This window comes from Schistocerca serialis, chromosome 3 (genome assembly GCF_023864345.2).
Source record: "Schistocerca serialis cubense isolate TAMUIC-IGC-003099 chromosome 3, iqSchSeri2.2, whole genome shotgun sequence".
Lineage (NCBI taxonomy): Eukaryota > Metazoa > Arthropoda > Insecta > Orthoptera > Acrididae > Schistocerca > Schistocerca serialis.
In genome coordinates this window covers 791,493,257-791,637,435 of record NC_064640.1, presented here as the reverse complement: position 1 = coordinate 791,637,435, position 144,179 = coordinate 791,493,257, and the positions used below count along the sequence as shown (strand labels likewise).

The 144,179-nt window shown below is 43.6% G+C and overlaps 1 non-coding gene across 1 annotated transcript; it reads left to right on the top strand.

The window, feature by feature from the left end:
• Positions 1 to 95,825: 95,825 nt before the first annotated feature.
• Positions 95,826 to 95,899, top strand: Trnap-cgg (transfer RNA proline (anticodon CGG)). Its single transcript has one exon. It is a non-coding gene; the product is annotated as a tRNA-Pro (tRNA).
• The last annotated feature ends 48,280 nt before the right edge of the window (positions 95,900 to 144,179 follow it).

The following is a 144,179-nucleotide window of genomic DNA, read 5'->3' as shown; positions in this document are numbered from 1 at the left end:
TTTTCCACTGTACTGAAATATGCCTTGTACAGATCAGGATGTTGGAGTATCATCCGGCACAATATGAGAATTTTGCTATATTTTGTATCATAGTTATTTTGTATCATACTTCTTTGTATTACTTGAATAAATTTCGTTCATTTTATGTGCATGGTGTACAAAATATATTTCAAACATTTCCTTAGGGTTTGTTATTATTGTAATAATTCTATTGTAATAATGAGTTACTTACTGTTTTCAGTTAATAAAGTACCCTTGAGAAGATGTAAACTGAAAGGCAGAAAAACGTTAATGTAAAACCTACAATGAGAAATTAAAACATAAAACTAAAATATGTGACATAAATAATTAGAGTAACAGTGAACATTTCGATATTTTAGCTGGGTATGTTGGGAATGGCCCAACACAAGACTGTGTAAAGCTTTTTTTTCCAAAAATAAGATTTCACAAATCAGCTTCATTACACATTGATGTATGTGACCAGAAAGTTTCTTTAATCTATGTTGCAACATAAGTATCCATTTTTCAAAAATTATTTTAAATGTTTTGCAAAACTTCAAATTATTACAGAAGCTGAATATTCAGTTTCCAAGAACGTTATTTACTTTTTAAGTTTTATATGAAACATATTTTATATATCATGATTTCGAAGGTATCCCCTCTAAACTATAATAAATATTCCAAATTACGTTTAAGGGTATGTTTTACCCCTTGAAAGAAAAATTGGGCAAAAACAAAGATTTATTTATTACATTAATTTAAACCCTCTAACTACCCACTAATTTTCGTCAAGATCACTCTTTTACAGTTGGAAATGTTCCCTTGCGAGTATCTGCTTACTTGTATTCCGGAAAAATGGCCCAGTATGACAGTGTTGGTAAATATTCTGAACCAATCTGCAATCGACACGATCCGCAATAACGCTCCATTATCCCCCCAATGTACAAAATGGACTTTTCCTCAACACCATTACTAACTTCTTTCTGAATGCGCGTGAGGTTACAGCCTAGAAATGCACTGCACTTAACGGCTGGATGCTTTGGTTCGTTGGCGATTCTGGGAACCTCACTTTCCAACACAGGAAGGTATGTGTTAAGGAAAATATTAGGGTTCCGGTAGCCTGGATTAGAATTTTCTATCCGAGCATGCAATATACATTCCCCAGAAGTGCCAGAAATCACAGCATAGTCCAATGTGGACATATGAATCACCCGGTGATCATTTACAGGGCAGGCTTTTGTTGTTTTACTGGCATTGTCGGTAGTGGCAGTGGTGGAGACGTTTTAGGGCACAGTGAATACATCGTAAATGGGACCTCTCACACTACTGCAGTGATGCTGATACAATCCCTCCTTCAGAAACTTCCATCGCCTTTACAAAGGAAGAGGTGATATCGATAAGTATCATGTAAGAGACATATGCATATGTCAGTAATAATTTCCAGTACATTTAGGCGATGGTGTAGCCATATAGGTATTTCAGCCCATCATCATACTCAGCAGTGATCATATAATTGACTTTTAATATTGCAGCCTGGTTGGTATCAATATCCATCTTATTGTGAGTGGGTGTGGTACCATTCTTCGTAATGCCTTCCAGTACTGCATCCAGTTCATGATCAATATGGATTTCTTTGGGACAGGATGAGGTATAATTCCGCTTCATGGCTTACAGCATTGCATCCAGCTCGGTGTTAATATCAACCTCATTGTGAGCAAGTGGAACATCATTTGGACTAATGGATTCTAATATTCCATCCAGCTTGGCATAAATGTCGATCTCATTGTGAGCTGGTGTGTCATGCACCCACTCTGGAGGTGAAGTTATGCGTACATCCTCCAGCCCCATGGCGGCGATCTCACTGAAGAACTTCCCAAGAAACAAAAGCATTACAGTGGGTAACAACCATATTATTACTATATTTCTTGTTATTATAAACACAGGTAATAGGGGGGAGAGAGAGAGAGAGAGAGAGATCGATCGATCGATCGATCGATCGATCGATCGAAAGACAGATGTTCACAAAATTCGCCTGTTAATGTTTCTGGAGAGGTGCCAAGTAGACGTAGTAGCTCTTCTTATTCAGTTTAGGTTAATGAGTATAACGGCACATCCTGACAATGGGAAAGCTTGTCTGGCACATCACAGTCCTTTACGGCACTACGTTTCGTCTTTTAAGATGTTACCTTGGTGTGGACTGTGACCAAGTAATATGTCCTGACAAAAACGTTGGTTATGTATGGACCACATTACAAGGTGTCAAACTTGGGACTTGAAGTGACAGGTAATGATGCTGCCATCTTATCACTCCTTCCACAGTGCCACATAGGTTGTGACGGCACTGATGAAAGAATACAATCATCTTATTTTTTCTCTTCCACATATGGGACCTCAATTCTAAGTCACCATCTGATGACGAAGGGTTTTGGCAGGTGACTGATGAATCGATACTGCTATCTTGTAAGTGTCCCCAAGATTCGAAGGACCATTATATCTAATCCATGCCTCACGATTGCAAGAGACTGTACCGCGTGTGGGAGGTAGAAGGACGGCTTCACCTCCAGGCATATCTGTGCCGCAAAGCAGTAGGACATAGGGACCTACGAAGCAGCAGGTCTGTCACGTCTCCAGCCACCCTTGTGCTGTACTCAGGCCACAGAGGTCTGCTGCCAGCACAGGCTGACCTCGCAACAGAGGGCGCGCCTCTATCATTACGCAAACAAGCGCCACAGATATGCCTGGAGGTGAGGCCGTCCTGCTACCTCCCACACGCGGTACTGTCTCTTGCTATAGTGAGGATGCTGTGCACACTAATGGTGATGACAGCAGTGTATGTTGTATGGCTGGATTAGATATAATGGTCCTTCGAATCGAAGGGGCACTTATAAGATAGCAGTATCGGTCGTGAAGATGGTACACTTCCCATGTTGAGGTACGTACCTCAGTTTGTATATTAATTCATTGGGACGTTGCCACATACAGGCCATCTCAGGTAGGTCCATGGCAACAGGCCCCTACGGAAAGGTGACGTTCCGGAAACGCATTGGAAATGTACCAAAATTATAACTCCAGTCCTCAGCATACGCAGATTACAATGTATGCTTGCTTTAGCCCTGCTAGAGGTATAAGTGGATGATGTGAATAAATAAAAAACGCTTTTTTTTAGAAAAAAGGCAATAACAATAATTATTGATAATCCTAATTCGAAGTATTTGCAAGTTGTTTGAAGCACATGTATAATCACTTGGCCACTATACTTTTTCCTCAGTCTTTGAACGTCTGGACAGTTATAGTCTTCAGATTTCCTTATTGACGCACTATTGAAAACGTCATGAAGCCGTGACGCTTTTCCACAGATTCTGACGCAAGCAGAGCTCTCTCTGTATGATCAACGTTACAGTGCGATGTTGCCATATTTTCGTATGCCATTCCAACATCGTCCCACGATTTTTCATGATGAAAACACGTTAACCAGCAGCTGTCCGTCGAGTCCTGCCATTACATACTGTTCTAAATGGTCTGGACGAAGTGACGAGAGCTGAAAAAATTTTCAATACTGCCTGTATTATTTGATGATTCATATTCAATATGAATATCCCCAGCGCCTAATTTAATACTCTCGTTTTCATATGGGTATAGGTAGTGTCAGTGTCGTCGTAACTGCCGTCTGCTTCACGTCTGCTGTGCAGCGAGCTACGTTATTTTAAGTATTAACTGTATTTTTCTTACTGGTCACTTCTTCTTCCGTGTGTTTTTGCTTTTAGGAAGCTTTAATTGTCGAGTGCTAGCAATAGTGTTCCATAGATTTCGTGTTTGTTTTGAATACAGTCAGAGAGAGTCCCTTTAGTCAGCCATAGTGCCAGTAGTGCTTGTGTTTGTTTTGAATACAGTCCAGAGACAGGTAGTGCTATTTTCATTGTTTTCTACAAGAAGTGTCTAGTAACCACAGTTCAGTCAACTGTCAGCCGCCTTTAGCGAATTAGCAGTCTAGTTAAAAGTTGATTAACTCTTTACAGTAAATTGATTTCTTAGGATGGATAGGATGTGTGACTGCTGTGTACGGACGCAGGACGAGCTGGCCACTGTTCGCGAACAGCTGAACGTGTTGATGGCCGCGGTCAGCCGTCTTCAGGCTGCTGCCTCGGAGTGTAGCGGCAGTGGGGAGTCTGGTGCATCGCATGGTACACCCCAGGTGTTACATGCTTCACCCACTGTCCCTGCTGTCGAGACATCTTAGGGGGTACTGGGCACGGTTGGGCGACCCTCTCCCCAAGGGGAGTGGCGGCTTCAGCGGCGTTCGCGGCGCACGAGGCGGAGGGTCAATGTGCAGGCTGGCCGTGTGGCATCGCCCGCTCTGCTTGTGAGTGGACTTGTGGCCGCTCCTTCAGCAAGGTCCGAGCAGACACACGGGGGAGGGGTTTGTTAGTGATTGGGAGCTCCAACGTTAGGCGGGTGATGGAGCGCCTTAGGGAAATAGCGGAAAGGTCGGGGAAGAAGGCCAGTGTTCACTCTGTCTGTTTGCCGGGGGTCTCCTGCAAATAGTTGCTCATGTCGGCACCAATGACTCCTGCCGTCTGGTTTCAGAGGTCATCCTCAGTTCATACAGGCGGTTGGCGGAGTTGGTGAAGGCGGAAAGCCTCGCTCGCGGGGTGGAATCTGAGCTAACTATTTGTAGTATCGTTCCCAGAACCTATCGCGGTGCTCTGGTTTGGAACCGAGTGGAAGGCTTAAACTAGAGGCCCAGACGATTCTGCGGAGACCTGGGGTGCAAATTTCTCGACTTCCGCTATCGGGTGGAGAAATGTAGGGTCCCCCTGAATAGGTCAGGCGTGCACTACACGCCGGAAGCGGCTACAAGGGTAGCGGAGTACGTGTGGAGTGCACATCTGGGGTTTTTTAGGTTAGAGAAATCCCTCCCTGGGCCCGACAAGACGCCTCTTGAGACGCGGCAAGGTAGGAGTAGGCAAAATGCAATAGGGAATAACAATATTAATGTGTTAATACTAAACTGCAGGGGCGTCTATGGAAAGGTCCCAGAACTGCTCTCATTAATAAACGGTCACAATGCCCACATAGTACTAGGGACGGAAAGTTGGCTGAAACCAGATGTAAACAGTAATGAAATTCTAAACTCAGATTGGAATGTATACCGCAGAGACAGGCTGGACAGTGAAGGGGGATGCGTGTTTAGAGCGATAAGAAGTGCAATAGCATCGAAGGAAATTGATGGAAATCCGAAATGTGAAATGATTTGGGTGAAAGTCACGGTTAAAGCAGGCTCAGACATGGTAACTGGATGTCTCTATAGGCCCCGTGGCTCAGCAGCTGTTGTTGCTGAGCACCTGAAGGAAAATTTGGAAAATATTTCGAGTAGATTTCCCCACTATGTTATAGTTCTGGGTGGGGATTTTAACTTGCCGGATATAGACTGGGAGACTCAAACGTTCATAAAGGGTGGCAGGGACAAAGAATCCAGTGAAATTTTTTTAAGTGCTTTATCTGAAAACTACATTGATCAGTTAAACAGAGAACCGACTCGTGGCGATAACATATTAGACCTTCTGGTGACAAACAGACCCGAACTATTTAAAACAATTAATGCTGAACAGGGAATCAGCGATCATAAAGCGGTTACTGCATCGAGGATTTCAGCCGTAAATAGAAATATTAAAAAAGGTAGGAAGAAAATGGCTCTGAGCACTATGGGACTTAACATCTGTGGTCATCAGTGCCCTAGAACTTAGAACTACTTAAACGTAACTAACCTAAGGACACCACACACATCCATGCCCGAGGCAGGATTCGAACCTGCGACCGTAGCGGTCGCGCGGTTCCGGACTGAAGCGCCTAGAACCGTTTGGCCACAACGGCCGGCTAAGGTAGGAAGATTTTTCTGTTTAGCAAAAGTGACAAAAAGCAGATTTCAGAGTACCTGACGGCTCAACACAAAAGTTTTGTCTCAAGTACAGACAGTGTTGAGGATCAGTGGTCAAAGTTCAAAACCATCGTACAATATGCGTTGGATGAGAATGTGCCAAGCAAGATCGTAAGAGATGGAAAAGAGCCACCGTGGTAATATAACCGAGTTAGAAAACTGCTGCGGAAGCGAAGGGAGATTCACAGCAAACATAAACATAACCAAAGCCTTGCAGACAAACAAAAATTACGCGAAGCGAAATGTAGTGTGAGGAGGGCTATGCGAGAGGCGTTCAATGAATTCGAAATTAACGTTCTATCTACTGACTTGGCAGAAAATCCTAAGAAATTTTGGTCATATGTCAAAGTGGTAGGGGGATCAAAACAAAATGTCCAGACACTCTGTGACCAAAATGGTACTGAATCAGAGGATGACAGACTAGAGGCCGAAATACTAAATGTCTTTTTCCAAAGCTGTTTCACAGAGGAAGACAGCACTGTAGTTCCTTCTCTAGATTGTCGCACAGATGACAAATTGGTAGATATCGAAATAGAAGACAGAGGGATAGAGAAGCAATTAAAATCGCTTAAAAGAGGAAAGGCCGCTGGACCTGATGGGATACCAGTTCGATTTTACACAGAGAACGCGAAGGAACTTGCCCCCCTTCTTGCAGCGGTGTACCGTAGGTCTCTAGAAGAGCGTAGCGTTCCAAAGGATTGGAAAAAGGCACAGGTCATACCCATTTTCAAGAAGGGACGTCGAACAGATGTGCAGAACTATATACCTATATCTCTAACATCGATCGGTTGCAGAATTTTGGAACACGTATTATGTTCGAGTATAATGACTTTTATGGAGACTAGAAATCTACTCTGTAAGAATCAGCATGGGTTTCGGAAAAGACGATCGTGTGAAACCCAGCTCGCGCTAATCGTACACGAGACTCAGAGGGCCATAGACACAGGTTCCCAGGTAGATGTCGTGTTTCTTGACTTCCGCAAGGCGTTCGATACAGTTCCCCACAGTCGTTAATGAACAAAGTGAGAGCACATGGACTATCAGACCAATTGTCTGATTGGATTGAAGAGTTCCTAGATAACAGAACGCAGCATGTCATTCTCAATGGAGAGAAGTCTTCCGAAGTAAGAGTGATTTCAGTTGTGCCGCAGGGGTGTGTCGTAGGACCGTTGCTAGTCACAATATACACAAATGACCTTGTGGATGACATCGGAAGTTCACTGAGGCTATTTGCGGATGATACTGTGGTATATAGAGAGGTTGTAACAGAGGACAATTGTACTGAAATGCAGGAGTATCTGCAGCGAATTGACGCATGGTGCAGGGAATGGCAATTGAATCTCAATGTAGACAAGTGTAATGTGTTGCGAATACATAGAAAGAAAGATCCCTTATCATTTAGCTACAGTATAGCAGGCCAGCAACTGGAAGCAGTTAATTCCATAAATTATCTGGGGGTACGCATTAGGAGTGATTTAAAATGGAATAATCATATAAAGTTGATCGTCGGTAAAGCAGATGCCAGACTGAGATTCATTGGAAGAATCCTAAGGAAATGCAATCCGAAAACAAAGGAAGTAGGTTACAGTACGCTTGTTCGCCCACTGCTTGAGTACTGCTCAGCAGTGAGGGATCCGTACCAGATAGGGTTGATAGAAGAGATAGAGAAGATCTAACGGGGAGCAGCACGCTTCGTTACAGGATCATTTAGTAATCGCGAAAGCGCTACGGAGATGATAGATAAACTCCAGTGGAAGACTTTGCAGGAGAGACGCTCAGTAGCTCGGTACGGGCTCTTGTTGAAGTTTCGATAAAATACCTTCACCGAAGAGTCAAGCAGCATATTTCTCCCTCCTACGTATATCTCGCGAAGAGACCATGAGGATAAAATCAGAGAGATTAGAGCTCACACAGCGGCATACCGACAATCCTTCTCTCCACGAACAGTACGAGACTGGAATAGAAGGGAGAACCGATAGAGGTACTCAAGGTACCCTCCGCCACACACCGTCATGTGGCTTGCGGAGTATGGTTGTAGATGTAGATGTAGATCACAACAAGAGGCACTAAATGTTTAAACTGCTTTTGGTTGAACATGAATCCAAAAAAATGATTCAGATGTCTCTGAGCACTGTGGGACTTAACTTCTGAGGTCATCAGTCCCTATAACTTAGAACTACATAAACCTAACTAACCTAAGGACATCACACACATCCATGCCCGAGGCAGGTTTCGTACCTGCGACCGTAGCGGTAGCGCGGTTCCAGACTGTAGCGCCTAGAACCGCAAGGCCACCCCGGCCGGCCATGAATCCAAATTGATCATCATTATATTGTGAAGAGTGGTACCTAGCATACGTATCATACAGTAAACTGATAATGGCTGTTGTCCCAATCAAGTTGTAGATCATCACATGGCTAGCACACAGAATTCAAGAACGCTTTTGCATTGGAAAGTTTACAGTTGTTGACTACACTGGAATACATCTACATCCACACAGATACTCCGCAAGCTATTGTACGGTGGGTGGCGGAGGCTACCATGTGCCACTGCTAGTCATTCCCTCCCCTGTTCCACTCGCAAATAGAGAGAGGAAAAAAAATCTATATGCCTCCGTATGAGCTCTAATTTCTCGTACGTTATCTTCGCGGTTCTTAAGCGCAACTTACATCGGTGACAGTAGAATCGTTCGGTAGTCAGCTTCAAATGCCGGTTCTCAAAAAGAACGTCGCCTTTTCTCCAAAGATTGCGATTTGAGTTCCTGAAGCATCTCCGTAACGCATAAAGTTTTGTTCGAAACTACCGGTATCATATCTAGCAGCCCGCCTCTGAATTGCTTCGATGTCTTCCTTCGATCCGGGCTGGTACGGATCCCAAACACTCGAACAGTGCTCAAGAATATGTCACACCAGCGTCTTATAAGCCGTCTCCTTTACATGTGAACAAAACATTCCTAAAATTGTCCCAATACACCGAAGTCGACCATTCCCCTTCCGTACCTCAATTCTCACATGCTCGTTACGCCCAGATACTTAAACGACTTCACTGTGTCAAGTAGGAAACTACTGACACTGTATCTGAGCGTTACAGCTTTGTTCTTCCTACCAAACTGCATTAATTTACATTATTGCACATTTAGAGCTAGCTGCCATTCATCACACCAACTAGATGTTTTGTCTAAGTCGTCTTGTATCTTTCTACGTCACTCAAATTCGACACCTTACCGTATGCCACAGCGTCATCAGCCAACATCCTCTGATTGCTGCCCAACCCTTCCACCGAATCATCTATGTACATAGAGAACAACAGCGGTTCTATCACACTTCCCTGGGACACTCCTGACGATAACCTTGTCTCTAATGAACACTCGCCGTCGAGGGCAACATACTTGGTTCTATTACGTAAGAAGTCTTTGAACCACTCACATATCTGTGAACTTATTCAATACACTCATATCTCCGTTAATAGCCTGCAGTGGGGGATCGTGTCAAATGCTATGCGGAAATATAGAAGATATGGAATCAGTCTGCTGCCCTCCATCCGTAGAAACAGTATATCGTGTGAGATTTTCGCATGAGCGATGTTTTGTAAAACCGTGCTTCTTAGTGGATGTAAGCTTCTCAGACTCAAGAAAGTTCTATATATTCGAAGTGAGAATATGTTAAAGTATTGTGCAACAAACCGAATTTACGGTTATTGGTTTGTAATTTTGTGGGTCCGTTCTGTTACCCTTCTCACATGCAGGAGTGACCTGCGTTATTTTTCCAGTCGCCAGGAACTTTGTGTTGGATGTGAGACTCATGATAAACGCAAGTTAGGTAAGAGGCCAATGCCTTAGAATACGTTTTCGAAAACGGAATAGGGATTCCATCCGGAACTGGTGATTTATTTGGTTCCAAATATCTCAGTTGTTTCTCTACAGCCGGTGTGCTTATTACCATGTTGTACATATGGGAATCCGTCCGATGGTCAAATGACTGTATGTTTGTACGATTCTCCTCCGTGAGAGATTTCTGGAATGCGAAATTTAAAACTTCCTCTTTCGTTTTGCTATCTTTAGCTGCCACACCAGACTGGTCAACAAGGGACTGAATGGAAGCCTTAGACACGCTTAGCGATTTTACATACGACCAGAATTTCCTCGGGTTCTCTGCCAGGTTTTATGCTAAGGCATGGCGGTGGTAATTGTTGCATGCTTCACTGACAGATCTTTTCACAGATGCACGGAGCTCAACTAACCTTTGCTTGTTCTTATTTGTGCGTTCTCTTTTGAAGCGTGAGTTCAACAGCTTCTTCTCCGTCAGCATCTTAAGAAATTTCTTTTTTAAACCATGGCGGGTCTTTTTCATCCCTCATCCACTTACCGGGCACGTAACTCTCTCTAGAATTATATTGAAATTGACGCGGCGTGAAAACCAAGAAGATTTAATTCGCATAATTCTCCAGACCACGATTTAGAATCTGCTTAAACTTTGCCCATAATTCCCCGCGTCCATCTTACTGGAACTAAGTGATGTGAGTTTACTGTGTAAGGGAAATGCTAACAACTGCTTATCTGCTCTATCTAGCACAAACACTCACTTAGCCATCTCGACTGATTTATTAACTTTCGTAATCATAGTTCCTGTAATGACATCATCATCGCTAATCCCAATTTCTGTACTGATACTGGCCTATTAGTAGCCACAAGGTCTAAGATACTTCCACTACGTGTGGGCTACCGTGCTAGCTGCTCAAGACAGTTCTCAAACAACGTGTTCAGAAGTACTTCGCACGACTGCCTGTCTGTACCCCCCCGCAATGAATTCATAGGCATCCCAGCCTGCGCTCGTTTGGTAAAGTCGCCTCCATCTTGTACTGCATAATCTGGGTATTTGCGTGCTACTGACCGTAGAGTATCTTGGAATGACTTTAGAACTGTCACGGTGGAATCGGGTTGCCGGTAAAAGAATTAAACAATTAACTTCTTTTCACCTACACTTCATATACGCGACCAGATAATTTCACTGTCACACTCAACTCTAGCCTCAACAGAGACAATATTTTTGTCAACTGTATTGAAGACTCCTCCTCCTGCGGCGTCCGCTGTGTCTTTCGATATACATTCCATGGCGCACTAAATATCTCACAGATTTCCACTTCGGGTTTCAGCCAGCTCTCGTTCCCAAGAATGATTTAAGCGCGAAATCTTTCCTGGAAGGTAGTATATTCGGGAACTTTATTACGAATACTTCGACTGTTTACTGATTAAATTTTGACAGTTGAAGTGTCTTTACCCATAACGCAGTCTGACTTCCCTTGCTGCATATCGACTGGCTAGTATTCATCAGAGAGCCTCAAACTACCGTCTAGCCTAAGAAACACTCATGTGCACGCCACAAGTACTCTGCTACCTGAGTAGCTGCTTCCTTTGCGTAGTGCACCCATGACTTATCTAGGGGAATTCCACACGATAACGCAAGTCTAGAAATTTGCAGGCAAGACCGTCACAGAGGTGACAAAGCCTTTGGCTGAAACCCTCCACTCGGCTTCAAACAAAAAGACCCTGATCAACAGTGGGTGCAATACTGCAAACTGCGAGCTCCGCTTGCACCCCACGTTTGAGGCCAGCAGCCCTCACTACCTCTGCCAGCCACCAGTATGAACTGAGGACGACCAAAAAACCCATGTGACAGGCGTCGTCGATGCGACGTGAGCCACAACTTGCAGACGACTGCACCCAGTACCCTCGATAGCCACAGGCAAGGCTGTCTTCACATTTCGAATGAGGCCCCTCGGCAGTCATACAGAGTGCGTATTGACTTTCTTTCCAGTCATGAACGCTATCTGCCTGAGGGGCTCCATAACGCACCTAACATTAGAGCTCCTGATAACTAGTACACCCCTATCCCCGTATGCCTGCTCGGACCCAGCTGAAGGAGCGGCCACTTACTCGTTCACAGGGTTTATGCGAGAGGCCAGGCTGCCAGTCTCCACACTGGCCCTCCGCCTCGAGTAACGCGGACGCGTTACCACCCGCCACTCACACTGCTGTAAGGGCAGGTCCACAACGTCGGGTACACTAGAAGGTAACTCGGAAGCAGAGCCTGTGGGAAACACAAACAACACCTGAGGTGTCCCAAGCGACGCGCCAGATTCTCCGCCACCACCACACCCCGAGGCAGCAGCCCCAAGGTGATTGACCATAGCCAAAAGCGCATTCAACTGTTCGCGAATTGTGGCCAGCTCCTCCTGCGTCCGCACTTAGTATGCACACATTCAAAAATGACTAACTGAAGAGGTAAACTATAAAAGCAGACAGAATCCTAGATATGCAGCTTGCTACCCTCCTGATGTGTCACCGATGGACGCAGTTGCGTTAATCAGCTATGTAGCTAGCTGTTCAGTGAGAAAGTATTGCTCTACAGACTGAGTGAATTTACATTTACAAGAACGTGAGATTAAACCCCATAAACAGAAAAACTCGCACAAAAATTAAAAAAAAATACTTCTTCAGATTCACTCCCCTGTCTGTTTGCAGCTCCAGAATAATGAATCAAGGCGCATATCGTTGAAATGAGGTCTTAATCGCTTAACTCAGTGTTGATGCCTTCAGTAGAATTGGATGCTCATAAATTCATAATAAATGGATACTGAATGTCCATTGAACACCTGTATTCATTACACACAACATATTCACATGCTCCTCATTTGACACACATCAATGGGACACTTTCCACACCAATGTATCCAACACAATTTTATTCTTGTCTTCCACCTCCTGAATGTAAACTTTATTAGCAATAATACTTTGAATAAGAATTAGTTCGTGCTTAACGTTCATAATGACACCTGTATTATCCTCAAAGGACTCATAAACATTTTGAGTGGGATACACATGCTGAAGTGAAAATGGAAGCCACTCCCAACCCCACCCCTGCCAATGAAGTAGTTGCTCATAGGACCATAATTACTGGAATTAGCAACAGTATTATTCCACAAGTTGTCTCAGGCAGTGAATAGGACCCTACGCATTATAACGCATCTTCTTCTTCTTCTTCCTGCTTTCTCCTTCAAGGCACTTTTCGCCGCTGCCACCGCTGAGTGGTTGTAATATTTTAAACATTCTACAGATTTATCGTCTGTGTTTATGCCTAGACGGGTCAACGACATGTCGGAATTTTATCTCTGTAGCCAATTTAAGTATAGGGTGCATCACTTTCTCACCTGCGAATGCCACAGTATGTTGTCCCACGTATATATCACTTCTTCAATGTATTTTCTTGGCCGTCTCTGTTAAAATTCGATGAGAGACAAGACGATTTGCCATCCATTTTAGTTAAGACTTGTTCTCACGACACCTCTGATGGAAAGCTCCCTGCAGTTTCTTCACAGACACTGTCCTTTAAGATGTAACTTCTCGGGATTGTCCTCTGTGTTTTGGAAACTGTAAACATCTCTATCTACCAGTTACGAAGGTAAGACTTCTCAAAAGCAGCTTCCTGTTTTGAAATGTGGACCACATCACCTACATTAAACTTCTGCTTGCGTTGATCCACCGTTTTCATGAAATATTATGCTCTATTTAGAAGTCCATTAGAATGTTCATCAACAGATTGCGTCTTAACGATGCTCAACTCGATTAAATTCCCCAATAATTTGTTGGAGAATGCCTAGCCATGTGCACGAAGCATGGAGATTGAACTGCTTCCACACAGTGGTTTTAAAGGTTCCATTCAGATCCTCCACAATCCTCACTTTCGGGTGGGAGGATGTTGAGTGCTGGGTTATTCTGTACCACTCCATCACTAACTTGAAGAACTTACTGTAAAATTCACCCACATGATCGATATGCTGGTTGTCAGGGCACTGATTCATCTCCGAGCCCAGAAGTTGCTCAAACACCTGTGCAAGATCCCTCCCAGTCATTACCTTCAGAGGATGGCTGCAAATGGCTCTAAGCACAATGGCTCTAAGCACAATCTGAGGTCATCAGTCCCCTAGAACTTAGAACTACTTAAACCTAACTAACCTAAGGACATCACACACATCGATGCCCGAGGCAGGATGAGAACCTGCGACCGTAGCAGCAGCGCGGTTCCGGACTGAAGCGCCTAGAACCGCTCGGCCACAGCGGCCGGCTCAGAGCATGGCACAGGCGAATTTGGCATATGTATCTATGATCATTAAAATACACACTGATCAAAAAAACTCTCAACACCAATAAATAATAAATGGAGAGTAATGAAATTTCGGGAATACGTTTGTCTAGATAGCGTATTTAAGTGATTAACAATGCAAGAGCACAGGTTAATGTATGTGCGACATAAGCCATTGCAAAAGTGAAATTCTGGTACATTAATAACCAGTGTAATGGCTAGATTGGTGCATGTAAGCATGCAGATATGCATGTATCTTGTTGTAAGGGTGATGGATGTCAGTTTGAGGGATGGAGTTCCATGCCTGTAGCACTTGTGTCGGTCAATGCAGGGACGGTTAATGCTGTATGGAAATGATGCTAGAGTTGTTGCCTGATGATCTCCCATATGTGCTGGATTGCAGATAGAGCTGCCCAAGGCAACATGTCGACACCCAGTAGAGCATGTTGGGTTACAGGTGGAATGTGGGCGAGCGTTAACCTGTTGGAAAATACATCCTGGCATGCTCGTCATGAATGGCAGTACAACAGGTGGAATAACCAGATGTGCGTACAGATTTACGGCCAGGGTGCATGGGATAACCATGAGAGTGCTCCTGTTATACAAAATCGGACCTAAGATCATAACTCTAGGTGCAGATCCAATGTGTCTGCACACAGACAGATTGGCTGCAGGCCCTTAACTGGCCTCCTCCTAACCAATACCTGCCCATCACAGACACTGAGGCAGAACCAGCCTTACATAGGGGAATACAAGAAACCTCTATCCTGCCCTCTAATGTTTCTCACTCAACACCACTGAAGTCACAAACGGTGATGGTTTGCAGTCAGTGGAAAGCATGCTGCAGGGTATATGGCTCGGAGCTGTCCTTGAAGTAACCGATTTGTAACAGTTCGACGTGTCACTGTGCTAACTGCTGCTCAAATTGCTGCTGCAGATGCAGTATGATGTGCCAGAGCCATACGCCAAAAACGACGGTCTTTCTTCTCAGTAGTACCATGTGGCCGTCAAATGTGCAGTCTTCTTTCGACTATGTATTCTTATGAGCACTGCTGCCAGCAGTCACGTAGTATCTACATTCCTATCAAGTATTTCTGCAGTGTCGCAGAAGGAATATCCAGCTTCTATTAGCCCTGTTGCACGACCTCGTCGACACTCTGTGCGGTGTCGATAATGGCGTCTTTGTCGCCTTGAAGGCATTCTTAACTAACGTCAACTCACCACTTCAAATCTCAAAGGTAACTGACGTTCACGACCGTCAAAGAATGTAATTATATCAAGCCTGATTTGCATCCCCATAGTTATGCTACTAACGCAACTCTCATGCGAATGGCTCGAAATTTGAACATACATCTTTCACATCTAGAACAACACATATCTAGTTTCGTATATGTCGCACAACTCCTTCTCGGTGTTCCGATTTTTTTTCCGTCAGAAATTTGAACCCTTTATTCGAGCATGAATAATCTCACGTGTCCACGAGATCAGCCTGCCATAAATCACCCAAATCATGAAATATGGCACATCTGAAGGCAAATATTGTGTAAGCTGGTATATGTAACTCCCTGACCACTGTCTCCATAATTATTATTTAGTAAAATATCGTTCTGTGGGCTCAAGATTGTTGATATTATTTCATTCGTGTGAGATGTATTCCATGTGGTAGTTCATGCTGTCAGCATGCATTCTCGGTCTTTGATTTCGTTGGGGGTCATCATATTAAATGTACTTCAGAGGTAGATTATTTAGTCTTTAATGCTAAATGTCAGTGCGTTGCCCTCCACTATGTTCATCAATTAATGCAGGTCTAATTAAATTACTTCGTTTATTACTGTTTGAGCGTTTCGTACATTCATTTGTAGTGTTGTTTCGCCTGTATACATTAGTAATACACAGTATTTGGGCATATGCTTATATCTCTTAGGGGAAGTATATGCCAGTGCTGGATGTTTTTATGAATATTAGTTCCACTAAACCAGATATTCGTACAAATTCCCTATCCGTAACATGTATTATGTGTTTGGATAATCATATAGGATGCTGTCCAAGCTGGTCCTATCTCACCTCGTATGTCACATCTCATTTGCTAGTACTATGATGGTTAATGTAATTGGTAACAGTACATCTTCCTCTTCTTTTCCTGCCGCACGGAGTGGCCGCGTGGTTAGAGGCGTCATGTCACTAATTGCGTGGCCCCTCCCGCCGGAGGTTCGAGTCCGCCCTCGGATATGGGTGTGTGTGTTGTTCTTAGCATAATTTAGATTAAGTTAGTTTAAGTAGTGTGTAAGTCTAGGGACCGATGACCTGAGCAGTTTTGTCCCTTAGGAATTCATACACATTTGAACATCTGCTTTTCCTCTTCCACCTCCATCAATTATGTGTGAGAGCTCTTTAGTACTTACGTTATTGGTTTAAACGTTTCAGAGGGAGAATGATCACGCTCCAACTATCCCAATTTTAGCAGTTGTAATTTCTGGCAAATAACCTTCGACCCCTTGATGTTTTTGAATTTTGTCGATATACTGCGGCATACAAAACAGATTCTGAGATGATATACAATTTACATACTGTGACACTAGCTATGGTGCTGGGTTCTTCTCCTCTTTGTCTCTTCTATCTCAGATTCATGTCGATGGACTTGTTCCCTTATAAACCACATCATGAATTCGTACAACTCGACTTTCATTGATATACTATTGAACCAGTCCTGTTGCATTAATCGTGAATTGAGATTTCAGTTGACTGCTTCAGTTTTTCCCTCGATATATAGCTCATGTCGCTGGATTCTGTCATTCAGCTGTTTCATCTTGGATTCATACAGCTCGCCTTTTGTATCTGCTGCCTTGGTAATGGTGTTCAGTTCCATTAAGCTTGTGCTGACTGCTTCAGTACTTCTATCAACATAAAGAAGTAGTTTTTGACTATGTAGTATCCCCTTGGAATTAGTGCATTGCACCAATCTTAATTTAGCCAGCACACGGAGACTGTTACACGGTAGTACACAGCCTTTCAAGCAGAATCTCCTCGAAATTCCGTCTATATCGGCCGCCATTCAATTTTCTGATTTTGTTAATGACCTGAAATCCATACTGAGTGTGATTCTAGGTTCGCATTATCCCTCACCTATTGCCTCAGAGTACTGGGATATATGTGGCTCATGTAGAACATATGGACTTTCATATGGCATCCGAATCAAAAATACTTCCGTGTCTGATCGTGTTTTTCCACTGCAATATCGTCAAGTGTGAAAACACTGCTGAGCTTTACTTCCTCAGGAGATGGAACGTTGTCACTTTCATTGAAAGTCTAGTATGTTACTCCGTCAGTGCCGTGCAAAGTAACAGCCAGTATTCGGGCTGAAATAATGGTTTTGACTATACATAAACATGCTCGAAGTGGATCGCCTCAGGATGTGTTAACAGTGAAAGGTCGATATTGTTCTCTCCCCAGTTCAATGAACCAATAATTATAGCACTACATTATTGAGAAGTAGACACCCATTCTTCTTCTTTTCAGATTCATTGCAAGACCAGTCACTTATTATGGGGCTCTTGAGTCGAGGGTGTTTTGTCCACTTCGCCATGGGGATGGCTATGTGGTTACTTTAGCATACAGAGGATCTTACAGTTTTTCTTTATTTATGAGCACTTAAAATACAGCAGGGTATTTGAACATACTTAAACATTAGCGTAGTTCTGTGCCTAGTCTGGCATGGTTGCTTTGCACGTATTAATCTGTGTTGACACACAATATGAATATGAAGCGATGGTTTCTTCTGATAGATGAGGAGTTTTGTGTGCTGACTCCAACAGATCGCTCCATATTCTCACGTAAAATCGATGTTCGTATAGCTGCCAGCTTATTTGACGGTCTGCCGGCCGCGGTGGTCGTGCGGTTCTAGGCGCTCCAGTCCGGAGCCGCGCTGCTGCTACGGTCGCAGGTTCGAATCCTGCCTCGGGTATGGGTGTGTGTGATGTCCTTAGGTTAGTTAGGTTTAGGTAGTTCTAAGTTCTAGGGGACTGATGACCTCAGATGTTAAGTCCCATAGTGCTCAGAGCCATTTGAACCATTTTTTATTTGACGGTCTAGAGCATGCTGAATTGTGCAACTGGTGTACAATATAATTTTAAAAGTATCCTCTTACAGATGGATGCACTGTCTTGTTATACCGTTTAACTGTTTGTGTAAAGTCCCCTGCAGATATTGTAGGTCATCCAGTCAGTAGGGGAGAGTAAGCATTTACCTGGAAGAAGGTGGCAATTTGCATTGATGTCTTGGAAGATGCATACACTCATCTGCAGAGAACGTGACTTTAGGTTCACTATATCGGGGATTTTCAAAAACCACCACTGGATAGAACTCATCAATCTACACCATTCCCACAATGATGTGTTTGCTAGTGCTACTATTAAGCCTGTAAGTCATCTTAAATAATCGGACATCGTGCCCTCACATGAAGGCTGTCCTGCTGTAGGTTTCCACATCCTTACCCTTCAAGAGTTCTCACATGTGGATAAGTGAATGGTCGACTACTGTATATTAACAATTTATTTTTCTTTCGTGCAATAGTTACAGCTTAGGATCCTATTTATGAATTAAGCACCTTATCCAAACAGTTACAGTGACTATGTATTCTATCTTACTTCACGTTCGAATACTGACTGCTAATGTAGGGTGGACCAAGGAGGTTGTGAAGGACAGCCTTATAACAAAACGGTAAGCTGACGATATTCTACGCCAGGCTCTGTTGCTCTTCATTGCAGACCATCCAGGGCTTACATTTCAGCAAGTTAATACCCGTCCACACACGGCGAGAGTTTCATGCGCTTTTCTTCGTGCTTGACAAACCCTACATTGACTAAAAAGTTCGTCAGATCTCTCGCCAGTTGACAAAGTTTAGAGCATAATGCGCATGGCCCTCCAACCAGCTTGGGAGTTTGACGATGTAATGCGTCAGTTGGACAATATTTGGCACCCAAGGTAGAAAACCTTTTGAAAAAATTAATTAGGTCAGTAGTGACAAGTAGCAGCATTGATGTCAACAAATTTGCGTTACATCGCACTATGGTAACAGAGGTGGCTAAGTGATGAGTAACGAGAATGTACTGCATGGCGTTAAGTGCAAATAATTTCTGCCGGCAAAGTATTGTATGGGGAAGCTGATGGCGTGAATCCAGCAGCACATTAACCCGGAAGACGAATTTTACAACGTGCCGCACCCAGGAGGTGCTGGCCTCGCCAGGGTGGCCTCCAGGGGCAGGGCTTTGATGCGGCCCGACGAGAAAGCGGCATTTCCGGAAGCACACAGCGAGGGAAGCAGAATTTCCCTCAAAGTGAATAACGCAGGGACACGCTGTTTCACCCTCGGCCATATCGACCTGGGCTCACAAAAGCGTCACTAACGACATTACCAGCAAGGAATGTGCCTCCGCGAATCCCACAGTCCATATTTTTCGAGCGTGGAAGAGAGGAGTGGAATGTGTCCATTTAGACGCTGGCGCCAAGGAAGCGTCTTGAAAGTTTTTCGGACGAGCAGCGACATGCACAGGCAACCGCGATTGGCTAATAGGTGTGTTTTCCGCGCACTCACAGTCGAGAGGGAGTAGCGCACATTGGTGAAAAATTTGTTAAAATGTTGTGATTGGACAACCGCATCAATGGAGCGACCGGCCGCACTAGATTTTCGTATCAATGAGACACTTTCATTTCAGCGTCCGTCCGATAAGAAAATGGTTCAAATGGCTCTGAGCACTGTGCGACTTAACTTCTGAGGTCATCAGTCGCCTAGAACTTAGAACTAAGTAAACCTAACTAACCTAAGGACATCACACACATCCATGCCCGAGGCAGGATTCGAACCTGCGACCGTAGCGGTCGCTCGGTTCCAGACTGTAGCGCCTGGAACCGCACGGCCACTCCGGCCGGACGTCCGATAAGAGCGCAGTCCTCTGGGCCGGGCGATATCGAGTAATTTCGCGGAATTTTGTCATGTATACGAGCCGCTGTGGTCGCAGCGACATCACTCCTGATCGGCATAACAGAACGACGAGTACAGCCATCTTGGGACCTTGTCGTAGAGGAGAAGAGCAGAATAGGTAATATACGCACCTCCGGGTGTAGCACGATCAGCCTTGCAGTTTGTATAAGTTAAACGGGTGGCCATTGACCCATTGAGCACAACAGAACATTCTCCCAATACATCAGTGATTAGATAGTGATGGTAGGTATAGTCGTGGACAAAACAAATCGAGACCCCTCGCCTTTTCGTTATGCTGATCCGCACAACTTTAAAGTATGCTACACAGCATAACAGGAAGGGCGACGAAGTCCTACCAACATACTATGCACAGGCGTGAAACTGACAAACTACCCGAACTTCGTCAGACTGTTTTCCATCATGTGTAGGACTATATTCATGCTGATTAGTGTGTTAAACACAACACGTAAATACAAAATCTAAATGAAAGAAGAAATCCTAATTAGTATGAACTGTACTAATAAAAATGAATTTCCGCTTATCGAGATAACATAACTGTTTTGGTAAGACAAAGTACCCCAGATCGTTACGAATTAGCAAAATATTATGCGCATTCGGCCGCGAAACGGTCTGTGTCAACTTTCAGACCAGTCATCCTGTATTACCGTTGCTGACCTACCAGGAATGTGTGCAAATTTAACAATGCGTGCAGATTCATAACGAAATTCAGTTAAAAAATCATTCAGTGCCACACGTAAGTCAATTCAGCTACTGACACAAGCGGAAAAAGAAGGCAGTAACAAGTAAGAAATTCTACACGATTTTCATATTTACATCCACAGGGCGCCAGTGCAGAATAAAGGTAGCAATAAATCGTATGGGGGGCCTGAGAATTTCTTAAAGTTTCTTTATTGATAGTATATCTGCCCCCATCGAGATTAGAACCGAAAACAGACAAGACCTCCCTTGCAGTAGCAAACACCTTTCACTACGCTAGCAGACAACCCAGGCAAACAGCCCTCTATTATCACCCCGAACATAATAAGCCGGCAATTTCGCAATCAAAATGGCAAAATGATCTTCAGTTTCTGTTGCAAAGAGCTTTATGGACACAAAAAAGAATTTTCTACCTTCATGTCACCGCTTATGTGACAATCATTCGGGATGTTTATCGAAATATCAAAATACTGTTATTTTTGTGTGTGTGAAATCTTATAGGACTTAACTGCTTAGGTCATCAGTCCCTAAGCTTACACACTATTTAACCTAAAAAACACACACACCCATGCCCGAGGGAGGACTCGAACCTCCGACGGGACGAGCCGCACAGTCCATGACTGCAGCGCCTAAGACCGCTCGGCTTATCCCGCGCGGCAAAATACTGTTATTATTAGCAAATAAATTTAGTAGGATAATTCTACACCGCCCAGGAAATAAACGGCTACATAGCTGCTAAACGTATTCTACAATGTTTCGAATTCTCCATTAGACTCGCCACAGCCAGAAAACGTTCATTAGCCGAAGTGTTTCTTAAGCTAGTTAGCAATGGGAATGTTCGCACTTCTAAAACGCGGTGGCATTAATACTGTGATCTGAATTACCACGTGTATAGGCAAATCGATTTTATTTGCATTTCTGTAAACGTGATTTGAATCGAAAGCGTAGCTACGAGTGATATGCTAATGTATCGACTGCAACTAGAACATTTCGAATAAAGAGTAGAGGGGATTATTTATGCGGCCCTCATCTTCAGTAACTGTCGTAGCTATTTTCGTAGTTGGGATTTCGTCACCTAAATCTGTAAAAATGGAACCCTACTAGTCTCACTTTCTTGACCATCTATATGCCTATCCAACACTTAAAACCCGAGTACGGGTAGACATAGTAAACGGAAATGTATCGCACTTCCTGTGGTATAAGGTCCCTTGGTGGTGTAAAAAAGTGAGCTTCTATGTCAACGCAATCTAAAGATCCGGCAGTTTATGTAAAGAAAATTTACGTAGAAGGTCAAAAAATGGCTCTAAGAAATATGCGACCAAACTGCTTAGGTCATCAGTCCCCCAGACCTAAAACAACTTAGATCCACCTAACCAAAGAACATCACACACATCCATGCCCGAGGTAGAATTACAACCTTGCGACTGAATCAGCCGCGCGGTTCGTGACTGAAGCGTGTAGAACTACTCGGCCACTTCACCCGGCGAAACCCTTCACCTCATGTATAATTATAATATATACTGTCTAGTGAGGATAAACGGTATTCGCCAGCAACTCAGATCGTTTTATCACGGAACTTTAACGAAGCTACAATCAAACTTTGCTCGATGTCGTCTGCGGTATCCACTTGTAAACCCCCTGGGAACGCCCTATGCGATATCCACTTCTGAAGACGCTGGCAGATACTGCAGTATCATAACAAGGAGTTAAGAATTTATTGTTATTGGTCCATGCATGACACTTTATTTCAGTATCAGTTTGACGCACCTAAGTGTTTGTCTATGGCTAACAATAAGGAACAAAAAATAAATAAACAGCGCACAACTTCGATGTTCAAATCAAGTGTTACTCACATGTCGCAAATAGACCTTAAGTTCTTATTACAGCTACATGACTACATATACAGGATTTCTTTGCAAACGACACTTACGTGCCTGGCAGAGGGTTCATCAAACCACCTTCGGACTATTTCTCTACCGTCCCACTCTTTAACAACCTGCGGGAAAAAGGACCACTTAAATCTTTTCTTACGAGCCCTGAATGGCATTATTACTATTATCATTTCTTCCTGTGTAAGTTCCCGAGGAAATAATGTTTTGGCATTCACAACAGATGTTTGTCATTGAAATTTCGTGAAAAGATCTCGTGGCAACGAAAAACGCTTTTGTTTTCATGAATGTCACCCCAACTCGCTTATCAAATGTGGGACTCTCTCTCCCCTACTTCGTGACATTACAAATGGTGCTACCGTTCCTTGGACGTTTTTGGCGTGCACCGTCAATCACGTCAGTCACGAATTTCATGCTGCACAGGAATACTATAGCAGTGGACGGATAAACGTAATGTAAGCAGTGTTTTCAGTAGACCTGTTGCGTATTCTTAGTGTGCGGCCAATAAAACGCAGTCTTTCGTTTGCCTTCCCCACAAGAATACGTTTGTGATCGTTCCAGTTTAAGTTTTACTGGGTACTGAGATGAAGTGACAGTATTTAGACTTGTGTTTTGTCATGTAACCGAAAGTTAATTATTGTTACTCGACGCAGCTTTCGTGTTTAATGCATTCCTCGTTCAACAGAGTACACTACTCGTACAACACACGTAACTGTTTCAAAGTATTTAAGTGATACTGATGTTACCAAGTTGCGATGGTCATCTAAACTTGCCGGTTTGAAACAAAGGAAAATATTATAGTTAAATATGGCAACTAAGAAGCGGACTATCCAAATAAACAAACATTTCCGGTTCAAGTTCTTGTAGTAGGTCTACTATACAGTAACGTAAATTAGAAGCAAAGTCCATTAGTACGTCGTTATCAGGAAAACCAGCACTCATAATGCAAACTGCCATTACAAGAACCAAAGTTTCCATACTTGTCATTGAGTAGTCGAGAAAAGTGGACGCATTCTATCTACTGATTCGCAACACCCGCCACTTACGAGGGGACCCGCCTAGTGTCATACCCAGATCCCTGCTGAAACTTCGCTCAGTGAAAGAGGGGACAAAATAAGCGAACACATGTCTCGGATTATCTGCATGCACTCGACCGCTTCTGAGAAAACAACGGTCAAAGTTTTCAATGCGCTGTTGATATAGTGTAGATACCTTTCACCGTGTAAGGATTCAATCGAAGCGGTGCCTCAGCGGCTACCGTCGCGACTTCAGAACTTTGCGCTGCGAGTTCGAAACCCAGTTGTTCCTTTTTTTTCCCCCTCACTCTCTGAATTATCTACGACTGTTTATTCCCATTTATGTTGAAACAATGTTGTCGTTATTCGTCAATTAATTTACTGTGTAATGAAATAAGTTAAAAAAATGAACGAATGAGAAAATGGTGCGAAATATTTATGAATGTCCTTGCAACCTTACAGGTTGTAAGAAGGTTGAAAAATATTTCACATTATTTTCTCATTAGTTTATTTTTTTAATACATTAACTAAACAGAAAGTTAATTGACGAATAACGACAACATTATTTCAAAATAAACTGGTAAAAACATTCGTAGATAATTCTGATAGGGAGGAAAAAATAATAATAAAAAGAATAATATGGTCTCGAGCTTGGGAATCAAAGTTAAGAAGAAACGACGGTAGCCACTGAGCCACCGCCTCAGTTGCATTCTCGGGCGCAAAATGTATCTATACTATAGCAACAGCGCGTTGATAACTTTGACAGTCGTTTTCAAGGAAACGGTCGAGTGTCTCCAGATAAGCCGAAACACATGTTCTCGTGCCGCGCAGGATTAGCCGAGCGGTCTGAGGCGCTGCAATCGTGGACTGTGCGGCTGGTCCCGGCGGAGGTTCGAGTCCTCCCTCGGGCATGGGTGTGTGTGTTTGTCCTTAGGATAATTTAGGTTAAGTAGTGTGTAAGCTTGGGGACTGATGACCTGTGCTAAGAAATGCAACGGTCATTAACATATTAAAAAAATAGGGCTGTGGTATTTTCTACCACAATAGTAGTTCATAGTGTTCAAATGTGAGTGAATTTCTAAGGGACCAAACTACTGAGGTCATCGGTCCCTAGACTTACACACTACTTAAACTAACTGAAATTAACTTATGATAAGAACAATACACACATCTATGTCCGAGAGAGGACTCGAACCTCCGGCGGGAAGGGTTGCGCAATGCGGCATATGGCGCTTCAAACCCTGCAGCCACTCCGCGTGGCAATAATAGTTCAGTATAAGACCAGTTCAGTAGTGTAACTTTCCTTTTTTGTTGCTGTGAGACTAAAACACGAGGTAAGGAAATATTGAATACGAATATATTTGTGGGATTTGTGGTCGCATGGAAATATCGCCTCCCAGGAGACATCACGAATCGCTTGCCTCGACGACTCTAATTTACAGTTAGATATTTACAGTGTAATTACTAATGTATTTGGTGGAATGTTGTCTTCTTCTTCTTATCCTTCTGGTTCCTATCCGTTACGGAAGTTGGCAACCATCTTGTCAGTGCTTTTCCTGTCACTTTCAGCTCTAAATAGCTTTGTACATGTTTAAGAGGCCCACGTTCTGATGTTATTAAGCCAGGATATTCTTCTCCGGCCAACGCTTCTCTACCCTGGTATTTTTCCTTGCAGGATGGTCTGGAGGAGATGGTCTCTGTTGTTCCGCATGATGTGTCCCACGTACTGGGTCTTTCTTGCTTTCACAGTGGCCAGTATTTCTTTCTCTTTCTTCAATCTTCGTATAACCACGACATTTGTGACATGCGCTGTCTACGGTATTCTTAACATTCTCCTGTACAGCCACATCTGAAACTCCTTCAGCCGCTTACCCAACGATTCTGTCAGATTCTATGTTTCAACACCATAGAAAATACCTAGCAGCGTAGAAGTCCTATCTTCGTCGTCATGTTGTACTTGCCGGCCGGAGTGGCCGAGCGGTTCTAGGCGCTACAGTCTGGAGCCGCGCGACCGCTACGGTCGCAGGTTCGAATCCTGCCTCAGTCGTGGATGTGCGTGATGTCCTTAGATTAGTTACGTTTAAGTAGTGCTCCGCGCCATTTGAACCATTTTTTTTTGTTGTACTTGTGCTAAATACATACACAGCAGGTGGCTCTATGGCAAAAGGAGGGAATGTCGATAAAGAGAGACAGCATCTACATCTACATCCATACTCCGCAAGCCACCTGACGGTGTGTGGCGGAGGGTACCTTGAGTAACTCAATCGGTTCTCCCTTCTATTCCAGTCTCGTATTGCTCGTGGGAAGACGCGTACTGTAACCTACTTCCTTTGTTTTAGGATTGCATTTCCTTAGGATTCTTCCAATGAATCTCAGTCTGGCATCTGCTTTACCGACGATCAACTTTATATGATCATTCCATTTTAAATCGCTCCTAATGGGTACTCCCAGATAATTTATGGAATTAACTGCTTCCAGTTGCTGACCTGCTATATTGTAGCTAAATGATAAGGGAACTATCTTTCTATGTATTCGCAGCACATTACACTTGTCTACATTGAGATTCAATTGCCATTCCCTGCACCATGCGTCAATTCGCTGCGGATCCTCCTGCATTTCAGTATAATTTTCCATTGTTACAACCTCTCGATACATTACAGCATCATCTGCAAAAAGCCTCAGTGAACTTCCGATTTCATCCACAAGGTTATTTATGTATATTGTGAATAGCAACGGTCCTATGACACTCCCCTGCGGCACACCTGAAATCACTCTTACTTTGGAAGACTTCTCCCCATTGAGAATGACATGCAGCGTTCTGTTACCTAGGAACTCTTCAATCCAAGCAGTCAGAACGGGGGTGCGAGGACCACGAAAGTGAAAACGTGCAGTGTCTTAGATGGGACTTTGGTATTCGGAAATGAAAAATTGAGTCGGAGAGTGCAGGTGGCTATAACTACGAGGAAGTGCGGCGCGGCGCTCGTTACCAGGGAATCGATTGGCTGAGGGGCAGCCACGTTGGAAGCGACGTGCGACCTGCGCTCGCCGGCCCGTTAAACGTCAATATCGCCTCTCACGCTGCACACCAATATCAATTGCCCCAACCATAATACTTCATTAATCGACTTTCGACACCTCTGCAGGAGACGCTGCATCGAGCTGTGACATTTCGCGGTCTACGCCCTATACTGCAAGGTACATTGTTCTCAAACTTAAATCTGTCCATATTACAGAGCAGTTAATTCGGGTCTCCTATGGTCTCGTAAGATTTGTCGAGTTTCTGCTTGAGTCGCTTCTGTTATCAAAAACAGTTTGACACGACGCATTTAGGCAGGATTCTACCATCTTAACTTTTTATTAATACAGCGTATATCATTATTCGTTTTACAGGCTTCTAAGGCCTGCAGAGAAGATTTTGTAGACAAAATATTGATAAGTAACCCTTGTTCGTAAATATATTGTTTGGACATAAAATATGTTTAAAGATGGAATCACTTTCACTAATGTCATTGGCTCCTGCATATCGCACTGTCTTCACTGTGCGCGTACGGTGAAACGGGAATTTTGAAAGTGATTGGATCTTCTAACTTATTACGGTACATTTTCGGACATGAGTTCATTGAAACATTTTTCCCCAAGGTAGTGTTATAGGCCCTTTGCTGTTCCTTATCTATACAGTGTGTTACAAAAAGGTACGGCCAAACTTTCAGGAAACATTCCTCACACACAAAGAAAGAAAATATGTTATGTGGACATGTGTCCGGAAACGCATACTTTCCATTTTAGATCTCATTTTATTACTTCTCTTCAAATCACATTAATCATGGAATGGAAACACACAGCAAGAGAACGTACCAGCGTGACTTCAAACACTTTGTTACAGGAAATGTTCAAAATGTCCTCCGTTAGCGAGGATACATGCATCCACCCTCCGTCGCATGGAATCCCTGATGCGCTCATGCAGCCCTGGAGAATGGCGTATTGTATCACAGCCGTCCACAATACGAGCACAAAGAGTCTCTACATTTGGTACCGGGGTTGCGTAGACAAGAGCTTTTAAATGCCCTCATAAGTGAAAGTCAAGAGGGTTGAGGCCAGGAGAGCGTGGAGGCCATGGAATTGGTCGGCCTCTACCAATCCATCGGTCACCGAATCTGTTGTTGAGAAGCGTACGAACACTTCGACTGAAATGTGCAGGAGCTCCATCGTGCATGAACCACATGTTGTGTCGTACTTGTAAAGGCACATGTTCTAGCAGCACAGGTAGAGTATCCCGTGTGAAATCATGAAAACGTGCTCCATTGAGCGTAGGTGGAACGAAACTAAAATGAGCTCTAACATGGAAAGTAAGCGTTTCCGGACACATGTCCACATAACATCTTTTCTTTTTTTGTGTGTGAGGAATGTTTCCTGAAAGTTTGGCCGTACCTTTTTGTAACACCCTGTATAAACGATTTGGGAGACAATCTGAGTAGTGCTCTTAGGTTGTTTGCAGATGACGCTAACGTGTATCGACTAATAAAGTCATTGGAAGATCAAAACAAATTGCAAAAAGGTTTAAAAAAGATATGTGTATGGTGCGAAGATTGGCAGTTGACCCCAAATAGCGAAAAATGTGAGGTCATCCACATGAACGCTAAAAGGAAACTCCGGTTACATGGTAAATCAGTCAAATCTAAAGATTGTAAATTCAACTAAATACCTAGGAATTACAAAGGTGAACAACTTAAATTGGAAGGAACACACAAAGAATGTTGTGGGGAAGGTTAACCAAAGACTGCGTTTTATTGGCAGGACACTTAGAAAATGTAACAGATCTACTAACGAGACTGCTTAGACTACGCTTGTCCGTCCTCTTTTAGAATACCGCTGCGTGGTGTGGGATCCTTACCAGATAAGATTGATGGAGTACATCGAAGAAGTTCAAAGAAGAGCAGCACGTTTTGTATTATTGCGAAATAGTGGAGAGGGTATCACTGAAGTGATATAGCATTTGGGGTGGACATCATTAAAACAAAGGCGTTTTTCGTTGTAACGGAATCTTCTGACAAGACTCCAGTTACCAACGCTCTCCTCCGAATCCGAAAATATTTTGTTGACACCGATCTACATAGGGAGAAACGATCACCATGATAAAATAAGGGAAATCGGAGCTTGTACGGAAAGATATAGGTGTTCGTTCTTTCCTTGCGCTACACGAGATTGTAACAATAGAGAATTGTGAAGGCCGGCCGAAGTGGCCGTGTGGTTCTAGGCGCTGCAGTCTGGAACCGCGAGACCACTACGGCCGCAGGTTCGGATCCTGCCTCGGGCATGGATGTGTGTGATGTCCTTAGGTTAGTTAGGTTTAACTAGTTCTGTGTTTTAGGGGACTAATGACCTCAGAAGTTGAGTCCCATAGTGCTCAGGGCCATTTGAACCATTTAGAATTGTGAAGGTGGTTCGATGAACCCTCTACCAGGCACTTAAATGTGATTTGCGGAGTATCCATGTGGATGTAGATGTAGCTGTACAGAATGTTCCGTCTATGCAACAAACTGAAGGCTGTTTGTTTATTGCCATAAGTGTTTCGCTTCTTTTATTTGGAAACCATCTTCTGTGGCGATTTCCAGCGCTTTAACTCATGTGTGTGGTCCTGAAGATGTATTCGTTAGTTTCCATTCTCCAGCTGGTCGATTCCTAGCGTTTTTACCACTCACATTTGTCACATCGCATATATCACTTGCACGTCCCATTTTGTGGCTTTTTCTACTGGATCAGAGACTCAGGGTATTGACGCCAGAGCGTTGCACAGTGCAGAATGTAGAATGTGGCTTCGCTATCTTGACGACTGTGCAAGCCCCACACCACATCGTGGTGCATTAGCATTCTCTCTGTTTCTTTTCGCCGACCTCGCTCACTCCGCCTTCTCGACTTTCCACAAAATTTTCACTCTGTTTTCTTCCTCTTTTCCAAATGTTCGTATGCAGTGGGCGAGGAGCTTAAGTTGGTGGGCCAAGAATACCGGTGCAATAGAGATTTATGTAATGATAACAATAATTTAAATTTTTTTTCCAACAGAAAATTCTCTCTTCCATTGTCTCCTTTTTACTTTTAATTATGCTACTAAGACGTGAAACAAGGGATCGACTGTCAGAAACTCTTAGGGCATCTATTAAATTACAGTCAGAAATACTTGCACGATATGTAGTTTCCCTGCAAGACAAACGGAAGGAAACTTTTCACTCACACAGAAATAATCTACGCTACCTCTCTCTGCAGTTTAGGAAATTCATCCTTCGACAAATAATTGTAGAAATCGAGCAAACCTTCTGTGATCATCGGTTTGCAAATCAAAATGGTTCAAATGGCTCCGAGCACTATGGGACTTAACATCTGAGGTCATCAGTCCCCTAGAACTTAGAACTACTTAAACCTAACTAACTTAAGGACATCACACACATCCATGCCCGAGGCAGGATTCGAACCTGCGACGTAACGGTCGCACGGTTCCAGACTGAATCGCCTAGAACCGCTCGGCCACACCGACCGGCGGTTTGCAAATCGATTAGTTTGAAATGTGAAAAGGAAGGTGCGTTTTCAGTTGCTGTCGAAACCCTGTAACAAAAACAAAACCAAATGTTAATAAATGAAAGTTGTGTACAAAGTTTCCCTGAAGCACTAAAGAAGATATGTTTTAAGTAACAAATATTGTGGAGTGCCGTTTTTAAGATAATGTTAGATTTGTGCATTGAACCAAATCGACATTATTTTGCTGTTAGTGATATACTGTCACATTAATCGGAATCGCTTGCTAAACTTATTGTAGCACCTCGATATATTTTTGAAAGCGCACTCATTCTCGCAAAGATGCTGTGATACAAAATCGTAGTACTGTTTTGAAAAAGTACTTTTAAAAATCAAGATAACGTATCGAAAGTGAAATTTGTATATCGCTTATATACCACAGAAAAGTGTTGCATACTTTACTCTAAAAGTTTGTTTTTCGGGATCTGAGATTTAGGCTGGAGAGCTTTCATTATTCCCACCGTATCGTTGATTTGATTATTTTATTTTTGGAGTTTCAGATATAAATCGCTTATGACAGCCATAATGGCTGCTAAAATCCTGAATCAGCTGTCCTTGCAGTGTCATGCGAAAGTGGCTTCAGACGTCGTTTGTCCTCCAAAAACTGAGCCACGGCGTGACGTTGTCGAATAAGTCGGGAAATCACTTTTTATTTTCTGAACCAGCGGACATCAATATTGTAGTGGATGTCTGGATACTCCTCTTAAAATGTCAGTAGTGTCATACTGGAAAATGATATTCTGCTGTTTTCTGGAGCTAATGTGGGATTCATTGTCTCTACTACGTACAACAAAATATTCTTTACTGGTGGCCCTTCCATAAACGGATTCTCAGCTCTTGACAAAAGTAGAGCAACTTTATAACTAGCTCTAGCGATCCTTTCGTAGCACCATTCATCTTCTTCGCCCTAAGTTAGAGAAAGAAAGATTGTGTTAGGAATAATACAAGCGAAAATCGAAACGAATACATATTTGAGAGGAACTAAAACTGAATTCAATTCATTTCACAGGACCTTAACCAAAATAATCATACTAAAGCACTGATACAAATTTCAACTGTCCATACAGAATTGTCTTCTGGAAGACTTTGGAGCTTCTTTAATTCTTCCTCTCTGGAGTCCCCGGTGCATTCAGTACATCCTTCTGATTGCCATTTGTTGTAGCGTCTTTCAACAGATGATTTTGTTAAACACATAATTACTGCACCGCAGATCACACATTTGGCTTTATCGTCAGAACTAACAAAAAAATTAAAAAATAAGAAAGTTTCCACTCTAGTTTCAATGGGCATTCGGAAATATTTCCTTTTATCGGAGCAGGTAGTTCCATTATTCTAGTAACTGTCTTTCGCTTATCTATTTCAGTGCTGAATAATCCATCTGTCAATGCACTCGCAGCACACCACGACGGCTTCACCATGCAAGCTGAGTTGAAGCGAATTAAGCCGAGTTGGACCACTTCACCGTGCAAACACTTTCCGCACCTCGCTTTGCACACGAGCGATTTTCCGTGTGTGAGTGACTCTGTACTAAATCTTCTCTACAAACCCTAGAAGCCTGTTATGGGAATTGTGGAACACCGTATATACTATTCTGTGCGCGAAATACTTATGTAAGGTGGGAGGAGGGGACTGGAGCGAGATGGCCAGTTATGTAATTATTTTTACGTCTGAATAAAAGAAATAATGTAAATTAGTCAGTATGCTTATGCTCTGAATGTTAATACCATTCTTTGTGATACGAAAAAAATAAGTTCAAACATGAACTTCGCTTCTACTTAAGTTCAGACTGTTTTGTGATACGCCTGCAGGGTGTAGACGATGTATGCTCTCACGCTTTACTGTTGTTCTGGTAGAGAATAACCTTGTAAATGAGATACAATGGGAAATTTTAGTCCCAGCATAGCAGGCACGTCCTAAATTAACTGCTTCACTACATAATTTCACGCGTATATAATTTGTTCCCCTGGTGTACAAAAAATTACTGTCCTTGTTCTAGGTAAAGCAATTAAAAGTCCCATTTCGTATGATGTTAAATACCGTAAAATAAATTATTTACTACAGTAAAACTGAATGCACAAAACAAGCTTTTATTATGCCATACAAGAAACCGCTTTTCCCACGAACGTGAACTTATTACCAAACTGTAGATGAGTATCACATGTCGCCTAGATTATCATCACACAGTCGTCAATATGTCGGCTGGTGGAAAGCAAATCGTACTGAATGAAACCGGTTTCTGTGTTCTTTGCAATTCTTGATATGTTTCTAATCCATTCGACCGATATAAATCTCATCTGGTACATATATTAATTATTGTTGGGAAAGCCTAATTGTGGAGTGACAACCACGCACCTATCTACTGGATGGGGAAGAAAAAGCAGTATAGCCCATGCCGCAAAAATACACAGATTTTATTCATCCTGTGTTTGAGAATGGAAGCTCTTAGTGATTTACAAAAAACTTTACAAACAACTTAAAAACTTTGCGAAACGGTTTTTCGTTCACAAGCCCCAGAAAATGATGAGTAGAGAAAAGTTTCTCGTTTACTATATTTTCGCTTTTTATGCAGCAACGCCCCGCATCAGGCATGAAGTTTTAATTTGTTCCTTCTTTACTACCAATTGTATTCATGACACACTTTGCAGAGAGTATTCACATGCACCACTGCGTGTATCTGAAAAATTATATCATTGTATGACACATACTTCAGGAGGTATGACGTCATCAACACTGAGACGCGTGAAAAACAACGGCGTCATATATGGCGTTTAAGTTTCTTACTTATTCGCTACTAAGTCCATTCGCAATACATTTCCCAGACAGTATTGACATATGCCGCTGAATGTACCTCCACAACTTTGTCGTTGTACTACACGTATTTTGGGAGATAGGACGTCATAAACATTGAACTGCATGAAAAAGATACTGTAGGTTGAAATCCGCTAGCGGTATCGGTAAAATGTGTGTATAAATATGTGCGAAATATGTTAAACATACGTAAAATATATGTGACATGCGCGTATAAGAGCAAAGCCAAGGATAAAGAAGTTATAAACACCACGATCGATTTCAACCAAACTTGGTACACGTATTACATGCTGAAAAGTAATGCTTCCAAACATTTTCATGAAAACTCTTAACACTTTTGAAACATTATTAACATTCTACATCTGTATTCTTCATTTCTGCATATTTATTTCTGAACATAGTCACCATGACAACGAACACATTTCTCCCAACTAGAGACCAATTTGTTGATACCGTCACTGCAGAAAGTTGGGTTTTGCTGAGCGGAGCCGCACCTCACCTCTGCCTGCAGCGTCTCAACGCTATCCAAGTGAACCCCTCGAAATTGTTCTTTAAGTTTTGTCAGTAGATTAAAATCGAATTCGGATTCCTCTTGCGGAAGAGGACTACTAATATGTAGTCATGAATAGTAAAAATATATAATGTTAACAACGTTTCTTTAATATAGAAAGCTTCAAGATTTTTCATTGAAACATTCGGAAGCATTGCTTTTCAGCACGCCCTGATTCTTACTGCTTGGAAAGAAATGCTGTGGCGGGGAGAGCCAGCAACCTCATTTGGGACGATAACACGGACAGAGAAAGGGGAAAGGAGGAAGAGATGGACGGACAGAGATGGGGAAGAAGGAGATGGGCATAGATATGGGGAAGGAGGCGATGGACAGACAGAGGAGGAGGGGGAAATGGACAGAGGAAGCGAAGAGGGGGAGATGAAGAGAGAGAGTGATGGAGGAGGCGGATATGGACAGAGGAAGGAAAGATGGGACAGAGAGGAAGAGAGGAGAGGAGATGATGGACTGAGGGAGGTGGCAGGAAGCAGTGGACAGAGATGGGAGAAGGAAATGGGCATCAAAAGGGACATAGAGAGAGGGGAGCAGGAGATAGATTGAGAGAGGGGAGGAAGAGGGGATGGACAGAAATGTGGTGGGGGAATGGACAGATAATGGATCAGAGAGAGTGAGGGGAGGAGGTGATGGACTGAGAGAGAGCGTGGAGGAGATGGACAGAGAGAGAGGAGGAGGAGATAGAGGGGGTGAGGAGGAGAAGTACAGAGGGGAAAGGAACAGATGGACTGAGGGATCGGTTGTCCAGTGATCAAGAGTACTTCAGCGTATTTCTCGTTCCCTGTTAATAAGATTATTGCTTCTCAATTCTGACAACCATTTGCTTTGTTATTCTTTTACATATTAATTTTTGCATTCCTGTACGATTTTGTAGAGTTAACGTTAAAGAGCCACAACACCATGAGCACTTGTGTGACAACTAGTTAGTGAGGATTTTGAACTGAATAAGGAAATGGTTCTGACATGGATTCGATAAATCTTTGATAGGTTACCGGTGGTAAGTGGCACCAGATTTCATCTCGTATGCCACGCAGTTCGTGTAAGCTATGGACCGATTGTTTGTGGCCGCGAAGCAACCACCCAATACCGTCTCAGATGTGAGGAGGAGGTGGTGGAGGAGGAGGTTAGTGTTTAACGTATAGTTGACAACGATGTCATTAGAGATGGAGCACGAGCTCGGATTAGGGAAGGGTGGAGAAGCAAATTTGCTGTGCCCCTTCAAAGAAAGCATCCGGGAATTTGCCTTAAGTGATTTAGGGAAATCACAGGAAAACTGAATCAGAATGGACGGACGCAGGTTTGAACCGTCGTCCTTCCGAAAGAGAGTTCAGTGCGCTAACCACTGTGCTACCTCGCTCGTAGTCTCAGATGTGTTTCATCGGGTTCATATAAGGTCAATTTGGTGATCATCAAGACTTGAATATCATACTCCTCAAAGAATCGTAGCGAATTCTGGCCTTGTGAGATGAACAGTTATCGTGTTGGAAGAAGCCATCGATGTCGAGGAAGAAGGAATGAAGTTGCTCCGTATTGTCTCACGTTGTCCATCAGCTATCATGGTGTCTTTTATAACTGCCACACGTTCCATGAAAGCCCAGGTGAATATTCCGCTAACGACCATCGACCTGGTGTAACCAGGAATGTGATTCGCCAAACCAGGCGACACGTTTCGATTGATCTGTAGTGCACTTGGATCGTCTCATGACTCCTGTAATCATAACTTAAAAAGACGTCGGGGGAACATGGGAACACGGAGAATTCTGCTGCTAACACGCAAGCACGACAATGTTCGCTAAACAGAGGAATCCGAAACACTTTTGCCTCCGTCAGCACTGAATTCTGCGGTCACAGATTGCCGTCTGTCCTCCTTTATAAAGCAGGCAGTCCTACGGTCTCCCCGTTATGTGATGGAGCGTGGACGTCCAATATGTTGTCATCCATTCATGGTTTCACCGACCGTCAATCACTTTCCATAGATGCTCATGACAGCAGCACGCGATCCGTCGATCATCATCAGCGTTTCCGAGATGCTTGTTCCTAGACGGCAGGCCATAATTATTCACCCCCAAAGTCGCTTATGTCTGTGGGTTTCCCCACTGGCGGCTCGTTTCGTCGCTGCAAACATTTCCCACTCGACTCTGTTCCGCATATATACGTTCCTAAACGTTTCGCGTGACCGCAGTGCCACCAGGCTTCATTCCGTTTCGCGGTAGGCTGTGTTCGTCATGTTTTGGCTTGTCATTGTATGTTAATTAATTTTGTAAGTAGCCGGCCGAAGTGGCCGTGCGGTTAAAGGCGCTGCAGTCTGGAACCGCAAGACCGCTACGGTCGCAGGTTCGAATCCTGCCTCGGGCATGGATGTTTGTGATGTCCTTAGGTTAGTTAGGTTTAACTAGTTCTAAGTTCTAGGGGACTAATGACCTCAGCAGATGGGTCCCATAGTGCTCAGAGCCAATTCTGTAAGTCATGATTTTGTAGTACACGGGTGCCAGAACTATTAACAGATGAGCTAGATAAAAAATAGATGTAGAGAATATTTCTTATGAAACAAATTAGTACATAAAAACTTTTTTGGATTATTATTTAACATTTTATGCATAATCTATATTTTACAGTCCCGTTATTTCAGAACCATAACTCTATCACTGAATAATGAACTCGAGAGGATATTAAATAAACTGCATGTACAAATATACTCGGCAAGCCACCTTACGGCGTGTACCGGAGGATTTCTTAATATATCCGGATCATTAGAGAGAAAGGATACAGACACGCGAGAGCACCGGTGTTTGTCTGTGCATGTGTGTGTGGGGGGGGGGGGAGGGGGGAGGGAGGTGGCGTTCATTTATTTTATTAGCTTAGTTAAGCTTCGACGAGGGATCTGACATAGCCTTGGTTCATCGTATACTGGCATAATTTTGAATTTGAACATGTGTCGAATTTTTGTTAATGAAACCAGCAGTCCGAAATTTACTTGAATCGAGTAACGGGAGGAAGATACACCGGGATCGATGAAAAGGTGAAGAACGGAGTGAAAAACCATTTTGAATCTAAAGCTGAGATACTTACTTGTTTGATACATGGGAAGCCACGTGTTTATTACTCTATAAATGAAAGTATAGTCACCACCTCAGCGAGAATGAGCTTGTGACAGGACACAGCTACATGCCTCTTCTAGGTAGATGCACAGTGCTACCTAGCAGCGTAGGCGACAAAAGTACCGCTGGTGAATCTTCGGGGACAGCCGAGACAGTTAACGATGGTGTGAAAGTTACGGAACACCATGATGTGTTAGATATGGAAAAATAAGAATGCTCTTACAATAATTATTCCAAAACGTTTTGGGAAGGTGAGTATCAACAAGTCAAGTAATGCATGTTGGACCATCAGCTGCTTTTATTTCAAACCCAAATATCAACCGCTTTCAGTCATGGACCACTTCACGAATGAGGGCTAATATGGTTTAAGCCACAACATTGTATTTGTCATTACTTAAATAATGTGTGGAACCTGACATGAATATCAATACACGACACAGGACTTTTAGTCTGTTTGCTTCTAAAAGTCCTGTGTCATATACTGATACTTATGACATGCTCTACACATTATTTAAGTAATGACAAATGTAATGTGGAGGCTTAAATCATTTTAACCCTCATCAGTGAAGATGGTCCATGACTGAAACGGGTTGATATTTGGGTTTAAAATACACTACTGACCATTAAAATTGCTACACCACGAAGATGACGTGCTACAGACGCGAAATTTAACCGACAGAAAGAAGATGCTGTGATATGCGAATGATTAGCTTTGCAGAGCATTCACACAAGGTTGGCGCTGGTGGCGACACCTACAACGTGCTGACATGCATACACAAATAGCAGTTGACCGGCCTTGCCTGGTGAAACGTTGTTGTGATGCCTCGTGTAAGGAGGAGAAATGCGTACCATCACGTTTCCGAATTTGATAAAGGTCGGATTGTAGCCTATCGCATTGCGGTTTATCGTATCGCGACGTTGCTGCTCGCGTTGGTCGAGATCCAATGACTGTTAGCAGACTATGGAATCGGTGGGTTCAGGAGTGTAATACGGAACGCCGTGCTGGATCCCAACGGCCTCGTATCACTAGCAGTCGAGATGACAGGCATCTTATCCGCATGGCTGTAACGGATCGTGCAGCCACGTCTCAATCCCTGAGTCAACAGATGGGGACGTTTGCAAGACGACAACCATCTGCACGAACAGTTCGACGACGTTTGCAGCAGCATGGACTGTCAGCTCGGAGACCACGGCTGCGGTTACCCGTGACGCTGCATCACAGACAGGATCGCCTGCGATGGTGTACTCAACGACGAACCTGGGTGCACGAATGGCAAAACGTCATTTTTTCGAATGAATCCAGGTTCTGTTTACAGCATCATGATGGTCGCATCCGTGTTTTGCGACATGGCAGTGAACGCACATTGGAAGCGTGTATTCGTCATCGCCATATTCGCGTATCACCCGGCGTGATGGTATGGGGTGCCATTGGTTACACGTCTCAATCACCTCTTGTTGGCACTGACGGCACTTTGAACAGTGAACGTTACATTTCAGATATGTTACGACCCGTGGCTCTACCCTTCATTCGATCCCTGCGAAACCCTACATTTCAGCAGTATAATGCACGACCGCATGTAGCAGGTCCTGTACGGACCTTTCTGGATACAGAAAATGTTCGACTGCTGTCGTGGCCAGTACATTCTCCAGATCTCTCACCAATTGAAAACGTCTGGTCAATGGTGGCCGAGCAGCGGGCTCATCACAATACGCCAGTCACTATTCTCGTGTTGAAGCTGCATGGGCATCTGCACCTGTACACGCCATTCAAGCTCTGTTTGAAGGGGCACGGCCAATTTGCTTCTCCACCCTTCCCTAATCCGAGCTTGTGCTCCGTCTCTAATGACCTCGTAGTCAACGATACATTAAACACTAACCTCCTCATCCTCCTACACCTCCTTCTCATATCTGAGACGTTATTGCGTGGTTGCTTCGCGCCCACAAACCATCGGCCTGTAGCTTATACGAATTGCGTGGCATAAGCGATGAAATCTGGCGCCACTTACCACCGGTAACCTATCAAAGACTTATCGAATCCATGTCAGAATCGCTTCTTTATTCAGTTCAAAATCTGCACTAACAATGCGTATCAAGGCCGTTATTACGGTCAGAGGTGGATGTTCTGGGTACTGATTTCTCAGGATCTATGCACCCAAATTGTGTGAAAATGCAATCACATGTCAGTTCTAGTATAATATATTTGTCCAATGAATACCCGTTTATCACCTGCATTTTTTCTTGGTGTAGCAATTTTAATGGCCAGCAGTGTAAAAGCAGCTGATGGTAAAACATGCATTTTATACAATAATTATTCCGTTGACAATGTACATAAACGAACGAAACAGCAGTTTCTACAATACTAGGAAGAATATAAGTTCTGGCACACAGAGATGGATATTAAAGTTAGCAGATAAACACACAGAAAATTTATTGTATGTAAGGGATTCGGCTTTATAATGTGCCCGAATAAATTAATCATCACGCGTCAACTACAAATTATAATCCTACACATTTAAGGAAAAGAAACTGTCGTATATGAGACGGCAAGTGGATTATTTCGAGGAATGGGTATACAGCGCGGATAAATCTTAGCAATATGATTTTGTGCTAGACTTACAGTCGAAAAAGTACCAATCAATATTTTGTCGTTGCCAGACGTTTATCTCACAGCGGCTCTCCACTTCTAAGAACAGCGCAGCATACCATAATAATTGCACCGACTCTTTTTTTCTGGGAGTGTACTGCAACTGTGACCACCACGCCAATTGGCTTTGTAAAGAAATAACTCGTGTGCAGGGCGAAAAGGACAGAGTGAGATCACGATTATAGTCTCAGATAGAACAATAGGCCCCAGAACTGGGTAGCATTAGACTCGAAAATGAAAGGAGTTGGGCGTTAAATGTCCCGTATTGCCAAGTACGTGCTGAATGATCGGCAGTGAAAGCGTCTGAGGCACTCACGAGCAGTTTTGAGGTGCACACCCCCTGCTACCTGCTGTATCAGAGGAGCGCCTTGAACACAAAGACAGTGCCTGAGGTGGGGAATGACGCGGCTAAATCATCCGCGCCAAGCGGCAGGCGGCAATATGCTGTCGCGAGATTTAGTGTGCGGCCCGTCACCGCGGCAAACAGTGAGTTACGGCCGCGGTCGCAATGAAGAGGAACGCGCGCCGCCACAGATCCTACAGGTGGCCTCGCCCTTCGCGACTTCACTGTTACGTAATGGACTAGCGCTCACACTGCTTGTGTCCTAGGTGCCCCGTTTGAGCAGTAAAAGTATACTTTAAGCAGGAACTTTCTTATTGGTGGAAGAGTTCGTAGCTTATTCTGGCGGTGCAACCTTCTATTTTTGCTGTTACTTTTACTTTCGGGAGGGACAGAGAGAGAGAGAGAGAGAGAGGGAGTGGACAAACTACAGGGTCGGTTTCCTGAATGGAATCGAGAAAAAGGTCCTATGAACCTGTATGGGAACGCATAGTTGCCACGGTAGATGCTGCTGACGAATGGTGGTTCCTCTGACCAGGCACCGTCAGTTCCTTGTGAGCTGCATCTACATCTACATCTACATCCATACTCCGCAAGCCACCTGACGGTGTGTGGCGGAGGGTACCGTGAGTACCTCTATCTGTACTCCCTTTTATTCCAGTCTCGTATTGTTCGTGGAAAGAAGGATTGTCGGTATGCCTCTGTTTGGGCTCTAATCTCACTGATTTTATCCTCATGGTCTCTTCGCGAGATATACATAGGAGGGAGCAATATACTGCTTGACTCCTCGGTGAAGTATGTTCTCGAAACTTCAACAAAAGTCCGTACCGTGCTACTGAGCGTCTCTCCCGCAGAGTCTTCCACTGGAGTTTATCTATCATCTCCGTAACGCTTTCGCGATTACTAAATGATCCTGTAACGAAGCGCGCTGCTCTCCGTTGGATCTTTTCTAACTCTTCTATCAACCCTATCTGGTACGGATCCCACGCTGCTGAGCAGTATTCAAGCAGTGGGCGAACAAGCGTACTGTAACCTACTTCCTTTGTTTTCGGATTGCATTTCCTTAGGATTCTTCCAATGAATCTGTCTGGCATCTGCTTTACCGACGATGAACTTTATATTATCATTCCATTTTAAATCACTGCTAATGCGTTCTCCCAGATAATTTAGGGAATTAACTGCTTCCAGTTGCTGACCTGCTATTTTGTAGCTAAATGATAAGGGAACTATCTTTTTATGTATTCGCAGCACATTACACTTGTCTACTTTGAGATTCAATTGCCATTCACTGCACCATGCGTCAATTCACTGCAGATCCTCCTGCATTTCAGTACAATTTTCCATTGTTACAACCTCTCGATATACCACAGCATCATCCGCAAAAAGCCTCAGTGAACTTCCGATGTCATCCACAAGGTCATTTATGTATATTGTGAATAGCAGCGGTCCTACGACACACCCCTGCGGCACAACTGAAATCACTCTTACTTCGGAAGACTTCTCTCCATTGAGAATGACATGCTGTGTTCTGTTATCTAGGAACTCTTCACTCCAATCACGCAATTGGTCTGATAGTCCATATGCCCTTACTTTGTTAATTAATCGACGGTGGGGGACTCTATCGAACGCCTTGCGTTAGTCAAGAAGCGCGCCATCTACCTGGGAACCCGTGTCTATGGCCCTCTGAGTCTCGTAGACGACGCAATGTACTGTAAGCAGCATAATGGTCCGGTGTTCATGTCGGGAACAAGCCGAGGTGGTGTTTGCGTACGGCTATTCAAAAGATCGAGAGGTAGCCCGGCTATACGAAGCCACGCACCCTCACTGATACCAAGCACATGACACAACATTTAAAGCCATTTATAGGCGTCTGTGTGATCGTGGGTCCTTTCAGACACACGGACGTTCGGGGAGACGACGAACTGCGCGTAAACCAGATATGGAAGACCGGGCTCTACAGGATATTGAGTCGAGCCCCGGTACAAGCTCCAGGCAAGTGGCTCGTCAACGTGGGTTCTTGAATATAAGTCGGTATTGAGGCAATTTTGAAGTTAGAATTACGAATACTGTTATTTGGTTTTTCGGTAATAAATAAAGAAATATGTGTTTCAAAATTTTTGGAAATCCCCCCATTACGGGCGTGTAATGTTATTTTGAAAATAAGTCAATATTAAAGTAGGCCTACTCCTAATGCATTTTTAAAATTATATCTATGAAAGTAGATATTTCACTTGTTAGCTATAAATAAAAATGTATACTTCAGTGTTTTTGGAAATTCTACCCATGAGGGGGTTAAAGAGGAAATGAAATTTTACATATAAATAGTCCATTGTGAAAGCATTTTTAAAGCTAAATCAAAGAAAATTGGTACTTGACTTGTCGGTTACAAATGAAAAATACGTGTTTCACTGTTTTTGAAAATTGAGCCCCTAAGGGAGTGAAATAGGACCTGACTGATTCACTGGATCATTACCCCCAGTCAAAACTGATAGTACTAGAAATATGACATTTGATGAGAATGTTGCTCTTATGCTGTAGGCATCGTTTAAGAACTGATTCTTTGAAATTACAATTCTAAGGGCTGAAATACTGGATGAAAGGCTCTTCGAAAATGTGTCGCAATTAAAGCAATTTTGAAACTGGAATAACAAAATTGGAATTTGGCTTCTCAGTCAGGCGTTTTTAAAAACTCAACCACTAAGAGCATAAAATAGTGGGTGTAAGTTTTATTGAAAATAAATCGTTACTAAAGAACTACTAAAGCATTTTTAAAGCTACATTAATAAAAACTGGTATTTGATCTCTTCGTTGGAATTTAACAGTATGCGTTTCAGAGTTTTTGGAAATTCAACTCCAAAGGGGATGAAATAGTGGACGAAAACAAAATCCTAGGCTTCAAACTACCGGAATCGCTTCTGGTCATAAGTTCATTCGGAAAAGGCTAAGATTCTATGGCCTTAATTAGAGTGAGAAATTTTAAAGGTGTTGCGGTTTGTGAACAAGATAAAAATTCATTAAAGAAAACAAACTTAAAAAAATCTGTGTAGATCATACAGCGTACACGAGCGAAGCAGTGGGCACAAAGTTAGTCGTTTATATATTCTGAAATATGTGTACAGACTTCATATCAAGTGAAGTAACAAATGGCAAAATATTTTACGTACAAACCACTTATTAATGGGTTACTAGCCCCTTTACCTTACAGTAGAGAATCTTACAAAATGTTCAAAATGGCTTCCAACCTATTCTACCGACCACTGGATATTTAAGACTACGAATCATTGCACCTTTTGTAAAACACCGTTGGTTAAAAAGCATTTCGTAGATATCTACAACACATTTCTGAAAGATACCCCCATTGTACTGCAGTAAGGAGCAATTTAATTTTCAAGTCAGGAAACGAAACGCATCTGGATAACTATTCAAATGCGACGGAACACATATTTCAAAAGTTGGTTCTGGAGTGATTCGGACCTCTCTCGTAACTGAACAACGCGATAACTCATACGTTTTGAGGTACCTCGTCCAGAAGAGCTGGAAGATTGTGTACCTGTAAATATTAGTTCCAGGACGACGTGGTGAAATATATGACTCTTCACAAATGTCACCTTCAATACCAGGATACAGATAAACCCTCAACTGTTAGGCTGTACGACTTGAATTCTCTTTTCCTGACTATTGTGGTTGTGGTTGTTTGTTGTACTATCTTTCCAGACCTTTGCTTCATCTGTAAACTGCACGACGGAGACGAACAATGAGAGAACAATAGTAGAGGTGAACGTGTTGCAGGTAATCATTAGGTAAGAGACAATGTACTTAATATGCATATTCAGGCATTACATTTCCTAACTCTACATTCTTTGGCAGATATCTTTCATTGCTACACAGATCATGCACGGTACAGTCTTCCACCTCTAGTGTACGGACGAAATGGTTCATATGGCTCTGAGCACTATGGGACTTAACATCTGAGGTCATCAGTCCCCTAGAACTTAGAACTACTTAAACCTAACTAACCTAAGCACATCACACACATCCATGCCCGAGGCAGGATTCGAACCGGCGACCGTAGCGGTCACGCGGTTCCAGACTGAAGTGCCTAGAACCGCACGGCCACACCGGTCGGCTGTACGGACGAGTTTTCATCTTTCTCTCTCCACGGTTCACGGTGTTGGCTACTTTTCTTCGTAGACCACATGAGAACAATAAACAGAATTTGGTAATTAGTATGTCTGTAATTTGAGAAGGCTCTTCTACAAATGTAAGATGCCTTCAGCCCGGTTCCAGCAGCACGACCATTCACGTAAATGATGAGTTCCTGCTCGCATAAACTGTAACTCATCGTTAATTCAACAATCATGTGTATTTGCACTGCAGCATTACTAAAGTATAGTGCACACAGTTACTTGATTTGTGTCATCCATCGGGTGAAATGTTTTTGACAGATAGGATTGTCACAAAGAGGTTAAATACCATGTTTTCCTTGGTGAACACATCATTCGATACGAGCAACAGAGAACTCGTTTTCCCCAGTAATATAGCTAATATACTCGAGTGTACACCGATTAGTACAATTTCTTAGGTAAAAGTTTTGCATGCAACCTGTAAACCAGACAATAATAGACATAAGATTATGTAACAATTCTTACGTGTATTAATACGTACAACGCGTCCTGAGAGATTAGACGTGCATCTCAGTGCCACCATGTAGATACTCATTTCTCAAGACCCTCAAATATACTGTAACGTGCAGAGAGTGAAATCAGCAAGACCCGCATTTAATCCGCGTGCTGCTCAAGAGTCGTTGGTCGTGTACACCGGTTGGTTAGTTGGTTTGTGGGATTGAAGGGACCAGACTACTAGGGCCATCGGTCCCTTTTTCCATGAACTTGAAACACCCACAAAGAACAAAAACAAACAAAGGGATGACAAAAGACGACACAGGACAAGAAAGACACAGAAACCAGACAAAAGGAATTAAAATCACACAGAGTGTGACAATTGTTGGCCGACCAGGTGGTTCCCGCAACAATGTGGAGATATATCGGATTGGTTTCCATTCCTCGCTTCACATACGCACTAAACGAACAGCGAAAGGAAATGATCACATGGCATTATTGACTGGCAGACCCTGTCTGGAGTTGTTTGGCCACCTAGTGCAAGTCGTCTTATTTGGAGCCACTTTGGCGATTCGCGTATCGACGAAAATGAGATGAAATGATTAGGACAACACGCACAGTTATCGAACGAAGAAAATTTCCGACTCGGTCGGTAATGGAGCCTAGGACTCCGCGATCTAGAGGCAGCGACGTTAATCACGTATCCGTTTGTTTTATTTTAATTTTACTCCGTAACAGGTATCTACCCGAACGAAGAAAATTTCCGACTCGGTCGGTAATGGAGCCTAGGACTCCGCGATCTAGAGGCAGCGACGTTAATCACGTATCCGTTTGTTTTATTTCAATTTTACTCCGTAACAGATATCTACCTTGAATTTTTGGGATCCGAAGATCGACGTCTTGTCGATTTTTGTCTTTTCTTTCTACCCATTTAATTATCCTTTTTCTTTTGCACTTCCGTGGCGATGATCGACATATCCCAGACGTGTTCGATGAGCGACATATAAGGCTAACGTGCTGGCCAGGGAAGCAGTGGTACCCGTCGTTCTCCGGAGAAGGGTTCCACATCCCTCGTCATATGCGGCCGGTCTTTGTCCTGTTGAAACATAGCATATGGAACCCCCTGCACGAGGGGCAGTGCCTCGGGCGGTAAAACCCCCTAATGTAACGGTAACTGTTCAGATTGCCCTCAAAACATACGAGAAGAGACCGCGTATTGGCAATGGCGCCCCAGAACATCACACTTTGTGATTCTCCACTATGCCGCTCAACAATACTATCTGCCCGGCTGCGTTCACCACAGCGGCGTTGAACACGTATACGTCCAACACTGTAGGGCTAGTTGAAGTGTGACTCGTCCTAAAACACTACAGTTTGCACGCCATTCTCGACGTTTACGAGACCATATGCAATCTGCGTCGCTGGTGGCTTCTGGAAGCCGACGAAATGGTATGCTTGCCACTAGTGTAGCCTGCAGAGGACGGCGTCGAACCGTCGACGTACGCGTTTCCAGACCCGCTGCAGTGCTCCAATGTCGCGGCAACATTGTGGACGAAGTTGGTCTGTCCGTTACGGCCAAGTGGACAAGATGGCAGTAATCTCTCGCTATGGTCATACTGTGTCGTCCAGTAGCCTGTCGGCGCTGTGTGCGGCCCTCTTTTCTATACTGGTTACACAAAGGGCTCACTGTTGAAGCAGCGTGCCCTGTATCAGCCACAGTGTCACAGAACGACATAACCGCCTCCCGAAGACTAACCATTCCCCCCCTTCCGAACGCACTCACTTGCTGACATTCCACCCTGTGATATGGGCGAGGCATAATGGCAGCTGGCTGCATGTCTCCACGTAGTACGACGGCCCCGCACCGACTGAGCTTTTCGTAATATTGCTCTTTCCAGTCACACATAAGAGGGCGCTGTTTGGTATATCGCCACCTTTCTACCATTTAAGTCACTTATTATTGTTCCGCTGTTCTACACGTCACCTTATCGTGACGTGTTTACAGATCATTGCTGTGTTTCAGTTTTTGCAAACGGTAGTATAACCTTCATCACGTCCTATGGACTTACGCCAGCGTTGTGTAAAAGCAGGTATTTCCTGTTGGTAAAAAACCTTGTCCTATGGTCAAAGCCATGATTCCGGTGCATGAATTGCGCCATCATAATCTTCAAAATGTGTTGCAACTAGAGAATCATTAAGTGCCCCCATCGTGCACATTTTGTGAATGACCTCCTTCAGGATAACGACACCGCTCAACTAGAGTGGCCCGCATGTTCTCCAGACATAAACCCTATCGAACATGCCTGGAAAAGATTGAAACGGGCTGTTCATGGACGACGTGGTCCACCAACCACTCTGACGAATCTACGCCGAATCGCCGTTGAGGGGTGGGACAATCTAGACCAACAATGGCTTGATGAACTTGTGGATAGAATGCCAGGACGAATACACGTACGCATCAATGCAAGAGGACGTGCTACTGGGTATTAGAGGTACCGGTGTGTACAGAAATCTGGACCACCATCTCTGAAGGTGTCGCTGTATGGTGGTACAAAATGCAATGTGTGATTTTCATGAGCAATAAAAAGGGCGGAAATGTTTATGTTGATCTCTATTCCAATTTTCTGTACGGGTTCATGAACTCTCAGAACCGAGGTGATGCAAAACTGTTCTCGATGTGTGTAAATGTTCTATACAGTTTCTTTTTCGGCACCCAAGAATTCAAATGCATCAGGTTGCTCGTAACGAGAGTGTTGCGGAGGACGACATTTCGATTGTTCATTATGGCTATGCCATCTGTCGGAATTGTTTGAAACTATACGCACATCTAGGAGAAAGATCAGATTTCAAAATCCTAAAAAGAGGTTTTACTATGTGTAGTAACGTCTGTAAAAAAATTTTCAGTCATTGTTTACAAGAATGTACAGATACAAAGGTAGTCACGACGTTCCAGGTATCACCTTGAAAAAATATCAGCTGCGACCATGAAAACTGATGATGGTGTCTGACGTTCTCTGCATATTCGTACTTCAATGCAACAAATTTTTTCCAGTGATGAGTGACGTGATGGAAACCATCTTTTATAAGTCTGCTGTCATCTCGACATCATGCTGGAAATCTCTGCCACGCACTGGGTGTCATGGCAGGAGAACACGGCGGTGAGGTAATATTTGTTGGTACAAAATTTCAATACGTGTGACTGTGTCTTGTGTTTAAAGAGCTGGGACGTTGTCGTGCGGTAAAAATACCTCATAGGTCAACTTCCCCTGGCTATTTGTCTTGACAGCCTCTCGTAATCTCAACAAGAGATTACGGTTATATGTTACTGTTACGGATTTTCACCAAACAGTCGTGATTTTTGAGTGCCACACCATGACAGTCCCAAATAGCAACCAATATCACCTTGTAGAATGATGATAAGGTCTTCGTCTATTTCGGTGGTGGTGAACCCACATGTTTAAATGGGTTGCTTTGATTCTATATCTCTGGGTCATAGTGATACTGTCAGCACTTGTCTATTGGTGAGTTGGCGACTTAGCCGGCCGCAGTGGCCGAGCGGTTCTAGGCGCTTCAGTCCGTAACCGCGCTGCTGCTACGGTTGCAGGTTCAAATCCTGCCTTGGGCATGGATGTATGTGATGTCCTTAGTTTAGTTAGGTTTAAGTAGTTCTAAGTCTAGGGGACTGATGACCTCAGATGTTAAGTCCCATAGTGCTTAGAGCCATTTGTACTAATAGACGACTTAAGAGTAATGTAGGTTGGCTTTACAGACCTGCAACATTTCCGACGCTGTCTTGCTTCAGTGGCAACTTTCGCAGTTCTCAAAATGATGCTGATAATTGGTTTTAAGTTTTCTCAATATCACTTCACTTGTGATACGTCGATCTTCCATCATCACAGCCTCCACATCGCTTGCAATTCCCGTTCGTCACAGAGAGATGGTCTGTCACTTCGTTCTTCATGCTACAGACTGACTTCACCACACTGGATGCGCCTGCGCCACCATATAACGGCGCCGAACGCTTCCACCACTTCAACATGGAATTTCGCAGTGTTATTATCCTGCAAATTCAATAAACGAATTACCGCAGGTTTGTCCACTTTATAAATGAGCTGCGCCGTCTACCTTTGGCTCCTCTAGCGGCGTGTTACGGTACCGTGGTGTGGGCATGTCAACATGTACCAGAACTACAGATATGTGACAGCAAACCAACAATAAATTTAGAACGCATCTGTGGCAGACGTTCCGAGAGCGATATCAAGTAACCGGCATTATGTGCACGGTCCACTCTCATTAATGTGACCACTGCCTATGTTCGAATTCAGTGTGCGATAACCACTCCCAAAAGCGAGCGGCAGCACCACCAGTGGCGGGTGTATAAAGTGTGTAGGCGGAAACGCAGCGATTTATCTGAAGTCCAAAATGGCTAAGTCTGTAAACTGTTCTCGTGCGAGCCGGCCGAGGTGGCCGAGCGGTTCTAGGCGCTACAGTCTGGAACCGCGCGACCGCTACGGTCGCAGGTTCCAATCCTGCCTCGGGCATGGATGTGTGTGATGTCCTTAGGTTGGTTAGGTTTAAGTAGTTCTAAGTTCTAGGGGACTGATAACCTCAGAAGTTAAGTCCCATAGTGCTCAGAGCCATATGAACCATATGTTCTCGTGACGTTTAAGTACACGGCGCTTGGAAAAATGGCGCTATCGAAAACGGGCACCGAGGCAACTGAGGTGCTCCACGGGCCATTAATGACGTGGGTAAACGACGGCGGCGCAGGTGTGTACTGGCGAACAGACGTGCACCTCTTGATCAACTGACCACCCAAATGAACCAACGGGTTACCAACAGTGTCCCCTCAACAAGCCTTCAGTGAACGTTAAAGCGTGTGGAACTCTGCAACAGGCGCCTGGTTCACGCTCCCATACTGGTTACTGGCTGGAATTTGCACAACAGTACACAAGTGGATGTCCATTGAGTGGCGACAGGTGGCTTTTAAGGATTAATCATTTTTTACTTTCCATCTGATAGATGACAGTTGGTGTGTGCGTCGTGAAACGTCTGAAAGCAAAGGGGTCCATGTCAGAGAAGTGAGTATGGTCTGGGGAATGTTTTACTGCAATTCCCTGGATTATCTCGTCATTTTGCAAGGCAAAATGAATAAACCCAGGTATTCATCTATGCTTCGGGACCACGCCCACCCCTAAAAGTAGTTTGTTTTTCCTCGGCGCGATACCATGTAACAGCCGGGACCTTGCAACGTTCCACAGCTTGCTGTGTACGTGCATGGACCGACAAGCTCGAGGAAGAGTTAACCGTACTCGCTTGGCCAGCGAACTTCCCAGATTTAAACTGAATCAAGAATTTATGGGACCACTTCGAGAGGGCTGCTCGCGTCACGGATCGTCAACCGAGAAACCTAGCGCAACTGACAACGACGCTGAAGTCGGAATGACTCAACATCCCTGTCAGTACCTTTCTAAACCTCAATGACTCTCTTTCTGCGCGTGTCGCAGCGGCCCGCGTCGCAAAAGATGGTTACACATAGTTCTTATTGACAAATTCAGCGTGTGCGGGTGGCATATTGGCATCGCATTTCCAACAACAACTTACAGCTAATGCGAACACCCGTTTGTTAGCATTATACGGACAGAGGCATGTTAGATGTGAAATGCAATGCTTCTGATGATTTCATGCACAGGAAGTTTATTTAATACTTCATAGCGGCCTAGGTGAGGTGAACATGTCTGCATTATTACGGTGGTTGAAGTAGAAAGCTGAGGCACTGCCAACTATGTGAAAGAGTAGGAAATTCACGAGAAACGGAAAGAAAAAGAGAAATTGTTGTGTCTTAGTTTTATGTAACTGGTATTTTATTTTCCAATAAGAAGTATGCCGTTATATGTTAAGCTGTAGCAAAGAATGTAAGAGTCATAATAACGCTAATAATACACTGTTACTTAGGTACTTCACAGAGTAAGTTACACATGCCTTCCCAAAATAAGCGCAATGCGCAACAAGAGTAGCGCATTCTCAGAACAGAACACATCTTTCAAGTTTCTTGCACATACAGTTTAGCTCCGGTGTGGATAAAAGGTGTACACAGTGTGCAAGTCAAATGGCGCAGCAACTGCACAAGTATTCCAAAGTGATGAAACGATTCTTGTGGGCAGTACATCTAAATTGCACGTAGATTCACAGTGAAATGCTGCTGGTATTCGTATATGGAATGTCGGATCCAACCGTAACTAAATAGTGTTAACTATTTGACCAAGGCCACACAAACGCTTGTGATGCAGGCCGGGAAGGGAGGCCTTCGACGTCGACCACAAACGACAATGTGAAAGCAGTCGAGGAAGTATTTCGCAGCAATCTCAGATTTTCCGACTATTAGGACGTCCTCGAATGGCTCCATCACCAAGGTGCAGATTTCTATCGAGCAACTGAACAGTAGATAGACGATCACACCGTAGTTTACAGAGACTTGCTAACTTTGTCGAATTATAGTGTCATGTATCTGTATGACGTTTGAAGTGTAGTGCACCATTCAATGAAAGTCACTTCTCCTGCCGTAATAATATGTAACTTACTTTTTGAACTCCCGTCGTACATGTGTTTTGTTATACGTCCACTTCGTGTGTGGACTATTTTCGATATTACAGCTTTAAAGAAAAGGTATTTTTGTGTACGCGTACATCAAATAAAGGAACTAAAAACATTCTATCAGAAGAGGCTATGCTTTTTGCATTTTGAGGGTTCCGTTGTTGTGAGATGAAATAGGTTAATAATTTTTATAAAAGCTACGTATCACTATCTGGATAACGTATTTTTAGACATTTTGCAGTTTTAGTTTGTTGGCAACTGAAACATATCGAAATCTAATCAATGTTTCTAAGGAGCCTGTTCCTTCCTCTGAAGCTATAGAGAAAATGGTGGCTAAATTTCTGGTGCCGCATGCCGCGGAATTTGGATCGCCGCCAGAGGTCATGGGACGTAGATGACCCCTAGAGGTCTCTGCACCATCGCGCCGTAAGCTGTGGTGGCGCGCCCCCCCTGGCCTGCATTAGTGTGAGGGCGCCACAGTGGAACACGTGGTTCCAGCGACCAATAGCGGCGCCCCCGATAGAGTATTTAAGCGCCTGTCTCTCGCTTAGCCTTGACCGTTTCAGAAGGTCGTCGCCTCTGTCCTGATCCTCGCATCGACCCTCCCCTGAAATGAGTCCATGATTATTCCCGTGTCGACTGGAATGCCTACCGGGATACCCTCTCTACCCACGTCGATAGCCATCCCCTCACCTACCACCACCCTGATGATGTTACCCATGCCGCCTCCTTTCTCCAGCAGAACTTGTCTGAGGCTGTGGAGGCCCACGTCCCTACCGTCGTCATCCACCAGCACCATCCCACTTTACCCCCACAGGCTGTCCTCCTCCTCTGTGAATCCCACTGTCTCTACCATGCCTTCCTTCACACTCATGACCCAGACACACTACGATGCCACCGGCATCAACCCTCCCCTGAAATGAGTCCATGATTATTCCCGTGTCGACTGGAATGCCTACCGGGATACCCTCTCTACCCACGTCGATAACCATCCCCTCACCTACCACCACCCTGATGATGTTACCCATGCCGCCTCCTTTCTTCAGCAGAACTTGTCTGAGGCTGTGGAGGCCCATGTCCCTACCGTCGTCATCCACCAGCACCATCCCACTTTACCCCCACAGGCTGTCTTCCTCCTCTGTGAATCCCACTGTCTCTACCATGCCTTCCTTCACACTCATGACCCAGACACACTACGACGCCACCGGCAACTACAACGACATGTCAGAAACTTGCTCGCAGCTAAGAAACGCCGGGACTGGCGACAGACATGCACCCGTCTTAATGCTACACTTTCTATCAACTCGTCAAGTACTGGTCTGCATTCCGCCGCCTTACCAGATCTAGCCCCCCCTTCCTACAATCCTCTCCTTTATGATGACCAACCCTTCCCTGACAACCTTAGTAAGGCCAATCACTTTGCCTCCTACCTTTCCAATACCTTTACCCTCCCTAACGATCCCCAGTTCGATTACTCCCTCTTCCTGGATGCACACAATCGTACTGACACCTCTGTCCCTCCACTCGCTCCTGGCTTCCAGTACTTGGACAACATCACACACAATGAACTCAATGCCCCCATCATCACTCTGGATATCATCCTTACACTCCACACGAAACGCAACACCGCTCCTGGTCATGATCGTATTACCTATCGCCACCTCCGTGAAGCTCCCGCCTCCTTCTTTTCCACCCTGGCCAGGTTATATAATGTTGTCTTGGCCACTGGCTACTACCCCGACCTGTGGAAAACCTCCCGTGTCCTGATGATACTAAAAACCGACAAACTGCCGTCTGCTGTCTCCTCCTACCGTCCCATCAGCCTTACCTCCGTCTTCAGCAAGGTCCTGGAATCCCTCCTTACCTGACGCATCCACCAGCATCGCTGCCAGCATCGCCTCCTTCCCGCTGCTCAGTGTGGCTTCCGACCGTCCTTGTCTGCTTCTCTTTCACCTCACTCATCTGCTCTCCTAACAGCTCAACTCCTGTCGGTCCGCCATCTTCCTCTCCCTCGACCGTGAGCGTGCTTACGACCGCTTATGGTTCCTCAAATGGATACGGATCCTCTACACCTCCAGTAAACTTCATTCCCCTCACCCGCTTGTCTTTCGCATCCTCTCCCACCCCCGTTTGCTGCCGTGCCTGTATTCCCACGTCCCACCTGCTCTCCATCTCTCCATACCCTTACACGAGGTGGCTTCCACCAACTCCCCCTCCCTGATGATGCCCTCATCCCCTCCATCTACCCCTCCTGCCAACTTTGATCCTCCCCTTCCACACCCTGTGTTTTTTTCTTAGGGCACCCTCCCTCCCCTCTATCCCTCCACCCTTCCTCCCCCTCCTCCCAGGCTTCCCCTCTCCCCTGTACCTTCTTTTCTCCCCCTCCCATCTCCTCTTCCACTGGCATCTAAACCCTCCTCTCTCCCTCCTCCAACACCTTTTCCCATTTTGGCAGGTCCCCACACTCGTACACGTCGAGTGAACATTCGCGCGGCAGAGATCATCGCCATCGGTTCTTTGTGTGTGCCGTCGTGTTTCCACCGCCCATGCTCCATCGTTCACGTGTGACATTTCAGTCATCAGTTTTCGTGTACAAGTGCTGAACGGTTTTTATTTTACTACACCTGTGAACGGCTCCGTGTTTTTTACTCATGTGTCTAATGTTTTTTTGTCCACCATTATGTTTTGTTTTTCTGTCTTCCTTGTTTCTGTTTGTACTATCTGTGGCCGAAGAGCGGCGAAATATTGCCGCTGCCGGGGCACCTTTTGTATAAGGTGTTGAAATAACGATAAATAAAAAAAAACACTCAGCCAGCTAGTCTAACTTTGCGTACTTCTCTGGATACATCGCCTAGCCTTAGACAGCTTATTTACTTTCTTGTTATGTGTACGAGTGGACGTGGTTGTTAGGTTTTCTTGTGACTCCGTTGTTTCGATCTTGTTGTTGTTCGTTCTGTCCTTCATTGGTCGTGTCAGTCCTCTCCCGTTGTGTTGTTGTTCGCGGGTCCCGCCGCGCTTTCCGTCACTTCAACCCCACGGTTACAACAAAATTCTTTCGGACGACCCGTATGAACGGTATCCTAAAACTGAGAAATAGAGCCATTGGCCATTAAAGCAGTATGAAGTAATGAATAGATACATTTTAGGCGAAGAAATAACCATGCGTGTACTTGTGTTAGATGGGAGCCATATTTGTCTAATGCTCAGAAATGTACAGAAGTAATTTCACAGCTAAGACTGAAATGTCTTAGGAGCTATTCTACTCGTTTTTCCAACTATCTTACTCCGAATGAGACGTGAGTCGACCACTTGTCGTCAGAAGCGAGAAATCAGTCAAAGCAGTAGCATGAACTCGGAAACGGCTGGTCCCGGCGGAGGTTCGAGTCCTCCCTCGGGCATGGATGTGTGTGTTTGTCCTTAGGATAATTTCGGTTAAGTAGTGTGTAAACTTAGGGACTGATTACCTTATCAGTTAAGTACCATAAGATTTCACACACGTTTTTTTGAACCCGGAAACTCTGGGCCAAAAACGGCGACTTTGATTCATTCTGCAGGAAAAATTATGGTCAATGATTTCTACAATACTAAAGCGATTCATCTTACAGATTACGTCTGAAATCACTAAACAATAACTATTGAATGCTGCGCAGATCTTCCGAAACAGGATGAAACATTAGAGAGAGGAGTCGTGAATTTCGAAAGAAAAATAAATCATATTTCTTCAGAACACTACAGCCACCTACAAAGGTTTGATTGCCAGTAGGAAAACTGTAGGATTTGAAATAAGATTTTTGACGCATGCACACTATTCACCCACAACTTTACTTCCATTTCTTCTAACAATTACATAAATCTGACGTCGTAAAACGTTCTCATTTTAAATAAGGTACGTATTTTGCAGCTTTTCCACGAACGTACATCGGTGTTTGAGTCTACTCTCAATGAAAAGCTTAGATAAAATATATGGACCAGAAATAGACCTCCTAGAAGCAAAATAGAACTTTTTGACCCAAATGGAACTCAAAAATACTTCAAGTGGCTCTGAGCTATGGGACTTAACTTCTGAGGTCATCAGTCCCCTAGAACTTAGAACTACTTAAACCTAACTAACCTAATGACATCACCAGGATTCGAACCTGCGACCGTAGCGGTCGCATGTTTCCAGACTGTAGCACCTAGAACCGCTCTGCCATCCAGGCCGACGAAGTGCAACACTACACTTGTTTCGCCATCTGTGGTTATGAGTAAAATTCCAATTATGGATGTATGGAATGATCATCTCGAACACTGAAACCATATTCTCCTGTAATATTATAATACCATTAATTCACAGTACAAACTCTGGACGTTGTTTGAAATGAACGTATGAGGTAACGGGGATGTAGACAAATCATTTGATCGACTGTGTTGCAAGAACAAGGAAAAATTTCTGATTTAAATGACTTGACGTTAGTCATATTGTAATTCTCCTGGTGCTCGAAATGAGAATCACGGAAATAGGCAAGCTCGTCTGATGCCCACGTGCTGCCTTCATTAGCATCGATCGGGCGTGGGCGAATAACGGCGGAACCGTCAGTAAAGAAGAGAGTGATGGACGTCCATGCCTCAGCAACCCTTCCCTCTATCATTATTGTTATTATGGCTTTTAAGAGGGAGACATTACACAGAGCAACATTTACCGTAATATCTAATAAACATAATGCATTCACTATTAAGTGCTAAACTAGATATCGTTAGTTGTGATTATTAAATAAATTATTACTTTCAAGCTAAACATATACCACAGACATGTGCACACGCAAAATCCCTTTCTTCCTCTCAGATTTTCCCACACTTGTCAACTCGTTACGGGCATCTTAATTTGCGGCAAGTCTTACAAGTGCCAGTCTGCCTGTATCATGAACATACACAAACCAGTCACATTAATGCGACCATCGCCTATGTTTGGCGACAACGTGCAATAACCACTCAGAGTTGGCAGGTGACAGCGCTATCAATGGAAGGTGTATAAAACAAGTAGGGGAGGGGGGGGGGGGTAATGCGGAAACGGAGCGGTTTATCTGACGTCCAGAAGAGCATGATCATTTGCTTTCGGATCAAGGTCGGTTTGAAGCATTTCCGAAACAGCTAAGTTCGTAAATTGTTCTCGTGCCGCCATGATTGAAGTCTACTGTGCATGGTAAAATGTCGCATTCCAAAACCGGCACCAAGGCAACAGTGGTGCACGACGGGCCACAGATGACACGGGTGAACGATGGCTGTGTACGGGTGTATAGACGTGCAGCTGTTGAGCAACTGACCGCCGAGATTAACTAAAGGGCTATCAACAGTGTCTCCTCAATCACCGTTCAGTGAACGTTGCTGTGTAAGGCCCTCCGCAGCAGGCGTCTGATTCATGCATCAACATCACAACTGGACGTCCACTGAGTGACGACATGTGGCCTTTCAGATGAATCACGTTTTAGGTTCCATTGGACAGATGGCCGTTGGCGTGCACGGCACTGCATCAGTCGTCGGAAGGGTCCAAGCTGGAGGAGGGAGCATGATGGTGTCAGGAATGTTTTCGTGGCATTTCGTGCGTGATCTCGCCGTTGTGGAACGCACAGCAGATCAACAAAAGTATGAATCTGCCCTTGGGGACAATGTACACCCCTACATGCAGTTCGTTTCCTCCTCGTCACTACAGTATCTACCAGCATGACAATGAAAAGTGTAATACAACTCCAGTGTACGTTCGTTGTTCGAAGGGCACCAGTATGAGATTACCGTATTCTCCCGGCCACCAAACTCCTAGGATTTAAACCAAATCGAGATTCTGTGGGACCATCTCGATTGACTGTTCGCGCTATGGATTCTCAACTGAGAAACATAGCACAGCTGGTAACCGTGGTGGAGTCAGCTTGTCTCCACATCCCTACCGGTGCCTTCCGGAACCTCACTGACTCTCTGCAGCGTTAGAAGCTGCAAAAGACGGGTATTCAGGATTTTGGCAGGTGGTCAAAATAATGCAACTTGACCGTGTATATAACACATGTGTAACTATACAATTCTATTGTGACAAGACTTTCTGAATATAATTTGTTTACTGGCAGTGCATCTTCGTCTATATTTCGTTGCCTACTACAGATCACGATTAAACGATTTAGGCAGCCAAACAGGACGCTGTTGATATCTGATTTCGTTATGTATTTCGCACACGCACGAAGAGTATCAAGGCAAATGGTTTTGAGGAGCTTCCAAAATGCCGACAATTAATAACAATTTTGGCAATCCTCGTCCTAACAGATGTTGAATATTCCTTTTTGTCAAACCAATGACGCGTCGGCAGTGAGAGATACATTTAGATTTACGGTCGCACTCAGGTTTGGGAAGATACTTACCACTACTCCAATCATATAGAGCTAGGCGACACAATTGTGAGACATTGGACCAGTGTTTAAGAGAACGCCGTTCGAATCCACGTCCTATCATCTTGATTTAGGTTCATATGGTTTGCCTAAAGGCGTTAAAGCATATGCCATAAATGGTCCTTTGAAAACAACGCGGGCGACTTTCTTCCACATCCTTTCCAAATATGACTTCCAGCTCCATTTTTAATTACCCACTTGTCGACGGGACGTTAAGCTGTAATCGTTCTTCCTTGCGTTGTTCGTTTCTATCCTTGCATCACAGAAACCCAAATTAATCTGTACCTAAAATGCTTCTGTGTACCCTTGTTGCAACATCAACTACTTCTTTCTCCAACGTGTATTTTTTTTTCTATCGTGATCCAAACTACTCCCAATTTATATAGAAAATGTACTCGCAGTACTGAATATGAGCCACCATCAGCTATGCAGACTGAGTCACAAATTATTGCCACCTACAATAACTCCGAAAGTATTACAGTAGCTGAACAGTTTTTTTTTTTTGCTGGGTGGGGTCGCGTCAGAGATATGAAGGTCAACTTCCGTTTTGGTATTTATTTTCTGATAACGGCTATCGAGACGAATCCAATGATGTGTAACAGTAGGGTCTTTGAAGGTCTACGAAGGTCAAAAAGGGGGCATGAACGTCCATTTACAGAAGGTGTTCGAAGTGATGACCATTGGTATCAATGCATTGCTGTGCTGCAATATGCTTATCATGAATTGAAGGGTATTCCTTATCACTTCGGCACTTATCGGTTTCACCGAGCGAGGTGGCGCAGTGGTTCGACACTGGACTCGCATTCGGAAGGACGACGGTTCAATCCCGCGTCCGGCCATCCTGATTTAGGTTTTCCGTGATTTCCCTAAATCACTCCAGGTAAATGCCGGGATGGTTCCTCTGAAAGGGCACGGCCGACTTCCTTCCCCATCCTTCCCTAATCCGATGAGACTGATGACCACGCTGTCTGGTCTCCTTCCCCAAAAGCAACCAGCAACTTATCGGTTTCAGACCCCAATCCCATAGATTTCTTGTTGGGGCTGCAGATGAGTGTTCGGCGTTAAGAGCTCGTTCAGTCACAGAACTGACTGGGTTAGGGAAGATCGAAATAGCTGATGCTTTGATTGCGGCTATTTGTCGTTCTCAGTGTCCCCTTCATCAAGGTCCAAGGTAACTAATTACACCGAGTGATTTATTTACACTTACAAAGCAAGACACTGAAAGAAATATGCCACATTAAGGAGATTGCATTACTTGTCCAACAGACTTTTCTCAGGCATGTCTACAGCCATCCGCGCCTCAGAGAGAACTAAAACCTCCTTCAAACTCTTGAAAGCAACATGACACTCGGCAACGCAGCTGATGACGCAGAACAATTTTTGGGAAGTGTTTATTATAACATCGTTTACTGCGGTGAATCGCTGTACGAGGTAATCGTTGCGTGTAGCCGTGCTGACTGTAGGAAATCATCTCGTCCATGGGTGTGTCGGATTATTCTGCTGCCACGTCTGTAGCTTGCCTGGTCAGCAGGTAGACCAAGGTGACTGCGGCGGGATAATGTTCTGCTCGATACCACCTTTCAATATCAAACAGGAACTCACACTTATTTGCTGATCTGCTGTTCCTGCACCCTAAAGACATCAGACTACTACTTTCGGCAGTTGTTACTGAAAACTTCACTTGGTAACAATGAGACAGTGGGAGAGTTACTGGGCGTGAGAGGCCGTATTGAGATAAATTAGAGTCGCGCGGGATTAGCCGAGCGGTCTAGGGCGCTGTAGTCATGAACTGAGCGGCTGATCCCGGCGGAGGTTGGAATCCTCCCTCGGGCATGAGTGTATGTGTTTGTCCTTAGCATAATTTAGGTTAAGTAGTGTGTAAGCTTAGGGACTGATGACCTTAGCAGTTAAGTACCACAAGATTTCGCACACATCTTTTTGAGATAAATTAGACATACATTTTGCAATAGGACACACGAATGGGAAGTATCTCTGCTACAAGTTCTTTAACATGTACTCTCTAATTTGAGAGATTTGGCACGAAGACTCCTTGTCGTAGCGCAAGGAATAATATATGAAATCACAAAATATACGGTAAACGATAATACGTCCAGTCTCTACAGAGAGTGAGGAATGGTTAAACGAGAGAATACGTTGATAGCCATAACATCCAAATTACGGAAACAGGGGCAGGGGCCGACGGAAAAAGTTGGCCTCATTCCATTTTGTGAGGTCGTATTCAGGGTGCTCGCAGTACAAACGGCGTAGTGATGTGGCAGCAACCAACGTGGCTGCTGTATGTTTCCGAACGCGAATCATGCTAATTCACATGGAGCGCCCTAACACAAGGCTGCTGACAAAGCAATAAATAATATCACTTATATCAGAAAATGGCGGCACCTTCCACAATACTACTGTTCGCGATATGAAGGCGTCGAAGGTCAGCAACAGAAAGACGCCGTGGCGTTGGATGTCGGTCCTATTTGTAAACTCTTGCACGGAACCGTAGTGTGCGTCCGCAACTAAGAAGGTGGTCCACGCAGCCAACGTGACAGGGCCAGGCAACGAACGGTAAGTGCAGCTTCGCCCCATCGGGCGGCCGGATCTAAGGGGCTCTCAGATTGGGACACCTATTCGAGCGTGAATTCGCTGAACTAGGGGGAACTGGTAATCCTACGGTACCGAGTGACTTCAGCTAACATTCAAATATTACGTCCATGAAATGTAAAGGAAATTCACCATTCTGAGCATCTTCTACATTAAACAAATGGAGAGAGTGAACATTTCACTGTCCCCCTCCATTTAGTAGTCGTCCATTTAGGCAATCCCTCGGTGGAACTAATTGGCGGGGACAATTAATCTAACGGCATAAAATGATTGATTTAGTTTGACAAATTTTATATTAGTGAGCCGATCTGTCTCACATTATTATCAATGAAATACGAAATTTATAGGCCGTTGCAAATATCAAATAAATTTTATTTTGTTATCTTTCTTTGTGATTTGGAATGGCGGTTGCGACCGCACCATTCGTGTTGTATAACCTCAGATAGTCTCTGTGTTATAATAGCATCTGTTCACAACGTGTTCGTGCCGGTGCTAGCAGTGTGGGGAACATTCACCTCCACGTTTTTCTTTTACAAAATCCACCTTGAAAATAGCACACTCATTTATTCAAGGCTAATGATTCTCCTAGAGACGTAGCCGCTACCTGCATAACAGTTGCCGCCCTACATCGATACATGGAGCATTAAGGCGAATTTACCACTGCCCTGACCCTTGAAGTGGCTTAATGTGAACTCTGACGGAAACATTTTAAGTAACCACGAGAGGCAGCTCAGAGCTCCCAGGCCATCTTCAAGAACTTCGTGGCCTGTGCAGCACGTTTTTTGTCATACGCAGCCATGTACAAAATTCACTGACATTCCATGCGACGTGGAACTGCAGCTGTCTTGCGAGGTAAACATTTTCTATCATACTGTTAACTGATTGGTGCATTTTTTCCCAAGATTATCACACGTATAGATTTTCATTCTCAACGGAAGAAAGACGGAAGCGTAAGATATTTTAGACGAATGTTAATGTTTTACTATCTAACTACGTTTTCAGCTTTGGAGGTCATGGCAGAAACATTTCACTAGAACTGTTTGTTGTCGCTGCAACGTCTTATTACATTTTCACACTTTAGTTCTGTCAATTCAAACGTAACCATTGAATAACAGTTTTGTAACTGCAAGGAGAGATCAGTGTAGACGGAGTTAGTTCTTGCGAGAAAGAATAAATACATTTACTAACCAACTACTCACACACGAAGACACACGAGTGACTACACGTGAATAGAAATACTTTTTCGTCTGTCCTAGGAGTTGTTAGGCTGATATCGAGTAACTCAGTTTCTGTGTCAATAATGACCTCCACTCTTCAAGGCAGAAAGTTTGATTACGCGTGTTATTGCCAGCTGAAGCAATCACTGATGATGAAATATCATAGAGCTACCAATTTGTGTAGATGTTGAGTGTTACGTTTCGCCTGCTGTTCCAAATAGTCCCAGACATTTTCTATGCGATTAAAATAGGATGATGTAACAGGCCAAGGTGTGATACGATGCCTGAGTGTACATCAAACAAGAAACGTATCCTCTCAGCCCTGTGGATCATTCCTCGACAGTCCGTGAAATAAAGATATAGTAACACCATCGCAATTAGTTGACACACCGAGTGCATTTTTTGAGACTACATTTCTAACAAAGCACATGCATGTAACATCAGATTCACATATTAAATCACGTAGGCCGGTTTTTGTTGTTCGGAAAAGCTAAAGACGTTTATTGTATTGAATAACTGCTCTGACGGCCGGGCTTTAAACGTCACTGGAAAGGAAATATAAAAGAAATAACAAGAACTGAAAATTCGCCTGAGGAAGGAACGCGAGCGTTATTCATGAAGGATAAATGTTGTGAATGCTTCATTAACGGGGTCGCCTCTCCGAATAAATGGAGAGCAAGACGCATTTTTTTTTTTTTAACGAAGCTTCTGTTGGTGCGTAACGCCAAATATTTACATATTTACGCACAGCAGACAATTTCAAAATGGCTCTGAGCACTATGGGACTCAACTTCTGAGGTCATTAGTCCCCTAGAACTTAGAACTAGTTAAACCTAACTAACCTAAGGACATCACAAACATCCATGCCCGAGGCAGGATTCGAACCTGCGACCGTAGCGGTCTTGCGGTTCAAGACTGCAGCGCCTTTAACCGCACGGCCACTTCGGCCGACTGGACAATTTCAAACTGAGAGGAAATTTGTAATTGCGTAAGCTTCCGCGGCCAGAGACAGTTGACTTAAAAGTTTTCTGAGTATCGCATCACACTGCGTCATAAAGTAAAAAAAATTAAAAAAGAAAGGCTGTACTGGAGAAACCAATGTTTTGCCCACGGTTCCAGTGACCTTTTATGTGCCTAGTGATGTGCTGTAAATGTGTGGCGTCGCTTATGTTTTCTCATTGGTGCTCGCTGAACGTGACGTTACGTCACAGTTTTAAAAGGTCGTTTTTATGATTGGTCACTCGAGGCATCAGGAGCGGGAACTTTATTATAAACGTTTGCAACAGTGGAGTGAGTGGGGATCTGCTCTTGTCTGTTGCTTCTTGCATTGTTTGCTCTGATTGCTGCTCAATGGCGAGTGAGGCGTGGACTACTGTTTTCCTCCTGCCGGACGCAGGCTGCGCGGTAGTAGTCATTCGCCAGTAGACATCGCGCCACGTGTTGTTGGCGCGGCCTGAGGAACTCTCAGGACTGGCAGCCAGGTTGGGGCAAGTTTGTATCCGTCCTCTGTTCACCTCATGCTCAGTTAGCAGAAGTGGAAAAACGTAAGCTTTTTTAAAAATTATGATGCGGTACGAACTCAGAAAAATATTACGTAAACTGATAGCACACTGTTAGCTGCGTGCGATACACTGTCACACACGATCTGTTTTGAGGCATTAGTTAGTTTGCCAACTAATAAATGTGTCTCAGACATTTGGCTTTTTCTATACCGTAAACCCGCCCGCCTTCGTAACCAAACGACGAGCGCCGCTGGCTACTGAAATGGAGGTCACGTGTTTGATAGTCACGTGCTGAATAGTCCTGTATTTTGAAAGTCTGAAATGAAATCCACTAAGCCCTGGAAAGCTCATAAAATTCTGCTTAATTAAACGATTACCCTAAACTGATATGAAACTTGCCGAAGTGGTGTCATAGACTGGGAGCAACACGAAAAATGTTTTCTAATTTTATCACTTAAAGTAAGCAACATCAAAAATTAGATTTTTATTTAATGCATACGTATATCAGAGCAAAATATAATCTTAAGGATTCGAAGATCTTAACTCACATTCCCAACCGTTGCCCGGCTAAGTATTTTGGCAGTAGATATACAAACAGTAAGGGCCTATCAGCCTTTGCCTACAACAGACCTATTCAGTACTTGCAATTTACGGAAGTTAGCTTTACAGTTTCAGCACTATTAATTTATTTGACAATTTTTGCTCTTATACAGGGTGGTCCATTGATAGTGACCGGGCCAAATATCTCACGAAATAAGCATCAAACGAAAAAACTACAAAGAACGAAACTCATCTAGCTTGAAGGGGGAAACCAGATGGCGCTATGGTTGGCCCGCCTTATGGTGCTGCCATAGGTCAAACGGATATCAAGCGAAAAAAGTGGTCCAACTAAAACTTTCATATTTCTTTACGTACTACACTAATATGTAATAAAAAATGGGGGTTCCTATTTAAAAAACGCAGTAGATATCCGTTTGATCTATGGCAGTGCCATCTAGTGGGCCAACCATAGCGCCATCTGATTTCCCCCTTCAAGCTAGATAAGTTCCGTTCTTTGTAGTTTTTTCGTTTGATGCTTATTTCGTGCGATATTTGGCCCGGTCACTATCAATGGACCACCCTGTATACATAAATATGAGAATAAAACCCTGATGCAGACTTTTTTACTTACATTTATTTATTTCTTACTTTGTGGTGTATTTTTTACAATTCAATGTACATTCTATATTAACCTTTACTTAGATTTCTTATACCAATAGTAAATGTTATTTTCTATCAAATAAAGCCTGGTGAAACTGATGTAGTACTACAGTTAACATAATAGTATTTACCATCACGTTTACAACTTGTTGTGACTGTACCCACAACCACAGCTATCTATATTTTCGACTGCTACTGCACTACGACCAGTTTCACACATCTCAATGCCGTACACCACATCTCGTTGAAATACATTGCAGACAATAAAATGGACATACCTTTGTGTGCCAGATTCCGCAAAGCACTACATAACTCTGCCATTAGAAAGCCCGCACTGTCAGTTCATTTTATGTTTCAAACAACAGTTGTAATGGAATGTGTGTCTACCATCGTCTCCTGGCTCCCTAATTGTGGGGGAACCACTCCCCAGTTCTGAGGGAGCAGTATGGTGGCTGGTGAGGAGCGCCGACATGATTTATCCCGGTTCTAGCTACCTAGGTAGCGATACATAATGTAGTCTCTGAAGTTACAGTTGTGTTCGAAGAGTTAGCGCTTTGTATGTGTTCACCTGCCATGGCTGTTAACCTCAACTGTCTTCAGTGCATTACTGTTCGGTCTTCTATATAGTATCCGAGGTAGTCAAGCGGTCGGAGGATGGATGAAGTGTCTTGCTACCCAAATATTTGTTGAACTGTTGTTCCAGATATTATCGAGGTTGTGACGAGTTGTCTCGTTGAGCAATGTCTACCTGATATCATGTCTTCCTTGTCGATACATTTGCTACCGGTCAACATCAGCTACATTGTAAACAGCGGACATCTCCTAATATTGTTTAAAACGGGTCTGAGCACTATGTGACTTAACATCTGAGGTCATGAATCCCCTAGAACGTAGAACTACTTAAACCTAACTAACCTAAGGACATCACACACACCCATGCCCGAGGCAGGATTCGAACCTGCGACCGTACCGGTCGCGCGGTTCCAGACTGAAGCGCCTAGATCCGCTCGTCCAAATATTGTGTTCTAGCACATACACTGATTAGATATACATTATGACCACCTGCTTAACAGCTTGTTTGTCCATCTTTGGAACGAAATACACACATCAAAAAAAAATTTTGCATCACCCCGGTTCCCAGAACTCCTGAAGACAGACGTTGACTACGGATATTGTATCACAGACACAATCCCTTTGGCCGTTCAGACATGTCACTAAACCCACCCAAAGATGTAAACAACCCTGCATGAGCGGCAACTATTAGACGCAGGGGGTCCGACACCCGATCAGTTCCAGTCATTCCACCGGGAAGGAGGTACACGGCTCGTGTTGTCTGTAGATCAACCATGCCTAGACGGTCAATACCACGGTTCGATCGCGTCCGCATTGTTCCTTTGTGCCAGGAAGGGCTCTCAAAAAGGAAAGTTTCCAGACGTCTTGGAATGAACCAAAGTGATGTTATTCGGACATGGAGAAGATACAGAGAGACAGGAACTGTCGATGACATGCCTCGCTCAGGCCGGCCAAGGGCAGTGGCTGACCGCTACCTACATATTATGGCTGGGAGGAACCTTAACAGCAATGCCACCACGTTGAATAATGCTTTCCGTGCAGCCGCAGGAAGTCGTGTAACGACTCAAACTGTGCACAATAGGCTGCATGATGCGCAACTTCACTCCCGACGTCCATGTCGAGGTCCATATTTGCGCTATGCAGCCCGGTACAGATGGGCCCAGCAACACGCCGAATGGACTGCTCAGGATTGGCATCATGTTCTCTTCACCGATGAGTGTCGCATATGCCTTCAATCAGACAATCGTCAGAGACGTGTTTGGAGCCTGTTCGCACTTAGGCACGCTGTCCAGCGAGTGCAGAACGGTGGACGTTCCCTAATGTTTTGGGGTGGCGTTATGTGGCGGCAATGTACATCGCTGGTGGTCATGGAAGGCGCCGTAACGGCTTTACGATACGTGAATGCCATCCTCCGACCGATAGTGCAACCATATCGGTAGCATACTGGCGAGGCATTCGTCTTCATGGACCACAATTCGCGCCCGCATCGTGCACATTTTGTGAATGACTTCCTTCAGGATAAGGACAATGCTCGACTAGAGTGGCCAGCATGTTCTCCAGACATAAACCCTATCGTACATGCCAGGGACAGATGGAAAGGGCTGTTTATAGACGACGTGATCCACCAACCACTCTGAGGGATCTATGCCGAATCGCCGTTGAGGAGTGGGACAATCTGGGCCAGCAGTGCCTTGATGAACTTGTTAATAGTATGCCACGACGAATACAGCATGCTTCAACGTAAGAGGACATGCTACTAGGTATAAGGGGTACCGGTGTGTACAGCAATCTGGACTACCACCTCTGTAGATATGGCTGTATGGTGGTACAACACGCAATGTGTGGTTTTCACGGGCAATAAAAAGGGCGGAAATGAAGTGTTTGTTGATCTCTATTCCAATATTCTGTAGATGTTCTGCGTATCAGTGATCCGACACTTTGTTGGTAAGATTGTGGGGGTATGTGGCCTTAGATGTATAAGCACAGGTCATGTAATAATGGGCCGCTGATTTGCATGCGCAGTGATGGGTCTCAATAATGACCCACATGGGTTACATAGGAATTACATCAGGTGAATTTGGTCACCTAGTCATCATCGTGAGTTCACTACAATACTCCTCAAACCACTGTAGCAAGGTTCTGGCTTCGACACACAGACTATTGTTCTGCTGAAGGATGACATCGCCATTGCTAAAGACGTGAAGCATGAAGGGATTCAGGTGGTTCGCTCATGTCAGCGTGTTTTCGAGTACTACCACAAGTGCAACGCAAGGGCAGTAGAACGTCTCCCATACCATAATAATGCTCCCACCAACCTGCGTCAATGGCGCCCTGCACGTTTCCAGCCGCCGTTCACCTCGATGACAACGTTTGTGGAGACCATCAACCTAGTGTAGCAAAAATGTGATTCACCAGAAGAGCCGACACTTTTCCATTGCACGACGGTCGTATCCCGATGGTTACGTGTCCACTGCAATCGTTATTGACGATGTCCTTGAGTCAACATGTGAACACGTAGAGGTGGTCGTCTGCAGAGCTCCATGATCGACAAGGTACGATGAACGGTGTGCCCCGAAATACCTGTGTGTGGTCACCATTTGTCCTGCATTACAGGGCAAACAAGCCTCCGAATCCCAAGCTCTGTGAAGATTCGTGGACGTTCAACAATTTGCACCTAATGGCAATTTCAATTTCCCTCAACCTCTTTCCGTAGATGGTCACGACTGTAGCACGTGAACATTCGAACAGCTTCGCCGATTTCGAGATTTTCGTTCACAGGCTCTGCGTAATAATAATCTACTCTTTGTCAAAATTGATTATCTCAATGGATTTCTCCATTTTCAGGCAGTCTTCGCCTCCCATCGGTGTCTGCTCCGCTCACATTTTTTATTACCACCTCACGTGCTCGCAGCGCCAACAGGCGGGATCCAACGTTGCGGTGGGCAGTGGTCATAATGTTTTGGCTTATCAGTCTATTCTGCAGCGTAGCAACAATCGATTATAACAGGTGGAGTAAGGGCCATTAATCGTCAAAAAGCGCTTTCCTCTTGAGAGATTCAGGTGCATCATTACAAAAGTGCGTTTTATGTTGAAAGTAAGCTGCGGGTCTGCCTCTCTGGGTATCGTCCCATTGTTTCTGCCACGAGAAGAAGACCTCATTATGAATATCCGTATTCTTGTTATATACTAAAAATGGTTCAAATGGCTCTGAGCACTATGGGACTTAACTTCTGAGGTCATCAGTCCCCTAAGAGTTAGAACTACTTAAACCTTACTAACCTAAAGACATCACCTGCCCGAGACAGAATTCGAACCTGCGACCGTACCGGTCGCGCGGTTCCGGACTGTAGCGCCTAGAACCGCTCGGCCACTCCGGCCGGCGTTATATACTACACTTCATGTCATTCATTTCTTTGTGTCGAATACATCAATCATTCATTTTCTACCTGTCGATCGAGTGAATAGATTCTTAGTGTTATCGCTCAAGTTACACAGTACCAGAACACTTGTTAACAAATGAAGGATTGTGCGTTGCACCGTCTTAACTGCCAGAACTGGTGTTAAGAGGTGAAATCTTTGTGTCCAAGCTCTCGCGAAGTATATCGTTATTGCACATACATTACAGCAAGGATATGTTATTAGTGGTATCATAAATAGTTTGTAACCATAGCTGAGCATGTTAATAATAATTTTCTTCCTGTATTTTTATCTCCCTTCTTCTACACGGATGAGCCAAAACATTACGACCAACTTAGCAGCTGAAGCGTAGTATGGTAACGATTCTGCGCGTCATAGATTCGACAAGTCTTATGTGGTTTTACAGAGGTACGTAACATCTAGGTAATTCCCTTTGAGTACGGGACGCTGATGTGTATGCGTGCAGCGTGAGTTCGACACCGTACCCGATATTTTGCAACGGTCGCAGATGATGCGAATTTGGTGGTCCAGATATCAACGTGATATCATGCTCCTCAAACTACTTTAGTTCGATTCGGACAAATATTCTGCTGAAAGATGTCATCGTTATCGGGGAAGACATTGCTACCGTCCGAGATGAATGGGAATGAGCATGTGGTGAGGATGATGAAACAAAATACAATCACTCTCATAAACTCCCCGAAAATCAAAATTCTAAAGTGTTCAGAGTTCTAAAGCAGCTCAGAGTCCTCACGTATTTCTGCACGAAACAAGTTTACTCACACATTAAACCGCACAAACACTTCATTGGTCCCCGGTAAATGTGGCTGGACTCACAAGTTTGCCTACGTGTCGTCTGTATTTCATATAAATGCAAACATGATTTGCTATGTAACAACTTAAGCACCCACGTGTTTTTTAAAGCTTCACAAATTCGAGTTTATTTCCAGTAAGAACACAGAAAAATCAAAAGTCACAGTTGACAATAAATTCATTTCACAACCTGACCGAGTTACGTAAGATCTTGGAGGTGTTTGAATAAACCACGATTAAATGCTTGAGCTATCCTTAGAAAACCTTTGAACTTCCACAGTATCTCAAACTGCAAATTCCACAATGGGTACACACTGATACCTTCTAAGTGCGGCTTGTATCACACAAAACCCGAAATACACACATCAAAAAAAGTTTTGCATTACCTCGGTTCCGAGAGTTCCGGAAAATGAACAGAAAATTGCGATAGAGATCAACATAAATATCATTTCCACCACTTTTTTTCTCATGAAAACTAAACATAGCACGTTGTACAACCATACAGCGAGACATTCAGAGGTGGTGGTCCAGATTGCTGTACACATCGGTACCTCTATTACGCAGTAGCACGTCCTCTTTCCTGCCTCTATTCGTCGTGGCATACTCGCTACGGTCGCAGGTTCGAATCCTGCCTCAGGCATGGATGTGTGTGATGTCCTTAGGTTGGTTAGGTTTAAGTAGTTCTAAGTTTTTAGGGGACAGATGACCTGAGCAGTCAAGTCCCATAGTGCTCAGAGCCATTTGAACCATTTTTTTCGTGGCATACTATCCACAAGTTCATCAAGGCACTGTTGGTCCAGATTGTCCCACACCTCAACGGCGATTCGGCGTAGATTCCTTACAGAGGTTGGTGGGTCACGTCGTCCATAAGCAGCCCTTTTTAATCTATCCCAGGCATTTATGATATGGTTGATGTCTGGAGAACATACTTGCCACCCTAGTTGAGCGGTGTCGTTATCCTGAAGGAGGTCATTCACTAGACCTGCACGATGGGGGCGCGAATTGTCGTCCATGAAGACGAGTGCCTCACCAATATGCTGCCGATATGGTTGCACTATCAGTCGGAGGATAGCATTCACGTACCGTACAGCCGTTACGGCGCCTTCCACGATCACCAGCGGCGTACGTCGGCCCCACATAATGTCAGACCAATACAGCAGGGAACCTCCACCCTGCTGCGCTCGCTGGACAGTGTGTCTAAGGCGTTCAGCGTGACCGGGTTGCCTCCAAACGCGTCTCCGACGATTGTCTGGTTGAAGGCATATGCGACACTCATCGGTGAAGAGAACGTGATGACAATCCTGAGCGGTCCATTCGGCATGTTGTTGGGTCCATGTGTACCGCGCTGCATGGTGTAGTGGTTGCAAACATGGACCTTGCCGTGGACGTCGGGAGTGAAGTTGCGCATCATGCAGGCTGTTGCGCACAGTTTGCGTCGCAACACGACGTCCTGTGCCTACACGAAAACCATTATTCAACATGGTGGTGTTGCTGTCAAGGTTCCTCCGTGCCATAAACCGTAGGTAGCGGTCATCCACTGCAGTAGTAGCCCTTGGGTGGCCTGAGCGAGGCATGTCATCGACAGTTCCTGTCTGTCTGTATTTCCTCTGTGTCCGAACATCATCATTTGGTTCATTCTGAGACGCCTGGACACTTCCCTTGTTGAGAGAGAGCTCTTCCTGGCACAATGCGGACGCGATCGAAACGCGGTATTGACCGAACCGCGGTATTGACCGTCAGAGCCAAAGAAAATAACATTAAAACTATCGTATCGCCAGCACTGTCACTTTCCGATCGATAAGACAATGTTGCCCACATCGTTGTCACCATGGAGTAACAAAATAGCCTTACAACTATTGTCTCTATCACCTGCTATACTTCACCCCATCAGGGAGTAAGGGGAATGGGAAACCGTCACTGATTGATGACTCCCAGAATTCAATGAAAAAGGAACGGATTCAGAAATCGTGTAGATGAGCTCTGTCTCCTAGTCAGAAAAAGCCACTGTATCTGTGTCTGCAGCACACACACTTGCAAACTACTGATGTCCCTCTACCAGCAACCATCTCTCTGTAGAGGGCGAATGAGCTTCTGGTGACAGAACTATGGCTGAAGTAGTGTTATTCATTAATAACACGGGACACGCCACCCCTGATCTACTCGCCACCAGCATTCAGACGGTGGCTGTCGTCCATATGATGCTGAAGTCCACGGTGTGCCCACCGTACTACCCACCCCACGACAAATTTAATGTAGAGAAATTCGTAGAATTAATCGGGTAATTTCCTCAGATATTCATACCTATGAAGCATTTTAGTCAACATCATGTAATCTAGGATTTGAGGGTCGCAAAGGTGTGTGAGCTGAGCGAACAGGGTGGTATAAAGCCAATTAACTTGATTTTAACATAAGAACAGAAACCAGGCTTTCATGATCATGTCAAATGTGCAATTCATCATGCTGCTCACACATTCACAACGAAGACCGCAGAACTCCGTACAGAAATACAGGTGAGGCACTAGTATCTAGGACAGGCAGTTGGCAGTGTAAAGATTGAAGACCAGACCACCACGAGGTAAAAGCTTGGCGAAAATTTACAGACAGTAGAAAAAATCATACCAAGAGTTTCTCAATTTCATTTATCGTTCTACACAAGACACAAAATTATGGCGGTCCATCTGGTGTATACTTGGCAAGGCAAATAGACCGACACCTACAGGGGATGGACAAAAATGTGGAAACACAAAAAACGCAGTACATCACTAAGCCTAATACTGTGCAGAACAACAGCTTCCTGTCGTTTCGAAACGGATAAATACGGGTCCTGCATGGTTTTTAATGGAGTCTCGTACCAGCCTTCCTACAAAATAGTGGCGGGTTCGAATATCGGTAATGGAGATAGTTAGCGATCACGCAACTTTCTCTCCAAGATAGACTATAATAGCTCAAGAACACTGAGATCTGGTGACTGTGGTGGCCAGGGGAGATGCTACAACTCATCCTCGTCTTCACAAAACCAGTTATCGACCATGCGAGCTGTGTGAAAAATGGTGCTGTCGTCTTAGAGCACACACCATCGTTGGGGAACAAACATTGTGCCATGGGATGACCTGACCAACCAAAATGGTCACATACTCCTTGGTACTAATTTGAAAATGCAGAGTAACCACGCGGCAAGTGGAATACCACGATATGGCTGCCAAAATCGCAAAATGATCACCGAAGCCCCGCCATGTTTCACTCCAGGCCAGATTTTGGGAACAGTGTGAATCAAGGCTTATCCGACCAAATAACTTACGTCCATTGTTCTATAGTCTGGGCTTCATGGCTTCGACAACAAGTTTCCTGTTACGGCATTTGCATCACTGATAAGTGATTTTAGAAATTCAGCTCACCCTGTAATTGTATGCTCATGGAGTTCCCATCGAGTTGTTTTGGTGCGTAACATTTAGTTTTGCGGTGACTTTTGCAGCTACCGTCATCTCATTTTTCGTCACAATTCTCTTCAGTGACCGTCCGTTCCGATCACTGAACACACAGTTCCGTTCACGTTGTGACTTAGCGGATGATGTTTTTCGGCTTTCCGTGTAGACGGCATAAATTTTCGATACGATGCCAGTTGAAATACCAAACACTTTGGATACCTCGGTTACATATAAACCTGTCACAGGAACTCCAGCCACTCTCCCACAATCGACTTCAATTAGCTCCTAAGTAATGCTCTCACACCTGCTGCTGATGTTGAGTACGCGTTTAAGGAGACAAAACAGCCAAAGTCATTAGTTCCTCTTCACCCTCCCATATAGAAACAGTGTACCCAGTCTGTCTGCATATAGAATAAATTCTGTGTGAATTGTGGGAAAGGTTTCAGCATGTTTGCGTAGCGTGTATCTGAGACGGACCATAGGAACCAGCCCAGAATTCACATAGTGGGACGTGGAAAACCACCTAAAAACCACATCCAGGCTGGCCAGCCACCGACCTCTCGTCGTTAATCCGCTGGGAGTTTTGGTCAGGAGTCGCCATACCTACCCAACACGGAACCGATCGCACCATCAACTGCGACTACTCAGACATGTCACACACAACTACAAAGAACACTGTCCCGACAGCGACTGACGCCGGCGCGCATTGGGGACATCACGCAGATACCGTTCGTAGTCAAATACAACAGCGCAACAAGCAGACTTGGATGCCATCTGCGATTTATGTTCTAGCATGCATTTCTAGCGCTGTTTCCATATTTTTGTCCAACCCGTGTGTCTATACTGTAATGAATAATGGGACTAGCAAATAATTCCAGCCGGCCGCGGTGGTCTAGCGGTTCAGGCGCTCAGTCCGGAACCGCGAGACTGCTACGGTCGCAGGTTCGAATCCTGCCTCGGGCATGGATGTGTGTGGTGTCCTTAGGTTAGTTAGGTTTAAGTAGTTCTAAGTTCTAGGGGACTGATGACCACAGAAGTTAAGTCCCATAGTGCTCAGAGTTAATTAATAAAATAATTCCACCACTGTCTAGTTCTCTTCAAAACTCATTAATTTTATGTCAGACTCGCCAGTCTCACATTGCTTTTAAAAACCTGCGAGACTAGGCTGTGAAACTGCTAGACTTCCCATGGTTATCTCACTGCTTTATTTTCGAAGGTCCGTGGTTAGTTCGTTGGATCAGCCACAAGAATACTTATCGAAGCACTGAAGGAGACTAAGAGAATTATCTATAGTGGAGGAAAGACGCGAGTAGGAAAACAACTTAAAGACAACATTTTTGAAATTAATACAAATCGTTTGTGTTCATTTCGCAGAATTAAGTTCTCACCACGTTTACGAACACCACCCCAACAGTGGAAACATACTTAAATTGCAGTGCATCCCTCTCCAGTCTGCGAAGGAGAACTCTGCTACCCAATTCCCTATTACCACGGCCCTTCCTACGCTAGAGAGACTCATTATTTTCCTCCTAATCACATTCGTCTGATACAGAAGAAATTGTTAATTACTCTACCTTCTGTCTGTCAAATTTCTGTTCGCTGCCTCAGCCTGGTTTCGTTCTCGACTTCTCCGCTGCCTTTGTTCTTTCGTCACCTAGCCTACTATTGTTTCAAGGGCCATCTACCTCTCCCGATACTTTTCCTTTAGTTGAGGAGTCACCTGCTACCCACACTCTATCATACACAACCAGACTGGGTGCCTCACCGTTCTTGGTATAATCTGCTTCAATTTGTGTAAAAGTTAACTTTCTTTACAGCTCTTTAGTGAGCACATCCGTGGACAACACCCTGGTAATTTCCGCGTTAACTCCTCCCGATCATGGATTTTTCGCAGTGGCAATAAGATTCATAAGCCTGTTCTCCCGCATCACCTTATATAGACAAACTTTTGCATTGAAAAAGCGTGTGACAGTATGTGAAGGTACAAGACACACAACCGGGCCCTTCGTGGAAGGTCCCCATTTTCTTGAAATTAGCCCTTATAGAATAGTAATTCAGCTACCAAACAAGTAGCATGATGTCAAGCAATTTGATACAAATGAATGGTGTCCCTCAAGAAACCATTTTAAGAATCACTCGTTTCGGTATTGCCATTATCAGCGTAACTCCTAGAGTGAAGACGACTTCGTTTCTCGACCATTTTATGATTTACTTCTCCTCCTTCTACCTTACATTTACCATTCTTCAGTTAAAGATTACGCTCCAGACCCTAGAGTGTGAGGTACATAAGGTATGCATTAAATTTTCGACTGCTCATTTAAACTGTATCCATCATAATTTTCGTGAACAAGAACTACGTTTTGTGGCATCATTCTTCGTAATAATAACTCATTTCGGTCGGTGGGTCTCATGTTAATTGAAGTCTGAGACGGCTATCAAGTTTTAGACTTTATAAAGTGCCTCATCACAAAGGTCTGAACTGCTGACATGACCTGCCTAAAACAATTTTTAAGGAATTCCCCAGGTCTCGTCTAGACTACGAGTGTTTAGCGCCCAATATCATTTACTATCTAGTCTTCAGCTTCTGATAACGTAGATGACGAGTCGTTAAGTCCGCAAATTCCTGCAGCCTTTGACGCCCTTAATCTTACGCAATTGTGCGGTGTTCAAACATTTTACGTTCAGAGTGCTATGTTTCTATTCATGACCATAACGACGTATCAGGTTCATACCACGTTACTTGTTAGGAATCACGTAAAATCTAATGGTTTAATATTGTGCTGATAGAAACTCACGGCGCTTAGGAGATAGAGTTAATTACAGTAATTGAAATCAAGTCCTTCCAGAAAATAATCATCGCATTTTCCAGTAAACAATTATGCTCTGTAATGCTGTGCTGACGTTCTATGTGAAGATCATTTTACATACGTCAGTCTATCTTTTAAACTGAAGTTCACTGCATGTCTCAGATTTTTGTGGATTAAAGGTTTTAATTTGATCAATAATCAGCATGTGTGACTGTATTTTAGAGTCGCTTGGGCACAAACAGTGGAGATTAAACACAAGGTTTCTCACGTGAGTCGTACCAATTCGAAAGTCATAGAGAACCTACTTGACTGTAAATGATCGTAAAACTGAACTTTCTGGAAGACGCCACATCTAAAAAGAAGAAAGTGTTCTATGCCTCGTGAACACAAATACTTCATGAGCAAAGGATTTGTGACTCAGTGTGTAGCGAAGTGTCCACAACATACGGTTCAGCATGGTGAATTGTTAACAAATTTACACTTTTGATCTGCAGGTAACTCTAGAATTTCTAGACTTTTGAATTAAAGGAGAGGTAATACATCTAAACATTGTTTTCACTAAAGGAAAGACGTCAATTATGCAGCTTTTCAGCTTTATAATATTGCCCGAAACAATTGTTTACTTAAAATGCCTATGATTATTACTAGATTTAAGGTGTACTTCGTGTAAGCATCTGTACTTCATGGGCAGCTGCAGCTGTACTTGCTCATTGTCTGAATTCTAAAACTGCTAGTGCAGTGGTAATGTAATGAACACTAGATGACCGATGACAAATAATTTGTTATATGTGAGTTTGCATATCTGCCTATTTGACAAGATTCTCTTTTGATACCTATTTAAGCAGTGTTGTGGCCTAATTAAAGCGGTATATGCATAAAATCACTTTTTACCGTTTTGCATGTATTTTGCTTGTGCAGTCATTGTAGGGTCTAGGGCAATACTGCTTCAACTTAATATTTAAACATTGTCTGCAATGCTTCATGCTAGATGAAACAGACAGTATAGTTGACTAATCTAGGTTACGATACATGAAGTAAATTACTCTGACTCTCCGTTCTCGTGTTTGTATTCCAGCAGTTAAACGAACGACTTTGCGTTGCACAAACCGTTAAATACGTTTGTTAGCCTTTCCCGTTTTTGCATCTGTCCAACAGTTCTTGTTGAATACTGGTGTCTGAACATTGATGGGATACTGTCACTCTGCTATTATTTCCTAGAAATTGTTATTGACGACTCGTGACTGCGGAGAGATATAACTTTTGGGACTATGCTCAAGAAATACAGTTCACTTTCTCTGAGCCTGTAACTCAATAAAGAATAATTCATCAATATTTAGTGAAACATTGATATTAGGTCTGTAGTGTTTCAAAGCTACGTTGCTTTAATCATTTAGTAATCACTCTTGTGTATCATACATTTCCTGCTGCTTTGATTACTTCTGCAGAACTGTAAGTTTTTCTTTCCACCAATTCAGCACACGTGGTGAGTCAAAAAGTGAAATACTGTTTCCGACTAGAGAATCTTAAGAGACTTGAGAAAAGATTATTCATTGGGCAGAACAAAATGGTGGGCTGTGCCGGCTCAATCCATCGCGCAGGGTGTTACACTAGCGAATTTATGCACTACGTGGCAATGGCTCACAGCACAGGAGGCTCTACAGAAATCTGAAAGGCAAAATATGTTGATACACCTCTGTCTGCGCCATCTGATACTTTATGCATAAGACATCGACCTGTGTTCAGCACAATCAATTTTTTCTGTAGCCATGTTGTTTCTAGACATAAACTGTTTTCCTCGCTGAAAGATTGACAATGGAGGTACAAGATTTGTCCTGAGACAGTTCATCGAAGTCTGCGACCCAAATAGACTCTCACTATCACCTGTAATAATCTAAGCAACCTTACTTCTGTTCTCGGACATAAATTGCGTTCTCAGCAATTTTGAGAACATGTAACACACTGAGAACATAATGGCCTCATTTCAGTCAATCAGAAAAAACATAAACGAATGTTATTAATATGAATCCTACATTGACCACTAGTCACAAATCGGTTTTGAACTATGTAACTAGAGGTTAGCGAAGAAAATCTGCAGAACATCGTAAAAAAGGAAAAAAAATCGATTATGCTTACATACAAGGTGTTCTGAATCCTTAGTTTTAAAATTGTATAGATAGTAGAGCCCCTTAAACTGAGTGTTCAGGGGTAAGGAACAGATGGCTGGAAACGAATATTAAACGCGATAGGAGGCCTTCAACGAGCAGTATGTGGGAGACATGTGTGTGTAAATTGCTTATGTTTCGTAAAAAACAATAGCATGCCGCATCAACGTTAGTTGTTTTACTTGGGAAAACAATACTGACTCCTATGAGTGGCGTCCTCGATGGAGATACCCACTATTTACAGTCCATGACTAGCTGTTTCAGATGGAGAAATGCTTATTACCTGTAGATAAACATTTAATTTCGGTGCAGAAGGATAAAGACTAGAAAGCAGAACGAGGGTGTATAGTAATGTTTGGGACAAGCGCCATTATAATTCGAATAAATTTACGGCATTTAATTGGGACATACCACAAATTGGCTCATTCAAGTCACGGAGAGCTTGGTAAATTCCTCGAGAAAGACTTTGTCACAGATTTGAATTTGAAGACAAAGTGCTGTATCCTGCTCGAGAACATTCATCAATAAGCACCCGTCAACTTGCCTGTTCTATACACCCTTCGGAGAATATGGTGCGGATGGGTGACCTACCATAGGAGAAAAAAATTGCATCCCAAGTAATTCTTCATGTAGAAGTAAAGGTGATAAAAAATTTTAACTGATAGTTCAATTCGGGAAATACATTCTCCAGTGCATATTTTGAGTGCTGAACTTCCACAGTTTATACTGTTAACGAATGAGGCTACTTTCAACCGTTTTCATATTACTCTATAGCCACCTCAAGACTGATTCAGATACATACGCCGCCCTCGCCAAAGACAACCTGCATCTATTCTCTAGCAATCAGCGACATTGAATTCTACTATGTCATCTTTGCTGCAACTCGGGTTGAATGGTATACGTTAACTTCGATACTACTGTCTGCAAGCTCCTGAACGAGAACACTCTTATCATTAGTTTAGTATTCCTTCTCACTTTATCACTGCACCAGCTGTCAAATTGTACACTGAATCAGCCAGCATCTTCAGAAGTGTAATAAATTTAACTGGGACAGGCAGTTAGTCTCTACACTCCTATGAGTAGTGCAGTTCCTGCAAGACAACTTGGCGCCTGCGCAGAAAAGCATTCTCATTATCAGCGCTGGGTGAGTCCAGCCGTCCGTTCCACATGGGCGGCCATCTGAGTTGCTGTTGCTTACTAAGCTGTGTGCTTCATCCATTATAAGCGAAACATTCACTTCCCGCCTTAGCGTGGCCGGTAGCTACACTGCTGCACTGGGAACATGTGCACGCTGGGTACTGTACAATCTTACAGGGTGACAATCATTGAACTATATGAAATAAAATCGTCATAACTTTTGAACGATATTTGTTAGGACTTTCAGACTGAACATGAGGACCCAGGGGATGATGGTACTTAGCATGATGTGAAATTGTTTTGGATTACCGCCGAAGCCTATTTTCATTTGGATGGGTTCGTTAATAAGCAAAGTTGGCGCGTTTGGGGGATTTACAACCCACATTTCGCGATCGAGAAGTGTCTTCTCCCTCAACGGGCAACTGCGTGATGAGGAACGTTTACTCGCAGAATAATCGGTGCGATATTCCTTGATGGCACGGTGACTACCGAACTGTACGTTAAGGTTTTGGAACATGTGTCATCACCATTTTCCGAAGTGACACTGATTTCGACAAGATGTGGTTCATGCAAGACGGAGCTCGACCCCATCGCAGCAGGAGAGTGTTTAATGTCCTGGAGGAGCACTTCGGGGCCCGCATCTCGTGGTCGTGCGGTAGCGTTCTCGCTTCCCACGCCCGGGTTCCCGGGTTCGATTCCCGGCGGGGTCAGGGATTTTCTCTGCCTCGTGATGGCTGGGTGTTGTGTGATGTCTTTGGTTAGTTAGGTTTAAGTAGTTCTAAATTCTAGGGGACTGATGACCGTAGATGTTAAGTCCCATAGTGCTCAGAGCCATTTGAACCATTTTTGAGCACTTCGGGGACCGCATTCTGGCTCTCAGGCACCCAGAGGCCACTGGCATGGGCGTCGATTGGCCACCATATTGTCCGGATCTGAACACGTGCGACTACTTTTTGTGGGTTTTTTTGAAGACAGTAACAACCCGAAAACCACTGCTCAGCTGAAAATAGCCATTCAGGAGGTCATTGACAGCTTCGATAATCCGACACTTCAGCGGGTCGTGAAGAATTTCGCAATTTTTCTGCGCCACATCATCGCCAGTGATGGCAGGTATATCGAAAAGGTCATAACCTAAATCCAAATATCTATAGTGACTTTTTCCATGTGGAATAAAGTGTAGCCACGTCACAGTTTGTAACTAAGTTACGTTTCTTTTTCATATAGTTCAATAATTGTCACCCTGTATATTTCTCAAACGATTTTGCACAAACTATTCGGTAAAGAAATTTGATTGTCTCGCATCTCAAAGCCTCGTTTGTCGTTTTCATGATAAACTGACAATAATTTCAGCAATAATCTTACTGATGGTTATATTTCAACAATAAACCAGCTACTGTACGAAATTTCAATGGTTTTCAGTGGAAAATGGGGATCGCTATAAGTTAAGTTCGTATTTGGTGCATATTACGTTATACACTCTAAGAAAAAAGAAAACCGACGCGCCACGAAGGAATTAGCCAAATGGGACTGAAATCGTTAGTTGTGATGTACATGTACAGGCGAAAAATTAGCTACAATTTCAGAAAAAAAATTGGACGATCTATTCAAGAGAAAGAGCTTCACAAATTGGGCAAGTCAATAACGCATTGGTCCACCTCTGGACCTTATGCGAGCAGTTATTCTGGTTGGCTTTGATTGATAGAATTGTTGTGCATCCTCCATGTGGATATCGTGCCATATTCTGTCCAACTGGTGCATTAGAGCTGGTTGGAGGGCCCTGCACACGATGCTCCAAACGTTCTCAAGTTAAGAGAGATTCAGCGACCCTGCTGGCCAACGTAGGTTTTGGAAAGCACGAAGACAAGCAGTAGAAAGCTTCGACATGTGAGTGCGGGCATTATCTTGCTGAAATGTAAGCCCAGGATGATTTATCATGAAAAGTAAAGAAACGGGGCGTAGAATATCGTCGATGTATCGGTGCGATGTAAGGGTGTCGCTGGTGACAACGAAAGGAGTCCTGCTATGAAATGAAATGCCACTACTGATTGTCAGGCCGTATGGCGGGCTGCAGACAATTTGGTATCCCACCGCTGTTCAAAAATGGTTCAAATGGCTCTGAGCACTATGGGACTTAGCATCTGTGGTCATCAGTCCCCTAGAACTTAGAACTACTTAAACCTAACTAACCTAAGGACATCACACACATCCATGCCCGAGGCAGGATTCGAACCTGCGACCGTAGTGGTCACGCGGTTCCAGATTGAAGCGCCTTTAACCGCACGGCCACACCGGCCGGCCCCACCGCTGTCCGGAGCGTCTCCAGACACGTCTTCACTGGTCATCGGGGCTCAGTTCCAAGCGACACTCACCACCGAAGACCATCCTACTGCAGTCAATGAGATTACGGGTCGAATGGGCCGACATTACTGCAAACGGGCCTTTACTGCTGGACCACCAGTTGCACGTTGGATCGATGATAATGATGAATCCGGGACTCTGACTGCCTGTCCAATGATTGCGCGGTCCTCACGTTCTGTCATTTCTCTAGGTCGACCGCCTCCTTCTTGACACTGTGTTCGACCGTGGTTCAGACATTCCCGCCACCATGACTGAATAGTGGCCTTGCCCCTACTGAAATGTCGAGCGGTTCGCCGATTAGTCCAACCGGCATTTTGAGGCCAACTATACGTCCTCTCTAAAATACTGACATCTACGTAGACTGTTGACGTGCCTGTCTGCGAGGCATACTTATTGTCCAACTGAGTGCACGGAATAAAATTTGCAAAGACTTGATCTACTGATATCGGTACGTACCCTGTTCACTATCCGTACAGGCTATACGAAGAAATTGCGCTGCAGCGTCAGACATTCTTTCATCGGCAGCCAAAGCTTAAAGTTTTCCATTTTTCATGGATTCTTGTATGAATACCAATTTGTGACCAATTTTCATTACTACTTCGTGGTGTGTCTGATTTTTTTGCCTTAGAGTGTACATGCTGTGTGCAAAATTTAGCGAACATACTGAATTTTCCTTATTATCTGTCTCCACTCTGAATAAAATAGATTGTTTGTTATACACTCACTTCTGCTCGTGCGTACAAACGATAGAGTGAATATGAAATATTCATATCTCATAATCGGTTGGAGATACCGAAATAGGTTTTTGGTAAATGATAGCACGCAAAAGCGAGAGTACTTTCTCATAGTGATAACATGTGAAACTTCGTCTACTGTGGTACATGAGTAAATACAGATTTTTTCAGTGAAACAAAGTAGCTGTTTTATGATAGCTGGCATGAGTATGGCGTTGCGACAGCAAATGTGAAGGAATTACACACTTATTTTTATACCGACCACCAGCTTCTCGTAAGCTACTTTCCTGACTTGTCCACAGCTGTTTGATTAACAACACACTGTTTCAGGGTTATGTCCCAATTACAAACGCATTAGCAAGTTTGTGCGGTGAAATTTTGTTGAAGAAAGTCAATTTTCAAATATCAACAAGAAAAAGGAAAAAGGTTTTAAAAGTCACGGGTAAAAAACCGCTCCTTCTGTTGGAATTTCAGCGTAATCCTGTAACCCCCTGTACCCCAGAATTTTTGGTCGACCTGGTATAACCTGTTAAAAAAGTTGTTTGTAGGCTGGCTAGCTGTAGCTTACAATTTCTTCGAGATAGGCGTTTGCGTGATCACTTCAGATGTAGAGCTAAACCTCCCTTACCGAACTGTGACCGTCAGCAAGGGAACCCCTATCACAACCATTGTCCACTTGCTTCCTACGATTTTTATGCAGCTGGGGTCCAAGTAATTTTGTGTGCATTCTAAACACTCTACGCTCATACGTGAAAGCTGCTTAGCTGCTCTAAATAAGAATATCTACAAGTGAGCTATAATAGTAATTTCAGGTGGATTCAGCGCTACCATACCAAACACCCTGCGCAACCTTAAATAAAAGGTATTGTAAGGCAGTGCCTCAGAGCGAGAGCGCAGCAGCGCAGGTTCTCAAGAACACAGTAAGTGGCCGAAAAAGACCGAGTGGGCCACAGATAGATGTGCACAAATCCAAAAGGACAAACCGAGAGAAAGTCAAATGTGAAGCCGAAAGAGTAGCCAACAAGAGTAACGAACAAAGCCTGAATATCAAACTAAGAGAATAACGTAGAACAATATTATTACAGTGTGCAAATAGTAACGTTGGTGACCAGAAATATGCAGATTTAGACACAACTACCAACGAACGCGCGCTCACTTTCCTCATTGCCCATGCCGCTCGAGGATCTTGCGGACTTGAGTGTGATTACGCCGCCCGCAGTAGGCGGCGAAATCATGCATACCTGAACGGCCAACGCTGGTGTCTTCATCTCGATATAGGTGACCCAATCCGGCGACGATACTAAAAGATGTGTTAATGTTCATAACTGTAACATAATCAGTCAGTAATAGTAACACAATTTGTATAATTCTCTTTATTTATTGCCGCACATGCCACCACCTAAACCTGAAAATCACAAAATAAAAAAGTAATCGAACAGAATCATATTTTGTGCGACATAGGGTGATGCGTCAAACTAGGATAGAATTCGAGAACTCGGACTAAAAGCCGCATGGGTCTCTTCGAATGAGACCACAGACTATACATTTCCGTCATTGAAGTTACCATAATATATCTGTTACGAAAAATAATAAGATTAAATGAATTATGTACTAGGTTGGACCTTCCCTCTAAATTACAATTAGGAAATATCTCCAACTCAGGCCTGTACAAATGAATTTTATCATATCAGTTTGGTGTTCGCAGAAATGCTAGTCAGAGTTACTACGTGCGATACTCTGCTCGAGTGTAGCCAGTTTATACTCTCATCACACACCTGCTGGTTATAGCGAGTGGAACGATTGCACATGACGAGATTTACCTATGTTTATTACATGGTTCAGCCACATTAATGTGACCACTTCTTATGTTTGACATCGATATGCAGTGACCATTCACAGATGGCAGGTAGCAGTACTACTAGTGGAGGGCATACGAAGCGTGTCCGGGGAATGTGGAAAACATTGCAGACGCTGTCATAATGTGGAAATGGAGTGCTTTAACTTACGTCCTATAGGGCATGAAAAAATGGCTCTGATCACTATGGGACTTAACATCTGAGGTCATCAGTCCTCTAGAACTTAGAACTACTTAAACCTAACTAACCTAAGGACAACACACACATCCGTGCCCGATACAGGATTCGAACCTGCGACCGTAGCGGTCGCTCGGATCCAGACTGAAGCGCCTAGAACCGCTCAGCCACAACGGCCGGCTATAGGGCATGATCATCGGCTTTCGGGCCAAGGGTTGCAGCATTTCCAAACGGCTAAGATTGTAACTGTTCGCTTGCCGCCGTAGTCGAAGTATGCTGTACGTGATAAAATGGTGCTGTCCAAAACTGGCGCCGCGCCGAGGAAACTTTGGTGCACCACGGGTCATAGGTGACCGGCAAATGACGGCCACAGATATTCGAATGGGGAAACAGAAATGCAACTGTTGAGCAATTGACTGCCCATATGAACCAAGGAGCTAAAAACTGTGTCTTCGCAATGGCAATTTAGCGAACGGATACATTTCGCGTATGGGCTTTCGTAGCAGGTGCCTGGTTCATACACCCATGCTGACTGCTGTTCATCGGCAACGAAGGATGGAACTTGTACACTAAGACCGCAACAGCACGTCCACGGAGCGGCGACAGGCGACCTTTTCAGATGAACAACGTTTTGTGCTCCATTGGCGGAAACGCCTGAAACAAAACAGCTTGAAATGATCGTCAGAAGGGTCTGGCCGGAAGAGAGGGCTTTATCTACATCTACATCTACATGAATACTCTGCAATTCACATTTAAGTGCTTGGCAGAGGGTTCATCGAAGCACAATCATACTATCTCTCTACCATTCCACTCCCGAACAGCTCTGATTTCTCTTATTTTATTCTGATGATCATTCCTACCTATGTAGGTTGGGCTCAACGAAATATTTTCGCATTCGGAAGAGAAAGATGGCGACTGAAATTTCGTAAATAGATATCGCCGCGACGAAAAACGTCTTTGCTTTAATGACTTCCATCCCAACTCGCGTATCATATCTGCCACTCTCTCTCCCCTATTACGTGATGATACAAAACGAACTGCTCTTTTTTGCACCCTTTCTATGTCCTCCGTCAATCCCACCTGGTAAGGATCCCACACCGCGCACCTACTCTAACAGAGGACGAACGAGTGTAGTGTAAGCTGTCTCTTTAGTGGACTTGTTGCATCTTCTAAGTGTCCTGCCAATGAAACGCAACCTTTGGCTCGCCTTCCCCACAATATTATCTATGCGGTCTTTCCAACTGAAGTTGTTCGTAATTTTAACACCCAGGTACTTAGTTGAATTGACAGCCTTGAGAATTGTACTATTTATAGAGTAACTGAATTCCAACGGATTTCTTTTGGAACTCATGTGGATCACCTCACACTTTTCGTTATTTAGCGTCAACTGCCACCTGCCACACCATACAGCAATCTTTTCTAAATCGCTTTGCAACTGATACTGGTCTTCGGATGACCTTACTAGACGGTAAATTACAGCATCATCTGTGAACAACCTAAGAGAACTGCTCAGATTGTCACCCAGGTCATTTATATAGATCAGGAACAGCAGAGGTCCCAGGACGCTTCCCTGGGGAACACCTGATATCACTTCAGTTTTACTCGATGATTTGCCGTCTATTACTACGAACTGCGACCTTCCTGACAGGAAATAACGAATCCAGTCGCACAACTGAGACGATACCCCATAGGCCCGCAGCTTGATTAGAAGTCCCTTGTGAGGAACGGTGTCAAAAGCTTTCCGGAAATCTAGAAATACGGAATCAACTTGAGATACCCTGTCGATAGCGGCCATTGCTTCGTGCGAATAAAGAGCTAGCTGCGTTGCACAAGAACGATGTTTTCTGAAACCATGCTGATTACGTATCAATAGATCGTTCCCTTCCAGCTGATTCATAATGATTTGGGAATTGTTTTCGTGGCATTTCCTGGGTTATCTCGTCATTCTGGAAGGCACTGTGGATCAAAACAAATATGTATCTATCCTTAGAGACCATGTCCACCCCTACACGATGGCATCTACCAGTAGGACAATTCTCGCACTGTGGGTGTGTGGTTCTAAGAGCATCAGGATGAGTTCAGCATACTCCCCTGACAACAAACTCTCCGGAATTAAACCCAATCGAGAATATGTGGAACCACCTCGATCAATCTGTTCCGTGCCATGGATCTTGAACCGAGATGTGTAGCGCAGTTATCCACAGCTCTGGAGTCAGCGTGGCCTCACAGTACAAATTCCGCTTGTTGAATGTTACGTGGAATGTTATTCACATATATGAAGAGTAGGATTGGACCCAAAATTGAATAATGTGGGATTCCCTTTATTATTTCACACCAGTCACTAAAATTTTCTGTCCTTCCAGAATTGTATGAATTATTCTCCACAACATTTTCCATTCTGTTTGTTAAGTATGTTGTAAATCAGCTGTGTACAAAGCCATCAATTCCATAAGAAAACAGTGTTTCTGATCGAAATCATTGAACGTTAAATACGTACCGTGCCGCCTGTTATTTGATTGGGTTGTATATCAGATTATACTCTTATTCTATTACTGTTCATTTTAGTACGAGTACAATAATCTTATGATTTAACCCTATTCAATCCCTTCAGCTGAATGACTTTACAGACAATACAAGTGATGACAACAAGTTTTATGCTCGCTGTTTGCTCTTACCTGTACAACTCCGTGATGTGTTCACTGACTGCCTTTTGTTAAGTTGCAGCGTTCCGTTTCTGTGCTGCGATTGTCACAGATGCATCAAAATACTTACCTGCCCAGTGAAAGTTTAGAGAAGTCCTTTTGCAGTGATCATTTATAAATTAGCCATCTAAATTCAAAGACTTCGTGATATGCTGTAAGTACTTACCGTGAGAAATAAAGATATTACAAAAAATTAATTTGTTTAAAATTATATTTACTTCAATAATACCGTTTTAAATCCATGATGATACTGGAAACGAGAATTTATCATTTCGTAAATGAATCTTCTCACTTTCGGTTTCCAGTGTAGATCGTTGTTTTATTTTTCGTTTAATAGCAGTTAGCCGATTTCACCCCCTTGGGCATTATCGCTGTGAAAATCGTTATGTTTACAGCATGTTGTATTCTACACATTACTGTGGTGAGAAACCAAGTAGTTATAACAGTTAAGCACAACCTTAGCAGGTAGGAGCACAGCTATCTCAGATATGAAGACCATTTGTAAAACAGAAAAGTTAATCCTTATGCCGCTTTTGTTACTGTACCGTTACACATACCACATCAAAATTCACTAGCGTCGTTACTGAAATCGAGACACACATGGCGTCTTAAAGTCAAATAGGATACACATCATCAGCGAACTTAGCAGCATAAAGATATCTTATGAAGGACGCCACAAGACGTCCCCCCTCCCCCCCCCCACTAACACACACTGATGTGTGCAAATTAAAATCAGTAAGCATAAAAATTTATGATCATTAAATAATAAAACACTGTACCAGTTACTTCCTTTCATGCACAGCATGAAAAAGAACCACAAAAAGACGACTGCAGGACAAGACAGGCAGAACAACACCCCCCTCCCCCCCAAACTTCTCTGAAAATAGTAATGAAAATATTTGCACCTGATAATGAGAATAAATTCTCAAAACATGTCGAGCTAAGCTTTACAAAAAGGAACAGGTAAAATGTTTCATAGTGTAAATCACGAATGACACAGTTGCAGGCTTTCAAAATGAAAACATGGAATATGAAATTAAAATTACAAAATCAGAATAATTTCTAATTGTGATCTAGCTTGATAATGCACAAGGGGGAGAAGTTAGCTAATTGATAGATAATGAAATAAGTGTTTATTTCAAAACAAAGAACTGCCTACCTAGGAAAATGGCTTCCTGTAAGAAAATAAGACACTTCATCTCATTGCAGAACTGTAATAGCGGAACTGAATAGTGTACGATCAGAAAATATTACACACTTTGTACTTAATATTGTCACCAGTGGGATACTGATTAACATTCCCCTTAATATTTCGGCGGTCAACAGACTGTCGCAAAATTCTTAGATGTCCGTCTTGGCTGACAGTGGAACATCTACAGTTAATAATTGATATGAAGATTCTTGCAGCGTACCAAGAGCGTCAGTAGATTTATGTCCTGCAGGGTGGCTGTCCATCGCGCAAACCATTGTGTCACATTATAACGGTCTATCTCGTTAGCTCAAGTTGGCCCTCAAGGGACACGAGGGAGCGCCGTCGGAACGGAGGTGTCGGCTCCCGAGCAGCTTTCGCCTTCTCTCAGCGAAACAACATACAGTCCAGTATTCTTGTCACACACTTCTCTGTAACAGAACTATTTGTGTAGCTGTCAAACAGTTGCTTATACGTCGTCTATGCTGAATGTGTAATTGCCACAATAAACCATTGAAAACTTATATATTTCAAACATTCCAGTATAAAGAAAGGGAACAGTTGTTTTATTATATACGGAACAACTAGCAGGTAGAAACACAGAGGAACAACAGGCTAAACATTTACACAAATAGTTTGAAACCACTCCCTAAAATTTATAGCCGTGATGTATTTTGGAGAATTAGTTCCATTTTCTAGTCACTTGTTGTTTTTGGTACAAGAGATTGAAAACATACAGGCAAGGCTCAGTAGGATAACAAACAGCATAAATGGGGCAAAATTATAGGACTGTTAGCTCAATTCTTCATGAGCAGCTTATTTCTGTGACACGTATGTGCAGTTCTGTGTCTCTCAATACAATATTCAGTTAGTTTATGACTGATAACAGCGATTCGTCCTTTTTAGTAACGCTGGGAAATACAACACTGTTTCCCAAGGGCAACTAAGGCTTCTAAACGAGTCGTAACTAATAAACTCAAAGTTTAATTACGTGTACGTGTACATGTATAAAATGGTTCAAATGGCTCTGAGCGCTATGGGACGTAATTGCTGAGGTCATCGGTCCCCTAGAACTTAGAACTACTTAAACCTAACTAACCTAAGGACATCATACACATCAATGCCCGAGGCAGGATTCGAATCTACGACCGTAGCGGTCGCGCGGCTCCGGACTGTAGCGCCTAGAACCGCTCGGCCACCCTGGCCGGCCGTGTACATGTAACCTTGAGAAGCCACCTGATGATGTGGCCGAGCAGTAAGATTTCCCGCCCTCCCTGTCACGTTTGCGAATACTGCGCAGGTAATTTCTCTGATTTTTATCGTAGTGGTCATATCAGGAGCTATGTGCTGGGAGAAACAATACTCTACTTGGACTACACACTCTCGGAATTTCAATATTAGTTTTCTCCGAGGCTCTTGCAGCGTCAGGCTCTGGAGTTCGTTGGAAATCTCCATAACGGTCTAGCTCTTACTAAGCGTTCCCGTCATGAAGCGCGCTGTTATTCGTTTGATATTATGAATTTACTTTATAATACGATCAGACACCGCTCCTGGACCGTTCAGCTATAAGCAAGATTCCTTCATACGAATATCTTATAAGCCATTTCCTTCACTAAATTCCCATAAATTTTCTCCAGTGAATCTCAGAGTGACATCTGCTGCTCACACAATTAGTTTTTTGTGATTATTCTGTAGTGTCTAAGAAGACTGCATATCCAGTTCGATAGACAATGAATAAAATAGTTGTATTAATGAGTTTTGTTACGCTAAGAAAATAACAATACTTAACTTTCTTTTATAGGAAATGTGATAGTTCGTCAGGAGAAACATTTCATTCCCAACACGCGTACACCTATAGCTTTCTAAATTATTAATGGAAGGATCACCTACCTGAAACTGTGGACTACCTTTAACCGTTGTCTTTGACAAAAGGAGTTTTGGATCAGTTATCGGCATATCCTACGAAACGGTGTCACTTGTTCTGAAAAATGCAGTGCTTCACTTCATTTCGCTATGAAAACAGCAGAAGCACGAACGAGACATTGTTAATGCCACGTGTAAAGATGCTCGCTTTTAAGAAATACGTTATATTGCAGTGACTGCCGATTGTTGCAAAATGACGTAACACTTAAGAATCCCAGGCAGCAGTGCATAGGATTTCATGAGCTAGGAGTCGTTCAGAGCAGCCAGTACTCTGTACACACAAGTGGCATTCAATAAGTAATGAAACACATTTTGTTTCTGAATGCACGCTGGTTTTAGTTAGGATTCCAATTCGACTTACCACTCCCCACTCTTTTCGCTACAAAACCCTGTTTTTCAACATAACCTCTGTTGAGTGCGACAGCCTTACGCCATCTTCTTGGGATGGCCTGTTTGCCTGCAAGGTACCACTCTACTGCTTTACGTCGGAACCAACGTCTTGCTGCATCAGTAGCCTCCCCATCATCTTCATACTGTCCGCCCCCGGTAGCTGAGTGGTCAGCGTGACAGAATGTCAGTCCTAAGGGCCCGGGGTCGGATATTTTCTCCGCTCAGGGACTGGGTGTTGTGTTGTCCTAATAATCATCATTTCATCCCCATCGACGCGCAAGTTGCCGAAGTGGCAACTCGGAAGACTTGCACCAGGCTAACGGTCTGCCCGACGGGAGGCCCTAGTCACACGACGTTTATTATCTTCATACTGTTGCCCACAGAGTGCGTCCTTCATTGGGCCAAACAGACGGAACTGGAAGGCGAGAAATCCGGTAGGCACACACTTTTGTGTGATATCATGTATCGACACCTCTCGAAAGACCTCATAGCAACGGAATTGCAAGTTTTGATGTCGATAGCCGCCATGAGGAATCCGGCGGAGCCAATGCAACATGCCCATTGAGCCACACCTCTAGCGGCTCAGTACCTCAGTCACCCTCTGCCCGCCACGGTACAGGATAGCGGCTCAGCCCACGCGCCCTCGGAGACACTTTGCATTGTGATGCTACACAGACGCCTCCTGGTCAAAGGCCCGTCTTTCATCGTTCCTTCTGTAGAAAAGAGTGACTTTTCCTGATGGACATTGTGATAGCTCCACTCTATTTCTTGTTGCACCATCTGTAACGAATCTTCGCATGTTAGGAGAAATACAAGTTAGCCGGCCGGGGTGGCCAAGCGGTTCTAGGCGCTACAGTCTGGAACCGCGCGACCGCTACGGTCACAGGTTCGAATCCTACCTCGGGCATGGATGTGTGTGATGTCCTTAGGTTAGTTATGTTCAAGTAGTTCTTATTTCTAGGGGACTGATGACCTCAGATGTTAAGTCCCATAGTGCTCATAGCCATTTGAACCAAATACAAGTTAAGTAAATCTTCTCTTCGTTGTGTTAACTTTTTCGCTAATCATTTCTGCTCCTGTTCAGCTTTCCTACGACGACAGTTGCTGCACCACTTTGCAGCCCATCTGTCCTTACCGTTGTGTACGTAGTTGCACACAACACTTTGTGTGCTCCAATTAGTGGATGAGTGCGTCAGCACTACCAGCAGAGACGTCCAGTTGCGCAGTGGCATGTTTGATTGTGATCCGTCTATCACCTCGAATGATCATGTCCGAACATGCCAACATTTCAGGAGTCACACCTGTATACAGCCGGCTGGTACGCGGGAGATTAGATAGGTTTGTGCGACCTTGTAGCAATGATGACAGACGCCTCGCTCACTGACTCGCTATGATTTTGTTAACTGCTAGGTCTCCGCAGATATTCCGCAAGCGCCTATGAATATCTGCGATGTTGTGGTTTCGCCGAAAGAAACTCAAAAACAGATCTCTGGTTGGAACGTACCTCCTTTTCAGACGCCATTTCGAAGGCTATGTATAGCGCCACCACCTATGGGAACTCCATGAAACCATAGTGGCTGCAACAGGAATATTCCATGCCCCACAACAAATTCCGCATTTTTTTCAGCCAAAATAGGCACAGGAAAAAAGTGTTGCATTACTTATTGAACGCTTCTCGTAGTTCAGCAGTTATCATGGTGCATAGGCAGGTTAGATGCCATGACTTAACCACATATGTAAACAACACAACTGTCTATACTTAGAAGTAAGTAAAATCTGCGGTTAACGTCCTATTGACGACGATGCCATATAAGTCCACTTTTATTGTGAAGGTGAATGTCTCGTGTACAAAATCGAAGAAAAATGTCATGTCGTTAGGAGACGAGGAGTATGTGGATTTCGAGTTAGTCTGTATTCCATTTTCTTTTGGAAACAAACAAAGATTCTCTCTGAATATCTGGATCAACGTATGTTACGATTACTTGATAGAGCCTCGTGTAATGCTAAACTGGCGCAAAGTGCACAAGTTACTTTGTTACTTGCGTGTCACACCACCAGCAGTCCGTCGATGGATGTGCCTCAGACCATTCACATTTCTATCGGTGCACCGTAGCGGCTATTACCCTGACTAGCGGAATCTTCTGACTTGCCATCGCCATTAGGTGGCAGCTCCTACGAGTATGTCATGCGTACGCCCTTTTGCCCACAACACAGTCATGTAATTTCATTTCGTTGCTCTAACACCAGTTGAAGGAAACTTTATTAACAGACCATATCCAGAGAGAGAAATAAATTCCATACTACATTCAAAATCAGAATTTTATCTCATTCCAATACAGTAACACATCACATAATAGCTTATACTTACAGGTTTGAGAAAGAGTTAGTAATAGCGTTGCACTTTGTAGTTCAAAAAATGGTTCAAATGGCTCTGAGCACTATGGGACTTAACATCTGTGGTCATCAGTTCCCTAGAACTTAGAACTACTTAAACCTAACTAACCTAAGGACATCACACACACCCATGCCCGAGGCAGGATTCGAACCTGCGATCGTAGCGGTCCCGCGGTTCCGGACTGCAGCGCCAGAACCGCACGGCCACCGCGGCCGGCCTTTGTAGTTCGCTTTCTGTTCTCAGGATTATTTCCGATCCATACACATGCCCTTGACGCCACTGGAGATATGGGAGATTACTGTACCATAATTTCGTTATTTTCTCTGACTCAGCGAATGCCATTCGAGTTATCTACACTCCTGGAAATTGAAATAAGAACACCGTGAATTCATTGTCCCAGGAAGGGGAAACTTTATTGACACATTCCTGGGGTCAGATACATCACATGATCACACTGACAGAACCACAGGCACATAGACACAGGCAACAGAGCATGCACAATGTCGGCACTAGTACAGTGTATATCCACCTTTCGCAGCAATGCAGGCTGCTATTCTCCCATGGAGACGATCGTAGAGATGCTGGATGTAGTCCTGTGGAACGGCTTGCCATGCCATTTCCACCTAGCGCCTCAGTTGGACCAGCGTTCGTGCTGGACGTGCAGACCGCGTGAGACGACGCTTCATCCAGTCCCAAACATGCTCAATGGGGGACAGATCCGGAGATCTTGCTGGCCAGGGTAGTTGACTTACACCTTCTAGAGCACGTTGGGTGGCACGGGATACATGCGGACGTGCATTGTCCTGTTGGAACAGCAAGTTCCCTTGCCGGTCTAGGAATGGTAGAACGATGGGTTCGATGACGGTTTGGATGTACCGTGCACTATTCAGTGTCCCCTCGACGATCACCAGTGGTGTACGGCCAGTGTAGGAGATCGCTCCCCACACCATGATGCCGGGTGTTGGCCCTGTGTGCCTCGGTCGTATGCAGTCCTGATTGTGGCGCTCACCTGCACGGCGCCAAACACGCATACGACCATCATTGGCACCAAGGCAGAAGCGACTCTCATCGCTGAAGACGACACGTCCCCATTCGTCCCTCCATTCACGCCTGTCGCGACACCACTGGAGGCGGGCTGCACGATGTTGGGGCGTGAGCGGAAGACGGCCTAACGGTGTGCGGGACCGTAGCCCAGCTTCATGGAGACGGTTGCGAATGGTCCTCGCCGATACCCCAGGAGCAACAGTGTCCCTTATTTGCTGGGAAGTGGCGGTGCGGTCCCCTACGGCACTGCGTAGGATCCTACGGTCTTGGCGTGCATCCGTGCGTCGCTGCGGTCCGGTCCCAGGTCGACGGGCACGTGCACCGTCCGCCGACCACTGGCGACAACATCGATGCACTGTGGAGACCTCACGCCCCACGTGTTGAGCAATTCGGCGGTACGTCCACCCGGCCTCCCGCATGCCCACTATACGCCCTCGCTCAAAGTCCGTCAACTGCACATACGGTTCACGTCCACGCTGTCGCGGCATGCTACCAGTGTTAAAGACTGCGATGGAGCTCCGCATGCCACGGCAAACTGGCTGACACTGACGGCGGCGGTGCACAAATGCTGCGCAGCTAGCGCCATTCGACGGCCAACACCGCTGTTCCTGGTGTGTCCGCTGTGCCGTGTGTGTGATCATTGCTTGTACAGCCCTCTCGCAGTGTCCGGAGCAAGTATGGTGGGTCTGACACACCGGTGTCAATGTGTTCTTTTTTCCATTTCCAGGAGTGTAGAATATGTATCGAGTAGTCACTCTCCTTTTCAGGCTAAAACGCTAGCGAGTGGATGCGTCACCTGCTGATTACGAGATAATGCTAAACTTAGGGAATGAAGGAAAAGATGAAACTTGTACGGATGTCTGAGTGAGAAACATCGTGCCGAATTCTAATGTCTCGTTGCACACGGTCACTTACTTGTTGACATTACAAGGTCTTGAGTCAGTGAGATGGAAGATATATAACTGAAAGCTGCTGAGTCATAATGTTTTCTCTCTTAGCCACTCAAGAGAAACAAAATCATGCTGAAATGTTCTGGAATGGGGCACCAAGGGATGTGGCGGAGCCGGCCGCCGTGGTCTAGCGGTTCTAGGCGCGCAGTCCGGAACCGCGCGGCTGCTACGGTCGCAGGTTTGAATCCTGCCTCGGGCATGGATGTGTGTGACGTCCTTAGGTTAGTTAGGTTTAAGTAGTTCTAAGTTCTAGGGGACTGATGACCACAGATGTTAAGTCCCATAGTGCTCAGAGCCATTTGAACCATTTTTGATGTGGCGGAGTGGTCACGTTGTTGAACTTAGACTGGGACGCTATGACTTACCTTAGAAGATACATTAAGGAAAGGCAAACCTAAGTTTATAGCTTTTGTAGATTTGCATACATCTTTTGACAATGTTGATTGAAATACGCTCTTGAAGGTAGCAGAGGAAAACTATAGGGTGTGAAAGCTTATATCTACATCTACATCTACATTTATACTCCGCAAGCCACCCAACGGCGTGTGGCGGAGGGCACTTTACGTGCCACTGTCATTACCTCCCTTTCCTGTTCCAGTCGCGTATGGTTCGCGGGAAGAACGACTGTCTGAAAGCCTCCGTGCGCGCTCTAATCTCTCTAATTTTACATTCGTGATCTCCTCGGGAGGTATAAGTAGGGGGAAGCATTATATTCGATACCTCATCCAGAAACGCACCCTCTCGAAACCTGGCGAGCAAGCTACACCGCGATGCAGAGCGCCTCTCTTGCAGAGTCTGCCACTTGAGTTTGTTAAACATCTCCGTAACGCTATCACGGTTACCAAATAACCCTTTGACGAAACGCGCCGCTCTTCTTTGGATCTTCTCTATCTCCTCCGTCAACCCGATCTGGTACGGATCCCACACTGATGAGCAATACTCAAGTATATGCCGAACGAGTGTTTTGTAAGCCACCTCCTTTGGTGATGGTCTACATTTCCAAAGGACTCTCCCAGTGAGTCTCAACCTGGCACCCGCCTTGCCAAAAATTAATTTTATATGATCATTCCACTTCAAATCGTTCCGCACGCATACTCCCAGATATTTTACAGAAGTAATTGCTACCAGTGTTTGTTCCGCTATCATATAATCATACAATAAAGGATCCTTCTTTCTATGTATTCGCAATACATTACATTTGTCTATGTTAAGGGTCAGTTGCCACTCCCCGCACCAAGTGACTATCCGCTGCAGATCTTCCTGCATTTCGCTACAATTTTCTAATGCTGCAACTTCTCTGTATACTACAGCATCATCCGCGAAAAGCCGCATGGGACTTCCGACTTTACAATAAACCAAACGGCAGTTATAAGGGTCGAGGGGCACGAAAAGGAAGCAGATGTCGAGATATAATTGAGACAGGTTTGTAACCTATCCCCGATGTTATTCGGTCTCTACAATATAGAAGCAATAAAGAAAACCAAAGGAAAATTAGAAGAAAGAATTGAAGTACCAGATGCAGAGTCGAAAACCTGGAGGTTTGCCGATGACATTATAATTCTGTCAGAGACAGCATAGGAGAATGAGATTTTCACTCTGTATTGGAGTGTGCGCTGATACGAAACTTCGTGGCAGATTAAAACTGTTTGCCGGACCGAGACTCGAACTCGGGACCTTTGCCTCCCACGGGCAAGTGCTCCACCAACTGAGCTATCCAAGCACGACTCACGCCCCCACCTCACAGCTTTACTTCTGCCAGTACCTCGTCTCCTACCTTCCAAACTTTACAGAAGCTCTCCTGCGAACCTGCAGAACTAGCACTCCTGAAAGAAAGGAGTGCTAGTTCTGCACGTTCGCAGGAGAGCTTCTGTAAAGTTTGGAAGGTAGGAGACGAGGTACTGGCATAAGTAAAGCTGTGAGGAGGGGGCGTGAGTCGTGCTTGGATAGCTCAGTTGGTAGAGCCTTGCCCGCGGGAGGCAAAGGTCCCGAGTTCGAGTCTCGGTCCGGCACACAGTTTTAATCGGCCAGAAAGTTTCACAGCATAATACTTTGATGTTCAGCTGATGTAATGGACAGTGTATTGAAAAGAGGTACAAGATCAACAGTAACCAAAGGAAAAGAAGGCTAGCGGAATGTAGTCCAATCAAATAAGGCGATACCAGAGGAACTAGATTAGGAAATGAGACACTAAAAGTACTAGAAGAGATTTGCTATTTGAGCAGTAGAATAACTTATGGTGGCCGAAGTAGAGAGAATATGAAATGTAGATTGGCAATGGCAAGAAATCCATTTCGGAAAAAGAGAAATTTGTTAATATCAAATGTTGATTTGTGTGTTAAGGAGTCTTTTCTGAAGGTATTTTAAGTACAGGCTTTTAAGGAAGTAAAACGCGAACGATAAACAGTGCAAAATAGAAGCGAATAGAAACTTTTGACGTTTGTACACAGAAGAATGCTGAAAATTAATTGATTAGTTCATGTAAGTAGTGAGGAGATACTGAATAGAGCTAGAGAGAAAAGAAGTTTGTGGCTTAACTTTACTAAGAGAAGAAGGGACAGGCCAGTAAAACACTCTCTGAGATACTGACGTATCACCAGTTTAGATGGAGCGGGAGGGGGGCGGGGGGGGGGGGGAAGAGATTATAGAGGGAGTCCAAGAGATGAATGAGAAAGCAGGTTCAAAAGGCTATAGGATGCAATAGTTATTCGGAGCTGAAGATGTTTGCATAGGATAGAGTAGCATGGAGAGTTGCATCAGACTAGTCTTAGGACTGATGACCATAACAACATCAATAACGCGTAAGTTGAGCAATGTTTGCACGTATATAAGGTTAGATATGTTACAAAAGTTTAAAAAAAGACGTCGACCTATGCTACGTGCTGGTCAGGTCGATGTGGCTGTTGAGACCAAACACACGCCATTGTGCACATGCAGGATACCTACCGTATCCTACTTGTATTAGGCTTTTCCAGATAGCGTGAACTACAGTGGACCCTGCTGACTCTCACATCAACATTCTCAAGGATTCGTGTGGTTTGCTTCGATGTAATCATATCTTTTGGAACAGGAGACACGTGATTTAAGTCCCCAAGACCACGCAAAACAAATATTAGCCCATAATCGAAAAAATGGTTCAGATGGCTCTGAGCACTATGGGACTTAACATCTCTGGTCATCAGTCCCCTAGAACTTAGAACTACTTAAACCTAACTAACCTAAGGACATCACACAACACCCAGTCTTCACGAAGCAGAGAAAATCCCTGACCCCGCCGGGAATCGATCCCGGGAACCAGGGCGCGGGAAGCGAGAACGCTACCGCACGACCAGCCCATAATCGAACACCATTCGTTTGTAATAACCTATTCTTAATTCCCAGAGACGAGATGAAACTTTCGTAATTTCCACTTCCGGAACTGACGCTATTAAAATTCACATCTACCTCCCTTGTGACTACATTAATGCTAAATGCTAACATTAGCTATATGGGTGTGAACGAGCTGCAAAACGTTTTTAATTACGGCAAAATGGTTGTTCCACACAAAGATATTACAGAAACTGATGAACGCGAAATTAAGGAGGAATCGGAAAGTGAAAGCGTCGTGGAAGTTAGTGAATTTATGAAGAGGCTACTGTTCCATGATTTATTAAAACGTGGTTCATATGGTACGAGGAACGAAAAACTGTGCAGCCATCTGCCTCTCCGAAGTTATTCATCGCAAAAAATAAATACGCAATTAATAAAAGTGAATACGTTAGCAAAAGTATTTCTACATCCACATACTACTCTGCAAACTACCTAATGGTATGTGGCGGAGGTTACTGGTATCACTAACTGAACCCACCTGCCCTGTTCCATTCGCGAATGATGTGTGAGAAAAATGACTTCTGGTAAGCCTATGTATTGCCTCTCATCTCTTGAATTTTCTCGTCCTGGTCAATACGCGAGATATACGAGTAGGAGGAATTAATACGTTGCCAGAATCTTCCTGGGAAGTGCTCTCTCGAAACTTCAATAGTAAACCTCTCCGTAAAGAGCACCATCTCTCTTGTAACGTCTGCCAGTGGAGTTTGTTGAGCATCTCGGTAGCTCTCTCGCACCAATTAAACGATCCCGTTACGAATCGCATCACTCGCCTCTGGACCTTCCCTTTCTCTTTTATCAGTGCTACATGGTAAGCATCCCATGTTGATGAAAAATATTCAAGTACCCGCCGAAAAAGCGCCTTTTTAGCCCCTTTTTTAATGTATGAATTACATTTCAAGAAGATTCTTCCAATGAATTCAGTCTGGCATCTGCTTTTTTTGCTGTTGTTTTATGCGGTTATTGCATTTAGGTCGCCCTGGATAGTTACTCCCACATATGGTAGATACTGTTTCCAGCAGTTTGTCATCAATACTGTAGTTGTACAATAGTGGATTTCTTTTCATACGTATGCGCAATATGATACATTTATTTATGATTAGGGTCAACTGTGAAGGCTTGCGCCATTCATCAGTCCTCTGCAGGTCATTCTGCAATTGATACTATCTTGTGGCGTTGCTACTTTGTCATAGACAACCGCATCATATGCGAGTAGTCTTAAAGAGCATCCGGCGCTTTCTACTACATCATTAAATGCATTGTAAACAGTAACGGTCCTGTCACACTTCCCTGCGGTACCCCGGAAATTACCTTCATATATCTCGATTTTGTCCCGTTAATAGTGACATGTTGCATTCTGTCTACAAGAAAGTCTTGAACACAGTCGCAAATGTGATCCAATGCTCGATAAGCTCATTTTCTTCATTAAAGGTCATTGAGAGAGTGTATCAAATGGCTTCCCGAAGTCCAGGAACAAGACATCAACATGAGCGCCGTTGTGTATAGCGCTGCCGATCTCGTGGAGCAACAGAGCGAGCTGAGTTTAGCAAGAGCCCTGTTTGCGGAATCCATATTGACTTTTATAGACGAGATTTTCGTCCTCCAAAAACGTCACAATTCTTGAGCATAGCACATGTTCCATAATTCTACAACAAATTGGCGTCAACGAGAACGAACACCTATATCTTTCCGTACGAGCTCTGATTTCCCTTATTTTATCATGGTGCTCGTTTCTCCCTATGTAGGTCGGAGTCAACAAAATATTTTCGATTTCGGAGGAGAAAGTTGGTGATTGGAATTTCGTGAGATGATTTCGCCGCAACGGAAAACGCCTTTGTTTTAATGATGCCCTCCCCAAATCCTGTACGATGTGAGTAACACTCTCCCCTATTTCGCGATAATACAAAACGTACTAATGCTCTTTCAACTTCCTCGATGTGCTCCATCAATGCTATCTCGTTAGGATCCCACACCTCGCAGCAGTATTCTAAAAGAGGACGGACAAACGAAGTTTAGGCGGTCTCGCTAGTAGATCTGTTACATTTTATAAGTGTCCTGCCAATAAAATGCAATCTCTGATTAGCCTTCCCCACAACGTTTTCTATGTGTTCTTTCCAATTGAAGTTGTTCGTAATTGTAACTCATATGTATTTAGTTGAATTTACCGCTTTTAGATTTGACTGATTTATCGTGTATCCGAAGTTTGACGAATTCTTTTAGCACTCATGTGGATGACCTCATATTTTTCGTTATTTAGGATCAATTGCCAATTTTCGCTCCATACAGATATCTTTTCTAAATCGGTTTGTAATTTTTTTGATCTTCTGATGACTTTATTAGTCGATGAACGACATCGTCATCTACAAACAACCTAAGAGCACTGCTCAGATTGTCTCCCAAATCGATTATATAGATAAGCAACAGCAAAGAGCCTATAACACTACTTTTGGGAACGCCAGAAATCACTTCTGGTTTACTTGATGACTTTCCATCAATTACTACGAACTGTGACCTCTCTGAGAGGAAGTCACAAATGAAGTCACATAACTGAGACGATATTTCATAAGCACGCAATTTCGCTACAAGCCGCTTGTGTGGTACAGTGTCCAAAGCCCTCAGGAAATCCAAAAATACGGAATCTATCTGAAATCCCTGGTCAGTAGCACTCAACGCTTCATGCGAATAAAGAGCTAGTTGTGTTTTCTAAACCCATGTTGACTGTGTGCCAATAGACCGTTTTCTTCGGGATAGTTCATAATGTTCGAACACAATATATGCTTCAGAATCCTGCTGCATATCGACGTTAATGATACGGGCCTCTAATTAAGTGGGTTACTCCTACTATCCTTCTTGAACATTCGTGTGACCTGTGTAATTTTCCAGTCTTTAGGTACGTATCTTTCGTCGATCGAACTGTTGTATGTGATTGTTAAGTACGGACCTAATGCATCAGCATACTCTGAAAGGAACCTAATTGGTATACAGTCTGGACCAGAAGACTTGCTTTTATTAAGTGATTTAAGTTGCTTCGTTACTCCGAGGATATTTACTTCTACGTTACTCATGTTGGCAGCTGTTCTTGATTCGAATTCTGGAATATTTACTTTGTCTTCTTTTGTGACGGCATTTCGGAACGCTGTGTTTAGTAACTCTCATTTCGGAAGACTGTGTTTAGTAACTCTGCTTTGGCAACACTGTCTTCGATAGCATCTCCAATGCTATCGCGCAGAGAAGGCATTGATTGTTTCTTGCAGCTAACATACTTCACATACGACCAGAATGTCTTTCTATTTTCTGACAGGTTTCGAGACAAAGTTTAGTTGTGGAAACTGTTATAAGCATCTTACATTGAAGTCCGCTCTAAATTTCGAGCTTCTGTTAAAGATCTCAATCTTCGGGATTTTGTGTCTGTTTGAATTTGGCATGTCTGTTTCGCTGTTTCTCCAACAGTGTTCTGACCCGTTTTGTGTACCAAGGAGGATTAGCTCGGTCGTTTGTTAATTTATTCGGTATAAATCTCTCAATTTCTTTCAATTCAGGCCACATCTGGTCTACACTCACATTATTAATTTGGAAGGAGGGAGATTGTCTCTCAGGAAGGCGTCAAGTGAATTTTTATCTTCTTTTTTGAATAGGTATATTTTTCGTTTATTTTTGGAGGATTTGGGGTTTACACTAGTCATTATCGCTACTAAAACCATGTGTTTTCTAATTCCTGTATCCGTTTTGATGCTCGTTATTAACTCAGGATTATTTGTTGCTAAGAGGTCAAGTGTGCGGTTACCACAATTTCGGATGATTTTTTATGCGTACTTCCGGAATTAAACATGTATTTTCGCCAACATATCGAAGGTAAATTAGTCAGCACCTACTATAATCGCATGAGTCTAGTACGTGTTTGAAATAAAACTCAAGTTTTCTTTGAACCTTTCAGCAAATGTATCATATGAATTCGGAGGTCGGTAAAAGGATCCAATTACTATTTTATTCCGGTTGCCAACAATGACCACTGCCCATACTAACTCACAGGAAGTATTTACTTCATTTTCGAGACAAGATAAACTATTTGCAACAGCAACAAACACGCCACCGCCAACCATGTTTAGCCCATCCTTTCGGAACAAAGTTAGGTTCTTCGCAGAGATTTCAGCTGAGGTTATCTTCGGCTTTAGCCAGCTTTCAGTGCCTATAACTATTTGAACATCAATGCTTTCTATTAGCGCTTCGAGCACTGATACTTTCCTAAGACAGCTGCGACAATTTACAACGGTTATATGGTTCAAATGGCTCTGAGCACTATGGGACTTAACATCTGAGGTCATCAGTCCCCTAGAACTTAGAACTACTTAAACCTAACTAACCTAAGGACATCACACACATCCATGCCCGAGACAGGATTCGAACCTGCGACCGTAGCGGTCGCGCGGTTTCAGAATGTACCCCTAGAACCGCTCGGCCACATCGGCCGGCACAACGGTTATACCAATGGTTCCTATATCTACATTCTTCCTGTGTTCGGCCTGCACCCTTTGCGACTGAAGCCCTTATTGTGTTTTCCCGAGACCCTCTAACCTAAAAAACCGCCCAGTACACGCCACACCGCCCGTGCTACCCGTGAAGACGCCTCCTGCGTATAGTGGACACCTGACCTACTCAACGGAATCCGAAACCCAACCCCCCTTTGACGCAAGTCGAGGAATCTGCAGCCTACACGCTCGCAGAACCGTTTGTGCCTCTGATTCAGACCCTCCACTCGGCTCTGTACCAGAGCTCCGCAATCGGTCCTGTCGACTATGCTGCAAATGGTAAGCTCTGCTTTCATCTTGCAAGCAAGACTGGCAGCCTTTACCACTTCTGTTAGCCGCTCGAAACAAGAGAGCGTCTCTTCTGATCCAAAGTGACAGACATCATTGGTACCAACGTGAGCAACCACCTGCAGCTGGCAGCACCCTGTGTTCTTGATGGCATCCGGGAGAACCCGTTCCACATGGGCCACATTATGCGTCCAACGTTGGAGATCTGTCAATAATCCCACCCTCTGTGATTGTCCGGATCTTGTAGGCTGAGAGGTTTCCTCTGAAACAGGACAGGCGACAGCATGTGCCTCAGCGACATTGTCAGCCGCAGACAGCACGTGGAACCTGTTTGTCAGACAAAGTGGGGAAGCCTTAGGTGCGGCCGCCTGGGAAGTCTTTTGCCGCCTGCTACGCCCCAGGGCGACCTCCCACTCTACCACATTTGAGGGGTCAACCTCATTGCGAGAAGTAACTGGGCTGTCCACCGGTGAGGACCGATCGGAGAACTCGGACGTGCTGGCGTCCGTTGGATCCCCATGGCAGGCCCACAACAGTGGTGCCAATCCACTGTAGCCTCAAGCTGTGTAACCGAAGTCATCACAGCCTGAAGCTGAGGGTGAAGCGTCGCCAACTCGGCTCGCATCCGCACACATCACACTCAGTCCCTGTCCATACTAAAGACCGTGGAAAACTAAACTATGCAGATAAATGGACTATCGGCACATGCTGCGCAGCTCTACTGTAGACCCTGACGAAAAAGCAGGAGCTGTGTCTAATAAATTAGATTAATACACACAGATTCAAAAAGCTAACTACCAAAGGACTCAAGTGAAACAAAATAATTCATCTCTGATTAGGAACTTGCGATTTTCACAAAATCGGTTACTTCCCTGTTGCTGCTTGTGTCTCGGCCGGATGCTGCTGCCTGATTGCTGGCTGCTGCTTCCTGACCATTTTTGCAAAAGTCGCTTTATGCAAAAAATAAGTTTTTCAAGAGACACATTTATTTAATTAACAAGGAAATTTACAGTGGAAAATTCATACACTTAACAAATTTCAAACAATGCTGAATATGTTTTAAGATAGTCGTTGCATATACACAATTTGTGTGTGTGTGTGTGTGTGTGTGTGTGTGTGTGTGTGAAATCTTATGGGACTTAACTGCTAAGGTCATCAGTCCCTAAGCTTACATACTACTTAACCTAAATTATCCTAAGAACAAACACACACACACCCATGCCCGAGGGAGGACTCGAACCTCCGCCGTAACCAGCCGCACAGTCAATGACTGCAGCGCCCAAGACTGCTCGGCTAATCCCACGCGGCACAATTTCTGTTTATATTTTATCAACTGCTGGGAGTAGAAACACAGTTTTCTTTTTCAAAATTCAGTTTATGCCGAAACTAGATCAGTGATATCAGAATATTAAATGTCCGCTTTTTACATTAAGGTTTTAAAATATTTCGTTTCTCTCTGCTACACATCTTCAGGAGACTATTCATCCTCTTAAATACTTCGTGAACTGTCGTGACCTTCGTATCCCTCACCATTTGCAGAGAGTATATCATTGTTGCAACTTGCTGTATCCTTAGGAATGACAAGGAAACGCATTAAATTCATTACATCCTTATTCTTTGTTGAACTCATATGGTTCGTCTTCGGAATAATCGCAGCATGTTTCATAGTTTTCAATGAAGTGATGTTCTTCGAAACATCACAACATTCTTCTGACCAAGGGAAGTACGTCATTTTAACAGCACATTGAATCTTACAGTTGATATGTCTGTAAGTTATTGCTCGTACATACACCGTTTAGAAAGGCAAGGTAGATTTCAGTATTTCCTTAGAAATGCGTTTGGAGTCGTAGGAAAACGAGTCATGTCCCCACACCACTTTCCTAACTTCGCTAGAATATTCCTGTCTTCAAATGGGATTATGATACCTTCTTTCTTCTGATATTCCTTCTCAGCTCTGCCGAATATCCGAATACACGATCCGTTGGCATGAAACTATGACCACAAATACGAAAATAGTGGGTAAATTCAGAAAACACTGTAGTGCGTCCCATAAAATGTGCCAGCATACAGAGCATTACTGATTTATTCTTCTGTGTAGAGTACGAGGCTTTAATCCTCTCTTAGCAATATCTTACTCCTCTCTTCCAAAGAATGTAGAGCAAAATGTACTGCAGATGCGATTTCATTTGCACCTCTTCCAGATTATGTTTTACGCTAAGTATATTGAAAAATGTTACCTTTACCATCTTTTAGTTCATATATCACCACAGTCAGGTTATAGATCCATGCCTGTAACGTGTAAAAGACTTCTCCAACAGAGGTTTGGTCGAGGTTCATTTTGTTGCATGTCAAAGAGAACTTCTACAGTGTCTTCAGATTACTCGATAATGATTCCGTGGAACTTCTCTGAATGGGCTTTCCGCAAGTGCAGGTTAGTTTTGCACATTTCCTGGCATTCTTCGGTTTCTGCAGCCTTTATTTGCAGTTCGAGCTACTTGAATTTTGAACAGATGTCGTTGTAAGGGCTATCAAAGTCGGGATTAAAATTCTTATAAAACGCTGTCCTGAATTCTAGCACAGAACAGCGTTTATTGGTTGCTAGTCTGTGTTCTATGCAGAAAATTTTCCCTGCTATAATGACACTCTCTACGTTTATACATTAGAATCTGCCTTTAACTTTTTGGGTCATAAACATGTCGACTTGAGTTGCTCTTGAGCCACCTCTTCGTTACTGTTGTCCAATCCCATGTTCTTGATAGCGTCGAGCAATCCGGGCTAAGCGATCCCGCGATATATATGTCATTTTTTGAAATATAGTAGCACAAACTTGTACTTGAGATCCATCTCAAAGTAAGTTTAATCTTGAACTTGACAGACACTATTTAGAGGCCTTACAGTCAGTGGGATCTAAAACATATCTAGCTAGTGCTAATGTATCCATCCTTGTATGACGGAAGGAATGCATCTTGCTTGCTCTTATCTCCTGAGAAATATAACACAGGTCTGCGACATAAAAATTGTTTCATATTTATTAAGTGATTTTTATGGTGTTTTCAACGCTGATTTCGGGCAAATTAGTGAAAAAATTCCATCACATACAGTTATTTCACAAACTGATAGTCTAGTTTTAGCTTTTCTAGATATTTCAGCAACCTAGCGAGTTTGAATTTTGGTTTTTAGGAACTCCATAAACTATTATTTAGCCGTTTTTATACTAGATATACGTAAAATAACGAGTAATTAGGAGAAACCAGCAGTATTTCATGTCAGTGCCTGTCTGTTGCGCTGCCCCTTCCCCCGCCATCACCAAGCAATGAGCTTCTGCTATTGTCCTTCAGTTCACAGTACCTCTTCACTCTGTGCTGTTCACGTGTTGTTGTTACTAGTGCTTTAAAGTACCGTACTGACAGTTTTCTTGTGTTGTGAAGTTGTTTAATGGACAGTGGCTACCAGAGGATGTGTAAACTCGCCAGATTGCTTCTGCTACATTTATGGTTACTATACCGTTAAAGAGCAACAAAGATACATTTCCGATTTTGTTGAAAAAGTATATTTCGCCTATTTTTGTATGGCCTTGGGCCACACACAAAGTTTTTTCCGTGTGTGTTGAAGAACTGAGGCAATGGTTTCAACGTAAAAAGCAGCCATTACGTTTTAGAATACCAGTGGTTTTGGAAGGAGCCCAAAAATCATAATGATGACTGCTATTTTTGTTCTTGCAACGTACAAGGTTTCAATTTGAAAAACAAAAAGGACATTTCTTACCCCAGCATTCAATCAGCCATTCGCAATGTTCCTCATGGACCTGAAGTACCAGTACCCTGTCCTCCAGGTTCTTTGGATGATATAGATGATCACGAGCCATTGGCTCAGCAAAGTTATAGTGAATAAGACAGAGATTGCTACGATCCTGGCACAACCGATCCCATTCCATTCTCACAATTTGAACTGAACGATCTAGAGGCCTAGGCGTTTCTAAAGAAACGGCAGAGACTTTAGGGTCCAGATTGAAAGATAAACATATTTTGGCTCTGGGAACATCCTTTTCTTGGTATCGATTGAGGGAAAAGGAGTTTGTATCTTTCTTCTCTCAAGAAGGTGAGCTGGTGTTTTGCAGTGATGTTCCTGGGCTTATGGCACGTTTCAAAATAGAATATGCTCCTGATGAGTGGGGACTTTTTATTGATTCTTCAAAAAGAAGCCTTCAAGCAGTACTTCTGCACAGTGGCAATAAGTATGCTTCAGTACCAGTTGGACACTCGGTTCACTTAAAAAAATGGCTCTGAGCACTATGGGACTTAACATTTGAGGTCATCAGTTCCCTAGAACTTAGAAATACTTAAACCTAACTAGTCTAAGGACATGACACACATCCATGCCCGAGGCAGGATTCGAACATGCAACCGTAGCGATCGCGTGGTTCCAGACTGAAGCGCCTAGAACCGCTCGGCAACACCGGCCGCCAGTTCACTTAAAAGAATGTTACGAAAACCTGAAACTGGTTTTATGCAAACTCTGCTGTTCAGACCACAAATGGACACTGTGTAGTGATTTAAAAGTGACTTCAGTGCTGCTTGGTCAACAAAGTGGCTATAAAAAGTTCCCTTGCTTTCTCTGTGAATGGAACAGTAGAGACGGAAAGCAGCACTACGTAAAAAAAGCTTGGCCCTTGAGAAAAACCTTACAGGTTTTGGTTAAAAATGTTGAGAGAAATAGCATTGTGGATAGTAAAGGTGTTACTTCCACCACTTCACAATATGTTGGGGCTGATGAAACAATGTTTTAAGGCATTGGCAAAAGAAGGGGAGTGTTTCAGATATCTTTGTGGACAGTTTCCTGGTTTATAAGCCGGCCGAAGTGGCCGTGCGGTTAAAGGCGCTGCAGTCTGGATCCGCGAGACCGCTACGGTCGCAGGTTCGAATCCTGCCTCGGGCATGGATGTTTGTGATGTCCTTAGGTTAGTTAGGTTTAACTAGTTCTAAGTCCTAGGGGACTAATGACCTCAGCAGTTGAGTCCCATAGTGCTCAGAGCCATTTGAACCTGGTTTATACGAGGCAAAGCTAAAGGAAAGAATCTTCTTCGGACCGGACATTAGAAAACTAATGAAAGCTCCCAGCTTTGTGGACAAAATGGAAACAAAAGAAAAGGCAGCATGGACTTGTTTTAAATTAGTGGTTACCAGTTTCCTAGGAAACAAGAGTTCCAAACTACAAGACAATCGTCGCAGACATGCTCCACAACTTTAAGAAGCTGGGCTGTAACATGAGCATTAAAGTTCATTTTCTCCACTCACATCTTGACTACTTCACTGCAAACCTTGGTGATGTAAGTTAAGAGCAGGGCGAAAGATTCCACCAAGACATCAAAGAAGTGGAAAGAAGATATCAAGGAAGATGGAACGTCAACATGAAAGCGGACTACTGCTGGATGATACAAAGAGATGATCCTCAACGAGTCCACAGCCGGATGAGCAATAAAAGAAGCTTCGACAGTAATCGAAAGCGTTATTATGAGGACTTATGAGCTTAAAGAGAAATGGAAGTGTACTATAAATGTAGTTTATAACATGATTTATAGATAAAATAAAATTTTGTATCGTCGGAAAAGTGTGATAAATTGCCTAAATTTTTTATTATACCCAAAAATACTCCCTTTTTCGTAAGAAAACTTGACGTGACAGAAAAAAAAATGGATTGCATTTTTGATATCAGCGCTGAAAAGTACATAAAAGTCCGTCATCAAATTTCAAACAACTTTAAAAAAATTAGTTTTTGTCGACCTGTGTAACGGGTTCCCTTTTTTGAAAGAAAACTTGACGTGATGGAAAAAAATGTATTGCATTTTTGATACCAGCGCTGAAAAGTACATAAAAGCCAGTCATCCAATTTCAAACAACTTTCAAAAAATATTTTTTTGCCGACGTGTGTAATGGGTTACTGAAATGTGATAAGTCAGCTGAAGAGTTTGTCTGCATGACAGTCTTTCCCTCCATGGCTGTCTGCGTCACTCCTTTCCGAATGTTGGCAGCCAATATCAGATGCAGCATTTAGGTTTGAATATCGTGATGATTTTGCGTTTGAGATATTTGACTGCTTCGTTTCTCTTCTCTTAGGCCCACCACGTGTTCCACTCACAGAAATATTATATTCAACATCACCTTCGATATTCACTATTTAACAGAACTCTAGTGTTCTAAACTCAACTGCCACGAAATGACGGTAACTGGAAGCCAACTCACATAACAGCTGCCTCCAACAAACGTAGTTTAATACTGCCCATAGAACCTAAATAGACAACTTTCGCCGTGGCTAATGGGAGCTCTGATTAACCACCGCAACCATTGTCAGCCTAGTTAGTGCGGACAGTATTATGCCCTACCATCTACCGCCCAGCAAAACAATTATTCTAGGTGTACCATAACAAAATCACAAAAGTACTTGTTCTCACATCTATCGCACATTAAACAAAATACGAGAAAACCCATCAATACCATGCTCCCCATGGTAGCCGGGAGGTCTAGGGCGACTTGCCACGGTTCGCCCCCCCCCGCCACCCACCCCGTCTAAGGTGCGAGTCCTCCCTCGGGCATGGGTGTGTGTATTTTGTTCTTAGCGTAAGTTAGATTAAGTACTGTGTAAGGCTAGGAACCTACGACCTCAGCAGTTTGGTCGCATAGGAACTTACCACAAATTTCATTCAATACCTCTAACGTCTTTGGCAAACTAAGTAGCATAAAGCGAGTTTTCAAAAGACCCTTACATACAAATGAGGCGAATCTAGCAAAAACTGGATGTATTTCTGTGCTATGTGTGGAATAAAGTAAGTATTGCAAAAGCCGGCTGCATACGCTTGTAGAGTAAGTGAACACTAAGTATTAAGAAAAAAGATATTTAAAGAAAATCATAAAGCACGTTTTGAGGAAACGGTCATGAATTGTGTGCATCTGTCATACTCCCCTTCTCGAAACGGAAGTGACCTTTACACCTTTACTTTACTTTAATCGCCAGGTACCCATCGTTGCTCCAGCGATCTGCGATAAGCTGCTGTTAGAAGTGTAGCAAGCTCACTTGCATAATCTTTGTAGAATCTGACAGTTATTTCATCTGGTTCTAATGCCCTTCCACTATTGAGCGATTTTCGTTGCTTTTCTATTCCGCGGTCGATTATCTCCGTCTGCCATTTTGACGTTCGTACGATGACTAAAAGGGGGGAACTTTTTGCTGTCTTCCGCAGTGAAACAATTTCGGAAAAAAGAATTCAGTATTTCGGCCTTCTGTCTGTTACCTTCTGTTTCGGTGCCCGTATGGCCACTGAGTGAATGAATAGATGATTTCGAACCGCTTACTGATTTTATATAATACCAAATTTTCTTAGTATTTTCTCAAATTTTTTGACAAAATTTTACTTTCAGAGTCATTTAACGCTTCTCTCATTGCTCTCCATATGCTCATTTTCGCTTCGTTTAGCTACTACTTGTCAGCTAGGTTTTGACTTCTCTTGAATATGAGATGAAGTTCTCTTTGTTTATTTATCAGTTTTCTGGCACTGCTCGGAGCATACCTGTCAAAGGCATATTGAACGATGCTTTTGAATGTTTCCCGTTTGTGCTCCACATCTTCGTCCTCATGACTGAGTATTTGATGCCGACTACTCAGATACTCTGCAGTTAGTATCCTGATAGCCTCGCTAAGCAAACATATCTTCCTTTCTCAACATTCCTTAACATCCCCATGTCACAGTTCCTGCCACATCCTTATAATTGCTGACACATTCCCTTACGTTAACTTGTTCGATAAGTTCAGGTCTGTTTGTTGCTAGGACGTCCAACGTAATACGTTACGTTCACGAGTAATTTTCGGACAAAATAGTGTCACACGAATCCCTGTCTCTGACATGAGTTTTGATAACATGGTTATTCCAGTCTATACCTGGCAAGCTGAAGTACTCCCATTACAGCAGCATGATCAAGAAAACTACGAACGCTATTCTGCAAGTTCTCTTTGAAGTGCTCGATCAGTACAGCTCTTGACTCATGCGGTCCACAAAAGCATCCATTCACCGACCTTTCATGCTTAACTTCGCCCAGATTAATTTACGTTCGATATCCGTGATAATGCCGCTAAATATTACCCAATTCTTTATTGCGATAAATACCCGGTCACCATTGGCGATTACCCTATATTCCAATCTGAAATTAGGATTTCGTTGCTTTTCACTCCCGGTTTCAGCCAGCTTCCTGGTCTACATCTACATCTACATACATCCTCCGCAATCCACCATACGGTGCGTGGCGGAGGGTCCCTCGTACTACAACTAGCATCTTCTCTCCCTGTTCCACTCCCAGACAGAACGAGGGAAAATGACTGCCTATATGTCTCTGTACGAGCCCTAATCTCTCTTATCTTATTTTTGTGGCCTTTCCGCGAAATATAAGTAGGCGGCAGTAAAATTGTACTTCAGTCAGCCTCAAATGCTGGTTCTCTAAATTTCCTTGGTAACGATTCACGAAAAGAACGCCTCCTTCCCTCTAGAGACTCCCACCCGAGTTCCTGAAGCATTTCCGTAACACTCGCGTGACGCTCAAACCTACCAATAACAAATCTAGCAGCCCGCCTCTGAATTGCTTCTATGTCCTCCCTCAATCCGATCTGATAAGGATCCAAAACGCTCGAGCAGTACTCAAGAATAGGTCTTACTAGTGTTTTATGAGCGGTCTCCTTTACAGATGAACCACATCTTCCCAAAATTCTACCAACGAACCGAAGACGGCTATGCGCCTTCCCCACAACTGCCATTACATGCTTGTCCTACTTCATATCGCTCTGCAATGTTACACCCAAATATTTAATCAACGTGACTGTGTCAAGCGCTACACTACTAATGGAGTATTCAAACATCACGGGATTCTTTTCCCTATTCATCTGCATTAATTTACATTTATCTATATTTGGAGTTAGCTGCCATTCTTAACACCAATCAAAAATCCTGTCCAAGTCATCTTGTATCCTCTTACAGTCACTCAACGATGACACCTTCCCGTACACCACAGCATCATCAGCAAACAGCCGCACATTGCTATCCACCCTATCCAAAAGATCATTCATGTAGATAGAAAACAACAGCGGACCTACCACACTTCCCTGGGCACTCCAGATAGATGGGCACTCACCTCCGATGAACACTCACCATCGAGGACAACGTACTGGGCCGGCCGGTGTGGTCGTGCGGTTCTAGGCGCTTCAGTCTTTAACAGCGTGACCACTACGGTCGCAGGTTCGAATCCTGCCACGGGCATGGATGTGTGTGATGACCTTAGGTTAGTTAGGTTTAATTAGTTCTAAGTTCTAGGCGACTGATGACCTCAGAAGTTAAGTCGCATAGTGCTCAGAGCCATTTGAACCATATGAACAACGTACTGGGTTCTATTACTTATGAAGTCTTCGAGCCACTCACATATTTGGGAACCAATCCCATATGCTCTTACCTTAGTTACGAGTCTGCAGTGGGACACCGAGTCAAACGCTTTCCGGAAGTCAAGGAATATGGCATCCGTCTGATACCTAATACTACCTGGGCATTATAAGCTTCAATGAGCGATAGTAATAGTTTTGGCAGGCAGTTCGTCTTTGATCCCAAGAGGGGAATCCCTTAACCTAAAAAACCCCCATCTGCTCGCCACAAATACTCCGATCCTCCAGCATCCGCTTCCTGCGTGTATTGCACGGCTGGTCTGTTGAGGGGGACACTACGCTTCTGCAACAGGTAGCTGAAGCCGAGAAATTCGCATACGATACAGTCACAAAGTCGTCGGAGCGTCTGCTTTAGAGCTTCCACTCTGTTCCTGACCAGAGGACCGCCATCGACCAGTGTACGATGCTATAAATAGAAAGGTTATCCAGCACCCCACTTTCGTTCATAATTGCCTTTACAGAATGAACAATCTGCCAAAAGGAGCCGAGGATGGTCTCAAAGCCTAAGTGGCAGGCAGCATTCATGCTGGCATGTGCCACTATTTGCAGCCAATCGCACATAATGCACTCGATAGCCGCCAGCAAGGCCTCTTCCATGTCACCGGACGAGAACCCCCGCCGAGTGCACACTGGCATTCTCCTCCGCCCTGCATGCTATTTCCCTGAGGGCTCCATTACCTAACATTGGAGTTCCCAATAACTAGTATACCCACCGTATGCATTCTTCAGGACTGGCCAGGAAAATAGGCCGCTGTCCCAATTGGAGAGGATCCCGTGTTGGCTCAGAAGTATTATCAGCACCGGGTAGCACCTTGTACCTGTTGCTAAGGTGTAAGGCCCATTCTCTAATTTGTCTTCGGCACAGTGACCTGCGAACCCACCACTGTCCGCCACTCGCTCTCGAGGGAGAAGAGGCCGGTCAGATATTGCTCTCTCAGAAGACACGGAAACAAACAGGTCAGCAGGAGATTCTAATGGCGCAGTCTCGAAACCAGCGTCCCAGTATCGTCGCAGCTTTGAACATTAGCCGGACGCCTGTCGACTGTGGAAAATGCAACTTACAGCTGTTTGCGGACAACATCCAATTCTCCTTGTGTTCGCTCCCAACGAACACAGTCCCTTACCATATCGTATTGTGGAAACAGTTTATATAATATCTCAAAAGATACAAACAACACGGTCGACTTTAACTTAGAATGTAATAGCAGACCCCCACAAAACAGAAAATTAACCAACTGTGGAGGTACTGTGATTGCAGTGTGCGAAAACTACAGCGGGGAGAATAAACAGACATGAAAATCTCCTCTGCAGCGTTTTTTTCGCTAGCCTGATCGCTAGCTCTTAAAACCGACAAATTCCTTTACCGACAATGGATGTATCAACAGTTACATTTTACTATAAATTCTGCTTAACTAACCTTTTGCAGGAAATAAGTATGCAAACTCCAATGAACTGATCTAAACGATATACTGTGTGTTAACACGAGATTAAAACGTTGTTACTTGATGTGGTTCTTCTAGCGGCGGAAAGTTACACAAGATAGTCGCCTGACACAGGGATACGCACTAACATTTACATTAAATCAAAAACTTGGTGTAATTTGTAACCACTGGTCTACACAGTAAAATACATAGTTATAAATCTCTTCTTAGAAGAAGTACGTGAAAAAAACACAAAACAACCTAAATTGTGCATCTTCATGTTTTCACGGCGTAAAGACTTCCATAAAATTTCGAGCGTGCAGCCGCATAAATTACCTTGTTCTTCTAATGTTTCGGCTGAATACCGCCCAGCGATCTTCGGAGTGAGCGGCGGTGACTAACGGTCCAGCACTTGCTCCGTCATTTTAACTCTGGCCGCATACGCAGTGGTTCGGTCCTCGAGTTTAAAAGGACGAAGCAAGCGCTGGAGCGTCAGTCACCTCGGCTCACTCTGAAGATGGCTGGACGTTATTCAGCCAAAATATTAGAAGAATAATCTGAATTTATGCGACTGCACGCCCGAAATTTTATGGAATAACCTAAATTACTCTACATCAGACTAACAGTACTACTGCAGGCGCATCCTCTCGCCTCTGCCTGTGATATTTGGTTTGTGGGGCGCTCAATGGAGTGGTTATCAGCGTTACTACAAATTTCCAGTCTTTTCACAGTCCAGTCACGCCACTTTTACTGAATTATGATGAGGAAAACACAAACGCCGAGTCGGAGGGCAGAGAAAATCTCTCACCCGGCCGGGAATTGAACCTGGGACCCTGAGACCCAGATGCAGCAACGCTAGCCACTAGATCACTAGCTGCGGCCTCTCGCCTCTGCCACTGTCACACATTAAACTACAACTATCGATGTAACAAATATCTTACATCATCAAATTTCGTGACTATCTACAGGAAATATCTAAAACAGAAAAGCGTAACTTTAAAGGAAAAGGTACGAGGCATTTCTACGTTGCCAACACGCAGAAATGTAGTTATTTAATTATCTCTGAACCGCATTAAACGCGTTGAAACATTAAGTGTAACTGTGGTTGGAAAAAGGATGTCGAGTAAGGTCTGGAGGCGAGATAAAAAACATTGGTTTTAAATAAGAACGAATATAAGGAATATGAGAGGAAAAATTTCGGTTCTGAAGAGGAAATATATTTAGTTTTGAAGAGGGTAAATTTTAGTTTTAGCGGAAGTATTTTAGTTTTATGAAGACGATAATTTTCCTTTTTAGTTACTTTTCCTGGTGAAAGATTCCAAAGCGATTAATGGTGGGAAGAAATGGCCTGACAGCATGCTCTATTGAAAATCAAAACTGGCGCGTTTTGTCCCTTTTCTTGTGAACTTTCTCTGATAAATATAATAAATAAAGGACGTAATCATGAAATCCAATTGTTGATAACTTTACTTAAACCTTTTTACTGCGTCAGTCACTAACTCATTTTTCAAGTACGCATTTAGATGGCTCACCCTATCATCTTCAGGAGGAGAATTGCGTAATAAGATTTCACGTGCTACTGAAGAGCCCAGGAGACTAAGAACAAGGCAGATTATGTTGTGTCGTTTTCTGATGATATTTAGTTTCCAGAAACGATGATGTCAATGTTGAAAAGAATGCATTTGTAAGAGTAAAGTGTACTTAAAAGAAAACGTAAGCAGAGTGCATGTGCTCTTCATTGCACATTCGTCTACACTGGCGCTTCAAAGACGTTTTACACGTCTGAGATGTATTTGCTTACACTGAATACAAAGATAATTGAAATTTGCAGTTGGTGGAACATGACTATTATTTTAATATATTTTTCTTGTATTTCAAAAATGTGGATGAACTGTAACAGAATCTGGAAGCGTGCATAATTATGAAAGTCATCAATGGCAAGAGCAAAATTAATTTAATTTAAAGAGTTAATGAGTTGTTACTGAATTTAAACTTACTCGTTATTTGCCTGCTTACTATGGATTTATAACTTAGATCTAGACAACTGCAGATCCTACGTTGGAGGTGCTAGCTTTTCAGACTTTACATGAGTGTATTAACAAACAGTTTTCTTATTGTCCCATGTTCATATTATATTTCTTTAGTTTTTTCTTGTATTAAAAATGTGGATATAAGCAGGTCATACGTACATAATGTGGGTTCATTCCACATCTGCGACTACATCTACATGGCTACTCTGTAAATGACAATCAAGTGCAGGCAATGGGCTCATGGAACCACCCTCACAATAATTCTAATAATCCTACACTAATCCACTCTCGAAGAAAGTGCGGAAAAAGCGAACACCTATATCATTTCGTACGAGATATGATTTCCCTTATTTTATTATGATGATAGTTTTTTCCTATGCAGGTCGGCGTCAACTAAATATTTTCGCATTCGATGGAGAAAGTTGGTGATCGACACTTCATACGAAGATCTCGCTACAACAAGAAACGCCTTTGTTTTAATGATGGCCACCCCAAATACTGTATTATCTCAGTGACATTCCCCCCCTCTCCCCCAATATTTCTCGATGATAACAAAAGTGCTGCTCTTCTTTGAACTTTCTCCGTTCATCCAATCTGGTAAGGCTCCCACACTACATAGCAGTACTTCCAAAGACGACGGACAATCGTAGCGTAGGCATTCTCCTGATTCGATCTGTTGCATCTTCTAAGTGTTCTGTCAATAAATCGTAGTCTTTGGGTCGCCCTCGCCACAACATTTTCTATGTGTTCTTTCCAATTTTAGGTCGTTCGTAATAGTAATTCCTAGGTATTTAGTTGAATTTACGGCCTTAAAATTTTACTGATTTATCGTGTAACCGAAGCTTAACGAATTCCTTTTAGCACTCATGAGGATGTCCTCACATTTTTCATTATTTGGGGTCAACTTCCAGTTTTCGCACCATAGAGATATATTTTATAAATCGTTTTAAATTGGTTTTCATCTTCTGACGACTTAACTACATGAGAAACAAAAGCATCATTTGCAAAAAAACCTACGACAGCTGCTCAGATTGTCTCCTAAATCGTTGATATAGATAAGGGACAGCAGAGGGGCGATTATACTACTTTGGGGAACGCCAGAAATGACTCTTGTTTTACTCGATGACTTTCCGTCAGTTACTAGGAACTGTGTTCTCTCCGCCAGGAAATCACGAATCCAGGCGATATTCCTTAAGCACACAATTTTATTACAAACCGCTTGGAGGTAAAGTGTCAGAAGCCTTCTGGAAATATAGAAATACGGAATCAATTTGAAATCCCTTGTCAATAGTACTCAACACTTCGTGTGAGTGAAGGACTCGCTGTATATCACAAAAACGATGTTTTCTAAATCCGTTCTGACTTTGTATGAATAGACCGTTGTCCTCGACGTAATTCATAATGTTCGCATACAATATATGTTACAAAATTCTGTTGCATATTGACGTTAATAATATGGGCCTGTAATTTAGTGGATTACTCCTATTGCCTTTCTTGAATATTGGTGTGATCTGTTCAACTTTCCTGTCCTTGCGTACTGATCTTTCGTCGAGCTAACAGTTGTACGTGAATGTTAAATATTGTGCTATTGCATCAGCATACTCTGAAAAGAACCTAACTGGTATACAGTGTGGACCGGAAGTTGTTAAGTGATTCATGTTGCTTCACTACCCCGATGATGACTACTTCAAAGCTACTTCCGTTAACATGTGTTCTTGATTCGAATTTTTGAATGTTACCTTCGTCTTCTGTGGTGAAGGAATTTCGGAAGGCTGTGTTTAGTAACTCTGCTTTAGTAGCACTGTCACCGACAGTATTTCCATCGGTATTGCGCAAAGAAAGCATTGATTAAAACAGGCCATACATTGATACTGGGTGGAACTCATTGGTATATGAATGGAAGACGTTAAATAAATTTCTGTTAATTGAAATATATCGCAATTTATGAAAATGCTTCAAGTACTTTGTCGAAACTCTTGAAAAAGTTGTTCATTATTGTCATTGGGCATATTTCCCTCAAGTTTCTTTCTGTAGGTATAGTTTTTTAGTTCTTCGTGTACAGACAACTTGTGTCCTATGTTCACTGTGTGTACTGTCTTAAGGTTGTTTTGTACACTGTCGAATAGATTTCCTACCCCCAGGGGGTCCACAACTTTTTTGTGGATACATGCGTAGCGAGCACGGGACCCCGAGCTAATGTGGCCCTCCTTCCTTTCCGGGCTGCATACCCTCCATTTCCGCATCCTTCCCCGTCCCCCATCTTGGCCCCCCCCCCTCACCTCTGGCTCTTTCCTTCCCTTTCTCCCACTCTGGGAGTATGGTTTGTGCCTACGTCCGGAGACGGACGCTTGTAAATGTACCGCATTCTTCGCCTACCTTGCTTGTATGTCTTCATCCTTCCTTTGTCCTTCTCTTTTCCTTATCTCTTCTCTTTACCATTTTCTCCGCTGCGGCGTTTGAGACCTCTCTTCTTTCCTTTCCCTTTCTCTTTCTTCCTGCATGTGCGTGTCTGAACGCCGACCCACGCACTTCCAGGCGTAGCCGGTGACGGGGTAACGCGTAATTCCCCGCCCCGGGTAGACAGGTAGGACATGTACGTACCCCCTGGTAACGGCCGTTTGTCAGGAGGTGTGACCTGAGGTGTGAACAATCACCTAACGCAGGAGTGCCCTCAGAGAGGGCCCCCACAAGGGAGGAGCGCGCCATCGGAGACGCCGGTAATCATGGGGGATTCTTCCGCAATGGTTTCCTCACCTTCCACTATGTCTGCTCACAAACGTAAGTTCACTGAGTCTCAGCCACAGTCAGTTCTTCCATCGTTGCCACAGTTCCTTGTTGTTTCTCGGTCTGACGAAGGTCACGACTTCTCCACGGTCAACCCTTTCATTATTCAGAAAGGTGTCGACGCAATTGCAGGTCCTGTAAAGTCTTGTTCCAGATTACGGAATTGCACCCTGTTGTTAGAAACAGTCAGTGCCCTCCAGGCACACAAATAGCTGCGTACCTCACTACTACACACCTTCCCTGTCCGGGTGGAACCGCACCGTACTTTAAATTCCTCGCGCGGAGTCGTTTATACACGCTCCCTCGATGGATTGTCTGACGAAGAAATTCAGCACTACCTGTCTGACCAGGGCGTAACGGCTGTTCATAGGGTTATGAAAAGGGTTGACACGAACATCATTCCAACCCGCACTGTCTTCTTGACATTTGACAAAGTTCAACTCCCATCGAAAATCAAAGCAGGCTATGAGATAATTTCCGTTCGCCCTTACGTCCCAAATCCTACGCGTTGCTATCGGTGTCAGCGGTTCAATCACACCAGCCAGTCCTGTTCCAATCCGGCCAAATGTGTTACGTGTGGCAAGGATGCCCATGAGGGTGCTTGTCCACCTCCATCCCCTCGCTGCATCAACTGTATGGGTGACCATGCTGCTTCCTCCCGAGATTGTCCCATTTTTAAGGACGAAAAGCTCATCCAAGAAATTAGAGTAAAGGAAAAGGTGTCGACCTTTGCTGCTCGAAAATTATTCGCCAGTCGACAGCCCACCGTGCCTCAGAACGGAAAATACAGCACTGTCCTTGCTTCTCCTCGGCCAACAAAGGAGGCGGCCACGCAGACTTGCGACCTCACCTTTTGTGCCACGGTCGTCAGATCGGCCAGCGCAAAGATCGCCCGTTCAACCTCACCACTTTCGCCTGCCCACTCTCTGGCTCACCCTTCGTCGAGTTCTGCTAAATCTCGAGCCCAAAAGTCAGACACCAAGACTTCGAAAAAAGATCATACTCGTGAAGAGTTTTTACGAACCCCAACTTCACAACCATCGGTTCCTCCTTCCTCTAAACATCATACTTCCAAGAAGGCTACAAAGAAACCCAGTTCCTCTCCTTCTCCGCCAAGGCGTGTCTCATCTACAGCACCACCTGGCGGAAATCGCCCTCGGCCGTCCTCTGTGTCGCCGAGGCGCACTGCTGGCGGCCGCTCAACCGGCCGATCGCTGGTGGCAGGAGCTGCTCCTGACCAACCTATGGATCAGGACCTTCTGCCTTCGGCTGAATGCCATTCCATGCTGTCGGTCGCAAGCTCTGAGCAGTCGTTGAGTTGACAGCGACCTTGGTCACATTCCTCCAATTTCTATTCACCCTATGTCCATTATCCACTGGAATATCCGCGGCATTCGAGTCAATCGGGATGAATTGTCGGTCCTCATACGATCCTACTCGCCCGTCATCTTCTGTTTTCAGGAAACAAAGCTGCATCCCCATGACCGCTTTGTTCTCCCTCATTTTCAGTCCATCCGATATGATCTCCCCTCTGTTGAAGGCACTCCAGCACATGGAGGACTCATGATTCTTCTCCATGAAACTCTCCATTATCACCCAATCCTTTTAAACACTTCCTTCCAAGCTGTCGCCGTCCGTCTTTCCCTTTCCGGATACACGTTCTCTCTTTGTACTGTATACATTCCATCGTCCACACCAATGGCACGAGCTGATATCCTTCATCTTCTTGGTCAGCTTCCACCCCCATATTTGCTGGTTGGGGACTTCAATGCCCACCACCCGCTTTGGGGATCTCCACATCCTTGTCCACGTGGCTCACTATTGATAGACGTCTTCCACCAAGCAGATCTAGTTTGCCTCAACACTGGGGTCCCTACATTTTTGTCTGCCTCCACGACAAATTTATCTCATTTGGACCTTGCGGTCGGTACTGTTCCGCTAGCTCGGCGCTTCGAATGGTTCGCCCTTGATGATACACACTCGAGTGACCACTTTCCATGTGTCCTTAGACTGCAGCCTCAACTGCCCTACATGCGCCCGCGACGCTGGAAGTTTGCCCAAGCCGACTGGACACTTTTTTCGTCTCTAGCGACTTTCGATGACCGTCACTTTCCCAGCGTCGACGATGAGGTCACACATATTACCGACGTTATTCTCACAGCTGCGGAACATTCAATACCACGCACCTCCGAATTGCCCCGGCGCCCCCCAGTTCCTTGGTGGAACGAGGCATGCCGTGATGCCATACGTGAGCGGCGACGTGCTCTCCGCGTTTTCCGCCACCATCCTACTTTGGCCAACTGTATCCGCTATAAGCAGTTCCGAGCGCGATGCCGTCGTGTCATCCGCGATAGCAAGAAGGCAAGCTGTAAATTCTTTATTAGCTCATTTAACACCTTCACTCCCTCCTCGGAAGTTTGGAGTCGGCTTCGACGGTTCTCAGGCGCGCCTAGTTTCTCCCCGGTCTCTGGGCTCACTGTCGCGCATGACACATTAGTGGACCCCGTCGCAATTTCTAACTCGTTGGGTCAGCACTTTGCTGAGATTTCGAGCTCTTCAAATTACCCGCCAGCGTTTCTCCCGAAGAAACGTGCAGCGGAAGAGCGACCTCTTGCTTTCTCCTCTCAAAATCGCGGAAGCTACAATACTGTTTTCTCCTTGCGGGAACTCCAACATGCACTCTCTTCTTCTCGCTCCTCCGCCCCAGGACCGGATGGTATCCACGTCCAAATGTTGCTGCATTTATCAACCCATAGTCTGCGTTACCTCCTTCGCCTTTATAATCGAATTTGGACCGACAGTACTTTTTCCAGACGATGGCGGGAAGCTATCGTCGTTCCTGTTCCGAAACCTGGAAAGGACAAACATCTCCCCTCTAGCTATCGCCCCATCTCTCTCACGAGTAGTGTCTGTAAGGTTTTGGAGCGTATGGTGAATTACCGTTTAGCGTGGTGGCTGGAATCCCGCAGTCTTTTAACACCTGCCCAATGCGGATTCCGAAAGCATCGTTCTGCAGTTGACCATCTTGTTGCTCTCTCCACTTATATCGTGAACAATTTTCTCCGGAAACGCCAAACAGTAGCAATATTTTTTGGTCTGGAGAGAGCATACGATACCTGTTGGAGGACAGGCATCCTCCGCACACTGTTCTCTTGGGGCTTTCGAGGTCGGCTGCCTCTTTTTCTTCGCGAATTTATGGCAGAGCGCACATTTAGGGTGCGGGTGAACACTACTCTCTCCCGTACTTTCTCCCAAGAAAACGGGGTACCCCAGGGCTCAGTGCTGAGTGTTGTACTGTTTGCCATTGCCATCAATCCAATTATGGATTGTCTCCTTCCTGATGTCTCGGGCTCCCTCTTTGTGGACGATTTTGCGATCTACTACAGCTCTCAACGGACCAGCCTTCTTGAACGACGTCTTCAAGGATGTCTCGATCGCCTCCACTCTTGGAGCATCGAAACCGGCTTCCGTTTTTCTCCCAGTAAGACCGTTTGTGTTAATTTTTGGCGACGTAAGGAGTTTCTTCCGCCCTTCTTACATCTAGGTCCTGTCAACCTTCCGTTTTCAGACGTCGCTAAATTCTTGGGTCTTATGTTAGACAGAAAACTGTGCTGGTCCTCCCACGTTTCCTATCTTTCGGCTCGCTGTCTGCGATCCCTCAACACCCTCCGTGTCCTGAATGGTACCTCCTGGGGAGCGGACCGAGTGGTCCTTCTCCGCCTCTATCGCGCCTTAGTGCGCTCGAAATTGGACTATGGAAGCATAGTCTACTCCTCTGCTCGGCCGTCTATTCTTCGGCGTCTCGACTCTATCCACCACCGTGGATTACGTTTAGTGTCTGGAGCTTTTTACACCAGCTCTGTGGAAAGCCTTTATGCTGAGACTGCTGAACCTCCGCTGTCCAATCGGCGAGCAGTCCTTCTGAGTCGTTATGCTAGCCATCTGTCTTCCATGCCTGCTAATCCAGCCTATGACATTTTTTTCGACGCCTCCTTTGATGTAGGGTATGCAGGCCGCCCCTCCTCCCTACTACCACTGGGAGTCCGCTTCCGTCAACTGCTCCATTCTCTTTCCTTCCGCTTTCCTAAAACCTTCTTGACAACTTGGGGTACAGCACCGCCTTGGCTCCGTCCACGGATCTGCCTGCTCGGTGACCTTTGTCAATTTCCCAAGGATGGTACCCCTTCACTTGTTTATCGTCGGGCATTTGCTGCTCTATGTGCACAAATGACGGACGCCACATTTATTTACACCGACGGCTCGAAAACATCGTTAGGTGTAGGGAGTGCCTATATTGTTGTCGACACCCCAAATCACTTTCGGCTTCCAGACCAGTGTTCGGTTTATACTGCAGAGCTTTACGCTGTTCTCCAGGCTGTCCACTACATCCGCCGCCATCAGCGGATACAGTACGTTATCTGCTCAGATTCTCTCAGCTCTCTCCTCAGTCTCCAAGCTCTTTATCCTGTGCACCCTCTGGTCCACCAGATTCAGGATTGTCTGCGCTTGCTCCACCTGGGGGGCGTCTCGGTGGCGTTCCTCTGGCTCCCGGGACACGTTGGTATCTGTGGAAATGAGGCGGCCGATATTACAGCCAAGGCAGCAGTCTCTCTTCCTCGGCCAGCTATTCAATCGATTCCCTTCGCCGATCTACGGAGCGTTCTATGTCGACGTGTTGTTCATTTATGGCACACGCATTGGTCGACACTTACCCATAATAAATTGCGGGACATGAAAGCTCTTCCTTGTACTTGGACCTCTTCCTCCCGAACGCGTCGTCGGGAGGAGGTAATTTTAACTAGACTCCAGATAGGGCACTGTCTTTTTAGCCATCGACATCTTTTAAGCGGCGATCCTCCCCCACTTTGTCTCCACTGCTCTCAGCTGTGGTCGGTAAGACACCTTTTAATTGAGTGCCCCTATTTTAATCCGTTACGCTCCCGTCTACAGCTATCGCCTGATATATCGTCGATTTTAGCAGATGACACGCGCTCAGCCGACCGCGTTCTCAAGTTTATTAGTGCCAGTGAAATGACGTCAGTCATTTGAAGCTTTTTTCGGGGACAACCAACCCCTTTTTGTAGTGAATTTTTAAGCCTTCCTTCTGCTTTTCGTTTCTCCTATTTTATGACTTTCGTTCCCATTGCTGCTGGTTTTCCATTTCGGCTTTTTACTGTTTCCTGAGTCACGGACCGGGCGCTAATGACCATAGAAGTTTTGCGCCCTAAAAAACCAAAACAAAAAAAAATAGATTTCCTGTATGTGTGATATGGAAGGCTATTTCAGATTTGTGTGGTGTGTTGCATCGCAAAGTGCTGATGTATTCTTTGAATAGTGTGTGAAAGCTACGAGGTGTTTCACCTATATGTTAATTTGGGCATTTACTACACACGATTTTATATATGCTACAGCACGAAAATTTATCTTGCTTGCTTTTTGGATTGTAAGGTAGTGTGACAAATTTCATTTTTTTTTGGAATGAAGATCTCATTTTTTGAGGTTTAAAGTTAATGACATCTTTTTGAGCACATTACTGAGAAAGGGGATGCAGCTTGTTATTTTATTTTCCTCGTTATTGTGGTTATTTTGTTCATTTTCTTTTCTACTCTTTACCTGAATTTTATTATTGTGTTTTATACCCATTAGCTGCAACTATTTGTGTTACGAATCTCATTTTATCGAGGAGGTTATCATGATTTAGTATGAATTTTAGAGCTCTATGAATCATCTAGTTGTATGCTGCTAGATTGTGCATGTTGTAGTGGCAGGAGAAAGCATGTGTATTTACGTCAGTGGCGGTTGGTTTCCCATAAATTTGGAAGAAATACTCGTATTTTCATCTTGCGTGCAGATGGTTATATCTACGAAGTTCATGGTATTATTTATTTTCTGTTCACAGTTGAATTTAATGCTCCTATGCATTTTGTTCTCCCCTTCAAAGATTAGAAATGTACCAACTACTTAATGTCTGTAGAACTTAACGTTTCGAATACATGTTGGCTTTTATGTGAACATTTTCGCTCTAGGAGATTGATATATTATGCTTCTTGATACGCTGGCACCCATAGCTATTCGATTTGTTCATTTGTTGATTTATCCATTCATAGAGAATTATTTAAATTTCAGCACCATTTCCAAGAGGTTAATGGTGTCTGTGTTTTGTGCAGGAGTGAGGTTCTTGCATTACATTCTCTTTATTATCGACCATTGCATCATGGGCGGGGATGTTAGTATACAGATTAGTTAGAACTTATTAGAGTATTTAGCATTTGTTATTATCACGTAAATTTTTCAGACCTTTGGTAAATGAGAGGCTATTCTTCACAGAGTAGCTGCTGTTAGACACAAAGTTATTTTTTAGGACGTTGTTGCGCTTCTCTGTAATTTAATACCCAGAGTAATTTATTGAGATTGCGGTTGGTTCTATGGAGGTATCTTTTTTGTGAAGTTTTAATTAAAATCGTAGGTGTGGTACTATTGGCTTTATGCATATGCAATGGTGCTTTCCTATTGCAGTGAACAGGAAGTTAATGATTTTGAGCAGGGCCTTAAGTCCAATTTGTTGGTAGGGTCTTTAAGTAGTTACATAATATTCTTTTATTCATAAAACGTACATAGTAAGTGTACTCTGTTTCTGTAAATTCTTGATTTTTACCTTTTTAACAGCACCTTTCTGAAAAAAAAAGGTCACGAGCTGAAGATGCAACGTAACCCTGCTTTGCAGGTAATGTGCTGCTGTGAAGAGCCGTTTTCGCTCTTCAATAACACCAGCAATGAAACTACAGAATTCACAATCTGAAGATGATGAAGGAACCATTGAAACACATTATCGAAGAATAAATCGGGGCCAAATGGACTCTACAGGTGTAAACGATTAATTTTTTTTTAAATGAGGGAGAGTGCACTCACCTGCAGATCCAAATATTTAAAAAAATTATTGTATGCCAGTTATGTGATTCAGCATGCTCTAGACCGGCAGCTGTGCTGGCCGCAGAATGAGTACCGATTTTATGAGAAAACATGGACCACTTTGATGGAGTTAGCAAGCTAAACTCTTCATTCGTGCCGGACGGAGTGGCCGAGCGGTTCTAGGCGCTACAGTCTGGAACCGCGCAACCGCTACGGTCGCAGATTCGAATCCTGCATGGATGTGTGTGATGTCCTTAGGTTAGTTAGGTTTGAGTAGTTCTAGGGGACTGATGACTTCAGAAGTTAAGTTCCATAGTGCTCAGAGCCATTTGAACCATCTTCATTCGTTGGAAGAATTCTTTGCTCCACTCTGTGATGCATGCTTTGCATCAACAGCTATAAATAAATGTGAACCAATACTTCAGGAGTATATATGTCGACACTGAGCTACATATTTATTTAAGCATATACATATATCGAACTACATGTACGAACTTACAAATAAAATAAAGGTATATGTGCCAGATGTTTGTGTTATTTTTTCTTTATAAAATCCCCATCTTGGTAATATAAACCCTCAAACAGTTCCTTGGCTGAGTGGCAGAAATACACTCACCATAAAGACTTCATGATAACTGACTGGTTCTGCAGTGGAAAACCAGAAGCAGAAGAAGAAGAAGGAGAAGAAGAGGAAGAGGAAGAATGGACCATTCCTTCCTTCTGATATATGAGCGATAATTAGCGGTCTGTTGGAGTGCTACAAGGCCAATGTTATTTCGTCATTGCTAACACATTCTGATGCGATCTGCTTCGAGCACGTTTACATGTTTTCAAAAACATTATTTCAACCTAAGTACTAGCTTTTACAGGAGACATTGTCCATCATTGATATTGTGACACATACAAAATTCTGTTAAAGCAGTGATATTCTGCCACCAGAACGATAGAAGTCGAAGTCTTTGTTTCTATCCCATAATGTTGCTTTGCAAATTCAGGATCAAATACCGAAATATGTCAGTTTTGGTAGTCTATTGGAGGTTGATATCTTCTGCTAAATCCAGGCATGTTTCATGGTTCTTAGCAGCCCGTAATGGATAACATAAACGTTATTATAGCTTTCCAAGAAAACTATATGAATTTAAAACACATTTATCAAGCTCATGTAGGAACTGACCAGATATCCAATTAATTTATAACCATAAGTGGTGATTGTTGGAATCACACACAGTACAGGTCAGGTTTCTGGGTACCGACAGGGCAAGAAGTTTGAATGATAGGTGACATAGACACATAATTTCCTAGAGATTCTTTTTCAAAAGACCGTCTTCCGATATACAACTATGTCACTGTTTTGTATACCATGGACAAACTTATATTAATATCAAGTATTAATTTTGAGAAAATTATGCGCGGTCAATCATCTGTTTATATGTTGATACAACAGTTGTATGAGTCGATGAGAATCTCAGCTCAAAATTAACGTAAGTGGATAGTTTTATTAAGGCAACAGCTATAAAAGGTGAGTATCCCAGGCGAAGCAGCTTAGTGATAGAATCCTTGAATGTGAGCCGTATGTTAAGTGAAAAACTGAAGTAATCAAGAAAAGTCTTAGCACAAGCTTAATAGAATTGGACGGGTTTTCAAGAGAAGAGTTATGAAATTTCCCTGATCATGGATATGACTAAATGAATCCACTGTCGCGGAGGGGAAATTTAAGAATTAAAAATAAAGAATAATCCATCACCGCTACTAGTTCAGGAGTATGCAGACTGTCTACTGTCTCAGAGCCTGTTTAGAATGCAGAAGCATGTTGACAGAATGTGAAGCACTAATGAGATGTGTAGCTTTTGTGGCAGAACAGTCGTTGGCAGGCAATCTCTGGGGAAAGTGCTACAGCTCAGTGGTATAAGGCACTCAGGCTTTGCCCTGTCCGGGTGGGCACTTTCTTTCCTGGCTACTCGAGGGACTTCCATGAAGACTAAATATCTTTTCCTTTACTTTGGGCATTTCGAATGTTTTGTTGGGCAGAATTAACACCCTAACCAAGGAGACCTCATGTGGCTAGTACACCTGAGACGTCTGTGAATTAAATACTTCCATTATCAGTAAAGAACCACATCCAGTGGTTAATAATGTATTTATCGTTTTTAAGCATGCAGAAGAACCCTTTGAAAGATTCGTCGCTTTTCTCCATCCACAAAGCACTAGAGGGACTTGCAGAGCACCTTAGATCTGACTCCTTATCATGATACTGCACGTTAATCAAGTGAACAAGTTACTAAATTCCAAACTACTTGGAGAATATCGTATAAACTGTGAGCTCTACACTGGATTCAGTTGGTGTAGAGAACTTGTAACATGGCAGGACATTATGGATACAGATACCAAATAAGTCCAACAGGAAACGGAAAGCATGAGGGTCCCTAAAGTTCAGAATGTTATGAAACTGGCTAATGGCAAACTCCAAAAGACAGTATGCCTTATTCTGTCAAGTAAGCAGTCTAAGTTGTCTGAATATACAGCAGCTAGCTTTCTCCACCTAAAAATTCTTCCCTATATGCCTAACCTAATGCTCTGTTTTAAGGGTCACAACTTTGTTCATACCATCATGGGTTGCAGTGGAGAGGCTATATATGGAAGATGCTGCTCCTACAATCCTGGTATCCAATGTAATGCCCTACTCGTTTGTGTCAGTTCTGTCTGGAGCAAGGGACGTAGTATCTTCGCAGAAGAGATGAAGATCCAGGGGATTAAAGTGACACAACGCCTCTTCTACTCGGATACGAAAGAGACATTGATGGGCCTCGCAACCACCCACTCTCATGCAGTCGTTTGCCTCAGCTTTGAAGCAGCCGGAGCAAAAAACTATCATTGGTACCCAGACCTTGACACTTGATCAGGGTATCTCCACCTGCATCTGTAAATGCAGGTGCAAGCCTATAACGCTAGTCCAACAACCAAGCCTACCTGTAAGGACAATATCGGTTTCTGCAGAACATAATGTCAGGAAAGTTAATAGAGCCTTACGGCAGACCGCTGAAGAGTCCCAACAGTTTCTGAAAAAACGGCCTTTCAATTGCATGCCTGTTATTTGGTAACTGGCCGAAACATTTTTATTCACCAAGATTCATCCGCAGCAGTGAGCGAGTAGGTCGAATGGCACGCATAAACACATCAATTTTTCTTTAGAGAAACCAAGAGGCCACATTTAAACACGTCCTCATCAGCTGGGGAGTGACAGAGCATGACGAGTTAACTGGTCCACAGCAGCTGAAGGGTTAAGTGTAGTGGGGTTTCATGCAGTGAACTTACGTAGCTCCCAAAGCAAGATGGTAATCGTGTTGAAGAGAAAGCTATTGTCCATATTTTGGGGGCCAATGGTGTGATCTCACAGTCACCGCAGAGTATGGTTTCGTGACTTCACCTCGAGTATCATACTGGACCAGTCTTCTGAAATTCCAGAAAGAGGGCATTCACTCACATTTTGGGTTCCTCATATATCCTGTTTCCTGGGAATATAACGTCTAAAGAGGGCTGTATTAATGTCCAGAATAAAGTAGACGAATTTTGCTTTGCTTGCCCACTCCTGGCTTTCGAGAGGAATTACGAGAGAAATGTACAGTGTGTGTCACAGTACAAAACAGGTGATGCTTGTGGATTGTACAATTTCAATGGAATCGCTTTCCCTATAAAATTTCAATATGTATCTAAATTTCAGAGACAGAATCCGTGTATATCAGTTCGTGCTTCTGATCTGAAGGAACAAGAAAGCAAGAGAGAAGAGCAGCGTGATGTGCTAAAAAAATGGTAAGCTTAAAGTCTTCACACTCTCCTCCATTTCCAACTTAGCTGGCTTATGTGAAAACATATTGAGTTGCTGTTTTCCTCCAAGGAGAAGATACAGTACTATATATGGGTCAAGAACACGTCCCACCTAATTTCCTCTCAATTGTCAAAACATAGAGCTGCGTACCATATTTTCCCTGAACTATACACACCTCCAAAAGTGCATCAAGTTTGGAATAAACCTGAGTACAGTCACCTTTACTATCTCCTCAAGCTGTCACCCTGATTGAAAGAGTGCATTGATATTAACACCAACAAGAGGGTTTCCGAGAGATACGTATTTGGAAAGATTTCTTTCACTAATGAGTAATGCAGTTTTCGGCAAAACAATGGAGAATGTTAGAAACCACCACAAAATTCACTAATTTACCCGCTGGAAGGGATATTATGGAGTAAAGTATTATATCATCAGGAAAAATCTTAAATCAAGGGTTTTTTCGCGGTGGGGATGTCTACGTTTTCGGTAGAATTAACAAAACCTCGTGGAGTCATTATGTGAACATTGCACCTATCCAGAGGATACATGTCTCTGTTTCATTGCAGGTTTGGGAAAACTCGTTTCACTGGTCCAGAGTTACTCGATATGGATACGGACAGCTTCATCTAAAGGATGAAGGATAGTAATCCGCATGAAGTAATAAGGTGCCTCCACAGTTCATTCAACGTACCTGGATATGCAACCGGTAAGCGTTGTGGGATAGTGCTTGCAAACAACACAGATACTGGCGTCATGAAAAATGAGGCTAAAGAGTCGCAGATTCTGGAGATGGTGGGCCTTGGATCGAAAATATCTGTGTGCCGTACGGCACAGGTGCTATCTGAATACAGGTCAAGGATATGTGTCATGCAGCCTCAGTGGCTCTCATACTTGATGATTATTGTAGTGCCAGCTCGTTGTTGTTGTTGGTGCTCAACTTCTTCCTCTGGACTTGGTGCAGCTAGCTACCATTCGGTGGCGAGGCCATGAGGTACACACTGTATTACAATAAAAATCGGTCTGTCAAACCACGATGACAAATGGTGTGTATGCAGATTAGTATGAAACTCTTGCCACAGTGTAAATGTGAATATGAGTGTGTGTGTGTGTGTGTGTGTCTCTAGTTTCTAGTCATTGCTACTAATTTCTGAATGTACAGTACAAAAAGAAATTGTTGCCAAAGAGAAATACCTCTGAACGTATTGTACAAAAAATTGTTGCCATAAAAATTTTATACGTATATCTGCTGAATAAGCCAGAAACTAATTTTTTTACCCTATATCTCTAGTATTCTTCTTATTTACAGACACCTAACTTAATTCTCTCAAACCCAATCACAGTGGTAGTTACACTGTGTGTAAATTTGTACATCATTCTGGTTGAAATGAAAAACAGTTTCGAAAATTAAACACTAATTTATTTTCATTTTTTAATTGCAGCTAACATTTTAGCGTACAGAAATAAGTAATTATTTGTTTAGCAGTGTCAGGCTACCGTGATGCCAATGCGTTAATGTGTTTTGATGGTGAGCGTTGTAAGTACATACCATACTTTTCCAAAGAATTGATACACACTCCCACCACCTGAGGCGCTCATTCACAGCACAATCGATGACCAAGGAGGCATACATCAAGTTTTTGAACACTGAAAGTGAGTGCACTGGGCGATATCCTCGTTTCTGTATATTTGAATTGTTCTTAGGTAGTCCCTAACAACTACTGTACGACGGTCCAGTGATACTGGATCTGTTTGAGTGTTGAACATCACTCACTTTAGTATGCGAGGTATGCAACGGTGAATGCCCAATGAGTAATGCCCACGATGGTTACAGTAAGTACTCAAAGTTGAGGAAGAAGAGTTCTTGTACATCCTGCTGCTCCTGCTCCGATATATCCTTGGTGCTGCTGCTGTGGTGCTAATGCTAGAAACTCAAAGTCAGGAAGAGGCTGATCTGGTAAATCAGGAGGGCTGAGTGGGTGCTGCTGCAATGGCATAAGTGTGGAGATTCCGAGTCTAGGAACAATTGCTGCATGTCCTGAACCGATAACTAAGGAAGCCTGTATGTGTGATGCTTCTGCAGTGGTGTAGATGGTACAGCTTCAATGCATCATCAGGGGCCCATTGCACAGTAGGAGAAATAATAACAAATGATAATGCACATAGTGTATTATAATAACAATGAGCAATGAGAAAGATTGATGGACCAATAATATTTACATTAGACTGTGATTGTCTTGTTCTTCCTTTAATTCTGCCTGGACCAGTGGGTGCTCTCTGCTGCTGACATTTCATTGTGATCATTTGATGTACAAAGCACAGATAACGACTCCTTCTCAAGACGATGGCAACGATATCGAGGTGAATGGGGTAGGGGGAGGGGGACACAACTTGGGCGGGTAGTGCGATCAAATCCACCAAAAGGGGTAACTTCCTACGATTTATACTTCCCCCAATTGAACTAGATGGCGGGAGGATCTTGAAGACGGCCGTAATACGGCATAGATTATCGTAATAATGATAAGCTTAAAATCATCTGGTCATAAATTAGACTTACATAAACACAATTAAGTGCAGATGTATCCAATATGTGTACATTAGGGTCATAAATTATATCTGGATATACGTAATTCAAGAGCAGAAAACAGCAGTTATTTTACAAAAGGACGGTAAGCAATATCCCCAGTTTCTTTACATAAGGAGAAGAAAGTGCCTATCGTGCTCGTGCACACTCTGGTCTACTACTGGTATCATTAAATGATATAAAATAAAAAATGCCTTCGAGATAAACAATAAAATAAGCCACACACTACATCATAACCTAAAAAGCAGCCAATATAAATTTTCATCCTGTGGAACATATAAAATTGTGTTAAGTAAATGCCCAGATCAGTACATAGGTGAAACACACGCCTTCCGATACAACACACCACAGTAATTTGCAATCGCCTACAGTGTAAAAGATACAGGAAATGAATTTGACAGTGTACAAAGAAATCTTAAAATACTACACACAATGCGCAAAGGACACCAGATGTCTCTATAGGAAGAAACTTCGGAAAAATCTGTCCAACGACAATAACGAGACAAACTGCACCAACTTTCTCAAGAGTTTTGACAAAGTATTTAAAGCATTTTTCTTAATTTACAATAAATTTCAATGCATAAAAATTTATTTAAAGTCCTCCATTCACATCCTAATAAGTTCCACTTGCAGTAAACATGTATGATCTATTTTAATCAACTTACGGTGTATATGTATGATGTGTTTCAGTTCGTCTTTGGAATACAAGAAAAAACTAAAGCAATATAAACATAGGACATATTAGAAAAATCTTGCTAATGCAATACAATGAAAATCTAGACCTTGACACGCTACATTTCTAGTTGTCTAGGTTTGTGTTCTTCAGATCCGTAATAGATCATTATCAGGAAGTCTAAATGCAGTAACAACTCGCTAAATTAAATCACTTTGCTCTTGTCATTGATGACTTTCATGCTTCTGCAGATATTCAAATTATGTTACAGCTCAACAATACTTTTAAAATAAAATAAAAACATATTTATTTATATACTCTAAACAATTAAATAAAATAATTAAATTGGGATGTGTTATACAATATCCGAGCTTCAGAAATTGCTTATTTAAATTATCTTTGTATTCACTATAAGCAAGTATATTGCAAACATGTAAAACATCTTCGAAGTGTTAGTGTAAACAATTGTAGAGTGAAGAGTACACGCAGCATTTTTCCGACTCTACGTACCTTTTAAGCACAGTTTACTCTTTAATATGAATAGTGCCTTCTTTGAAAAAAGAAACTACTTTGTCACCAGAAAAAGACACAGCACCTGGTCTGATTCTATGAAATATCGGATGTGCTCTTGTGCTCTTCACTAACATGATCAATGTACCTGCAGAATTTTCCACTTGAATGTGATGGTGTTAACCATTGAAACGTGTAGTGGCAAAAAAAAAAAAAAAAAAAGATAACTAAATATTCACAGTTCATACTGTGACGGTTGACCGAACCGTTCATTTCCACTCAGAACAATGTTGTTTGGATAAATGTCGTGAAGGTGCCTGTATAGACGGACGGACTCCCTCCTAGTTATAGCGCTCTGAGTGGCAAGTTTTGATAACGTTCTTGTCGGTCATTAATCACCAATTTTATGACGTCTTTGTGACTCCTTGATGTGGTCTTTTAAATTCTAGCTCCTTTGTGTTCTACGAAGACTCGAATAATGGTAATATTTTGTCTAGCCAATTAATTATTGGTTTCTAGAACAAAACATAAAAGTTTTTCACTTACGTGAATGATAATTTTGTTGTAATCATTTTACTTTTTGTATTATTAATATTATTATTATTGTTATTATTATTAACGACAAAGCCCGTCATACGATGTAAGTCTATTGAAAGTTCTACAATAAGATCTACATGAAAAAATTGAGACCAAGGTGAATCACAGTGAAAGTTGTCTGGTAATTATGTCCACATAATCAGGAAGCTCACATTCCTAACGCATACCGCAGAATAGGACTACAATACTCTCGTTCCCCATTGTATAAACTGTATCTTTCTATTTGTTGTAACACATTTACTTCTTCGTTGCTCCAGTGGCCTACGGTGAACTGCTAGGAGGGGAATAAGCTACAATGCTAAATCTGTGTAGAATGAAATAGAAGTTCCATCCGATTTGGTTTTCTGTCTTCTGTTGAGCGATTTTAGTTGACTTTCTATTCCGCTATCGCATTTGTCACTTCGGTGAACGTACAACGATGAGGAAAAGGAATATAGATTTCAGAATATCGATCCTCTCTACGTCATTTTCCGTTTCGTTGCCTGTATGTTCGCTCAACGGATTAATAGGTTTGCAGTAAGGTCCGTTGCAGAGTTTTACTTTAAAATTCATTAAACGTTTCTTACAATGATCTCCTTACTACTACTGTGACTTCGTTAAGCATTTGTTCATCGATTAGCTATTGACTTCATTTTTATAATGAACTTCTCTTCATTTAGAAACTCAGTAACATGGTTATTGAACCACGACGAGCCTTTCAAATCCCACATAACTTTGCTCAGCACATGTGAATGTAACACGTATAGTATAGCTCTTTTGAATTTTTCTCGCATCTTTGCTCTCAGAGTGGAATATTATATCCTAGCTACTCTGATATACTGCTGCCTTTCGTAACATTTCTTCACTCACATACAAAACTTGATTCGATCACAGTTTTATGATCACTGATGTCCCGTCGACGTTAACTGATTCGACAGGTTTGGGTTTTTTAGTCACTTGGAGATCCAGAACAATGCTACAGAAACGGGTCAGAACACTGTTACAGAATCATGGATAAAAGCATGCCCAATTCAAACGAACGCAAAATCTCCAAGATTGACGATCTTTTACAAAAGCTCGAAAGTTATCGCAACTTTAATGGGAGATGCTGATAAGAGTTTCCACAACGAGACTGTCTCGAAACGTTGCAGAATATCCAAACAGATTCTATTCGAATATAAAGTATGCTAGCGGCAAGACACAATGAACATCTTCTTTGTGCGATAGCAATGGAAATACTATCGATGACAGAGCTACTAAAGCAGAGTTACTAAACACAGCCTTCCGGAATTCTCTCACCAAAGAAGACGAAGTACATATTCTTGAATTAAAATCAAGAACAGCTGGTAACACGAGTGACATAGAAGTAAGTATCCTCGGAGTAGCGAAGCAACTTAAATCACCTAATAAGGGCAAGTCTTCCCATCGACAATGTATACCATTGAGGTTCAATTCAGAATATGCTAATGCAATAACTCCATACTTAACAATGATATGCAACTGTTCGCTCGTCGAAAGATCAGTGGCCAAAGACTGGAAAGATGCACATGTTACACAAATATTCAAGAAAGGCAGTAGAAGTAATCCACTAAATTACAGACCCATATTACTAACGTCGATATGCAGCAGGATTTTGGAACATGTATTGTGTTCGAACATTATGAATTACCTCGGAGAGAACGGTCAATTGACATATAATCCACACTGATTAAAAACATCGTCCCTGTAAACACAACTAGCTCTTTACTCACATGAAGTGTTGAGTGCTATTGCCAAGGGATTTCAAATTGATTCCGTATTTCTAGATTTCCAGAAGGCTTTTGACACTGTACCTCACAAGCGATTTTAATCAAATTTCGTGCTTATGGAAGAATATCGTCTCAGATACTTGACAGGATTCGTGATTTCCTAACAGAGAGGTCACAGTTCGTAGTAACTGACGGTTAGTCATCGAGTAAAACAGAGGTGATTTCTGGCGTTCCCGAAGGTAATGTTACAGGCCCTATTCCGTTCCTTACCTGTATCAACAATTTAGGAGACAATCTGAACAGCCGTCTTAGGTTGTTTGCAAATGATGCTGTCATTCGTCGTCTAGTAAAGTCATCAGAAGGTGAAAATCAATTGTAAAACGATTTAGAAAATATATTTGTATGGTGCGAAAATTGGCAGTTGACCCTACATAATGAAAAGTGTGAGGTCATCCACATGAGTGCTTAAAGGAATTCGTTAAACGTCGGTTACACGATAAATCAGTAAATAATTAAGACCGAAAGTTCAACTAAATACCTAGGAACTACATTTACGAACGACTTAAATTGGAAAGAACACGTAGAAAATGTTGTGGGGAAGGCGAACCAAAGACTGCGATTTATTGACAGAAAGCCTAGAAGATGCAACAGATCGACTCAAGAGACTGCCTACACTACGCTTGTCCGTCCTCTTTGGAAGTACTGATGTGCGGTGTGGGCTTCTTACCAGATAGGATTAACGGAGTACATACAGAAAGATCAAAGAAGTGGGGAGGGTAGTGTCACTGACATAATACAGGATTTTGGGTGGACATCATTAAATCAAAGACGTTTCTCGTTACAGTGGAATCTTCTCACGAAATTTGAATCACCAACTTTCTCCTCCGAATGTGAAAATATTTTGTTGACGAAGATCTACACAGAGAAGCGATCATCATAATAAAATAAGGAAAATCAGAAATCGCACGGTAACACACAGGTGTTCGTTTTTTCCGCGTTCTGTTCGAGAATAAAATATTAGAGAATTATTGTGAAGGTGGTTCGATGAACCCTCTTATCGATGTAGATATAGACTGCCGTCACGATTGTATTCTCTAATTATCAGCTTTAAGTAATTTTCAGATATTCAGAAGAATCGTATGAATGTTCCATTCCAATGCTGGTAAATTTCTGTCTTCCCCTAAGACACTCACATGATCGGGAAAGTTGCTGTCTATATTTTACACATTTTCTGTGAAGCGATCGGCAATTAAAAGTCCTGACGCAGATGATGTGTAAAAGCATTCAGTTACCATTTTGGCCCACTTTTGGTGGTTAATTTAGCTCAGATTATATCATATTTAGAAATTGTATGGCAAAAATGGCTCTGAGCACTATGGGACTTAACATCGATGGTCATCAGTCCCCTAGAACTTAGAACTACTTAAACCTAACTAACCTAAGGACATCACACAACACCCAGTCATCATTGGATATTGTAATGGTCTCACAAGATACTATTGATTTCTTTATTAAATAAATATGCCACCACCATTGGGAATTTCTCACCTTTGTGAAATATTTCCTTATCTGCATTTAGCATTCCGCTACTACTCCTTTCTGGTTTCAGCCAGCTTTCCGTTCATAATACTGTGTAGGCATTATTAATGTTAAAAAGCGAGACTAATTCTGGGACCTTACCGTGAATCCTCCTGCAGTTTACAAATGACGTATTGACCTTTGTGATCTGCAGGGACGTAATTTCTCCTCCGAGGGAATATGAATGATCTTCCTCCTGTTGTGGGAGGCAATTCAACATTTATCGTTTGATAGAGCTCTGGTCTAAATGTATGATCGTGCTACATTTTCTTTGCTACTCGAGTTTCCGCTTATGTTGTATACTTAACGCCGATACTGTTATGGAGAAACCTAGGCCTGACAGCGTAGGTCGAGAAATTCGCTTACGAGTTCGATGCAGACCCGTCTCAGCCTCTGGTTTTGTCTTTCCACTCGCTTCCAGACAAAGGACCGCAAGTGATTCTGAGTACTATACTCCAAATACGTGAACAGTGCTTGCTTTCCTGAGTGTTGACGCTAGCTGCCTCCACCACGTCAGCCAACCGTCTAAAGTAACTGAGAAGGTACTCAGAACCCAGGCATAAAGGTCTTTCAGGCTGACATGAGCTACGATTTGAGGCCGACTGCAACTACTGCTTTCAGTAGCCGCCCACGGAGCCTTCTCCACGACTGGGAGGAAACCCCGCTGTAAACAAATCAATGCAAACTGACCTCCTTTTTCAACCTCCCTGCCATTTAATACTGCCTCAGATGCGTTGTGTCTTGGGCAGCTCCTCATAGCTATTGCTAAGGTGTAGCGTGCAATCGTACGGCCACGTCTTACATTCACTTTTCGTTTGTGGTATGTGAACCCACCACTGCCTCCATTTACCTCTGAATTAGGGCGTACCAATCAGACATTGCTATTAGAAGACGAAGTCACACTGAAAAGAATGGAAGATTATGGTTTATTGTCCAGTAGACACTGAGATCATTAGAGACGATTTACAAGCTCTGATTGTGTCAAGGATGCAGAAGGAAGAATGGAAGACTAGGGTTTATTGTCCAGTAGACACTGAGATCATTAGAGACGATTTACAAGCTCTGATTGTGTCAAGGATGCAGAAGGAAACCGACCAAGCCCTTACAAATGAACCATCCCAGAACTTGCCTGGGGCGGTTTAGGCAAAGCAGGCAAAACCAAAGACAGGATGGTCGTACCCGGATTTGAACTCCCATCATGGAGAATGCGACTCCATAATAGTTACAAGCTCCGTTTGTATTGACGGACACAAGTTTCCAACGGCTTCAGAAGTGCAGCAGCTGTAGGCACTGGCACCCGATCATCATCCTCCTGCTGCTTTTGTATGGGAGGCAGTTCACCTTGCATCAACACATATCAAGTGCACCCACTGCAGATTTCCTCCTACGTGAACTAGTATAAAACCACGCAAAAAAGAACTTCTAACTAGAGCGGTCGGAGATATATGCTAAGCTACTGAAGTGGAAACAAGCTAGTAGGGGATTAAGCACTATACAGGGCAGAAAAATAGATTCCCCCACCTCCTCCCCTTAAGGTCACACCTTCCCCCCCCCCCCTAATTAAGAGTAATGTCAAGGTCAAGATCCCCCTCACCGTTACTCCTCCCTTCTCGCCACCACATTTTCACCTTCACTTCGCCCCCGCCTCCATCACCCGTTTGGTGTTTTCTGGAAACCAATTAACGGCCTACTTTGACTCTGGCGTCTGTTTGACAGCGCTGAAAGCAAAACTGAAAAACAAAGTCACAAAAATCGGAAGCTCACGCTGTATGTATGCCAACTCACTGAGCACAACTGAATACCTCACCTGCAGACAACGCATTGCGAGTGTTGACTACCTGCTATAGAACATTCATATCTATAACGTTAAGCTATTCCCCAGTGACGTTGCAATGGTCGTAAACTGACACTCCTCAGGTAAGGTTAGACACACATATAAGGAAAGAAAAAGAAAACAAGAAATTCAGACGGCGCTGAAGGCGATACGACTAAGCAAGTCGTACAATCGAAAGGAGAGACTTTTGAGTGCAATTGCATTGTTTATAGGCATCACTAAAAATCACAATCCCTTTTTTTCGGCTTACGTAAATGTATCGTCACAAGTGTAGTCTTAGAATATCACGCGATCTGCACTATAGTCTGTTAAACTTGAAGGGGATGCATTACAAAATTTTCAGAGGTCTTGAGTAAAAGAAAAAACGGACAGAAATATGTTTAAATTTAAATTATAATAATTGTTTTCTTGAACACATAAATGAATAGTGTTGAAAAAATGGGTGTATGTTTGTGTGTGTGTGTGTGTGTGTGTGTGTGTGTGTGTGTGTGTGTGTGTCTGTGTGTGTGTTTCATGTATGGAATCTTAAACATAACAAGTAAGACTCGTTTCTTTTTTTGTTTGTTTCAGAGACTTCACACGCGGTTAAATACGGAAGCTCAGGATTGTAGCTATTCCAGAGAAGCAAACGTTCAATTAATAGAAATATTAGATTATAATACAAAAAAAGTATCGCCCCATCCATATCAAGTCCTTTGATGAAGGGGAGCACTTTGGGGCATGCAAGATATAAATTTACCGCAGGAACAGACGAATTTCATGGGAAGTGTCATAGCCTCTCCTATCAAATACGTTTTTTACATTCCTTATGCTGGCTTAAGTTACCTCTGAACAAGTATCCATAAGCGTCTATTTTTCTACTTGTCTGTTTTGTGCTCTGGCACATATTTTCTGAACGAACAGATCACTTTTCTTTGATCCTAAAAAATATACGGTCTGCTGCATACTTTAATTTTTGGAAGACTGACAACAGAAATTTCGTATTAAAACTCCAACTATTTTGATACGTACTTCTTTGATATTGGTTTTGAGATACTGCTATCAACTGGATAAAAGCGTATTCCGTATATAGTATAGAAAGTAAGAAACCGATCTGACAGTATAGTGACACGTTTCAGATACAAATTTTAAACGGTTGTGTGTGAAGTCTAATGACGTGAACTGTAAATCGTACTCACTGCAGAACCGAGATGATGTCAGCTGAGTAATTTTGTTTTGAAACTGTGTCAGAAGCTGACATAAAGGATAAGCGAAAGAGAAGACAGAAGCAAGGACCTACGTAATATATTTAATAGGGAGGTGAATTTACCACAAGCTGGTAACCTAGTTTCAGAAAACCAAAGTTTTAGAGAGAATATAGTCGTATCAAATTTTCTGCAGTGAACGGTTTTTTTTTGTTAACTTCTGAAAGCGTAAGGAAACTGTACCTGCCGGTACTGTTCCACAGAAAAACTGTCGAAGAGCAAAGACGTTAGTCAGGAGAGGTGCAAAAACAGAGACACAGTGAATCTGACAAGATAACGGCTGCTGGTGAACTGTCGTGAACGAGTTAGAATTCCGCAGTGGGAAATTAGGGTTAAACGTGCCCTAGTTTGCGGTTTTTCGGAGGTCGAGTGACACATATTCGGCAAACTGGCGGTATCGCGGGCAGACAGTGAGGAGATAGAGGCGGAGGTAGGTGAGCGCGGTGCGCTGGAGATGGCGGAGGTTCCGCGCGGACTGGACCTGGAGAAGGTGCGCCGCGAGGTGCTGCTAGGCGGGCGCGGGCGGCGCGCCACGTCGGAGCAGGGCCCGGCGCCGCCGAGCGCGGCCGGGCCGGCGCACCTGTGGGGCCACGGCCGGCGCAGCCCCAGCCCCTGGTGCCGCAAGCGGACGTCCGCGCCGCAGGTCGGCTCCTCCTCGGCGCTGCCCGGCGTGCGCACCGCGCTCGTTCTCCGCAGCCGGCGCTCTTGGCCCGTCGCGCCGCACACCAGAAGGTAAGTCACTCCAGCTTCCCTAGTAGCTACAGCACCTCATTTGCAAGTCCCTTATCCGCAACCACATCCGCATCCCCTAGTGTTTTATCAACATACGCGGATATCGAAATACAGGCTGATTACAGTAGAGATGGGTCGCACTCGTTCATTCCCGTGAACTACTTCATTCATTTCACTCTTTGCCGTGAAGCGTTCAAATGAAGTAGTTCATTCGTGAAGTACGGAAGCCTGGCGAAGTTGCGCAGTTGGCCGCTCAGCCGCGGCTACGCTCGCTTCGCCTCGCTCGTTTTTTTTTTTTATTTTTTTTTTTTAAGTAGTATGTGGTGTGGACTGAAGAGATCATCCTTGATGACTTATTCTTCTAGGATGGGATGTAAGGATAAAAGGAAAACACTTTATTTATTACACATTCAGTTATTCTTGGGCACGCAATGGGTTCTTTAGCCTGCTGTCTTTGGTGATGTCTATCTCCTGTGGAGGGTGAAATGTGTCAAGGCTGTTATGTGTGACTGCTTCCTCGTGTTATGACAGATTGCCTATGGAGGGTGAAACGTTATTGACTTCGGTACTCGATACTTGTGCCATCTTGCAGGGTTTACCGATCCTACCGATTCTAATTGTCGAACTTCGTCCCTAAGGGCATCGATCTTGTCAAAAACTCGTAGAGCCTTGTCATGGGTCTTCTCTTGTATAGTTGTCTCGTGGAGTGCGGTGCGGATGTCGACGTTTCTTGTCCACCATGGAGCTCCTGTGATCCATCGATAGCAAATGTTTTGCAGCGCTTGGAGTTTGTTGTAGTTGGAGACGCACGTAGTTCCCCACGAGGTGGAGCCATACAACATTGTGGGTTCCACCGTTGCCTTATACAATTGCAGTTTAGTCTTAGGGTTGAGATCCTTACTCTTCAGGAACGGAATCAATGACCTGGCCATCTTCTGGGCTGCCTCTTCTTATCGTCAATTTGCTGCGTAAAGAGTAATTTTTTGTCAGGGTAGACAGCGAGATACTTCACTCCCGGCGACCATGGGATAAATTGGTCAGCTATTTGGAGTCTGTCGTTCAGAACTGGTTACCTCCGTGTGAACAGAACGGCTGCCGTCCTCGTCGGGTTGATCGTTATCTTATTTTGCAGCGCCCAGCGTTCCATTACAGCAAGGTGCCGTTGCATCCTAGTGATTAGCTGGTCCAAGTGTCGTCCAGCTGTCAGAAAGGCCGTATCGTCCGCATAAAAACTCGCCGTAACAAGGGGGACTGTTGGGATGTCATTCATATGTAAGTTGAAAAGCAGAGGTGAAATGACAGAGACCTGCGGAGATCAGTTTCATTTCGGAGTTTCTATCGTCGACTCGGACATACAGTTTCCTGTCCTGCAGAAAGCTGTCTATGAGTCTAATGTAACATGCCTCGCTCGTACAATAAAGCTCCATAATACTTCATAATTTTACCAACAGATGGCCGAACTATGCAGTAACGTGCACGCAACGTTTTACGCTCTTACAGCGTCTGAGTTAAATAGAGCATGGTCGAAGGGGACAAAGGAAAGATAAACAGAGAAGCCTGTCACGTATAAAGAAGGTATTACATTTAATCTTGCTCGACATTTTCTCATGAAGCGCCAAAAAAGTCTTTATCTGCCAAATGAAACATTATTTGTTGTATTCGTGGACTGAAAACTAGGGCTACCAATGAAATGCAGTTCAATTTTATGTTCCTTTCAAAACTTAATCCAAAATACTCGTAGAGTCAGTATGTTTACCACTGTCATAAAGTCTATATACCTACGTTAAGTAATTATGCAGAAGTTTTCCTGTAGATTTTATTTCTGTTGAGAAAAATAACCCTCCAGATTCCAAACGTAAACTGTCACACGTAGTCACTGGTACGATTTCAGGTAAAATCCCTCTTTCAGTGTTATTAACAAACCTTTTATTTTCATGTTGGCTGTGCGTGCTCACACAGCCAGCCTCTTCGTTTGTATCTTTAATATTCATTTGTCTGCAAGCGCTGCCAACGGTAGGCTACCCGTAGACGCGAAGTTTAACTGCACAAATAGTCACGGGTAATTATGTGAGCACAGCAGGAAGCAACTGACGCTGCTTTCCCCTCGCCCCTCATCACCCCTACCCATCGTAAACCTATCGTTCCCCACAAACAGGCAGTAGAGGGAGGACCGAAGTGAAGGGAGGATGAGTGACGTAGCGCCGATGTAGTGGTAGAGGGAGAGGGGAAGAGAGTGAGTGAATCAGAAAAAAGTGTGGTGTGTGCTATTTGCGAAGAGTTTGAAGTACCAGTTCATTGAAATTGAGTGGTTAGTTCACACTTCACTGGAGTGAAGCGTTCATTTGAACGACTCATTCACGAGCTCCCCAACACTAGATTACAGCTGGTTCCTCGGGTTTTGGATGAATGTATTTCACGAAGTATTAAATACAAAATAGTGATTGATGCGTTATATTAAAAAGCACATTTTCAAGTTTTTTACACATGATTACATATATTCTGCGTTCTCTCCTCGTGTTACACGACACACAGCTAAGCGGCAGTCGAGCTCAGCCCGTGCACGTTCGAGCATGTCCTTGACAATGTTCGCCAGCGCAGCAGTGATGCGATCCTGTAGTTCAACCAATGTCGTCGGAAACGCTGGTACGTACACAGTCTTTCACGTCTCCCCAAAGAATAAAATCACAAACTGTAAGGTTTGGAGGCCGCCTGAAGAGTGCCAAATTATCCTAAGCAAACTGTCCAACCACACTTTTGGAAGTTTTCGTACAGACGGTGACGTACTTCTCTTTGTATCCCGCCTGGAAGACGGTTCGTGGGTCTGCTGCTGAGATCTGCAAATTAGGCCGAATGAACGAAGTGAGTAGGAGCATGAGAGTTAAAGCACTTCGGTATTGCATGCAAAGTAAAAACACATTTAATAGAGAATATTAGTCAATGACATATACGTAACTTTTGGTAAAGATGAGCACGTAGGTGCGAAGCCGTTGTCCATATATCAAAGCTAACAGTTACTAGTAGCTGGACAAACTATCATTGAAGTAACAAAGGCAAAGTCTGTAATGGCTAGCCCGCTATGGAGTAGTAGCTAAGTTGCTAGGTCGTCTGCTGTTGATTAACTGGGGCAGAAAGCAGAGCGGCGCTCGTTGAGCTCCACAGCGTCGGCTAGAGGGCGCTGTGGTCGGCGTAGTTCGTCCGCTCTCGTAGTGCCAACCTACGGGCGTGCACCTACTCTGTGGCGTCGGAACTATCGATACCACATTTCTCTATGCCAATGAGACGGAGCTCCGTCTTATTGGAATATGAAGCGTGAATTATCAGCTATCGGTCTCGGGAACAACCAGTCTTACAACATGTGTCGGTACGTCATACCCGTCACAGTTTTCGCAGGAATAGAGTAGCTCCCGTGGGCGTTGCTACGTGACACAGCACAGAAGACATCCATCTTTGGAGAATCTTTTTCAGTCTCCTCTGTAACACTGGGATTTTCCGTGCCTCATGCGCGAACGTTGTGACGATTCACTTTACTGTTTAGGCGGCACGTCGCCTCGTCATTGAACACCAGTCAGCGGGGAAATTCGTCATCTTTTATTGCTTCCTGAAATCGTTCGCAAAATTCACGTTTGATGGTGCAGTCGTTTGGCCGTAAACGTTGCAACAGCTGTACCCGATACGGTTTCTGACGTAATCACTTCCGCAGAATCTTCCACAGAGTTGGCTCAGAAATGCCCAGTTCGCAACTTGCATGACGTGTGGATTTCTTTGGACTACGAAGGAACACATCTCGGACGCTCTCCATTGTTTCCTACGCGAAAGATGGTCGTCCGCAGGTTTTCCCTTTTCAGGACACCATATCTCATTGAACTGTCGATACCATCGCAGAATTACACACATCAAAAGCAAGTTTTGCATCACCGCGGTTCCCAGACTTCTGAAGATAGACGTTGACTGGATATTGTATCGTAGACACAATCTTTTGACTGTCCAGAGATGTCACTAACCCCTCCCAAAGATGTAAACAACCATACATGAGCAGCGCCTATTACACGGAGGGGGTTCGACAGCCGATCAGTTTCAGTCATTCCACCAGGAAGGAGGTACGCGGCTCGTGTTGTCTGTAGTTCAACCATGCCTGGACGGTCAATACCGCGGTTCGATCGCGTCTGCATTGTTTCTTTGTGCCAGGAAGGGCTCTCAAC